Below are 144179 nucleotides of genomic sequence, written 5' to 3'. Positions count from 1 at the left end.
ATGCTAATCATTCCTTGAGAGTATGTAAATGCATTTACTGAATGCCCTAAAGCTTCCTGAAATAAGTTATTTGAGCAGAGGTAATTGATTCCAAGAGAGAGAAGGAGCAAGACTCATTCAATTTGTCTTTTATTCTCAGCCTTAAATCAAAGCTATTCAGACAGATGAAAGAAAATCAAAGTCCTGTCTTATTCAAGTAGTGGACACCAAGTTCAAATCTGATCACAGACTTTCCTAGGAGCACAGCACATAGAATGTTTTAAAAAAAACCAACAGCTATCTTTCAAACAAACACAGAAAGATATGCTAGAGATCTCTTAACAGACAGCCACCGGTCCTCTTGCAGCTGGCTCCTATGAAAAAAAACTCAGTGAGTACAATCAGTTCTTTCCCAGCACCCTAACATACAATGAAATCTGCAATAGGCCATCTCCTAAGACAGCATAACTTATTTTCTGTGACTGAATCTTTTTTTTTTAAGAAAGAGATCAACTAATCACAGTCAATTTTTCTCAGCAGGAATCATACAAATGATTTATACTTAGAAAGAAAAAGAGACTAATATTCTAGAGCCAAATTTGCCTAGGGGTCCACATTCTGGGGTCCCACTGGGCAAATACATCCTCCAACAGCATCTGGCTCCTCATAAGTTTCTTTTTCTTTCACATTACTAGTGCTTTCTCATGTGATTTTTCGAGTGAGTTCAAAAGTAAAAAGAAATAAAGGCAGATCCATATGCCATCTCTGTACTCCAACATCATTTATGTGTCAATAGAGAGACTTGTCAAAACTAGAAAATACTATTAAATTGAATACCTTTTGCTTTCTCATCCCTTTTCTAGGAACTGGGACACCTCTTTGCAGATCCATATCTGTCGTTAATTAGACAGGAAGACTCCTCCTTGCTTTTCTTTCTTCCTAAAATCTGAATTTTTTTAGAAAGACTTTGCTGAACATGTCTGTCACAGGGTCCTAAATTCCCAACATCCCCTTCTAGCAGGCAGGGCCCTGCCTGTGGACCTGTGCTCAGGGGAAGGGTGCTGGGCTGGGCTTCTCTACATGGGCAGCCACTGAACAGATTGGCAGGGCTCCACTTGCCCACCCCTAATGTTGCCTATGGAAAGGTTCTCTCCCGTCACTTGATGACAACGAGCTAAGCTGATTAGATAATACCTCTCTTAGATGTGAACTGGAGAATACAAAGATAAGTAGACAACTAGTAGAGGGAGAATGAATCAAGGAAAAAGAAAAAACAGGATACTTTGTGAAAAAGCCACCAGTAGGTTGAGAGAGATTGAGAGAGAAGAGAGCAGTTCTTGGAGCTGCCCTGGATCTCAATCCTCTTTGGATCTAAATAAATAATAAGCCATTGTAATAGATTCTCTTTTTTCAAAATATAATCTGTATGATTCTCTTTTCTCTCATGATCAAAACAATTTCATACAGAAAACCTATTAGTGGTGCCTACAAATCAGGAAAATGAAAATAATGATACTTTATTTGGCATAGTTCTGCTCACTGACTACTTGGTTTCTATTTACACAAATAGTCCTATAGAAACCTTTAGGTCAGTGGTTCTCAAACTATGGCTTCTGGAACAGCCACATCAATATCACCTGGAAATGTATTAGCTGTACAAATTCTTAAGACCAATTCCATATCCATTAAATCAATTGAATCATAAATTCTGTGGATGGGGTCCAAAATCTGTTGTTTAGCAACCTCTCCAAAGGATCATGATGCAAACTAAAATTTGAGAGCAATAGCACTAAGGCACTGAAAATGATAGGACTAGAACTTCCCTAAATCTATTCTAAGTTTTAAAATAGTACACAACTGAATTACATAATGGTACATGTAGCAAGAGCAAATTCAGTCAGTCAAAATTTACTGAACAATACCTAGCGCAAGGCAGTGGATTAGTATCAAGAAATCATGAAAATGAATGAGATAATGTTCACAGTCAGATGGAAATGCATGTTAAGAAATAGTTATACAATTATTTAATCGAAAATAGATGCATTTATAACTTTTAGTACATACAGACGAAGTCACTGTAGATGTCAAGGAGATGCAATCTGAGCAGGGAAAAAGCAATTTCTATGCACACAGGAAATTTCTATACAATATATCACTTGGCAGCTAATATTTTTCCAGTGAATGATGGGATAATCTGGACAGCAATTTCTCTTTCTCATGACATATGATTGCAGAACAAAAGTGATATGTCCTTCCATTTTGAACAAACTTCCTTGTGATTCAAATCAAAAGGGTTTAAAATAACACTGAGGTCCAACACTCTATGCCAATAGTTTTCTTAGAGAATCAATATATAGAGTGTTCATACTATCTGACAGCACTAATTTTAAAATATGTCCAAGAATCTAACTGTCTCACTAGTACCTCTTTTGCTACCACCCGTATCCTGGTCACCATCATCTCCTGCCCAAAACCTGTCTCCCTAATTCCACGTTTGCCTTTCTTTATGGTATTCTCAACACAACTGCAAATGTGATGTTGTTAGCATGTAAGTCAGATCATGCCAGTCCTCCCTTAAAAGGCTGTCTCCACGGGTAAGATTCCTCAAGGGAGGAACAACCTAAGACAGGCACAGTCGCAGGGGGGCCATCAGGTGAGAAATTGGGGATCAACAGAGGTGAGGCTTAGAACCTCACCCCCCCTGTTCTGAGAGAAATCTTCTGCATACGTAGATGTTTTATTGCCCTTGTCTAGCTTGGATTAACACATAGTCTACAGGCACACACCTGATCATCTACATTTGCTCTCTTACAACACTAAACTATGTTTTCTACCTATACCTTGTATCTACCTACCACTTCAGCATTTTATTAAAAATAATAATAATAAAGAGAGAAATGTGGTATCCACATATAAATCAAGTATAAAAACCAAATGAGTATTCATATTTGAACTGTTTATAGTTCATAATGCATGAGCAAAACCGAAAGTTTCTGTGATGACTGCCCTTGTACTGTTCACTAAGTAACTTATTCATTATGTAAAAATTTGTTCTACAAGTAAGAACTTGTTTGTTATGCCTCAGAAGATTGGAGACTGACGAAAATTAGGCTCGGGGTGGATTAATGATTGTACATTGAGCATTGACTCCCCTATATAGAATTTTATTGTCGTTAACAACCATTTGATCAAGAAATATGAGAGATGCCCTCACAAAAAAAAAAAAAAAAAAAAAAAAAGGACAGACTTCCAATGGTAAAATAAATAAGCAACCGGGATGTAATGTATAGCATAAGGAATATAGTCAAGATATTGTAACAGCTTGGTAGGGTGATAGCTGGAACCTAGAATTATGTATATAAATGTTTTATCACTGTGTTGTACACTTGAAACTAATGTAATGTAATACTGTGCGTCAACTACCCTTCAATAAAAAATAATTATTAAAAAAAAAAAAAAAGGCTGTCTCCAATCAAATCCATCACTTCACAATGGCCTGCATGAACAGATTCCTATTTCCTATGGACCTCTTTTGCTAATTTTCGCTGTGCTCACTCTTTTCATGCTGGATGCTATTTCCTGAACATGTCGATCATTCTCCCGTTTTAGGGAGAGTCCCGTTCCTCCTACCTGAAATGTTCATCAATCATTTTTTCTCTATTTTCTTTATTGACATCACTTGCCAATCTCTAACATAATACATATGTTGCCTGTTTGAGTATGTCTGAGTTCACACATGAGAATGTAAACTCAATAAGAGCAAGCATACTTAACTCTTTCTTCATTCTTGTATCATAGGACAGTGCCTGGCTATTGAAGAAAAAATATTTGTTAATGAATGATTGGTATTTAAAAACTGCTCTGTGACTTTGTCTCCCAAGATACATTCCTTTATATATTTTCCTATATACCCTACCCCAGCTTCATGCAAAAATAATAAAAAATTTATAACTTCTTTCTTAGAGATTCATAATCCACATTAATGAATAAGTGTATTGAGGAAAAATCCTTAAGAATAAAACATGCATTACTTTTATTAACCCATTTTTCCCAAACTGTGATTACGGATAGTTTCTATTTTATTTTACAGTTCAATGGTTTTTAATAAATTTCCCAAGTCATGCAACCTACCATTACAAGTCAGTTTTAGAATATTTTCACCACCCCAGTAAGATCATTCATGCCCATTTACTGTTAATTCCCACTGTTCCATACCATCACCACTCCAGTCACATGTGAATCCACTTTACATCTCTATAGATTTGCTTTTTCTGAACATTTCTTTTTTTCATCTTCTAAGTCAAAGTTTGTATCCTTTGACCAATATCTCCTCAATTGCCCCACCCTCCAGTCCCTGGGAACCACCATTCTACACTCTATTTTTATATGCTTGCTTTTTTAGAGTCCACATATAAAGTTATATCATACAGTTTTGGTCTTTCTCTATGTGACTTCCCTGACTTTCTCTTTGACTTCTCTGCCAAACATTTGTTCTCATATCCAAAACTCACTGAGGAACATTTTCTCTGTGTTTCTACTAGAAGTTTTACTATTTCAGGACTTATGTTTAAGTCTTTAATCCATTTGGAGTAAATTTTTATGAGTGGTGTGAGATAGGATTCCAATTTCATTTTTCTACATATGGTTCTCCACTTTTCTCACAGCCATATGGAAGAGACTATTCTTTCCCCCTCGAGTATTCTTGGCTCCCTTGTCAGTTATTGATTGGTTTTATATGCAAGGGGTTATTCCTGGGCTCTCTGCTCTGTTCCAATAATCTACATGTCTATTTTTAATACAAATATCATACTGTTTTATACCTTTGCAATATAGTTTTAAATCAAGAAGTGTGATGTCTTTGGCCCTGTTCCTCTTTCTCAGGATGGCTTTAGCTGTTCAGGGTTTTTGTGATTCCATACAAATCATAGGATTATTTTTTCTATTTCTGTGAAAAATGCCATTGGAATCTTCATAGGGACTGCATTGAATCTATAGATGACTTTGGGTCCTATGAACATTTTAACATTATTAATTCTGATCTGTGAACAAAGGATATGTTTCCATTTATTTGTGTCTTCTTCAATTTCTTTCATCAAAGTCTTATAGTTTCCATTGCAGAGAACTTTCACTTCCTTGATCAATTTATTATGTTTAAATCTAAACATTTATTTAAGTTTCAGTTAAATTTAGTAACATTTATTTTTAAGTACTTTACTGTTTTTGATGTTATTGTGAATGGGATTGTTCCCTTACTTGTTTTCATATACTTCATGATTTGTGTATAGAAGCCCAACTGATTTGTGTATTTTGATTTTATATTCAGAATTTTAGTGAATTGTTGATCAGTTGCAACAATTTTTGGTTGCGTCTTTATAATTATCTGTATATTAGGTCATATACTTTGCAAATAAGGACAATTTTACTTCTTCCTTTCTGATTCAGTTGCCTTTTATTTCTGTATCTTGCCTCACTGCTCTAGTCAAGACTTCCAGTAGTATGTGGAATATGAGTGTTGATAATGGGCACACCAGTCTTTTTCATGATCTTAGAGGAAAAGTGTTCAACTTTTCACCATTGAATAACATTTCACCATGATGTTAGCTGTGTTTGCTGTATATGGCCTTTTTTATGTTGATAGATGTTTCCTCTATACTCAGTTTGTTGAGACTTTTTATCATGGAAAGATGTACTTTGTCAAATTCTATTTTTGCATCTATTCAGATGATCATATGATTTTTCTTTCACTCTATTAATGTAGTGTGTCACATTTATTCATTTGTGTATATTGAACCATCCTTACATCTCAGGGATAAATCCCACTTGGTCATTATGTATGTTCCTTTTAATGTACTGTTAAATTTGGTTAGCTAAAATTTTGTTGACAATTTTTGCACCTATGTTTATCATGGATATTAGTCTATAGTTTTCTTCTCTTACAGTGTCCTTATCCGGCTTTGGTGACAGGATAATACTGGTCTCATAAAATGAGTTTGGTGTTCTCTTCTGGAAGAGTTTGAGAAGGATTGGCATTAAGTCTTCCTTAAATGTTTGATAAAACTCAACAGTAAAGCCTTCTGGTCTTAGAATATTTTGTGTTGGGAAGTTTTTGGTAACTGTTTCAATCTCCTTATGCATTGGTCTGTTCAGATTTTCTATTTCTTAATGATTCAGCTTCAGTACATTGTTTCTAGGAATGTATCCATTTCTTCTAGGTTATCCAATTTGTTGGCATATATGTTGTTCACAATAGTTTCTTATAGTATGTATTTATGTGGTACCAGTTGTAATGTCTCTTCTTACATTTCTGATTTTATTTATTTCATCTTCCTTCTTTTTCTTAGTCTAACTATCTATTTTTTAATTTTATTTATCTTTTTTAAAAAAACAGCACTTAGCCTCATTGATCTTTTCTATTGTCTTTCTGGTATCTATTTCATTTTTTCCACTGTGATCTTTGTTATTCCCTTCCTTCTGCTAACTTTGGGCTTAGTTTTGTCTTCTTTTTCTAGTTCCTTGAATTGTAAAATTAGTAGTTAAATCAATGTTAAATCAACTTTATTTAACCAGTTAACTTTTTTCATATCAAAAATAAGATGTTTTACCACTCTTTCTAATATTTATATTAGTTTTATGTAAATTATTTCATTGATCAGGTAATTCAGGAATTCATCAATTTTATAAACATTTTATATTTCATCTTTATTCTTTTGGTTGTGATGGATATTTAATTTGCTCTTCATTTTCTAACTTCTAACAATTGATAGATTACCAATTTTCAGGCCATTTTCTTTCCTCATATCTGAATTTAAGCTTATGAATTTTTATCTAAGAAATTTTTACCTATATACAAGTTTTATATGTAGTATTTTAATACTAATTTTCTTCAAAATATTTTCTATTTTCTATTTTTCATTTATTATTTGCAACAGTAGTTGCCTAGATGGAAACATGCTAAGTAAATTACCAAGCATATAAGGATAGTATCATTAAATTTTAGTTATTAATTTCTAAAAATTCCATGATAATGAGAATACTTGTTCTCAAATTTCAATTGAGATGTTGAAGCTTAACATTATTGACCAATTCTTGTTAATTTTTCCAAGGAAAAATCTGTTTTGTAAAACTGAAATTTTGGAGCTTACTTCATGACCTAATCTATGGTCTGCTGTTTAAATGGTTCAAGTATATTTGAAAATAATATGTAATCTGACATCATTGGGCAAATTATTCCACATATATAAAATAAATTAATTTTGTTAATTATTTAGTTTAAATATTTTTGTTGTTACTGATTTTTGTGTTATATGTTTCTGAGAGGAATCTCAGAGCTCCTATTATAATGGGCATATTTTTCCTTACATTTCCACATAAATTTACGTTTATTGCATATTCCTAGTGAAATGACCCTTTTATCTTCAGGAATTGTTTTTCTTCATGATTGGTAATGGTTTTTGCCTTGTTATCTACTTTGTCTGATACCATTATAACCATTTCAGCCTTCTTTTCATTAGTAGTTACATAATATGCTTTTCCATTACTTTTACTTTCAACTCTTCTGCATCTTTTGTTCTAAGTGTATCTTTGGTAAGCAGCATATAATTTTTTTAATGTGGTTTGGTAATCTTCATCTTTTACTTGAAGCATTTAGTCAACTTACAACTATGCAATTATGCATCTTATTCTTCGCTATTATCCTATTTGATATTTGCTGTAAGTATCAAAACACAAAATCTTATGACACTTTAACTCAGTTTTCCCCCTCAACTTGTATGCTGTTACATTACATTTACATTTCCTATAGTTTATCCTATAGTTTAGACATTATCATCTTTGTACAGTCATTATGCCCTTTAGATTTTCCCAGATATTTGCTCTTTCTATTGAACATAATTTTTGCCTCTACAAATACCTTTTCTTAAGGAATCATTTTTCTTCTCCCTGAAAGTGATACCTTTTAACATTTTTGTGATCTAGGTTAATGGTTTATTAATTCTCTCAGATTTTAATATCTGAAAATATGTTTATTTTGCCTTGAAGCAACAGTCTTTGAAGGATATTTTTCCAGGACATAGATTTTGGTTTCCAGTCATTTCCATTCAGGACTAGAAGATACCAATGACATTGTCTTTTAGGTCCCATTGTTTAAGTTGTAAATCAGCTATTATCAATATTTTCTTTTTTGAAGATAATTTGTCTTTAAATACATGTTTTATCTTTGGGTAGTTTCCTCAGTTTCTTTTAAAATACTGTTTAAGGTGGTTAGGTTTCTTTGAATCTATAACCTTAATGTTCTTCATCAGTTTTGAAAGATTTTTTGACTGTCATCTTGCTTCTGCTTCATTTTCTCTCTCCTTTTCTTCTGGGTCACCAATTACATGGATGTGAAATATGTCACAAAATCCTTTGTATCTTTTAATTTGTCTCCTACTTTTCTATATCCTTTATTCTCTCCATGTTTTATTCTGGAAATTTTCTCCTAATCTACATTCAAATTTATTAATATTCCTTTTAGCTATACCTAATTTTCAATTAAATCCAGTTGGTGAATACAATAAGTTTTTTTTTAGTTCTAATATTTCAATTTTGTTTTTCTTTTTTCTAGTTCTCTGACAATATTCTCAATCTTTTATTCATCATATTAAGCATAGTTATTTTAAAATGTTTTCCTGATTACTCTGAGAATCTATTTGTATTATTTATTGTTTTTCATGGTGTCTTCACACCGATTTTCACTTCCTAAATTAGTTAAGTGAATAGACACCATATTTGAAAAATGTAGAAATAATCAAGGCCTAGCAGGATATGATTTTCTTCCAAGAGAATTACATTTGCCTTTAACAGGCGGACTAGACAAGAACAATGAAGGGTACTTTAAACCAATTATATGGATTAAGATGTTTTTAAAAAGGCCTTCCCTCCCTGTGAGAGTAAATGATTGCTGATTTGCCTTCACTCCTAAGATTTTGCCATTTAGAATCCCCACTGAAATTATGTTGGTTTGACTACACTATCCCTTCTTCATGTGCCCTGGACTCCAATTTTTTTTTTTCCCTATCCCATAGATCCATTGAGGTTCAGTGTAGCTCTGCTCCACTTCCTAGCCTCTTAGTCACATATTCAGTAATTTGACAGATACCTCCAAGAGAAAAAGCTACTCCCGAATGCAGGCTCAACTCTGGATTCCCTTTTTCTTTTGAAATTTGTTAGCTTGTGAACACCCAAATGTCATCAAGTTCTAGTCTATTTCTAGTTATCATTATTGAGCATTGCATCACATTTCCTAATCTTTCATGAATGTAAATGAAAGCCATAGATTATTTTAAAATCCAGATAAACTGATGTTTTATTTGCTGCACAGCAGTATCTTCTGTAATATGAAAAACATTGATGATACAGTATTTGAGAGTATTCTACTACCATTTCTGATTTTCCTTTCAAGATGCTGATATTCATCCTGTGAATTTTGGTCTAACACTTTCTTATTTTAATGACATGAGAGTTTTTTCTTCTACTAAAATATAAGTCTTTGGAGGTTAAGCAGCTTCCATTCAAAATTTTCACAAAGTTTCATAAATTGATGTGTGATACATTAATGACTAACTTATGCCATGCATGAATTAGACCCCCATCTTCTAGTGCCTCTGAAATTTCTTTCATTTACTCAGAAGGATTTGGTAATTTCACCTACCTTCAGGTGGCACAGAATATGTAATTGTAGTAGCTCAGTTAAAGTGGACACATGTAGATGGGAAGTTAAATCATGATTACAGTCTAATCAGTGATTAAAAATAATTCTGATGTTAGATAAGTTAAATTGTGAAATGAATCTGTGAAGTGTAATTTTTTTATGGTATGGCCTGTGGAAATTAGCTGATCATTTATTTAATGCTTGACCACATTTTTTTTATTAAGGTATCATTGATATACACTCAATGAAGGTTTCACATGAAAAACAATGTGGTTACTACATTCACCCATATTATCAAGTCCCCCCATACCCTGTTGAAGTCATTGTCCATCAGTATAGTAAGATGCCAAAGAGTCACTACTTGTCTTCTCTGTGCTACACTGTCTTCCCTTGAGCACATTTTTATAGAATGCCTGTTCTAGGTTAGCCAGTGGGGACACAGGAAATAGCAATTTTCTTTAAGCACGGTTTCTTAATATTAGTACTTTAAAAAAGTAGCATAATTCAGTGAAATAAGCCAAGCGGAGAAAGACAAGTACCAAATAATTTCCCTCGTTTGTGGAGTATAACAACATAGCAAAAATGAAGGAACAAAACAGCAACAGATTCACAGATTCCAAGAAGGGACTAGTGGTTACCAAAGGGGAAGGGTGTGGGAGGGCAGGTGGGGAGGGAGAAGGGGATTCAGGGGTTTTATGATTGGCACACATGGTATTGGGTGGGGGTTAAGGGGGAAGATAGTGTAGCACAGAGAAGGCAAATAGTGATTCTGTGGCATCTTACTATACTGATGGACAGTGACTGCAATGGGATATGGGAGAGACACAATAACAGGGGTGAATGTAGTAACCACCTTGTTTTTTCATGTGAAACCTTCATAAGAGTGTATATCAATAATACCTTAAGAAAAAAGGTAGCATATTGACATCACTGTTGTTAGGCTTACAATGCACAATTTAACATTTTACTAGAATAGGTAGTTACCCTGTCAAGAAATATGTTTAGATAAAACATTTTGAAAAATAGTAGTAATAGAAGAGATAGTCAGTTTTCAATTAAGGTAGCAGTATGTTTTAGAGTGATTTGAGTTTTAGGAAATCATATTAAATAGGATACTGAGGAGGAATAAGTTGGAAACTTGTTATGCTGCTAATCTCAAAAAGAGGTGATATTTTGGCCTAATTTTGGTTTCATCTGCATGGCTGTAATATAACAAAGCCTGAAGGACTGTCCCTGCTCCTGCTCTACTCTGGCTAATCCTCTTAACGCTACCCTTTGGGCACTGAATAAATTACAGCTAATCTACAAACAACAGGAGGATTTAAACAATTACAGCTTTCAAAAGCAAAGAGAAAATGTTTCTAGAGGGATGACAAGTCAGGAATAACGAACACTAGTCTACAATGGCTGGATTATAAAGAAAGATGAAACTGTACATTCGGTCTCTAGTAAATATGTTTTGGTGGAGGGAAAAACCACAGAGATACCCAGTTTATTTTGGTCACTGAAAAATATACCATATTCTGTTACTTAAAATGTTGAAGGAAGAAAGAAGTCCATATCAGGGAAATGACTTAATTGGACCAATGCAGATATCCCTGATGGAGGTATCAGAAATCTTCCTGAGATGGCAAAGATACGGCTGCGTCCAAAAGGAAGACGAGTCACATTAACTTTGACAAGTGGCGTAGAAACTTTTCCAAACCCAGGAAGTGTTCACCCCTGTTGTAATGTCCAGGACTCTGGATGCCTTCCCTATCCACCTCTGCATCAGGGATTTCCGCACTAGCCATAAGGATTCAGTACAAGAGCTAAAACAAACTACTAGAATCCTAGGAAATGGGGATTGCTAACGTTTTGGAACATGTGCTTTTCTCACGTTTGTTAGTCATCTCCACTTCTTTCTTTTTGAATCTTCTCTAAATTACCTATATCTATTCTTTGCCCACTTTCTAATGAGAAATTTGGTTTATTAATCACTTGTTGAAGTGTTCGATCTCTTTATATTCTTAGGATGTTAAACAGATGCCTAACACATAGTTGCAAATAATTTTCTTCTTTTATGCTGAACCTTTTAATAATGCTTATTATATTTTGTTTATAATACATCTTATGAATTTTCATTTTTTATAGACCCATAGCTATTAATAATTTTCTTCATGATTTCTGCCTTTGGTGTCATATATGTTTCTTGCCACTGAGCTTATATAAATATTCATCTATTTTTTTCTAGAGAGATGAATATTAATCTCAAGTTTTTTCAGAATGTTTTCTCAACTTAGTATTTATATTTAACCTTGAAATATATTTGAAATTGCTTTTGAATGAAATGATATAAGCTTCTAATTTATTTGTTAACGGTAGACAATTATCAGACAATTCTCTCATCTATGATTTACAATGTAACCATTATAATATGGTAAATGTCTTTTGGTTTTCTATGGATTGTTCTATTTTTACTGTCTCATGCATGTATTAGAATGTTTAAAATACCTAAAGTTTTAGAAAAGCATTTTAAATATTTGATAATGGATATTGGGCTTTCCTGTTGTTTTTTAATTGCTTTATTGAGGTATAACTAATATATATTAAGCTGCACATATTTAAAGTATAAAATTTGGTAAGTTTGAAATATATCAAGATCCATAAAATCATCACAATGACAATAATTAGCATGCCCCAATCCTGAAAATTTCCCTCGTGTCTCTTCATAATCCTCTTGCTTTCACCACCCAGTTTCCACACCATCTTCCACACAGAACCATTAATCTGTGTTTTCTTCTGTCACTATAGACAGTTTCGAGTTTTCTAGGATTTTATTTCAGAGGAATCATTGAGAATGTAATATCTGGAGAGGTTGTCTGGCCCTTTTTTACTTACCATAGTCATTTTTAGATTCATTATTGTTGCAAAGATGAGTAGTTTATTATTTTTACTACACAGTGCTCTTGTATCTGTATACAATTTGCCTATGTATTCACCTGTTGATAGATATTTGAGTTGTTTCCAGTTAGATATTTAAGTTGTTTCCAGTTTTTGGCCATTAGAAATAAGGTTGCTTTGATATTTGTATACAAGTAGTTCTATGGCTATATGCTTTAATTTCCTTGGATAAACACTTAAGAGAGAAAAATGGCTGGATTGTATGGTTGGTATAAGTTTAACTTTTTCAGAAACTGCTAAAACTATTTCCAAAGTGGTTTTACCATTTTACATTCCTACCATCAGTGTGTATCTTCTTTGTAAAAGGATCTATTTAAATCTTTTGCTCAATTATTTTCATGAGTTGTTTTCCTATTGCTCAATTTTGAGAGCTTTTTATATGTTCTGAGTACAAGTCCTTTATCAGCTATATTATTTATAAATACTTTTGCTCAGTTTGTGAATCATTTGTATATTCTCTTAACATTGTTTTTCACAGTGAATATTTTTAGTTTTAATGAAATCAAAGAAGTATTGGCTACTTTGATTATAAATGTTTTCACATATATTTTCTCCTATAAGTTTTATAGTTTTATGTTCAGTTCTATGACATAGTTTGGATTAATTTTTTAGTATAAATTGTGAACTATAGGCCAAGTTTTGTTTTGCCTATAGTTCCCTATGCCTATGGATTCCCAATTGTTCCAGCATCATTTGCTGAAAAGTCTATCTTTATTCCATTGTACTTGTCAAAAACCTACTAACCATATATGAATGGGTCTATTTGTGGACAATGTTGTGTTCTATTTATATATTTGTCTATCTATGCCAATATCACACTGACTTGACAGCGATAGTGGTTGTACAACAAAGTGAATGTACTAATAACACTGAAGTATACCCTTTAAACATGGCTAAAATGGCCAATTTTCTGTAATGTGTATTTTACTATGGTACAAAAAATTAGTTTGATACCCTTATTAAATTCTTAATATCATTTTTCTCATTTTTTTCAAGAGTATTTTGGAATATAAATTAAAGGAACTATTTTATAGCACTTTTCTCCATCTATCCAACCATATGCCACTTAATTTTAAATGATTTGTAAGGATACAGGATAACTTGGAAATACCTTATCTGTCTGCCTAATTTTACAAACGAAGATTCAGCTTTAAAGATACTATGTGACATATACATGGCAGAATAGGGATAAGAATTTAGAACTCCTGATCCCCAGATTAATATTATTTTCAGTATTAAAGAAGCCTGCTTCACACCAGCAAAAATATGCATATATAGATTATTCATGTTATGGATAAATCCTTTTGATTGAGTTCACATTTCATTCAATCACTTATAAATTATACTTGCTATAACTAACTTAATAAATGAGAAGGGTGAAGAAAATAGAGGGGAGAGGGCTTTATAAAATTAGGTAGGAAAGATAAGATTAACACATATACAGTAAATTCATGTAGGCTTTTCTAGAAGTGGGCTGAAATGTAGTCTCTGAGCCTTCTGGAATTCAAATAAAAGACAGAAACTGGAGTAAAGATGCAAAGTGTCTCTAAGATTGAAATATATATGTGTGTGTGTATGTATATGTATATTTATAACACATTAACATTTATTATGTCATATATGTACATACATATGGTATATAAAGTTGTATGAATATTTATAATATTTCAACATTTATTGTGTGATATATATATGTGTATGTATATATGTATATGTATTTTATATATATATATATATGTAAAGAGAGAGAGATATAAAACTTTAACAAGTGTGCTGGGTCAAACTATTAATAACAATGAGACTTGAAAAATGTTTTCTCTTATGGATCCCAATTAAAGATCCTATATAATACAGAGAACATAATGCATCATTTCCATGTTCTCCAATGTTTTCATATCATGTTCTTTTTTCATTCATCATTCTTATGATTTATAGTGGTTTTATAGCATTTTTTTGTAATAGATGGGTAAACAACATAACTGTAAGTAGTTTCAGTTTTAGAAATTATTACGTCTTTTGGACAGGTAATTTGAAGAAAACAAATGGGGGGATCGCCTCTAATTTTAGCACCCAAGGAAAATAATCATGAAAGTTTATTGCATTTATTCGGTTTTTCATGCATAGGATAATATGGCTATAATTATATGGTACATAAAATTATATATCATGATTCCCAGTGTTTTCTTTTTTCACATAATAGTCCAATATTCCAAACATCTTCTACATAGACATAGTCTCCTTAAACAATTTTTGATGACCCATTAGGTCTCTATACTGAATTTGTTATTTTATGTAATCAATTTCCTATTGTTAGACTAGTGATTGATTACTTCCAGTATTTCAATATTGTACATAACACTGATGAGAACTCAGTAGCTTTTTCTTTTATTAAGGATTATTTCCTTAGAATAGAATAGTGTTAAAATGTATGGATTTTTAAATTATTGATATATATATTGTCAAATTTATTTTCAGAAAGATTATGGTCATTTACAGCCACAACAATAATATTTGAAATTTCCCATACTCCCACATTCTCTGATATTGAATATTAACTTTATTTAATTATCTAGTTTGATAGATAAAATGGTAAATGCATTTCTTTGGATACTAGTGAGACTTAACGTTATTTTTTGTTGTTGTTCCATTAAATGATTATGTATTTTACATTTTTTTCCTTTTAGCTTTTTGGCTTTTATCTGTTGTCATTAGAGTCATCCCTTAACTGTATTATAAATACATATAACAGCACTTCTTTTGACTGATAGTTAACCTATTTAAATTTGGATATATGCTTCAGTTTACATACAAAATTCCTCATTAATACAGCAATAAGTACATTGAATAAGTGAGACTATAAAGTGCAGTCAAAGAGCAACCTTAATCCCCACCCTTGTTGCCCAACACATTCACTCAAAACCATTTATAAGCTGAAATACTGCCTGCCATTTGGGTGAAATTGTGGACAGGAGCCATTAACATTTCTGGTCACTCTGTGACTTCTAGTGCTAAAAGCAGTCTCACATAAATAATTAATATTTGTAATTCCATGTAATCATCAAAATTCTGAATTCCCTTTTATAGTTAAAACTTCTCCTGTATTCCAACTTTGACCTATTCCAGATGAGAAGCTTGCAGAAGGAAAGGAGTACAGATTGACTTGTTTTCTATTTGGGTTGGAGTTGAGGTACATATTACAAATACAGATAATTTAGCAGTATATTTAAAAGTACTGACTTGAGCCAGATCACCTGAAAAGGAATCTCAAGTCTGACATTTACTAACACCATGACCTTAGTAAAACAGTTACTCTTATCAGGTTGTCTGGATTAAATGAGTTAGTATTTAAGCATATATATAATACGTAAAGAATTCCCAGAACTTAATAATGACTACCTATGGAACGCATAGATTTCCTAGCATTTTCCCTTGTAGACATCACCTTTTCTTGCGAGCAAGCCATGCTACTTATCCTCTCTAGGGTTGGACTGGAATATTGAGAGGTAGGAAGAAGTAGTAGAGCAGAAAACATTTGCAATGTAAAGCAATTTGATGTTAGTTTCCTCTGTCCATGGTAAATGTTTACAGCTGACTTTGCTGTCATGGGATCTTTTATTTTAAAGTATAGTTGATACACAGTATTATATCCAAGTATACAACACAGTGGTTCAATAGCTACATATATTAATAAATCCTCACCCTAACTAATGCAGTTACTATTTGTCAACATAGAAAGATGTGATAAAACCATTGGCTATATTCCCCATGTTATACTTTCATCTCCATGACCAACTTATATTATGACTGAGATTTTTCTGCCGCCTTTCCAACTCATCCTCCCCATCTACCTATCCCAGTCCCTCCCCTTGGTAACCACCAGTCACTTCTCAGTGTCTATGAGTCTCCTGCTATTTACTTATTTATTTTGTTTTTAGCTTCAACATGTAAATGAAATCATATGGTATTTGTCTTTCTTTGCTGGCTTATTTCATTTAGCATAAAATCCTCTAAGTCCATCCATGCCGTTGCCAATGGCAGTATTTCTTTCTTTTTTATGGCTGAATAATATTCTACTGTGTGTATGCATCACATCTTCTTTATCCATTCATCTATTGAAGGACACTTAGGATGCTTCCACAACTTGGTTATTGTAAATAATGTGACAGTAAACATAGGGGTGCATATATCTTTTTATATCAGAGATTTTGTTTTCTTTGGGTAAATTCCTAGGAGTACAGTTGCTGGGTTGTGTGGTATTTCTATTTTAAGTTTTTAAGGAACCTCGATACTGCTTTATACAGTGGCTGCACCAATTTACATTCCCACCAACCATGAATATACAATAGGGAAAGGACAATCTCTTCAATAAATGGTGTTGGGAAAACTAGACAACTACATGTAAGAGACTGAAACTGGATCATTGTCTAACCACATATGCAAAAGTAAACCCCAAATGGATTAAAGACCTAAATGTAAGACAAGAAACCATAAAACTCTTAAAAGAAAACATAGGCAAAAATCTCTTGAACATAAGCATGAGCCATTTTTTTCTGAACACATGCCCCTGGAACTACATCAAACTAAAAAGCTTCTCTACAGCAAAAGACACCATCAACAGAATAAAAAGGCAACCTATAGTATGGGAAAATATATTTGTAATGATTTATCTGATAAGGAGTTAGTATCCAAAATATATAAAGAACTCATTCACTTCAACACCAAAAAAACAACCTAATTAAAAAATGGGCAGAGGACTTGAACAGATATTTGTCCAAAGAAATACACATGGCTTTTATGGGATCTTTATGGATTTTCAGGTGAGCATGTAAGCAGGGATCTCTCACTGCACCTTCTTTGATACAGGTAAATACATCTTGTCAACATGATTCTAAAACTCGTTCCAGTCTCTTTCAAGATCTCATTGCTCCTCTTTCTTACCCTTCTGTGGAATAATTATAATGAGCCTAGGTTGGCTTTCTTGCTTGCTTGTCGCATATTTAATCATCACAAACAAATGTATGTGACCTGTTGACCATGAGAGTACAATAACTTCCCAAATTCAGCCCTCTCTTTTTTGGCGTCAGATCATTTTAGTCAGCTACTCACCTATACACATTTTGTTCAACATGTGTCACTGACTAGTCTATCTGGTGTTTCCCAAATTACCAAGGCTGTATCAGCTGTCCAAGTGATCCTACCAATGTCCTTCTTCCTCACTTCATTTGAACTGAGTGCTCCACTTTATCATATAGGCGTAGAATGTGGGAGGGCCATAGCACAAATCCCCCCAAAGAGATTCCCAATTTTCCAGATATTTTCAGTCTCTTGTATGCTGTAGGTAAACATTCAGCTGAAAGTGATAGTTTGGACTGCCTGCTATGCCAGTTACCTGATCTAGCACTTTAACAGGAAGGACTTAACTAAGGGTGATAGTTTGGAGAGACTGGATATACCTGCTTATGTGATCTAGCACTTCAACAAAATAAGGGATACTTAGTTTCTATTTCTTGGGGCCACAGTAAAAAAGATAGGCAGAAGTGCTGTCTACGCTATTCTTTTTTTTCCCCAAGAATTTTATTTTTTATTTTATTTCTTGTTTTTTTAATTTTTATTCTGGTATCATTGATATACAATCTTATGAAGGTTTCACATGAGCAACATCATGGTTACTACATTCACCCATATTATCAAGTCCCCCCCACATGCCCCATTGCAATCAACGTCCATCAGCATAATAAAATTATATTCCTAAACATGGTAAATTAAGGGGAAGCATTATTAAAAGAGAAAAGGGATGTGGTACATATACACAATGGAATATTATTCAGTCACAAAAAATGAAACCCTGCCATGTGCAATACCATGGATGGATCTAGAGGGTATATGCTCAATGAAATAAGCCAGGTGGAGAAAGACAAATACCATATGATTTCACTTATATGTGGGATATAAATACAAAGCAAAACAGAATGAACAAAACAGCAGTAGACTCATAGACACTGAGAAATGAATGGTGGTTACCGTGGAAGAGGGATTGGAGTGAGTGAGTGGGGACAGGGAGAGGGATAAAAGGGCACAAAAATTATGTCATAATAGAAGCTGGTCATAGAGAAGGTACTATAGCATCGAGAATATAGCCAATGATTCTGTAATGTTTTCCTGTGTTGACAGATAGTAACTGCACTAGTAGGGTTGAGGATTTTATAACACAGGTAACTGTTGAATCACTGTGCTGTATACTTGAAACTAATATAAGATTGTATATCAATTTAAAAAATTAAAAGATATTTTTGAAGGATTTAATGAATATTATGGAATTTATTTATCCAGTATTTATTGAACTACCTTCTATTTTCTATGTATAATTAATTAATAGGTAGATATCCCGCTTCTACGAGGCAGACTTACAATGGAATAGTTAACATTTATTGAAATGTTTTATGCCTTATGATATAGGGGGCTAAACTTCTAAAGAACATCATAACTCTGAGCCTTCATAAGGCATTCCTATATTGCTAATCTAGACCTAACTCTGTTCCAGGACCATCAGCATTTAAAGACTGTGTCAAACTACTATTCTATACATAATCACATAATAAATGATACATTTGTATTTGGTATGAACAAGCAAACAAAAATATTAGATACAAGCTTCGTTGTAGGTAACATGAGATAAGGATACAGGTGTTACTTATTCCTCATTTGTATTGATTATAAGCAATCAGTTTCCTGGAAAGGTGGAAAACAAGAGATCTGAGACTCATACAGCTGTTTTGTTGAAATAAAAAAGGTCATTGTTATTGGTTTGTTAAGTATGGTAGACTTTTGCAGACCTGCCATAGGTCAACATGGTTGAGCAATGTCACTGGAGAAAAAGAAATGAGAGTCAAAACTAATAGTGCCATTTAAATACCATCTTATGAGTGAATGTTTGTAGTTACTTAAGTAAAATATATAACATAAATAATTTCAGACAATAGCATTGTTTACACAGACTTTCATTGCCTCATTCTTCTGGTTGTTTAATGGATGTTACAGGACTATAAAGAATGCTCATTCATCTGACAATCTCCCACTATACTGTATTAAACAAAGGATTCAAACAACAGAGATTTTATTTATCATAAATGCTGGCATACATCTTAAGCAAAGAAAGTAAATCTTTTATAATCATTAGCTACTCATTAAATGAATGAAAGAAATTTATCCACAAATACCCTTCCACAACAAACAAGCACTTGATGTTCTCTGAAAAAGCTTTTGTCTTTTAGCCTAAGCTGTTTTTTATCATTTTATTAAAATAATGTCTTGCAAAAATTGAATTCAAACATAAGGAAGTACCAACCATTAATTTATCATATTGTTTGTCCCTGATAGTCCTCTATTAACAACTGAAATTTACACTATGACACTCTCTTTGGCATTTCCAACCATTTGCCTGAGGAAAAGATATATAAATTTCAAGCCTACTGCCTACAACATAGCAAAATAATACTTGGGAGTTAGAATAAATAATAAAATGACCTTGCACCAGCAATGAAAACCTGCATCCAGTTCTAAACTTTGCCAACAAAAAGAAATGTAGAAAAGGAAACAGTATAGAAGTCAGTGAGAGGATGAAAATCACATTCATGAAAAATAACAGACTCGAACTGAAATTCTTAGCTGAGTGAAGAAAATATTGAGGAGTCATGCAATAATGTGAAGTTTTAATACTAAGTTATTTTTAGAAAAAAAACAATGAAAATAGATTTTTACATGTCTTCTGAGGACCAAAACATGATTAGAGGTGTGATTCATACTTTGTAGAAGAAATGTACTCATAATGAGATTGGAATTATTGACACAGTGGGGATTGGGAATTTAGTGCTTAAAAAGAAAATTCACTGTTCTGAGGTGCAAGTACTTCTACTGATAAAAAGGAAGGTAAAACATAAGACAATTCAAGTCAAGGTTTGTTTCTCTTTATGCAAATTTTTCCATGAACTTACATAATTTATTCACTTTTAACAAAGGGCCGCAGTTGCTTTTCTCTTGAAAATTCTTCCACTGTATTTCAAGAAAAACTAATTGTCCATCCAGAACTAAAATATTCATTCTATGTATATTACAGCATGTACATTTATTCCAATATTAGATTAGTTTTCTATACAGAAAGGTGTGTAAGTTACTTGCACGCAACATTTTTTAAAAATGTATATAATACTCTCTTTAACCAGTTAACCATTTTATCAGCAAATGTTACAAGAAATTGTCAAATATCTGATAAAACTGATAATCTGTCATCATTATTAAAATGACTAGTGATCTTGTCTTAAAATCCTAAAAAAGAGTTCTTGCTACACAATTTTTAAATGAATAGTTCTTTTCCTTAACACTTGAATCTCCATTATTACTAAATTATTACTAAATTGTCTTTTTTGATTAGACTAAATCTTATATGCCTCACCAAACCTATCCATTTGATAATATTTTATTTCAGGCATGAACAGTTGTTTAAGGATTATTCAAGCAGAATAGAACTACTCTGGTATTTTTTAAATCTTTTGAAAGGTAAAAAAAAATATTTTTTCTGTTTAAAGACTCAAAAACATTTTAAAGAAAAATCCAGTGACATCTCAGTTAATAAGAATCCAACCAAATAGAATATCAAACCATGTCTGCGAAATTTTCAAAAACAGTGTGGGGCAAATGGAAGTTTTCACCAAAAATTTCCAGAACTTCCCACCTGGCCTTAGTCCATTTACATGGCAATGGATGTTTACCACAGCAGAGCCTCCGGTTGATCCAGGGTTAGGGGTGGAAAGAAAATGTCCATTCTCTCCTCCCCTCCATTCCTGGTATCTAATTGGTCTGGTGCCTGCCAGTCACCAGGGACACGCCCATGGAGTTCCTGCTGGAAGAGGGAGACGGGGAGGAAAGTGTGGGCCGTGGTGGCAAGGGACGGTTGGAGCCGAGGCTGGCTAGTGAACCCGAGTGAGCTGTGAGCAATAAAAGACCTTTCTCTCAACCTGCCCTTCCCCTTGTCCTCCTTTGGTTTCACTGGATTCATAAGGAACTTGCCCCAGGTGGGGAACCCCCTTACTTCTAGAGCTACAAAGAGAAATATTGGTAGGAAATACATCTAAAATCTAGCAATAATATGAGCCACATAAAGTTTGATTCAGACTAAAAGGAATCACATATACCATCTACAGAACACTATAATGAGAACTGATGTTCACATTTAGAGTCCGAAGGTATAAGAATCTCTTCCAAAATTAAGCAATGCTTTTACTATCTTCACCTTACTACTCATTAAGTTAAAAGGAACTAATAAAATTTTGAAACATTTAAAACAGAGTTGCTGAGTAGAAAGCCAACTCAACCAGAAAAATAAGAACTCTGATTAACTAAGTCTGTATTATATCAGAGTTTAACTTAAAAGTAACTTCACATTGTATTTCCATTGCAGGAATAAAGTCTTGGGTCTGGAGTCTCAAATGTTCTTTTGCTTACTATTTATGCTTTGTAAATATTTTCAAAAATTTTAGTCACATACACACAAGCCTGAGAAGAAAGGCTATCAAATATGTCCATTACATGGTCAGGAGCATTATACAGCTGTTTAGACAATGTACAGCAACAGTGGTATCAGACAGTTCTAGAAAGAGTCTCACTCGGTTGCCTGGTCCACCTGTCTCTAGGTTTTCTTGACATCCTTGCCACAGTCTCTGTGCTAAACACAAAAGAATAAATAGCCCTTCTTCTACTTTACCTCCATTCTAGGTTTCTAATTTGTTGGTTGTAATCTATTTTGAAATGAAAACCAAATAACCAGGCTTCATAAAAGTGTATCCTAAATAATTAGATTCATAATAAAAGTTTTATGGTATTTCCAAAACTTAGAAGCTATGAGCCAAATTCATAAGCTTTGCAACAACATCTTTCTTGGCTATTCAGGGTTATTGTTTCCTGTTAATTTAACAAGTTAAAGATCTTTGGTAACATTAAATTAATAACATCTGGCAGAGGACATTATTAGTCTGTGTATTGTAATACAGCTGCTTGTTGGTAGGCTGGTCAATTTCATAAACATAATTTCTGTGGATGGCTTCCTAACTGAAAGCAATTACCTCCAAATAAATAAGATAACCTCTTACAGGTTAAAATAACCTCTTAATTTGTTCATTGACTATATGTTTAGGGATACTAAACTCAAAATTTGCTTGATCATGTTTTTGAATAGGAAGAAAAGAGTATACAAAGAAAGACAGCCATAGAGCCTAAGTTAGAATAGAGGATGAAGAAATTACATTAAACCACTGTAAAAAAATGGCCCAATATTCACATATGTTCATTTTGATTCAAAATCAGGCTATCCATGCAAATCTCTCAAAGTTAAAACCTATGCCACATGGCAAAGATTTGACCAACTCCTGAGCAGGCAATCAGCCAGCCAGCAGATGGATATGAGAAGATCCAGCCCAGGATGCACTTGCTCCATGCTGAGCAGCTGTGAGGTGTATATTAAGGCCATTATACCCTGATGAAAAATTCAAAACATCTGTCTATTTGGGGCTGCTGTTTCACCAACTGGAAGCTTGTACCAGCTACTAAAAATAAATAATATTGGAATGTCTTTTTAGATTATCAAAAAAGAATCTTTCATATTTGAATGTTGAGATGAAGATGATTAGTCTTATTTAGGACACTTTTTTTCCTGATATTTCCAAAGATAATACAGAATACAACTTAATATTTGCTAAGTAGCTTTCATTAATATAATATTCCACTTTGATTAATATAGTGACTGAATCCTGTTCTCAAAAACTATTATTATTAGAAGTAAGCACATTAAAAACTTGACATAACTAATAGTAGATAACTGAATGCATGTACCTCCTAAAGTGTTTCTCAACTATGCCCAGTTTATCCAGTGGTGTTAGGGCCTTTCGAGTTCACCAAATCCACCAAATTAACCAAGATTTTCCAGCTATAGCTACCTACCTATGACTATTAGACTCTGCAGAGGCTGCTCAGAAGACAGTATAGGCAATTAGTTACTGGATTTAGGTAGAACTGACTTAAGCAATCTTCTGTTTTCAAAGTTGAGGAGATAGAGCATCAGGGTAGATAACAGACCCAACTCCAAATTCTATGCTTTTATTACTACTGGGAGCATAAATGAGGTTAGAAATTCATTGGACTCCCCTATGCATATGCCCCAACCAAATCTCTAGCACTTTGCCCCACTGATTGCCGAGTCAATCTACTGTCCCTATCTGATTATGATTTTTAATATTGAAGGAAATTAAAAATATTTCATCTATTAAGAAATGGTGTCCTAGATTAATTAATAACTACAAAGAAGTTTAGTCTTAATGTTTTTGGGTTACCATATAATGTTATAAAATCCTGTTATAGCTATATTCAATGATCTTGACTCTCTCTGTTTTATTTAGGTCTCAGACCATATGAACCACAGCAATTATTTTCTTCCCATCAGCTGGCAAGTAATTTGGTGAGTGATAGTATGAAGCTAAAATGGATATTCACACACTTCAGATTCAGCAGCTACCCAGAGATACTGTCTGAACCATCCCCTCACTATTTCAGTAATTATGCTGCTGTAATTCTTAGGCACAATGAAACTTTCCATGCAATATTCATTTCATAGTCCTCAACACTGATGACCAACTATTCCAGGTGGTCATTTTCCAATCTTTCTCCAGGCTTCTCATCCCAATGACTGGGGGACAATATTAAGATGGTCCATAATGAGAAAAGTGAGAAAGTAAGAAGGTGAAAATGTAGAAAACATTGAACCTCCTTTCTTCTTCTTCACAACTGCAAATACCCCTGCTGCACACCCCTCACTCACTTCCACACACAAAGAAACAGAGCATGAGTATTCGGGGTTGATACAGAGATGTCTGTTTATGCTGATAGCTTCACAGCTATAAACTGAGAGATTCGCAAGAGCTCTCCAGCTCTGTTGCCAGATGAATATTTCTAGACAATGGGTAGAATATGAGACACTACTGAGTAATCAGTAAGAAAGTATGGACAATGAGTTACTGTATTTAGGTAGGACTGACTTAAGCAATACCTACTTTCAAAGTGAGGAGATGGAACATCGGGGTAGATAATAGGTCCTGGAGAGACCTCCTGAGAAGACTTGAGAAGAATGAAGTAAGATTCACATAAGATCCAGGCAACGAAGGACAGTAAAATCCTACTAATAATAGCAGTTGCTGCAAGATGGCAGCTATTTCAGAGGCAAATATTTCAAGAGTCTGAAGTGCAATACTGACTAGCAAATGATTGGCTTCTTCAAAATTTATACTCAGGAATTACCTGGACAACTTTAAGTTCTAGGAAGGAGACTCAGGAATCATGATAGAAATCTGGATAGGCATGGATGACTGGTAGCCTTAATCCAGGCCCAAATTATTTTGGGATTGAAGGAGTTATTCCAGGATAGAATCAGTCGTAACTCCCTACTTATAGTTGAAAATGACAGATTAGCTGATACAAAAGTCTGAAATTAAACTCACTCCCTGGAGAGGTTAAACTCTGAGCTAACAAACTCAGTCATAATTTTAGGTCATCTGCCCACTTGGGCAGAACATAATTTTCTAGAGGTATAACAACAGGTAAGTATTTGGCCAGAGAGGATCTCAAAAAAAAAAAAAAAAAAAAAGGGAAGTTCTTTTCAAAAATATAGCATTTAGAGATTTAAATATACATTAATGTAGTCATAAAATATTGACTGAAAAATGACAGTGGTCCAGCTGTTTGGATCAAGAATGGGCTTGATTCCCTACAAAGTAACCTGAAGAGGACAAGCAGTTCTCAGTTCACCAGATGGCTTTCACTTGAAAACAAACAGAACAATAAAGGACTCCAGAACTGTGACACCAAATAGGCACCAAGGGACCAAGCAAGTGATCATAATGTAAAACTTAAAGCCAAATCTCACATTGCTAAACTTTTCATAAACCCCTTGATACTGGTTCTAGAAACTTGGTGATGCTAATGTGGGAAAATTAAACAGGTCCACTGATCTCATTTGTTACAAATATATTATAAAGGCTGGAAACAAGACAGAGTGTAATATTAAAGATCACCATTATCATGAACAAAATTGTAGTTACAGGTGCTTCTCAGAAAGCTTTTCCTACCATTTGAGTCAAGAGTCATCACTGAGTTCTTTCTATATTCAGTGAATGATACTAAGTCCTGGGGCACTATGATGCTGCATGAGTTTGTCAGATATATTATAATTAGAAAACTCACTAGAGTTTGGAAAAAATGAAGAAGATTATGTAGCAGAACATTTAGCATATTAAATTAGATTTTTTTAATTTCCTTGAACATTTAGATATAATGAAAAGGTGTAACTATTTACTTTGTAAACATATTCCAATATATTAAAAATAAAAACTCAAAGATGCATTTTATAAAACATCAATTTATACCCATCTTTTTAAGAATATGTGGATGGTATAATGTGAGATGCTTTTGATTTTACACTTAGATTTCACAGAATGCCAGTCTTTAAAACCTATACACATAAATTTAAAAATAAAATTCTCTGGGCTTGTATAATTTTCACAATTAAAGGAACTTCAACTTCAGGTAATTGTTCTGTTACTATTGAATAGTAACTGCTTCTTCAAACATTGCCTGATGGACAAACTCAATTCAAAATAATACTATTTTGAAATTACTAGGCTTTTTTCTAAGAATTGGGTGAATTTTCCCCAGCAGGATCAATCTTATAAATTTCCTCACATATAAATCTCTTTGATTACTTATTTTTCCCTAGGTGGTAGAGAATAACTTCATGGGGTGTGTTTGAATATTTTCACACCAGGTCTCCATCACACTCCTTGAGTATTTGACTCTATAGCCTCAGCTCTGGATTCCAACACTGCACTGCCCTCATATGAGACAGATTCCTGAAGAAAATGGAAAATCCAGTTTCCTAACACTAGAGAAGCAATAATGTGTATATAAACATATGCACATATGTTTGCATAAGGTATAAATGTTAGATATGTGGTGTGGTATGTTTACATAACATATATAAACTTCACTTATTAATGGTTACATATCCACGAAGTGTAGGAACTATCTTTGTGCAAATTCAGTGTAGTTTTTTTTTTTTTTAGTAAGCAGATTCACTGTTTGCCCCATCATCGGTGATAAGCCTCCCTAAAAAATGTGGCCTTGACCAATGTTAACAAGCTAGCACAATTCTTCAAATGGAATCCTTTGTGCCCATCAATGACAGAATGTGTAGGAAATTTGTTTCACAGCTCAGAGAATTTCTGTGTCATCTTGACTTCCATGTCTCCAGATTCTTTATTCTGCCTTTCAAATTGCTTTGCTTATACCTTATTGCAGCCCAGTAAATGAATTAAGTTTCTCAGTTAGGCTCAAAAGATCTATTATAATGTAACCTTTTCTCATCTTATCTTAATTTTGTAGGGCTAGACTACACTTATTCATTGCTGAGGTCTTATCAAGAGATTTTTCACCTTTTCCAAGGGATAGTGAGATGTGCATTTTATGAGATGTGGACAATAGTAATGGGAATAAGTATTATTTTATTAGCCCAGAGCTTGCATGGAGATTACATTGTATTTCTAATTGTTCTGACTTTAACTTTGGATTTAAATGTTTCTTTTATTTCACAATGCTTTTTTTTAGATATATAAATTGGGTTAATATTCTATTATATAGTTTCATCCACATAATCAAGCTTCAATGGGATATGATGATCAAACATGTATTCTTCCTTTTTTCATCTACTGTCTTTCCTTTTGTTAGTTCTCTGTAATTTGGTGTCTTCTGAAGTTGAGCTAGATAAGGATTGAAACTGCTGCTTATCTAATATAATTCACTGGAAACTCTGATAAGTTTTGGTGAGAGTGGAAATAATTATCTATGGAAAAAGAGGTTTGAAAGTTATCAAATATACCTCCCCTTAGTACCCAAGCACTTTTTGCTTCTTACTTTCATTGATAATTTTCACCATTGCAAATTAGTAAATTTTAAATACATAATTCTTTCTTTTTCTATCATTGCTTTAAAAGCTACTGTAACTTGGATACTTATCACTTCTGACTCCTTAACTCAAAATATTTAACAGGTTTTCACATTAAAAAATTAGTTTTAAATATAATGTATAAGTCATACTTATTACAACTGATGCTTAGATATATAACAATTAAATAGGTAAAATCTAATTTTACTAGTCCACTTTACAGATTGTAATGATTATTCCTCCAAAAATTAAAGAAAACATATATTATATTTGCTACATAATTTTAGAGCTATCTTTGAGCTCTATCGTTGTTAGCCCAGGAAATTTCTTCTCTACGTAGCACTATAGTCTTAAATGGCTGTTGAATTCCAGAAATCCTGTCTGAATTCTGAGTATTGATGGGTTGGAGAGGGTACCAAAATAGCACATATGCCAACTGTGTGGCACCATTCTTAATAGACTTTCATTAAAGTACCACCCTATAATTTCTACTTATATGTTACTGTACACCTTGAACTACAAGAAAAGCTGGAATTTGACATTTACACTGGGCACATTGTTCCCAAGAATAAAGTCTTGGGAATGTTCATGTAAAAGTAACGAGAAGACTCTGCCTCAGGGAACTGGTTTTTATTTACTGGTAACTTGAGATATTGAAGGACTTGAAACAGTGACTTGAGAAACTTCTATCAAGTAGCATTAAGGGAAAGAATATAGTTGACAGCTATTACCCCAAGTCAGGTACTATACTTCATTGTTTTAGATTTCTCTGCATTACTGTGATTTATTACTCTCCACCATTTAAGCATCTTTAATGTAACTGACAGGAAAACTTTATTAACTTTCATTTAATTAACCTTACTGATGATAAAAAATGTTTCTCTCCCTTCATTATAATTTAATTACAGTTAGATAATAAAGTTCACTCTGATTTTTGGTTTTTCATGCCAACACAATTCAGTTATTAATAAATTTCTAATAATACATATTCTAAACTAAAGTATAACTTTCAACAATTTTATAATTTGAGTCAGTGATTTAAAGTGTTTATCCTTGTTTTGTCATTATTACATTACTCACTAATTAACAATCTTTAGGTCACCAATATATTTACTACTAATAATAAGTTGTTATTAATAACAAAAGCTATCATTTGTTGCTTGTTTACTATATGCCAGACATTTTGTCATTAATTTTTATGAAAATCTTATGGGAGTAGTATTATTAGCACGATCATATAAGTGAAACTGAAGTTTAGAGAGGTCAAGTAGTCTGCCCATGGATATACACCTAGAATTGGGACCAAGTTCCAAGGACAGGCAGGCCCATACTGAAACAGCACATGATTGATACAAGTTCTGATGGTATTAACCCCCTAGCCCAAGTCTAGAATCACTATCTCCAGGTTTCTTGTGACATTAAAAAAAATAATAATTACTGTCCAGGTCATATTGTCATGATATCTTATAATTTATAGCATGCTAAAACATATATAAACATCTGTGGGCAAAATATATTCTTTATAGTATGCAGGATAAAAAGTACATTTACAGAATAGTATAAAGCAACAGTTTTTATTATAAATTTTGTAAGAACTGAATAAATATTAGGTCAGTTTACTAAATCATAATATTCTCAAGACAAAAATGACTACTACACTTGAACATATTTCAATAAAGTGTCTTTGTAATTTTTATATTTGTTCATATTAAGTATTTTATAAAATTATAGGTATTACTTATGCTTTAAAATTAGAGTGTGATGGTACTAATCAAGTAGTTACATTTTTCATTAATTTCAATGCATATCATCAGTTTTCTGACATCTTTATTACCTTCATTCTTATTTTGATTTGTCAATCACCAATCACAACATAAATGTCTTTTGAGCCTTTTTTAATGTAAATTCTAGATGGTAACTGAACTGAATACAAACAATTCTGGGATCACAATTACTTTTTACTCAAAGATGAAAAACAGTGTTTCATCTAGAAACACTGTGTTGTCATTTATTGTTTTAAAATGTTCTGTCTGCCTTTATTTTATTTTACATCAAGTAAACTATTTTTAATTTGGGATTTCTTAGAAGTCTTTACTTTTGCTTATGGATGTTTATGTGTATTCTTTTTCTTCTAATTATCTTGTAACACAGTGAACACTGTCCAGAATCTTTCTGGTCTTAGTGAGATTTGGAATATGTTCACATTGTTAGTTTTTCTATTAACATTATCTTACTTTTAATTCCTCTTTCATATGCTCATTTTACTTATTATATAGTAGCTAATATTTATGATAGCATTTTCATGATTTCTTCTTCATTGTGTACAATTTTCACTCTACTCTCAGTCACTATTTTTTCTCCACTTTATATGTATTCTGGAAGTGTTTCCCAAGTTTATTTGTGTATTGTTAGACTGCTATTTACTGCCTCAAATTTTAGCTTCTGCATTGTTAGTTTCATTATTCTTTCTCATTATCTAATCTTGGTTTCCTTTTGTTTTGCCCTTCTGTGGTTTAAGAATAGGGAGGTGTTGTACATAGCGGGTAAGCATAAGATTCTGGAGCTATCTGCACTTCCTAGTTGTATTCTAGGAATTTCTCTGTACACAAATTCCTCATCTGTAAAACATAAAGGTAATAGCAATTTCATCAAGATTAGCTGGAGATAAATTAGTTAATAATGTAAAGTTACTAGAAGAGTGCCTGCCACATATTGCTATATAAATGTTATGTTACTACTGACACAACATATCCCACCTCTGTATAAGAAAACTACATTGTTCACAATTAATACTTAGTTATGTTTCCTTAAATAATTATTCTTGAGAAAGACATTTTTAATGGGGTTTTTCGATATTACTTATTTTTTTTAGTTGGAGAAAGTTTTCATTATGACTCATGAGCCAAGAATTTACCTATTGTAAAGAGAGCTTTAACCACCATGGATTTGGAAGACATAAGAAGACATAAATCTCTAAGTCCTTTTATGAAATACAACCATAGATTAAGAATAGAGTAAGATTCTCCATAAAAGGACCAGATCTTACAGTTCTAAGTCAGGTCTCATAATATACATGCTTCTTTTTTATATGCTCAAATAAACCCACAACTATTCTCCTAAGTACTGATTTTCTCTTTCTTGGAGCTTAAACATTCATATTTGGAGATGATGATGATGTGATGATGATGAAGAGAAAGAAGGAGAAGGAGGAGGAGGAGGCAAAAGAGGAGGAGAAGAAGGAGAAGGAAAAGGAAGAGGAGGAGAAGAAAACAGTAATAATACATTTTCAGCAATGATAAGGGCTGTAAAAATATAAAACCAGGATTGGAACATGGAATTACTCTAGGGGCAGAGTTGACTGCTTTAGAAAATATGGTCATTAAAAAATGTCTTGAAGAAGCATCAGATGAGGAAAGAACTGAATAACAAGAAGTCAAATCATGGAAACATCTCAAGTGGGCCATTCAATTTCTGTGTGAGAATAAGTCTGCTGGGCTCCAAAAAGCGAAAGAAAGACAGTATGGCTATAAAAATGGTCAAGGGAGAGACTTGTTTTAAGGTTAAATGATGTAAAAAATAGGAAATCATGTAGCAAATTTTAGATAAAGACAAAAATATATGTATTTTGAAAGCCTATAAGGAATTTGATGAAGGATATAATGATTACACTTATTATATGGAAACTTGATTATAAGTATGAATATAGAAGCATGGGAAAACACTAATAACATTACTGCTTCTTGAAATGAAGGGTGGTAATGCAGATGGGTGGTGACAGTAAAAATATTGGAGGACAAATTATGAGCCTATAGGAATACAAACAGAAGTGATATGGGAGGTGAAGGAGAGGAGCAAGGTGGACTGACATATAAACAGAAAAACATACATATAGATATATGTATATATAAATAAGTGTACATATGTACACACACACATATGTCTTATTAACAGATATCCATGCTCCTTTTAAAAATTCTTATCAAGCTCTATAAGGAACCCTAAACACAGGAGGTGTAACAGTTTAAGTAAGAGATGACTAAGACCTAAAACAAGCTGAGGACAGGAAGAACTGAGGGTAAAATACAAATGTGAGAGAAACTACAAAAAAAATCAGAAAATAGTGATTGTTTATACTGGGGACTGATTAGATGGAAGAATAAAAACAAAAGTTAGTCCAAGATTTAGAGGCTGTATGCTTTGAAGAATAGTGTTATTATCAAAACAAAGAGGCAGGAGTGGGTGCCAGTTTGGGAGAGAAGGCCATGAGTCTTTTTCAGACATACTGTATTTGAAATCATGGAAACATAAGTAAGTGGAAATGCCTAGTGTTCTTTGCAAACATGGCACCATCTCTCAAGAGAGAATGAGATTATAGATGTAGATTGGAAAGTACCTGCCTAGAGGTAATGGCTGAAGCTGGATAAATGAACAAAGTCCATACAGGAGAGACTAGGAAAAGGATCAGAGAAAAAAGAGATTTCTAAAAGTACTCTGCTTTTCCTTTTCCATTCCATTTTATGTGGTCATAAACATCTAATAGAAAATAAAGGAACAAATCTGGTACAGATTAGCCATGTTTAAATTCTTGCTTCTAATATTTGATTAGAGTATAACTACCATGAAATTCATGTTCTTTGTAAGTAAGGATAACACAAGATATGTGAATGGATTTTTCTTGATAACCTTAATATAGGCAAACTGTGTTTTAGATTTTTCTTTTTTTTTTAAACATTTATATTCAGTGTAACTCCTTTAAAGGCCACTTCCCTGTGATACCAATTTGTAAAGGGGGAACTAAATTGGTGTGCGAAATATGATATGAACTATTATTATTTTTCTCAAAATGAAAGGAAATGAACCTGTATAATCTCTATCTGCCAGAAGGAATTTAAATATGTGTTCTTTGTGGAGTAAATTCCAAAATCCTTTGTGAGCTTGCCTTCTTCAACTGCTTTGGAAAAAATTGTTAGCTACCCCTCTTAGGTTTATGTTTTTCAATAATACTGTGTTCAAGACACATCATTCTCAAGAATGATGGTGCTGAAAGAAATCAATAGAGATAACCTCTTCTATATGCTATCTTCTAAGCTGAAATCTATCAGATAAGTGTTTACCGTGTGTATCTCAAATTTCAAAGCACATCAGACCCCTTCAGGGTGCTCCTTAAAAATAGAATTCTAGGGTTTTTCCCCCAGAGAACCTGTGTCAGAAGCTTCGAATTAGGCAGGACTCTGCAATTATCACAAACACCTCAGTTGATACTGATATATCTGCTGCATCGCAGTCTACTAAACGTTGATTTATCACATCTTCAGAAGTTGCCTAACATTGTATTTAGTGACATAACTAATATACCTAAATAAGTGATTTTGTTTGATTATCAATTCTGCCAAGATTTTCTCCTTAAATTGGAGAGGAGAGACTTAGGCTAGATTAAGGCTTCTAGGTGAACAAATTTTAGATTAATTTAAAGTGAGAGGATTTGCTCTTTGTTTAAGATAGGTACTAAATAACCTTCATCTTTATAGGACAAATGAATTTAATTTCTTCATCACCAATTCATTATTTTCAATCATTTAATTTCTCAAAATTTCTACTTTCATGATTACTACAATGGTTGAATGATTTGTCATTGCATTACTTTTAACCTCTACAGCACTGCTTTTCATGTCTGATCTTATATTTTAAAGTTGCAAACATGAGATCATCTCAATAATGATTAGTCTCAAATGATTATTACCTATAATTCTTACCTATTTTCTTAAATCAAGATGATATATATATATAGCACATATTCATATAATACATATATATTACATATACACATAATATATATGTATTTATGTATATTATTTAAAGTAACAGCAATTTTTTCCAATCAACATTCATAAACTTATCATTTATTACCAAAGACTTAGGCCATGTTAAGATTTTGTCTTCATTAGTTTTAAAATACTCAATAATTATTACAATAAATAGAATGGAAAAAGAAGAATATCAAACTCCTAGAAGACTTTTCCTTAAGACTTTTTAAAAGTCTTTTTAGAAATCTATTATTTCAAGGAATTCTGTAAGATGGTGTGTAGGAAGATCCTGAATTTACCTCCCCCAGACACACCAAACCTACAGCTACATTTCCCCCTGAAAAATATCTGAAAACTAGATGAATTGCTACTCTACAAGTAGGAATCTTTTTTGAAATGTACTGAGATTGGTAGTAAAGGCAAAGACACATTCTCACCAAAAATACCACCCACAGCATGGCAATACATGGCAAGGATGGATCTCACCAGTCCGGTACTTCTCCCAAAGAGCAAGGGGTTGGTGCCCCACATCAGGCACCACAACCCCTGGGATCTGCTGTGGAATGACAAACCCCCTGAACAACTAGTTTAGAAAACCAATATGGCTGATGTCCAAGGGACACAAAGTGCTATAGGAAACTGAGATTCCCCTTTTAAAGGGCTCATGTGTGGCCTCATTCACCCAGAGACCCAGTGAAAACACAGCAGTTTAGAAAGTGGCCAGACCATATGTGATGGACATTCATTTGCTAATCTAAAAATATTTGCTGGATGGGAAGGGGATGGTTGAAACTCTCACTGGAGACTGAGGGGCTGGCAGCCACCATTTCTACACTTTCCACCTATTCTGCTAGCACAGGTGGGTGAGTTCAGACACAGCACCCTCCCACCACCTTGCTAAGACAGGCAAGCAGTCTTGGCACTATTATGCTGCATTGCTAAAGCCTGCAAATATAAGATGTCAAGACATTTTCACGCTGCCTTTCTGAAGCTAGCAAGTATGCCCCACCTGTTATACCCTCTAGCAGCCTCGCTAAACCCAGTGGGCATGCACAGTCCACACAGGGGATGCCCCTTGGTCACCTTGCTCTGGTGGCCAAAAGAGCTAAGCTCCCTGGAAATGTAACAAGGAGAAAGGCATTTCCTGGCAGGCCACCACCCCCAGGCCAGTGCACAGAGAGCATGTTACTAGTGGGCCATAGGAGAAACCAAAATATACACAGAAATAAAGAAAACAGAATTACAACAAACCAAAATCTATGGGATACAGCAAAAGTGATTCTAAGAGTAAAGTTCGTAGCAATATAGGCCTACCTCAAGAAACAAGAGATATCTTAAATAATCAAATTAACTTTTCACCTAACTAAACTAGAGAAAGAAGAACAAACAAAGCCCAAAGTTATTAGAAGGAAGGAAATAACAAAGATCAAAGCAGAAATAAATGAAATAAAGACTAAAAAGAAAATAGAAAAGATAAAGGAAAATAAGAGCTGATTCTTTGAAAAGATAAAAAGACAAAACGACAGCTAGATTCACCATGAAAAAAGATAGAGGGCTGAAATAAATAAAATCAGAAGTGAAAGAGGAAAAGTAATAACAGATGCCAAAGAAATACAAAAGAGAGTGCTATGAACAATTATATCACAACAAATTGGACAATCTAGAAGAAATGGAAAAATTCCTAAATTGTGCAATCTTCCTTAACTGAATCATGAGGAAACAGAAAATCTAGTAGGCTGATTAGTAGTAAGGAGATTGAATCAGTAATCAAATACATCCCCAAAACAAAAGTCTGGGATGGCTTCACTGACAAATTCTATCAAACATTCAAAGGATATTGAATACCTATCCTCTCAAACTCTTCCAAAAAATTGAAGAGGAGGGAACACCACCAAACTCATTTTAAGAGGGCAGCATTACCCTACTACCAAAACCAGGTAATGATGCTCCAAAAAATTAAATTACAGGTGAACCTTGATGCAAAAATCCTCAAGAAGAGGAGATCGAGCCAAGATGGCGGCGTGAGTAGAGCAGCGGAAATCTCCTTCCAAAACCACATATATCTGTGAAAATATAACGAAGACAACTCTTCCTAGAATAAAGACCAGAGGACACAGGACAACATCCAGACCACATCCACACCTGCAAGAACCCAGTGCCTCGTAAAGGGGGTAATATACAAGCCCCGGCCCCGTGGGACCCGAGCGCCCCTCCCCCCAGCTCCCGGAGGGAGAAGAGTAGGCAGAGCGGGAGGGAGACGGAGCCCAGGACTGCCGAACACCCAGCCCCAGCCATCCAGGCCAGAGCGCAGACACAGTGCGTGCACGGGGCTCTGGATACTAAGGAAACAGGGCAGCAAGAACAGTGAGCGGATACCGGAGGTCTGGCGCCAGAGGACATAAGAAAAGCGAGCGGCCATTTTTATTTTTTTTGCTGTTTTGTTTTGGCGAACGCTTTTTGGAAATCTTAAAGGGATAGGGACACCAATACTAGGGAAACAGGGCAGCAAGACCAGTGATCAGATGCCTGAGGTTGGCGCCGGAGAAAGAAGAAAAAATGGCGGCCATTATTAATTTATTTATATTTTTTAATTTATAAAATTTTTTTTTGGGGGGGGGTCGTTGTTTTGTTTTCGCGGGTGCTTTTTGGAAGTCTTAAAGGGGCAGGGCAGGACACTTAATCCAGAGGTAGGGAATCTGGGGATCACTGGGCACCCGAATCCCCTGGGATGCAGGGAGCACGGAGGCCCCTTACGGAGATAAATAGCCTCCCGGCCGCTCCCCCTCCAACGCGACTCCACCACTTTGGAGCACCTGCCCGAGCCAGGCCAGGCCCGGCCCACAGCAACAGCGGAGATAAACTCCATAGCAGACGGGCAAGAAGCAGAAGCCCTGTCTGTGCACAGCTACCCAGCAAAAGCCACTAGAGGTCGCTGTTCTCCCAGGAGAGGAAGGCCACAAACCAACAAGAAGGGAAGTTCTTCCAGCCATCACTAGTCCCAGCTCTGCAAACTATTCCTACCACCATGAAAAGGCAAAACTACAGGCAAAGTTCACAGAGACAACACCAGAGAAAGAGACAGACCTAACCAGTCTTCCTGACAAAGAATTCAAAATAAGAATCATAAACATGCTGACAGAGATGCAGAGAAATACGCAAGAGATATGGGATGAAGTCCAGAGGGAGATCACAGATGCCAGAAAGGAGATTACAGAAATGAAACAAACTCTGGAAGGGTTTATAAGCAGAATGGATAGGATGCAAGAGACCATTGATGGAATTGAAACCAGAGAACAGGAATGCATAGAAGCTGACATAGAGAGAGATAAAAGGATCTCCAGGAATGAAACAATATTAAGAGAACTGTGTGACCAATCCAAAAGGAACAATATCCGTATTATAGGGGTACCAGAAGAAGAAGAGAGAGGAAAAGGAATGGAAAGTATCTGGGAAGAAATAATTGCTGAAAACTTCCCCAAACTGGGGGAGGAAATAATCAAACAGACCACGGAAATACACAGAACCCCCAACAGAAAGAATCCAAGGAGGACAACACCAAGACACATAATAATTAAAATGGCAAAGATCAAGGACAAGGAAAGAGTTTTAAAGGCAGCTAAAGAGAAAAAGGTCACCTATAAAGGAAAACCGATCAGGCTAACATCAGACTTCTCGACAGAAACCCTAGAGGCCAGAAGAGAATGGCATGATATATTTGATGCAATGAAACAGAAGGGCCTTGAACCAAGGATACTGTATCCAACATGAGTATCATTTAAATATGATGGCGGGATTAAACAATTCCCAGACAAACAAAAGCTGAGGGAATTTGCTTCACACAAACCACCTCTACAGGACATCTTACATGGACTGCTCTAGATGGGACCACTCCTAGAAAGAGCACAGAACAAAACACCCAACATATGAAGAATGGAGGAGGAGGAATAAGAAGGGAGAGAAGAAAAGAATCTCCAGACAGTGTATATAACAGCTCAATAAGCGAGCTAAGTTAGGCAGTAAGATACTAAAGAGGCTAACCTTGAACCTTTGGTAACCACAAATTTAAAGCCTGCAATGGCAATAAGTACATATCTTTCAATAGTCACCCTAAATGTTAATGGGCTGAATGCACCAATCAAAAGACACAGAGTAATAGAATGGATAAAAAAGCAAGACCCATCTATATGCTGCTTACAAGAAACTCACCTCAAACCCAAAGACATGTACAGACTAAAACTGAAGGGATGGAAAAACATATTTCAGACAAACAACAGCGAGAAGAAAGCAGGGGTTGCAGTACTAATATCAGACAAAATAGACTTCAAAATAAAGAAAGTAACAAGAGATAAAGAAGGACACTACATAATGATAAAGGGCTCAGTCCAACAAGAGTATATAACCATTCTAAATATATATGCACCCAACACAGGAGCACCAGCATATGTGAAACAAATACTAACAGAACTAAAGGGGGAAATAGACTGCAATGCATTCATTCTAGGAGACTTCAACACACCACTCCCCCCAAAGGATAGATCCACCGGGCAAAAAATAAGTAAGAACATGGAAGCACTGAACAACACAGTAGAGCAGATGGACCTAATAGACATCTATAGAACTCTACATCCAAAAGCAACAGGATACATACTCTTCTCAAGTGCACATGGAACATTCTACAGAATAGACCACGTACTAGGCCACAAAAAGAGCCTAAGTAAATTCCAAAAGATTGGAATCCTACCAACCAAATTTTCAGACCACAAAGGCATAAAACTAGAAGTAAACTGTACAAAGAAAGCAAAAAGGCTCACAAACACATGGAGGCTTAACAACACGCTCCTAAATAATCAATGCATCAATGACCAAATCAAAATGGAGATCCAGCAATATATAGAAACAAATGACAACAACAACACTAAGCCACAACTTCTGAGGGACACAGCAAAAGCAGTCTTAAGAGGAAAGTATATAGCAATCGAAGCATATTTAAAAAAGGAAGAACAACCCCAAATGAATGGTCTAATGTCACAATTATCGAAATTGGAAAAAGAAGAACATATGAGGCCTAAGGTCAGCAGAAGGAGGGACATAATAAAGATCAGAGAAGAAATAAATAAAATTGAGAAGAATAAAACAATAGCAAAAATCAGTGAAACCAAGAGCTGGTTCTTTGAGAAAATAAACAAAAAAGATAAGCCTCTAGCCAGATTTATTAAGAGGAAAAGAGAGTCCACACAAATCAACAGTATCAGAAACGAGAAAGGAAAAATCATGACGGATCCCACAGAAATACAAAGAATTATTAGAGAATACTATGAAAACGTATATGCTAACAAGCTGGGAAACCTAGGAGAAATGGACAACTTCCTAGAAAAATACAACCTTCCAAGACTGACCCAAAAAGAAAATCTAAACAGACCAATTACCAGCAACGAAATTGAAGCGGTAATCAAAAAACCACCAAAGAACAAAACCCCTGGGCCAGATGGATTTACCTCAGAATTTTATCAGACATACAGGGAAGACATAATACCCATTCTCCTTAAAGATTTCCAAAAAATAGAAGAGGAGGGGATACTCCCAAACTCATTCTATAAAGCTAACATCACCCTAATACCAAAACCAGGCAAAGACACCACCAAAAAAGAAAACTGCAGACCAATATCCCTAATGAACATAGATGCAAAAATACTCAACAAAATATTAGCAAACCGAATTCAAAAATACATCAAAAGGATCATACACCATGACCAAGTGGGATTCATCCCAGGGATGCAAGGATGGCACAACATTCGAAAGTCTATCAACATCATGCACCACATCAACAAAAAGAAAGACAAAAAACACATGATCATCTCCATAGATGCTGAAAAAGCATTTGACAAAGTTCAACATTCATTCATGATAAAAACTCTCAGCAAAATGGGAATAGAGGGCAAGTACCTCAACATAATAAAGGCCATCTATGATAAAACCACAACAACATTATATTGAACAGCGAGAAGCTGAAAGCTTTTCCTCTGAGATCGGGAACTAGACAGGGATGCCCACTCTCCCCTGTTATTTAACATAGTACTGGAGGTCCTAGCCACGGCAATCAGACAAAACAAAAAAATACAAGGAATCCAGATTGGTAAAGAAGAAGTTAAACTGTCACTATTTGCAGATGATATGATACTGTACATAAAAAACCCTAAAGACTCAATCCCAAAACTACTAGAACTGATATCGGAATACAGCAAAGTTGCAGGATACAAAATCAACATACAGAAATCTGTGGCTTTCCTATACACTAACAATGAACCAACAGAAAGAGAAATCAGGAAAACAACTCCATTCACAATTGCATCAAAAAAAATAAAATACCTAGGAATAAACCTAACCAAAGAAGTGAAAGACTTATACTCTGAAAACTACAAGTCACTCTTAAGAGAAATTAAAGGGGACACTAACAGATGGAAACTCATTCCATGCTCGTGGCTAGGAAGAATTAATATCGTCAAAATGGCCATCCTGCCCAAAGCAATATACAGATTTGATGCAATCCCTATGAAACTACCAGCAACATTCTTCAATGAACTGGAACAAATAATTAAAAAATTCATATGAAACACCAAAGACCCTGAAGAGCCAAAGCAATCCTGAGAAAGAAGAATGAAGTAGGGGGGATCTCACTCCCCAACTTCAAGCTCTACTATAAAGCCATAGTATTCAAGGCAATTTGGTACTGGCACACTAGCAGAGCCACAGACCAATGGAACAGACTAGAGAATCCAGACATTAACCGAGACATATATGGTCAATTAATATTTGATAAAGGAGCCATGGACATACAATGGCGAAATGACAGTCTCTTCAACAGATGGTGCTGGCAAAACTGGACAGCTACATGTAGGAGAATGAAACTGGACCATTGTCTAACCCCATATATAAAAGTAAACTCAAAATGGAACAAAGACCTGAATGTAAGTCATGAAACCATTAAACTCTTGGAAGTAAACATAGGCAAAAACCTCTTAGACATAAACATGAGTGACCTCTTCTTGAACATATCTTCCCGGGCAAGGAAAACAACAGCAAAAATGAACAAGTGGGACTATATTAAGCTGAAAAGCTTCTGTACAGCAAAAGACACCATCAATAGAACAAAAAGGAACCCTACAGTATGGGAGAATATATTTGAAAATGACACATGCGATAAAGGCTTGATGTCCAGAATATATAAAGAGCTCACACGCCTCAACAAACAAAAAACAAATAACCCAATTAAAAAATGGGCAGAGGAACTGAACAGACAGTTCTCCAAAACAGAAATACAGATGGCCAACAGACACATGAAAAGATGCTCCACATCGCTAATTATCAGAGAAATGCAAATTAAAACTACAATGAGGTATCACCTCACACCAGTAAGGATGGCTGCCATCCAAAAGACAAACAACAACAAATGTTGGCGAGGCAGTGGAGAAAGGTGAACCCTCCTACACTGCTGGTGGGAATGTAAATTAGTTCAACCATTGTGGAAAGCAGTATGGAGATACATCAAAATGCTCAAAACAGACTTACCATTTGACCCAGGAATTGCACTCCTAGGAATTTACCCTAAGAATGCAGCAATCAAGTTTGAGAAAGACCAGTGCACCCCTATGTTTATCGCAGCACTATTTACAATACCCAAGGATTGGAAGCAACCTAAATGTCCATTGATAGATGAATGGATAAAGAAGATGTGGTACATATACACAATGGAATACTACTCAGCCATTAGAAAAGGGCAAATCCTACCATTTGCAGCAATATGGATGGAGCTGGAGGGTATTATGCTCAGTGAAACAAGCCAAGCGGAGAAATAGAAACACCAAATGATTTCACTCATCTGTGGAATATAAGAACAAAGGAAAAACTGAAGGAACAAAACAGCAGCAGAATCACAGAACTCAAGAATGGACTAACAGGTACCAAAGGGAAAGGGAATGGGGAGGATGGGTGGGTAAGGAGGAATAAGGAGGGGGAGAAGAAGGGTGGTATTAATATTAGCATGCATGGGCGGGTGGGAGAAAGTGGAGGGCTGTACAACACAGAGAAGGCAAGTAGTGATTCTACAACATTTTACTATGCTGATGGACAATGACTGTAAAGGGTTTTATGGGGGGATCTGGTACAGGGGAGATCCTAGTAAACATAATATTCATCATGTAAGTGTAGATTAATGATACCAAAAAAAAAAAAAAAAGGCAGTTCCTGTGTGGTGACCTCCAGTGAGTTCTACACAAGGGTATAAATGGCACATAACAGTGTAGGCAAGGGTCTGTTTGTGTTTATATAGAGAATCAAAGCCTAATTGGGCTACCCCGAAAATGAACTAAGATACGATATGAAAAAGAACTTCCAATATCAGCACTCTATGGAAGGCTCATGACAGAAGATGATCATCAAAAAACCCCAACAAAGATCCACGCACTGCTACAGCAGTAGATGCACTCATCCCACCAGTTCCTGGACTTGCCATGGGAATGAAGAAGGAGATATCTAAGCCGGCCTGTGCATACAGTAAAACAACAAATTTGACTGGATCTATACAGTTGGAACTCAACCAAGAATTAGGAGAAGTACAAATTGTAGCGCTCCAGAATCTTACAACTACAGACTCTTTACTGTTAAAAGAACATATGGGATGTGAACAGTCCCCAGGAATGGGCTGTTTTAATTTGCCTGATCTCTCTCAGACTGTTCAAGTTCAGTTGGACGATATCCACCTTATCATACATAAGTTTTCACAAAGGCCTAAGGTGCCTAACTGGTTTTCTTGGTTTCACTGGAGATGGCTGGTAATTACAGGTATGCTTTGGTTATGTAACTATACTCCTATTATGTTAATGTGTGTGCGCAATTTAATTACTAGTTTAAAACCTATACATGCTGAAGTTAATCTACAAGAAGATATGTTAAAGAAATAATCTTCCCATGTTTTCTTCCGCCTGCTACTTCTATAGCTTTTCTTCTTGCTTCCTAATTACAACCCTTAAATAGAATTCGTGCCTCATATCAAATTTACCGAGTATCATAATTCTTCCAAGTGGTAAAGATACCTCAAGACAAATGCTGGGCATAGAAGCCAAAGGACATAAATATGCAAAGAAGTAAAAAGCTAACTTTTTCAAATAAGGCTTCTCTCTCACTTACCAACTTTACATTTCCCTGTATGGCCCCGGAAGATGACTGGTTAGCCAGAGACGGGTAAGATTCCTCAAGGGAGGAACAACCTAAGACAGGCACAGTCGCAGGGGGGCCATCAGGTGAGAAATTGGGGGTCAACACAGGTGAGGCTTAGAACCTCACCCTCCCTGTTCTGAGAGAAATCTTCTGCATACATGGATCTTTTATTGCCCTTGTCTATCTTGGATTAACACATAGTCTACAGGCACACACCTGATCATCTACATTTGCTCTCTTACAACACTAAACTATGTTTTCTACCTTTATCTTGTATATACCTACCACGTCAGCATTTTATTAAAAATAATAATAATAATGAGAGAAATGTGGTATCCACATATAAATCAAGTATAAAAATCAAAAGAGTATTCATATTTGAACTGTTTATAGTTCATAATGCATGAGCAAAACCAAAAGTTTCTGTGATGACTGCCCTTGTACTGTTCACCATGTAACTTATTCACTATGTAAGAATTTGTTCTCCATGTAAGAACTTGTTCGTTATGCTTCAGAAAATTGGAGACTGATGAAAATTAGGCTTGGGGTGGATTAATGATTGTGCATTGAGCATTGACTCCCCTATACAGAATTTTATTGTTGTTAACAACCATTTGATCAATAAATATGAGAGATGCCCTCACCAAAAAAAAAAAAAAGTACACACTTCCAATTGTAAAATAAATAAGTAACCGGGATGTAATGTATAGCATAAGGAATATAGTCAAAATATTGTAACAACTTGGTATGGTGATAGCTGGTACCTAGAATTATATAATGTTGAATGTATATAAATGTTGAATTACTGTGTTGTACACCTGAAACTAATATAATGTAATACTGTGTGTCAACTACTCTTCAATAAAAAATAATTATCTACAAAAAAAAAAATCCTCAAGAAAATATTAACAAGACATATTAAACAATAATATATTTAAAGGATTGCACAACAAAATCGAGTGGGATTTTTTCCACAGATGCAATGATGGTTCAATCAACATGATACATATTAACAAAATGAAATATAAAAATCATATGACCATCTCAATAACTATAGAAAAAGTCTTTGGCAAAATTCAACATCCATTTAGGATAAGAAAAAAACACAGCAACAAAGTTAGAGTTATAGAGGGAATGTACCTTAACGTAGTAAAGACCATGTATGACAAACCTACAACTAATATCATAGTTGAAAAACTGAAAGCTTTTTCTCTAAAATCAGGAAAAAGACAAGGTTGCCCGCTCTCACCACTGGTATTCACTATATTATTCAAAGTCCTAGGCAAAGCAGTTTGGTAAGAAAAAAAAATAAAAGACATACAAATTGGAAATAAAGTAACACTGTCCTGTCACTATTTACAATTGACATGATGATACTATGTATAGAAAACCCTAAAGACTCTACCAAAAACCTGTTAGAACTAATGAATTTATAAAACTATGGGACACAAAATGAATATACAAAAATCTATTATATTTTTGTACACTGATAACCAACTATCAAAGAGAAACCAAGACAACAATCCCATTTACAATCATATAAAAAAGAGTAAAATACCTAGGAATAAATTTAACCAAGGAGGTGACAGATTTATACACTGCAAACTAAGGCACTGATGAAAGAAATTAAAGAAAACAGAAATAAATTGAAAAACATTCCATTCTCATGGTTTAGAAGAATTTATATTGTTAAGCAGTCTAAATACCAAAACAATCTATACAACCCTAAACTATCTACAGCTTCAAAGCAATCTCTGTCAAAATTCCAATGGCATTTTTCACAGAACTAGAACAAATAATTCTAAACCTTATATGAAACCACAAATGACCCTGAATAACCAAAACAATCTTGAGAAAGAACAAAGCTGGAGATATCTCACTTTCTAATTTCAATCTATACTATAAAACTATAGTAAAACAGTATGGTATTAGCATAAAGGACACAAAGATCAATCAATGGAAAAGAATAGAGCCCAGGAATAAATCTACGAATATATAGTCAATTAATTTATGACAAATAAGGCAAGAATATACAATGGGAAAAGGGCAATCTCTTCAATAAGTGATGCTGGGAAAACTGACAGCATCATGCAAAAGAATGAAGCTGGACCAATGTTTTACACCATATACAAAAACTAACTCAAATCAATCAATGCCTTGAATGTAGGATCTGAAACCACAACTCTTCCTTGAAGAAAATTGAGGCAGTAAGCACCTTTACATCTTAGCAATTTTTTTATCTGTCTCCAAAGGCAAAGGAGACAAAATAAAAAATAAACAAATGGGAGTAAATCAAACTAAAAACCTTCACAGTGAAGGAAATCATCAACAAAACAAAAAGGCAACATACTGAATGAGAGAAGATACTTTCAAGCCGTATATCTGATAAGGGTTAATATGCAATATAGATAAAGAACTCATAAGCTTAATAACAAAAAAAAATCAATCTGATTCAAATTAGAGACATTTTTTAAAACATACAGATGGTCAACAGACATATGAAAAGATTTTCAAAATCACAAATCATCAGGGAAATGCAAATCAAAGCCACAAGAAAGCATCTTATACCTGTCAAATGTCTATTACCAAAAAGACAAGAAGTAAGTGTTTTTGAGGATGTGGGAAATGCAACCCTTACATTCTGTTAATGGGAATGTAAACTGGTGCAGCCACCATGGAAAACAGTATGGAGTTTCCTAAAAAAAAAAAAAAAAAAGACAAAAGAACTACTATATGATATAACAATTCCTCTACTGTGTATCTATATGAGGAAAACAAAAACACTAATTTGAAAAGATATATGCACCCTTATGTTCATTACAGCATTATTTACAATAGCCAAAATATGGAAACAACCTAAGTGTCCAACGAAGAATGAATAAAGGAGGATATGATATACATATATATTCACACACACACACACACACACACACACACACACACACACACACACACACACAATGGAATACTATTCAGCCATACAAAAAAAATGAAACCTTGCCATTAGCAACAACATGGATAGACCTTGAGGGTATTATGCTAAGTTAAATAAGTCAGACAGAGAAAGACAAATGCTGCATGATTTCACTTATGTGTGAATATTGAAAAACAGGCAAAACAAAACCCAAACTCATAGATTCAGAGAACAGATTGGTAGTTGCCAGGAGGAAGGGGGTTTGGGGCAGGTGAAATCAGTGAAAGGGATCTAGAAGTATGAACTTCCAGTTACAAAATAAATAAGTCATGGACATGTAATATACATCATGGGGAATATAGCCAAATAATATTTATTGACTTGGTATGTTGACAGATGGTAAGTAAACTTATTGTGGTGACCATTTTGCAATGTATATAAATGTTGAATCACTCTTTTATACCAAAACTAATATAATGTTGCATGCCAATTATCTCGATAATAAAAGAACAGAAAAATCTATAATCTATTATTTCACAATTTTAACTCTCACAATGAAAACCAATTTGAAATAGTGCCTAGCAGCTCTCTGAAGTTGTTAAGCAACTAAGTGAGGAGAAGTGTGATTTTGGATAGCCAGAAAAGCTTGTATTTGACATGACCAAATTCTTTTAGAGATGGCAGAGTGGGTAGTTGAATTTACCTGGCATTTAAAAACTTTAATGAACAAAAGACAATGAATTTGAACTTAGTTATTGAAGAATTTAATTCACACCTCCTCTTTGTGGTAGGCATATTTCTCCCCAAATTGAAGCATGCCTGCAACATTTCTAATTCATATGAATAGTGCATAGGAAAGGTGGACAATTGATCAGTTGTGCTTGAGTTCTTTCAGAGCAACTGAAATACATACTGAAAAGGCCCAGCACAATTGGAGATGCACCTATACTGTGAAGCCTAAACTTAATTCAGAAATTTTGAATGTTTACATAGAAATCTCAAACCTCAGTTCATGTTTACTTTGTTTCCAGAAGCTTCCACTGATGTCTGTAAGAACATCACACTTCAAAGAAATGCCTAGATTATATGGTAGAGGATACAAATCAAGCCACCTGTATATGATGTTACTTAATTTATTATCCAGAGTTGTTATGAAATGTATAGCCATATGAAACAGGAAGATTTTTTTAAGAAACATTTGAGTTATATCTGTGGATTCTTAGAGTACTTCACTTTTGTTTACCAAACAACTTTTCCATAAAAATACAGTGGAAACCAAAACTTCATTCATGACACATAAAAAGAATGTTTAATTCAAGATATAATTACAGGATACCCAACATAATCTGTGATTGTAAACTGTAGATATATAGTGCATAAAGATATCATATTATTTTGGAACTTCACATTTCATGCAGGTATAAAATGTAAAGAGGTAAATAATCAATATAAAGAATTTATATTTATCTTTAAGCATAACATAAAATAATTATTTTAGGTTTGCTTTAAAAATCTTTGCCTGATTATTTAATCTTAGTAAAATGCCTGTTTATACATTACCTAGGATCCAGTTAAAAATCTGTAAAATGCATCTTAGATGGAAAATTATTCAATCATTTTATAGGATAAGGTAACAATTCTTACAAGGAAAAATAAGATTTTCTTCTGATGATGCATTCTAAGTCTACATCCTTAACAGAAGCCTTGGAGTTTATGTGCAGCTCTCTTCCTATTCTCTGTCATAAACCTACATAAATCTCTAGACCAACAAACTGGCTCTTGTTTATATGGCATTGCCTCACAGCTATGCAGTCTAATTAGTCAAGGTCATTTAAATACATTTTGCATGAAGCACCTGAAGCTCAATGTGCCATTTTGTGTATTTATCAAATTACTAATCAATATGCTACACCATAGTTACCACCAGGCCTTCACCTACCAGAGAATGCTACATAAATTAAAATTGTCCAGGCTGTCATCTGCATAACAAAATTAGTGTATACCATTATTTTTTATGATAGAGAGCAATGCAATGCATTCTAAGTAACAAAGAACCAACGTCAGTATTTCACATAAGCTTAAAATGCTTTATTTTAAACTTTAACAAACCTAGTATTAAACTGGCTTCGATTTCACTTTCTCTCTCCAACATATTACCTCCACTCTATTGGTAAAGTAATTTATTCCATCCTCTGTGGAGAGCCGGGATCTTATTTGCCAGCATATTTATCTTTCCTGCCACTGCACTGTCATTCATCTGCAATCTCCACAGAAGACCAGACCTGTGCAGAATTGCAATTAGGATTGATTCAACTAAATCCAGGCCACAGAGCTGATGCTGACAGGGTGACCTCAAGAGAATTTAAGATGCTGGGTTAAAACACATACACACACAATTTAGTTCCAGAATTCATTAGGCTCTCCAGGTATTATTATATTTTGGACCAGAATAGACATTTTAAAAGATTTTTTGGTAATACAGTGAAAAAGTAAACTACTTCTCAGCAATTTTAAAAACCTAAGAAAAATATTCCACACAAATCTCTATGTTGAGGTTTAAATGAAAGCTTATAAAGAAGTGAAACCTACTTTCAACTGAGGTTGTGCATCTTAAGGTTTCTATGCAATCTGTGCAGAAATGAAATAGAATCAAAGCAATACAGATGAGGGTGCTCTGTTCTTACATTGTTGGTGTGACAGATCTTCAGCAGCTCCATCATAATCACCAAAAGAGCATCCTGTGTGTCAGTTAAATGATCAAACAGCATTTCCTAAATAATTCTTGGTTCACTGGGACAGTTTTGTGGTTTCAAAAGGCAGTAGCTACAAGCACAAGCAATAACCAAAGAGTTCCTCTGACCTATCATATATAACATGTCTTATCACTGCTGAGGTTCTGCCCTGTACATTAGGAGTCTTCTATTACAGATGACCTGTCCTCTTTCTTGTTACGTAGTAGAAGGGAGGTAAGTTGCCATCAGGGAATAAGTCAAACTTATTCTGTAAAGTAAAAAGGAAATTGGATATGGATAATAACAGTAGCTGAGTAATCTTTTCTAAGTAGATTTTCTTTACATTTTTCTCTCAGGAGACAGAATTTTGCTCTCCCAAAGGGATAATGTTGGATGGGTAAGAACAATCTGATTTAATCTAATAAGGGAAATGAGAACATCACAGAAAGCAAAATTCAATAAAGGAAAATCAAACTGAGCAAAGGAGAGGATTATATAGTTTGGTTAATAGAATAGGGGATGAGGTGTCAAAACTCTCTCATTCTTTTTTCTTGCTTAACGAAATCACTTCAAAAAAAAGTCGTAGAAAGAAAAAGATCTCCTCCTCCAGAATATAATGAATGTCTATCAAAAAGTGCCATAATGGACAATAAGATTTTAAGTTTAAAAAATGCACTGCAACTAATTTTGTGAGAGAAATAATAATGAATTCCATTCTCTCCCCATGAAAATCAGATTTTTCTCTTCTTATAGAATAAACTATAATAAGCAATCTACACTATTCTATCCTGGGTCAAGAAAACCACTGAAATGGCAGGTGACACTTGACATACAATTCTCAGAACTGTCCACAAAAAAGCAAGGAGAAAGTAAGGTTTTATCCAGTATCACTAAGACCCTTTCAGTGTGGGTTTACTGAAATCTTAGTTTTCAGACCTTTAAGTAAAGGGCAAACTCTGCAACATATATATCTCTCATATTGGTAACAGTATCAAACATATTAACGCTCTTTGGAGAATTATGAGCTACCTTGTCTATAAGCTATATTGCTACCCATATTAATTGAAAAGCATGATACTGTTTATCATCATACTGTTTTTCATATTTTATCACCACTGATTGGAAAAACTGTCTAATAAATACATGAAAAATTGTGTTTGTATAATTGATCTCTTGATATTTGGCATAATGAGAAGGAAAGTGTAAAGTATTAGTAATTGTTCTAAGAATTCATAGTGGCAGTTGTAGAGGTATTACGACCCTACTTACAAAAGGAAATTATTTCCTGTATCTATTAAACTGCTCTTATAAAGTATTTGTAACCTCCACTAGAAATGAAATTATAGAGTAGTTATGCCACTTAGACAGTTAAAGTTATTAGCAAGAGAGAAAGAAAAAATCTTCATGAAGTATTTGTGACAGTAGAGGCACTATACAGCCTAAGTTTCTTTCTCAGTTTTGGATCACAGAAGCTAAGCTTCATCACCATGAGGTGATTCTGAAAGTAGGCAAACGAGTCACATTAATCAATTTTCCAAAATGTTGATGTATACCCCAGGTTGTTATGGATTTTTAACTGAAAATATGGGATATATGTTTCTAGTTACCAAATGGACCAAAAGCAGTTTCTTTTGCATGTGTGATATCAGAGGGAAGGTAGGCTTAAAGTTTTACCTACTCTTTGATCCTGAAAAATTTTTACGATAGTGTTGATCAGATACAGTAGCTGAACAAATGTTGAAAAGTCTTTCTCTCCATTTCCATTATTTATTATTCAACAAAATCTTCTATCATTAGAACATTGTCCCTACAATGAACATGTTTCCATTAAAGAGTACTTTTTATTAATTACACTTAAATTATTGCCTTTTTTTCCCACAGACATACTTTAAAACCCTCATGAGATTAAAGGAGGAACCCGAGTCTAATCCAATCACAAATTAATTATTTTATGGTTTCTTTTATGCTTCAGGAACTTTTCATAGGTGGCTAATCTTTTCTACTTTATGTTAAGTGTTTTTATTTTTAGCTTTTGGTATGCGTTTTAAATTGTGGGGTATTTACCCTGTTAAAACCTACAGATTGCTCTGCACTGGCTGGCTGCAAGTATTATCTGAATGCACAGGAGAGACACAAACTCCATAAAGATTTTCTTATGTATCAGTGATTTTTAAATAGTATTTATTGTTTCATTATTGACTATGAAAGAAGCTCATGTTCTATAAGTTTAGGTATTTTCAACTGTAGGCAACAGAAAAGCCACCTTAAATTGGTGTATATATCAAGATATTCATTATTTCATAAACAAGAATGCAGAGGAAGTACCATTCCAGGGCTGGTTTATTCACTGCTTCAGTGACATCATCAAAAACCTATGTATTTATGATCTTTCAGCTCAACCAACATCAGTATCAGTACTCTTCTGCCTGACAGGGGCCAGAGAGACAGATAGACCTGGAATCATTTGCAACATATTAATAGCCAGCCATAAAAGTGTCTGTTCCTTTTGCTCACTATTTTATAAGAGCAAGAATATCTTTCCCAGAGGCCCTCCTAGCATATTCTTCTCACATTTCATTAACTCGTACTATATATCATGCCCATGTCTAAATCAATCACTATATGGACAATGGAATCACAGTAATTGTTTTAGACAAACTAGTGATTCCCAAATGTTACTGTGCATCACAATCAGCCAAAGGGATGATGCAAACACTGTGCACGAGTTCCTACCAAAAAAATTTCACATCAGTATGTCCTTGGTGGGTGGGATAAGTCACATTTGCCTAAGTCCACAAGTGACACTAATGCCTTCAGCCCTGGTACCACACTTTGCAAACCACTGTTTCAGCATATGAACTGATCATCAGAAAGACTAAACATTAGTTCAAAGTGCTTTATAAAATCAAGGAGTAACTTTTGCATCAGAAGAATCAAATTCAGTGACCATTATGGTGACATATGCACAAAAGTTTCAAGCTAAGGTATGTTAAGAAACTTAAAAATTAATTTGACCCGACTGGCACTTATAAGAAGAATTTTGTTATGAGAGAATATAGGAATTTCTTGAGTGCAAATGTTAAGAAAATGCATTGTATTATGAATTTATGCTAAGGCTCAAACTGGGCCCTTTTAAAACGTAAGAAATGCAAAAAAAAACCCCAAAAAATCCAATATAATTTTAAAAATACAAGCATTTTTTTCTAGTTTACAAACAAGAAAAATCTGTTACAGACCAATAGTTTGAGAAAAACAATCTCTGAGCCATGTGAAGAATTTGCAATACAAGTGAGATAAGGAAAAGAAGTATAGGGACAAACTGAATTGTTTTCTTCCCTGGACTCTACAGAACTGGTAAGAATACCCAGGTACCCACAGGATTTACAACACATCCAGATTAGCCTGGTTTGGAACAGAATTGCAGAACAGAGTCCTTCTCAAACTTTAATTGTGCTTATGCATTAACCAGGGATCTTATTAAATGCAAATTATGATTTAGGAGTTCTGCAGCAAAGTGTGAGCTTCTGTGTTTTTAACTAGTTCCTAATGGCATCAATACTATTGAAAACAGAGCTCATTTTGAGTAGCAATATACTACAATTGATTTCAAACACAAGTCTTAGTACACTTTGCTGCAATTAGCCACATAAGAATTGTTCAGGGAACTCACAAAATAGCAACAAGAAGCTAGTGAACTGCTGGAAGGGTACTGAAGAATGGATCAGAGGAATATAATAGGTATCAGGGAAACCAGAAAGATGGTATCTCTGTAGTTCATAAGAGAGCTGATGAAATTCTGAACTAACCATGAAGTTGAAGAAAAGGAAGACATGTTTTTAAAGAGATATTTCTAATGTAGAATAAACAGAAACTGGCAAATATCATTTATTATATATCAATGTTGCATATCATTTATCATTTATTATGTAAATATCATTTATTATATATCAAAGGGTTGCAATCAAAAAGGTAAAAAAGATCTGACCTGGAATAAATGGGCTAATAAATTGGCATTCACCAAGATAAGGTACAAAGAGGATAAAAAGGTTTTAAGAGAAGGCTATGAGTTCAGTTCCAAATGCATTGAAGATTTGGAGCTTGAAATATATGTATATACATATATATATTCAGGAGACAATTGCAAAGCTGGGTCATACTGAGATCAAGATTTTGAAAGTATCAATCTATAGGTGATAGTCAAAACCACTGGGGTGAGATAGTCCAAGTATTACAAAGTGAGAGGAAGAGAGACAAGAAAGTCATAATCAATATTAACACGTCAGGGACCCATTGAGAAAAAAATCCAACACAAAGGAATAGGAAATAATAATCAGAAAATGGGGAGTATTGAAATGAAAGTCACAATTATTTCAAGGGTTGCAATAAAAAAGATCAAGTAAGATAAAACTGATCGTATTGGATTATCAGGAAATTACTGCTGACCTTGGCAGAGGAAGGAAAAAAAGGAAGAAAGGTAAAGGGATAAAGAAATTAAGCTCTTTTAGAGAGGAAAATAATAGTGTGAGTATGAAAAACATGGTGGGAACTATAGATACAAGGGATTGTAACATCAACAGAGAAAAGCAATATGTGGGAGGACCAAATGGATGAAATCAAGGGATATATTTAACCTAGTTCAAATTCGCAGAGGCAAGGAGTTTTGCTAACGTTCCATATTATCAGAACATTTGGATTTACACCTGAAAGTGTGTCAAGTAGGAAAAAAAAAACTAAAACTGCTAAGAATATTTTTGGAAAATCCCCTCAGCTAAGACATAAAACGTTTCATGAATAAAGTGTGACACAAGCAACAAAAGCAGGGGACACAGTGACATGATTAAAAAGATATGAAACTGTAACAGACTCAGGAAAGGGGGCAAATTTGTGTTGCAGATGAGAGGCAGGGAGGATAAAGACAGGGAGAGAGAAACAACTCTGTCAATGAGACCATAAAGTTAAGCACCTGCCAAATGATTTAATTTAGAGGTGGAGAAGAGTTTCAGCTGATGTAAGGGACCGCTGAAAACTTGCTAAAGATGTGGCTTAAGAGCTCCACAGAATGCCATGTGAGTGTTCAGAATATTGACAGATTAATGCCACTCCATCCTCAGGGTTAGGACAGCAAGGACACATTCCCGCCAACTGTCCGAGAGCAAGAAGGTATCAATAGGAGACACAGAAACCCAAAACAACCTGAAAGACCCGGAAGTAAAACTAAAAATGGGAAATCTGGACTTCTGAAATTGGATCAGTAAAATGCTGCTAAGTGGGCATAGGAAAAGAGCAGACTAAGAGGAAGGGAGGCAGTAAAATGGAGCTGCCACACAAAATAATATTTGTCTTCAGAGACTGGAGCAGAGGAAAACCGAAATTAGCTGAAAATAATCCAGGTTAGAGTGTGTGCCTATTTTAGAAAATATAATTACACACCATACCTATAAAGAACACCTTTTTAAAGAAGAATGGGGAAACATCTAGGGAAATTAATGAAGAAAAGCAGATGAATATAAATTCCTATGAATTTTTGCAAAAGTGAAAAAACAAATGGAAGTAGAAAATAGAGTAATAGAAACACAGGAGTTAAAGAAAAGACCACATAAACCCACATACATACACACACACAAAAATATCCTGTAGATTGTAGGCCAAAACAGGAGCAGGTAAAATAGGTTAAATACAAAGAGGGCTGAGGGAACTGCCTACGTAACTAAGAAAGAACTGGAGAAGTAGGAAGAAATGGATGGAATTAAGTCTATTGTTTCCATGAACCACTGTGATGTGATTGAATGCATGGGTAAATTTGTTTTGCTAGTACAGTGGCAGGCTTAAGAAGAACTGCAGATGAGTTACATAAAAATGGTATTTTTATTTAAAAAAATATACTGATGAGAATCAAAGGAGATAATGTAAGTGAAAGTGTTTTGATGAAGTTAAGTGCTCTATGTGGAAGGTATTATTATCATCTTTATCTTATGATTCCAGTGCTGGTTTTTAGTCCTTGTACCCTTGCTCATATCTGAGCAATTTGAATTCATTCTATGGCTAAGATGCCATTATCTTGTATCTCGGGCTCTACTAAATTCTAAATATATTTCATCTAAGTGTGTACCTTCTGTCAACTCATTTGCAAGGCTATCAAGAAAATCCACCTATCAATTTTTCTAACTTAACTTGCTTTTGATGAAAAGAAAACTAGTTTTTCCATTTACTCTTTCTTAAGAACATGCTTATTTTTAAAATATTTGTATTTCTATTTCAACAAGAAAAATATAGATGCTGTACACCAAAGACACTACTTTAGTAGGTTTAAAACAAGTTAAATGAATCAATATCTTCCATTTGAGAATTGTTATAAATATTCATGCTAATACATAAATGTCTTATTAAAAATGAACTGTGTTATTGATGGAATGAAATAAAGATGATGAAATAATGACAGATTACTTCACAGAAATATAAGAAAATCAGAGAATGATATACATATATGTACTACATATTTCTTTCCTTAAACATTAATTTAGAAAATTGTCAGGCCACCTACATTGGAAAAAATATGGTTGAACCATTTGAAGTTGCCACTACTTGACTATGTTTTGGCCTACAAAGTGTCAATTTCTTATGGTTAAACCTATGTTAAATATCTCTGATCACTTAGCATTTTGAAAAAATCTCAATTTTGGTTAGAGTTCAAGATAAATCTGGAAACAATTTTTAATGTGATGAGAACAGTCTGTTAAATTTTTAAATAACATCCTGATATATTTATATAGCATTATTTTCTAATATATTTTGATTTATTTATATTAACCACTTAATTTAGTGCTGTATCTCCTTATGAAAAATTAGTCATATTTAAACTTTATGCGATATGGTCAAAGGGATGGTAGTACAGGATGGAGAATGTAACCATTGGGTGTGTGACATCTTCCTATGTTGTTAGAAACTAACTGTACTAGTTGGGGTGCGGATTTAATAATATGAGTAACTGTTGAACCACTTTGTTGTATACTTGAAACTAATATAAGATTGTATATCAACTATATTTCAATAAAAAAATTAAGAAACATTATATGAGAAACCCAGCTTTTTAAAAAGTGAGCCTCAACACTTATAGAACTGGAACTTAAGACTTTGCTTTTCTTATCAACAGAGCCAATTTGTAAAATTTTATGAATAACTTAAAAAGCTGCATATGTATGAAAATAAAATTGTCATCCCAAAATTAGGAAACCTCATAAAGGACTATATTCCTTTGAGAGAAAAGTCAGTTATCCAGATCATTTACAGATAAATAAAAAATGAGCAAAAAATAAATAAATAAATGAGCACATCCTTAGCATCATATTTCTCAAGCAATGTTGCATATGAAATAAATGTAGATTGTCAGTTTTATAGGATAAATGTAAATAAATGTACCATCGATTGTATGACCCTTTCCACAAAACCACTGTAAAATAATAGATCTAATGGCCATTTGAAATTCCTTTAGAGCCATCTAAAATTCTTTTGAAAATGATCCTATTAGAGCCATTATATTTTGTCTTGACTAAATGGGATTTATTCCAGATATGAAAGGCTGGTTCAACATTGGAAAATCAATCAAAGTAACCCTCCATATAAATAAGCTAATGAAGAAAATCATATGTTCCTTCAATTGACAAAAAAACTTTTGACAAAAGCGGACACCCATTTTCAGGAAGTTAGGAGTAAAGGGGAATTGCCTCAATTTGAAAAAGAGCATCTACAGAAATTTATAATTAACATCATACTAATGATGAAAGACTGAATACATTCTTTCCTAAAACAGGCAAGGATGTCTGCTTTCACTATTCTGAACAATGGAAGTTCCAGGGACTTCAGTAAGGCAGGAAAAAGGAACTAAAAGGATACATTTTTGAAAGGAAGAAATAAAACTGCTCTATTTGAAGATGAAATGATTGTCTACATACAAAATCCCAAGGAATTTACAAAAATTAAAAGTAAAACCCATGACTACTGACAATGAATATGCAGAAACTGAAATGAAAAATACAATACTATTTACAATCACCCCAAATGAAATTAAATACTTGGGCATACACTTAGCATTTTATATATAGGATCTTTAAGTTGAAAATTACAAAATGCTGATGAAAGAAATCAAAAAAGACCTAAATAAATAGAGAAATATTTCGTGTTCATGGACTGGGAAACTCAATACAGTAAAAATGTCATTTCTCCCCAAATTGATCTACAGATTTAAAGAAATTTCTGCCAGAATTCCAGCAGATTTTTGTAAGCAAATTTATTCTAAAACTTATATGGAAAGACACAGACCATAGACTAGCTAAAATAATCTTGACAAAGCTGACGTAGGAGGAATCTACTTGATATTAAGGTTTACTATATAACTAAAGTAAATCAAAATGGGTGGTGTTGGTGAAGGGCTATACACGTATATCAATTGAACAGAATAAAGAACATAGAAATACACTCACAAAGAGATACCCAACTGATATTTGATAAAGATATAAAAACAAGTCAATGGAGGAAAGGGAGGCTTTTCAACAAGTAGTAGAAAACTTAGAAATCCCTGGGCAAAAATGTGAACTTTAAACTTCGTATTTTATTTAAAACTTAACTCAAAATGGTCAATGGACCTAAATGTAAAATGTAAAACTATAAAACTTTTAGAAAAAGTATAGGAGAAAAATCTTTGGAATCTACATCTTATCAAAGAGTTTGTAGGCTTGACTCAAGAAGCATGATAATTAAAGGAAAAATTGCTAAGTTGGATCCATCAAAATTAAATACTTTTGCTCTACATGTGAAGAAAACGAAGAAATAAGCTACAAAATGGAGGAAATATTTGCAAATCACATATCCAACAAAGGGCAAGTATCTAAAATATATTAAAAACTTAAAATTCAAAGTAAAAATACAACCTGATTTTAAAAAATGGGTAAAGAACATAAGGAGATGGTTTACAGAAAAAGATAGCAAATAAGCACAAGAAAAGATATTTGACATTAGGGAAATGAAAATAAAAACCACAATAAGATATCACTACATATCTGTCAAAAACAGTAAATCATAAAAATATGATTTTTTTAAAAGAACACCAAGGGTTCAGAGTAATTGACCATTCTTACATTGATGAATGGGAATGCAAAATGGTATAAAAAGTTACATGTTTTCTTATAAAAGTTAATAAATAATCACCACACAATCCAACAATTGTACTGTTTAGCATTTATCTCAAAGAAATAAAGCTTATGCTTGTACAAAACCTGTAAATCAATATAGCATTTTTATTCACAATATTATTCATAATAGCCAAAACCTGGATAGCCAAATACCAGAAATAGCAGATATCCTTCAACATGGGAATTTAGAAACAACATCTGAATGGTTAAACAAACTGAGTTACATGCCATGGAATACCAATTAGCAACAAAAAGAAACAATTATTGAACATGCTATAATTTTGAAAAATCTCCAGGGAATTATGCTGAGTGAAAATAACTGATCCCAAAAGGTTACATACTGTATGATTCAATTTATATAATATTTTGAAATGACAAATATTTCAAAATGGAGAACAGAATAATGGTTGCCAGGAGTTAGATGACACGGTAGGTAGAGGTACAAGGAAGGAGGTGGGTGTGATTATAAAAGGGTAAGAGTTATATGAGAGATCCTTGTAGAAATGAAACTGTTCAGTATCTTGATCATGGTGGTAGGTAAACAAATCTACACATGTCACAAAATAATATATAACTAAGTGTACACACACATTTAGAAATGAGTACAGGTAAAACTGGGCAGATAATAAGATTAGTAGATTGTATCAATATCAATATCCTGATGTGATATACTGTAGTCTTGCAAAATTTTACCATTGTGGAATACTGGGGGAAGAGTTCAATGGGATATCTCTGTATTATTTCTTACAAGTGCATATTAATCTACAACTATCTGCATGAAATTTTCAATTAAAAAGCATTATTACAAGAAAGAAAATTTACACTTGAGAGACAAAAGTCAATATAGTTTCAATTATGTTGTCATTTTTCTCCCAATTTTGCTTATAAAATTTTCTATGTCTTAATATGCAAAATAATGTAGCATTGAGTGATTTTAGTTTGGAGATTATCATTTATACGTAGGTACCTACACATTCACTGTTAGGAAGATGTTAGCATAACATGCAACACTGACAGAAAGTTATGACGTCACTAATTCCAATCAGCTATAACTTAATCACTTACCCTACACCTTTTCATCGATTATGCCTTAACTTACAGGCATTTAAAAAAATTTCACCTGTAGAAAAATCTTTCCTAAAAAACCATGTAGTAAAGTCAGACAACTAGTGGTGTATCAAACACCACATTGATGACAAGTGAAAGTGCTGAGCTTTATAATAAGTTTAAAAATGAGCAGCTCTTATTGAAGTCTGTGCAATCAATCTCACTTTCAAATGAATGGGTTTTATCTTGATGATAGTTTTGTTTGTGTGTTTAGAACTCAACTGACTCTGTTAAGATAAGTAAAACTTGGAAGTTGGTACCCTACCTCCTTTTTCTCAATCACACATCTTATTGATAAGCTAGTTTTCAGAACTGAATCCAATGCATTTAATCTATTGACTTCACACTTATGTATAACTCATAGGATGAAAAAAAAGTGAAGACTGCTTATTTAACTTGAGTTAATGTCGATTTATGTACAGGCAGAATATCTACACCGAGGTTATGTGTGCATAAGTCAGACTACTGGTTTCCAAAATCATCTTCTTTCTTGCAAATTCTAAGATCTTCACAACCAATATTACCGGAAGAGAGTACTGGATAATCTACAGCTTTTAATTATTTGTGCCATGGCTGCATTCCTATGATTATCCTAGTGATAAGTTGACAAGTGGGGAAATCTAAATTCATGATGAATGATACAGTCCGTATCTCTCGGGAGGGGGTGAGCTAATCAACCTATTGAAGGGAAAATCTTAGCCACAGTTAAAGCCATCTTAACTAACCTTCCTACAAATCCACGTGAACCATAGACAAAGATTTGTTTTGGTGCCAAACACTTCAAGAAAGAGAAAATGAGTATTAATAGCTTCAAACTAGTTGGAGGAATTTAGCAGATAATTTGAAATAGAAAATATTTTTAATTAGCTAACACTGAAGAACTAAAATAATAATAATAAATAAGGCCATACAGTGAGTGGCTTAACATTTCATTGGAAGTTTTTATTTTTCCACACTTTAGCTAATTGGATCATTTCCACATGAATGAAATACATGCTAAATTATTTACAGATAATTACATGGCTATGCCGTTGCTAAAATATTAAGACACAGTCGTCCCACAGGAAACACTGCAACAGACACAGGCACACCAAGAATTGAATAGCCAAGAGGCTAATGAAGGGGAGTTATAACAAAAGCCTATAGAACTTAGAGGCAGTATTATTAAAATTAATTTATTTTTCAAAATATAGCAATTTAAAAATCTTTTTGATCCCCCCTTTCTTTTAAAAAATAATGGCTCAAGTATCAGCCCTTTAAATTTGCTTAATCTGAAAACTCATATCAGAAACTAGGCAACCAATACAATTAATTAGGTTTATAAGCAATATTCCATCCCCAATGAACATGATGCCAACGAGGACTATAGAAAGTTGGGGTGCTGTTTCCCATAGTGTAACTAAAGTGAACCAGCTCTAAATTTAATTATGTTATTATTAATATCTAAACAAAGTGTTGTAGATACATTAGTAGATATAGAAACAGTGTTTTCATCTAGATTAATCATGAGTAGTAATTTTAGGTATTGCACTCTTCAGGCACTATGGGAATTAAGTACATTTTTGCATCATTGATTTTTCATTAACAGTTCTCTTTAAGGCATTTTTGTACTGAAGAAATTGTGTACCAAGTCACAGATGTAACCTAAGAAATAGCAACCTCTCAAACTTTAAGTTATGTGCCAAAATAAAATTTGTCAAATAACATCTCTGCAATCAATTCTTCCTCCCCTCCACTGCTAACTCCTAAAAAATCCTGTTTGTCTTGAGTTTACTGTATTCCTCCATTATTCAAGGGACAATCGGTCAGCCAGCCTAAAGCGCTTATGTGATTTTTGAATCAATAGAATGAATAGAGGTATACAATCCTCAAGTTGGAAAATAGGATTTTTCATAGATATGGGTGGACACATACCCCATACAAAATGTTTAAAAAAAAAAAAACTATAAACGGAACAAAGTCAAAAGTAATTAGGGGAAGAAGGGGGCTTTATATCTGTATCTAAGTCTTTAAGAGAGATTAATTTAGGGGTGGGTATTGTTTCACTTTGTATGTCAAAATTTTTTGAGATTTGCAACAACTTGAAAAAAACATTTCCCTTTATGTAGCTTAATTTATTGTAAGACTACAGTACACATATACATAAAAAATATGTGTTAATTGACTGTTATTCGTACATGTTCCAGTTGACAATAGGCTATTAGTACTTAAGTTTTCAGGGAGTCAGAAGTTGTGTGTGGATGTCTGCACAGGGATTGGCATCCCTAACTCCTGCATTGTTCAAAGCTCAACTGTAAAACTAGTTGGGACAATATAAAAATCAAGAATTCCATAAGCAAATACAAAAACATGTTACCAATAACTTCATTAATAAACATAATACAGTGCTTCAACTGCAAAATAATTATTTTTCCTTAGATCAAGAAGTAATTTGTAGCTTTATTTATAGTACTTTCCAACAATCTTAGGCAAGTTACTTAATAAATTTATGGTACTGATTTTCCACAGAGTACAAGATTGTGAGGAAATTCAGATGTCTTCTCCAGTGATTATTTAACATATGAATCCTAACTACAACTCCAAACATGGTGTTTGAAATCTCCATTTGGACATTTTCATTTGTTTTTTCTAACTTAGACTAGAAACATAGTTATTACTCCTTAACTAAGATTCATACACCTCAATCTCATAGTCATTCTACAAACATCCACAAGATTGACATCACATTCGGATGCCTTCAAATTATGAAATCCACTTAATTCCTTCATGCTTTTGAATACTGAGAAATGATTAGTCTGTCACAATATTTGGTACCTATGTCATTCTCTACAGTTCTAACAAAGTTATCAGCAACTGTCTAGTGATCCTGGAAGATCTCCATATCATAGGCTATGAACTAGATGACAAATCTTAATTAGTTCACTGAACCTGAGGTTCTACTCCATTTGACCAATAATTTTGTTTTCTTGCCAATCTTCTTAGCTAGAAAGAAAGAAAATGAAAGCTTTGCCCCATTTCCACCATCTATTTATATGTTTCCGTCATTCCTAAGTTCTTTGTACCTTTTGCTCTGCATATAGAGTTTAAATTTCATGGGTTGGTCTTAAGTATTCTTGATAATGTGTTTCTCTTTTGGGCTTCAGCCTTCCTAATATTAATGTTAGAATTCTGTAAATTCCTTTTATATACATCTCTCTGTCTATCTCTCTCCCTCTTTTTTTTTTTTGTCTTTTCTAGATGTTCTTTGTAAAGACAAGCATTTAGCTGGTGAGATGTACAAGCCCTGTCAGATGAACTTCTAGCTAATTTCAAAAGCTATCCATAAAATGTAAATCATTTAATAAGAAAATTAGTCAATTATCACAATGTATGAAACTAGAAATCAACAATAAGAGAGAAAAACTGGAAAATATACAAATATGTGGAAACCAAACAACATACTTCTAAACAACCAATGAGTCAAAGAAGAAATCAAAAGAAAAATTAAAAATTAAAAATTATTTCAAATAAATGAAAGTGGAAACATAACTAATTTCTGGGATGCAATGAAAGAAGTTCTAAGAGAAAAGTTAATAGTAATAAATGTGTATATTAAGCATATTTGCATTAATTTTAAAATTAGATATGCCTCAAATAAGCAACATAACTTTACACCTCAAGGCACTAGTAAAAGAACAAATTAAGCTCAGTTAGCAGGAGGAAAGAAATCATAAATATGAGAGCAGAAATAAATGAAATAGGACCAGTAAAACAGTTGAAAGGATCAATTAAACTAAGAGCTGGTTTTGAAAAGGTAAACAAAATTTTAGGTAGGCAATATTAAAAAATGAAAATTAAAATAAAATTAGAACTGAAAGAGACATTACAATTCACACTACAGAAATACAAAGAATCATAGGAAACTCTATGAACAATTACATGCTAACAAATTAGATAACTGAGAGAAATGGATAAATTTCTATAAACACACAACATACCAAGACTAAACAATAAGAGGAAATAGAAAATCTGAACAGAACAACAATGAGTAAAGAGATTCAATAAGTAATCAAAAACCTCTCAACACAGAATATTACATTATCAGATGACTTCACTGAAGAATTCTACCAAACATTTAAAGGAGAATTAATGCCAAATCTTCTCAAACTCTTCCAAAAAAAAGTTGAAGAGGAAGGAAAACTCCCAAACTCATTCTACAAGGACAGGATTACCCTGATACCAAAGCCAGATAAGGACACTACAAAAAAAAAGCTGTAGATCAATATCCCTGATGAATACAAATGTAAAAGTTCACAACAAAATATTAACAAACCAAATTCAAAAACACATTTAAAGGATTATACATCATTATCAAGTAGGATTTATCCCTGGGATACAAAGATACTTCATGTAGACAAATCAATAAATGCAACACATCACATTAATAAAATAAAAGGTAAAAATCACATGATCATCCAAATAGATGCAGAAAAAACATTTGAGAAAATATAGCTTCCTTTCATGATACATGCACTTGATAGGTTGTGTACAGAAGGAACATGCCTCAATGTGAAGAAGGCCACATATAACAAACCCATAGCTAACAACACTCAGTGGAGAAAAATGGAAATCTTTTCCTCTAAGGTCAGTAATAAGACTGGATGTTCATTGTCACCAGTCTTATTCATTGTAGTACTGGAAGTCATAGCTGGAGCAATTAAGAAAAACAAAGAAATGAAAGACACCCAAATTGCAAAGGAATAAGTAAAACTGGCTATTTGCAGATGGTATGACTTTGTATATAGAAGATCCCAAAGACTCACCCAAAAAACTATTGGAACTAATCAATGATTTCAGTAAAATTGCAGGATATAAAATCAACAAATAATAATCAGTTATATTTCTATACACTAGTAATGAAACATCTGAAAAAGAAATAAAGAAAAATATCCCATACAGCTTCAAAAACAATAAAATATCTAGGAATAAATTTAACAAAGGAAATGAAAGGTCTGTACAAAGAAAACTACATACAACCAGGAAGATACACAATTAGAGTTGTTAGCCAATGATATTTGAAATTTAAGTGGTAATTAACATGGAGAAGTGTTTTTGATCTATAGATAGGTTATAGTTTTCTTTCTCTAATCCTAAGCAGCTGATATTTCCTTCTGTGCTTCTAGATAAAGCATGCTTTGAACTAGTTTATTTTATGGTTTCTGTTTTCTTGAGACACACCTGATATGACCTGATGAAATGTGACATGCTTGTCACTTTTTGTTAAAAGTGAGTGTATATGGGCAAATATCCATGTAATTAGAATGTTTTCCCACTACTGGTTCTTGGCCGGTAACAGTCTAACAGCATAGCCCCACATGAAAAAAGCATCAGCATTAAAGAGCAGCCAATGCCTAAAAAAAAAAAAACAGTTACAACATTAAATTCAAGAGAAAGACTGTTCCTATGGTCTTAGGATTCTGTTTTGCTTTCTCATGATCTTGTTTGAAAGGTTGAATAATAATTATTTCTAAAGCAACCGATGAGACTATATATGTGATATGAAAAATAAGTAAGAGGACCAGATGAAGTAAACACTAGTAATCCTTTTCTATAGAATGCATGTTTAGTAAAAAGGGAGAGAAATTGTGCAGAGAGTGCATGATATATGGCTAGAATTGTTTCATACTAGAATGCCCTTCTGACTTGATCAGGAGGCATTACACTTTAAGCCATGTTCTTAGTGATGCAGGAAATTTCTACTTATAATGTCATATGAATTCTACCTTCCACTATTATGAAAATGAGGAGTAACAGAAAGATACTCCAGTTTCTTTAGGTCACTCTCAAAAATATTAAGTTAATAATATGAAAAATATTTATCTAAATGGCTATCTTTTTTAAAGTCAATGCAAGGCAAGAAATAACCCAATGCAATTTTATTTAATTTATACATGGTTGACAAAAGATAAAATATGGCTGAAAGAATGTATTTTAGCTAGTAAGAGTAAGACTAGAAATCATTTCAAGGAGGCTGAATATCCTAGATTTACCTTTAACTGTCACAGATAAAAAGGATTAATTAATGGAGTCTGCACTCAACAGATAAAGGGCTCCATTGGTTCTGTTAATTTTCTTGAAAGAGAAAGATAGTACAGGTTGAATTTCCTCTTTAGCTTGAAATGGATTCCTGTTCTTCCTTCTTAAGGTCAAGGGAAAAAGAAAAAGCAGAATATAAAAGCTAAAAATTAATCACAAATATTGCATCAGTAACATCATTGAAACCTTTACCTAAATATGGAATTTATATCTAAAGTCATGAAATCTCATATATTTCATAAGAAATCATCTAGAATCTTTAAAAAAATCTAAGAATCTGAAATCTGTCATATACCAAATGACATATAATATAGAACATTAACATTATACAGTGATACATTAAGCAAATTATATTCACCACACATGATGATGGAATATGATCCCTATTATTTATTCATTTGTTTATGAGTGAAAACAATGCAAATTTTCCATTTGTTATAAATGTCTTCTCAACAGTGTGTGAAACAACCTTAATGTTACCAGTCACATACCTAGAATTCACATAAGGAATAAAATAATTATATTTATTAATGGAAATAACATACAGCTTTGGAATAATTCACTAGGAAATAGTCTCACAGATGTTATGAAAATGAGAGCCCACATGATAAGTAGTAACCTATAAGATTAGTTCTGAGGTTTGACAAAATAATGAATGTTTTCCCCAGGTACTCAGTGCGGTAAGAGTTTCAAGTGATTGTTAGTACATGAGTTAAAAATTAAGCTGTTATTAAAGGAATCAAAAAATTACATTTTTAAAGGTGAATTTTCTTCACATGTATAATATGTCTGCATGATAAAATGAATACTGATAACACCTCCATCCCAATTTTTCAGGATTAAGAGAATTTGTGTGTTGGATACACATGAGAGAGTAGGAATAGGGAATGTGGCCTAGAGAATGACAGTAAGAGGGAATAGAAGAGAAGAAACAGAGTGAATGGGACTATAAACCTCCAGGGGAGTAAAAGCCAGACTGCAGGTACAGGGACCAGAAGGAACCCCAACTTAAAATCTGACCCATTTACACATTGACCATACAATTTAGCATTAAACTGGAACAATCTTGATAATTAAAAGGGTCCTTAGTAATTAACGATGAAACAACAAAAACAAACAGGTGACAACAGAGACACAAGCTTGAGTAAGTTGCCTTCCAATCCCCCCACTGCCAGCAACATAGACCCTAAACTGACTCAAACCTGAAGAGCCCTCCCCACCCCACTTCAACGGAAAAGTGCCATGAGTGGGCATTTGTCCATGTTAGTTCCTCTGACATACCAGAGACCCGGGTCAGAAACACACCCACACGACCCTCCCATGATCCAGACTCCCAGCTGCACAACCCAGGATGTGACACGTGACCCACAGGCCCTTAGAATGGACTTGCTATTAAAAGAACAAAATGAATACATAGGGCAGTAGTGAATAAGTGAGTCACTAATGAATGAGCCCATTCAATTACCAGGGATCACTACAAGCCCAAGGCTCAGTATTTTAAGGGCCTAACGGAGGCAGCTGCTGCTGAAACTACAGTGGCTGGAATATGCTAAAGACAGAAACGTGGAGACCTTGCGTTTGTTGATACTATGCAAGGAAAGAAACAAAGGGACAGAAGAAATTTTAAAGAGAAAGAAAACTATGACATATGATGATCCTAACTCTATGCAAGTTTCAAGAATCTTAAAGAAGACAAGCTAAATCACTAAGCAATAGAATCCAGTTTATTTTCACTAGCAACCTGATAATGCAGAATCAAGAAGGAGGACTTCCTTCCTTCCATTGATTGACTAGTTTACTAAAATTGATAGAGTTCAGTTGAACAATTTGTAAAACTTTGCTAACTAGCTTAAGCAATGGAGGAAGTCGTAGTTAAATACCACAATCAGCAAAGGGAGAATTGAAGAAAACTAGTTCTGTTAAAAAACAAAAAAACTACTATAACTGCGGTTTAAGTGCCAAATGCAATCTGGGTGCTATGTTAAGCAATGTACTCTATAGCAACAGGATGTAATAAATTAGAAGTGTGAATTAACTTCCAGAGTCACATAGGTGGCATCTTTGTCCAAATCTATTTGAAATCAAGACTCCAGCACTTTATTCTCTGCTACAGTGGTGCTCTCTCCACAAACTTGAGTGATGTTCCCCTTCACTGAGATAATAAAGTGAACTTAATTTCTCATTAGAAAGCTGACTGTATTCTCCTAGAAACAAGTCCAATATATATGTGGAATATTGATTCACAGATTAGTACTTAAATACTGCAACACAAATTTTTCAGTCATGAGAGTTGTCTGTACTTGCTTTTTCCAATTGCTCCACTCTCATGCTCTGGTGTACCTACTGCAATCAGGACTCATCTCTGCACTCCACTAAACCCTGCTAAACCCAATAATTAATTCTCAATTACATCTAAATTCATCTATGAATAATAAGGGACAGTAGATTTGTCCTTCATGAAGCAGCTCCTTCATTTGTGGCTCTTTTTGGTCTTTGCTTGTTCTTTCTCATCTTTAAATAAGGGCTTCCCTTACGGCTCATTCTTTGGTCTTTTTCCTTCTCCGCTCACACTTTGTGTGATCTCACGTCCTATATATAATATATATTTTAGAATTACTCCCAAATTTATATCTCCAGCTGGGAATCTCCCTTCTGACCATCAGAGTCATAGATCCAAATCATCACTCACTAAGTGATGTTTCAATAAGTAACTCAAGAAAGGAACCTTAAGGTATCTGAAAACAAATTCCTGATCTACCACCCAACACACAAACACACACAAACTTACTGCTCTCAGTCTTGCTTCCCCATAGTCCACTCTCCCAGGAAATGGCAACTCTCTTAAGTTGTCCCACAAATCTTAGGGTTCTCCTTGACTTCTTTTTTATTTTCAGGTAAGACATCTAATCCATCAGCAAATTCTGCTTCAAATAAGATCCAAAATACAACCACATCCTCCTACCTCCACTACTACTACCATCATTTCTCTTTTGAGTTGTTGTAACTGGTCTCTCTGCTTCAGATTTGCCTCACACTTTATATATATATTCCATTATAATATGTAAGGCAAATTCTTGTCTCATCTCTGTTCAAAAATTTCTGGTGGCTTTTCCAAACCCAAAACCCTTATGATGGTTTACAAGCAATTACATATTTGAGCACCCTACTCCACTCTGGTCTCATCTTCTACTATTTCTTCATTTATCTATCTAATTCAGACAACACTTCTTGATTGATGCTTCTTGAGCACAGTATCCTCCTTTTCCCTTGATGTTCTCTCTCTGCCCCAGATATCCTATACGGCTTATTTCATCACAACCTTAGAACTCACAAATGTCACTTTACCCATAATACCTTTCTTAATGAGAACTTTTAAAACAGTACCTATCTCTATCCGCCTTCTCTGTTATTTTTCTTAACAATACTTACTATACAATTCATTTTGATTGCCTTTTTCCCCTAATAAAATGTAAATTTCTTAAGAATAGAAATTTATATCTCTTCTAATATTGATTTTATCCCCAGTTCCTCCAGTATAGTCATAGTGGGTGCTCAATAAATTGTTGCTGAATAAATGATATCTTAACAAAACATAACATTTGATTGTAATTTTGTTTAAGATATCGCATGCTACTGTGATCTCTTTAGCTAGATTTCATATTTAAATTTCTAATTCAGAATCTACAGTGCCATTATCATGTTTGTTGTGCTTCAGTTTCAAGAAAGTCAGCAAACATTTGTTTTGTTCCACTATACAAAATCACTGTGCTAGGTATTCGGGAATAGAAATGCATAAAAATATTCCATTGTATGTATACATACAACATCTTTATCTGTTCATCCACTGATGGACACTTAGTTTACTTCCATTTATTGGTTATTATAAATAATGCTGCACTGAACACAGTGGTTCACATATCTTTTCAAATATGTGTTTCCATTTTCTTTAGATAAATACCCAGAAGTCAAATTGTTGGATTGTATGGTAGTTACATTTTTAATTTTTTTAGAAACCTCCATACTGCTTTCCACAGTGGCTGTACGTATTTACATTCCCACCAACAGTGCACAAGGGTTCCTTTTTCTCCAAATCCTTGTCAACACTTGTTATTTCTTGTCTTCTTGATGATAGCCATTCTAACACATGTGAGGGGTTATCTCAGTGTGGGTTTGATTTTCATTTCCCTGATGAGTGGTAATGTTAGGCATCTTTTCATTTACCTGTAGTTCATCTGTATATCTTCTTGGAAAAATGTCTCTTCCGATCCTCTGCCCATTTTTAAATTGGATTGTTCTCTTGTTATTGAGTTGTATGAGTTCTTTATATATTTTGGATATTAACCCTTTACCAGATATATGACTAGCAAACATTTTCTCCCATTTAAAAGGTTGCCTTTTCATTTTGTTGATAATTTCCATTGCTGTGCAGAAGCTTTTTAGTTTTATGTCATCCCACCTGTTTATTTTTGCTTTTGGAGTCAGACTCCAAAATCATCACCAAGACCAGTGTCAAGGAGCTTACTGCCTATGTTTTCTCTAGGAATTTTATGGTTTTAGGCCACACATTCAAATCTTTAATACACTTTGAGTTAATCTTTGTGTGTGGTATAAGAGAGGTCTAGGTTTCATTCTTTTGCACATGGCTGTCCAGTTTTCCCAGCACCATTTATTAAAGAGATTGCTGTCTCCCCATTGTGCATTCTTGGTTCCTTTGTCATAAGTTAACTGATTATATATATTTGTGGGTTTATTTTTGGTCTCTTTACTCTGTTCCATTGATCTGTGTGTATGTTTTTATGCCAAAGCCATAAAGTTTTGGTTAAGACAGCTTTGTAATTTTTAAATGAAGGCAACCCAAATGTTATATTCACCATCAATATTATGGTCCAATATCCTTACAGCATTGTGTGTTTCCCCCAAATCAGCACTACTTTTGGTTTGGACTAGATTTGAAAATTCTTTTTGTGTGGTCCTTATATCTTCTGGATATACAGTCACACATGATGTTTCCTACATATGAATTATGAACCCTCCTAGATTCAAGGGCGAGTACAGATTTCCCCCATGTTGTCCTCTGGCATTACATTGACAACCTGAAGAATTAAATTTCAAGACTAAGTTGGCTTCTCTCTTGTGAGGTTCTGCTTAAACTTAAGACACGAGTGTGAGAGGAAAGTAACAACCATGGAATACATAGAGATAACTATACTCTGTTTAGACACAGACTCTGTTCATTTCTCTAGATACATAATAATGATAATAATGCTATTTATTACCTTTTAGAATAAGTTAAGTATAACCTATTCCTATCTAGGAGTAGGAAAGATGTTATGTATTAATTCATATTCATTTGCTAAGAAGGAAAACTAAAATGGACCATTTTCACATTGCAAATCATCTGTACTTTTCATATGAATGTTAAGGTAATGTTTTATAAAATACATTAATAAGTATAGAAGCCACTATATCTGAATACCTCTTAATCTTCCTTAAGGCAACATTATAAAACCTGTTTTTTAGAGAGATGCATAAAAGCTATGCATTTGGTGCTTATGAGAAGAGAGAACATTGTCACAAAGGGAAACCAAGTTTAGTTAAGACAAAATATTTATCCTAGTAGAAAAAAAGATATTATCAAATGGAGAGCATTTGGATATTTTAATGGTCAAAATAGCCCCCAAATTTTCACCATGTTGTAGATTCAGTGAAGTCTCAAACATATAAAAAGTTAGAGGATTCAAAACTGTGTTAAAATGAGCAATAATTAATATGATACTAAATAAGTTCTCTATGGTCATTAAAACTTCATAAATAAAATCCAAACTTTTTTGACTTACATAAAGCAAATTTTAAATGTTCCAGAGTTTATAAATTAAATTACAAAAACTAGCACTCTCTCCACATATTTTGCCACATGGGTACTGGATACTATAATACCATGGTTTAAATTGCAGCTCTAGAGCTTTTTTTAGAATCTTGTTTACAAAGCAATTTTGTAGCAGCATGTTTATTTCTTTTCAACACCTTTTATGACACCTCAATTGGAAATATAAAGTAAAAATTTCCCAGAATGAAAACATTTTATCTTTCAAAGCCATACCTGAGTCTTCTTTGAAAATATAATTATAGTCCAGTTATAATGCTTCAGGCAAGTTGTCTTAATCTTTCCATTTTTAAGAGCACAGGATATATAATAATCTATCAATATAAAATTCCTGTGTGGAAATCAAATGTGTGCAGGTATGACAACTACCTAATCAGACTCCAGTGTTCAGGATGATTGAGTTTGTTGAACAGTACATACTAATACAGTGTTGAAAAGAAGCAAGTATACCAGCGAAAAGGAACAACAATAAACTAGTTCATGGTTTGTGGCAGAGGACATATAAACAGACTGGAGTATATTCCGAATGAACACTAAGCCCTATTTTATAATGAAAGTGGAAGTATTACAGCCTTTTCTTAAACCAGGACACAAAAGACTATTTGGATTTCTAGTGAATCTATGATGTTATAGCTCAGGTAAGTAAGTTCATAAGGACTGCTGATCGATAGCTTCAAAGCAGCTGGAAAGTTATATATGGAAAACCTATTATAAGATTGATTTTTACAGCAGAAATCCATATATCAAGCAGGTTCATTGGAAGCAAATGATAAAATGAATACAGCCAAGAAAAGGAGTTCTCAAGATGGTGTGCTATCAGCCAAGGTGACATACATTATAAAAGAACAAGGTGCAAAGCAATGGAAAGATAATCATTTTCTTTCATAGTGTATAGTGACTCACCTTTTGTCTTCTTAATACATTTTCAAATAAACAATGGACATTTGTTAGTGAATTATTTGGCCTAGTGGAAGTTTTGTGAGAATAACCAATAATTGTATTTCCAAGATGTTTAAAGTGTGGAAACCTAACAAGCAGCTCAATTATTTCTTCTACCATGATTGACCATTATACAAACATACAAATACAACATTTTTTCTGAGTCTTTTATAATTCCTTTAATTCTTAGGTAAGGGAGGATGAATTTAGTTTTCTGGCTTAACCCTACAATCATAATGTTCCTCATTTTATAATTAGAAAAGATCCAAAATTTCTATAAGGCACCAATATTAATTTAGCATCTTTAAAAATTATCAACTGGGGAGGAGTCAAGATGGTGGTATGAGTAGAACAGTGGAAATCTCCTCCCAAAACCATATATATTTTTGAAAATACAACAAATACAACTACTCCTAAAAGAGAGACCAAAAGATACAGGACAACAGCCAGACAACATCCACACCTGCGAGAACCCAGTGCCTCGAAAAGGGGGTAAGATACAAGCTGCGGCCTGACGGGACCCGAGCGCCCCTCCCACCAGCTCCCAGGGGGGAGGAGAGGAGTCAGAGCCGAGGACTGCTAAATACCCAGCCCTAGTCATCCGCACTGGGAGCACAGACATACAGTGCATGGTGTGCTGAATACCAGGGAAATGGGACAGTAAAACCTGCGAGCGGTCCCCACAGCCAGTGCCCCTGGGACAAAAGAAAAGCAAATGCTTTTTGAAAGTCTTAAAGGGACAGGGGCCTCACAACTGGATGGAAGTGTCCCGGCACACTCAGCCCAGCAGCAGGGAATCCTGGGGAACTCCGGGTGCCCTAACCCCCTGGGCAGCAGCACAGCTCGGAGGCCCCTTGCAGTGATAAATAGCCTCCCGCCCATTCCCCCTCCAGCGTGGCCCTGCCACAGGGGAGCAGCAGCCTGAGGCCGGCCACGCCCACAGCAGCCACGTGGAGCTTACTCCACAGAGGCCTGGGCAAGAATCAGAGACCCCATCTGCGCACAGCTGCCCAGTAATAGCCGCTAGGGGTAGCTGTTCTCACAGGAGAGGAAGGCCACAAACTAGCAAGAAGGGAAATTCTCCCAGCAGTTACTCACACCAACTCCCAACAACTCTCTCTATCGCCATGAAAAGGCAGAAGAATTTGATAAAGACCAGACTAACAGAGACAACCCCTGAGAAGGAGCTTGGGGAGATAGACCTAACCAATCTTCCTGAAAAAGAATTCAAAATAGAGGTCATAACCATGCTGATGGAGCTGCAAAGAAATATGCAAGAGCTAACTGACAAAGTAGGGAGGGAGACCACAGAAATAAAACAATCTCTGGAAGAACTTAAAAGCAGAATGGACAAGATGTAAGAGGCCATTAATGGAATAGAAACCAGAGAACAGGAACACATAGAAGCTGATGCAGAAACAGATAAAAGGATCTCCAGAAATGAAACAATATTAAGAGAACTGTGTGGCCAATCCAAAAGGAACAATATCTACATTATAGGGGTACCAGAAGAAGAAGAGAGAGAAAAAGGGATAGAAAGTGTGTTTGAAGAAATAATTGCTGAAAACTTCCCCAAACTGGGGGAGGAAATAGTCCCTCAGACCACGAAGCACACAGAACTCCCAACAGAAGGGACCCAAGGAGGACAACACCAAGACATATAATAATTAAAATGGCAAAGATCAAGGACAAGAACAGAGTTTTAAAGGCAGCTAGAGAGAGGGAAAGTGTCACCTACAAAGGAAGCCCCATCAGGCTATCATCAGACTTCTCAACAGAAACCTTACAGGCCAGAAGAGAATGACATGATATTCAATGCAATGAAGCAGAAGGGCCTTGAACCAAGGATACTGTAGTACGATTATCATTTAAATACGAAGGAGGGATTAAACAATTCCCAGACAAGCAAAAGTTGAGGGAATTTGCTTCCCACAAAACACCTCTACAAGGTATTTTAGAGGGACTGCTCTAAATGGGAGCACTCCTAAGACTAAATAGATGTCACCAGAGAAAATAAAATCACCACAAAGAACGAAGACCAACCAAATACTAACTAAAGGCAGAAAATAAAATCAACTACCCATAAAAGCAATCAAAGGAAACACAGAAGAGCACAGAATAAAACACCCAACATATAAAGAATGGAAGAGGAGGAATAAGAAGGGAGAGAAATAAAGAAACACCAGACAGTGTTTATAATAGCTCAATAAGCGAGTTAAGTTAGACAGCAAGATAGTAAAGAAGCCAACCTTGAACCTTTGGTAACCACGAATCTAAAGCCTGCAATGTCAATAAGTACATATCTTTCAATAATCACCCTAAATGTAAATGGACTGAATGCACCAATTAAAAGACAGAGTAATAGAATGGATAAAAAAGCAAGACCCATCTATATGCTGCTTACAAGAGACTCACCTCAAACCCAAAGACAGGCACAGACTAAAAGTCAAGGGATGGAAAAAGATATTTCATGCAAACAACAGGGAGAAAAAAGCAGGTGTTGCAGTACTAGTATCAGACAAAATAGACTTCAAAACAAAGAAAGTAACAAGAGATAAAGAAGGACATTACATAATGATAAAAACTATCATCTTACTCTTGGATAGGAAACCTATGATATTAATACTTAAGTTTATAAAAAGTTATAATATTGTGGGATGTTTCCTATCTATAAATAACTAATGACAAAACATATATAGTCAAAGAAACCAGCATACTGATCTCAGAGCAAAGTTTTTTATTTTGTAATTAGCTTTTTAAAAGTGGAAATTTGAATGTTCAGTAGTTGAGAAATGTAAATGCAATTGAAACATAAATCCCCATTGTCTTTCAAGCTAGCAATGTACATCTAGATGGAAAGACTTTTTTTTTATCATAGAAGTTCCTAAGCTCTCCAACTTGTCAATAAGTCAATATTATAAAAATGTTCTTTGTCATCCTGTCTAAAACTGCAAAATCATTAAGACCTTTCCAGCATGTTGGTTTCTTTTAATTTATGATAATTTGTAGTAAGCTTTTGTTACTACTCTTTTTCACCAGTAATCAAGTTACACACTGGATTTGGGGTAAATTAGTGAAGCCAGCAAATATATGTATTTGAGTTACACAAATCTGATGTTTATAGGCAACTATTCTTAGTTGGCAATTCTCTTATATAGAATCGTATCAAATTAATTCTCTGAAGTTAATTGATAACTACCATGGAAAAGTAGCATAGACAACTATTTTTCAAATTATACACAGGTTCAGAAGAGAATAATGCTGCTGTAATTTTTTTTTTAATTCCCTCACCTGACACTGTTTCATTTTCCAATGGTTAAAGAATAAGACCATTTCTTGAGAAAGCTCTTTGGGGTGATCAAGTTGACATTAGAATCTGGCAAATCACTATGACTTACAGTTCACTAAGGAACTGAAATATAATATTAGGCTTTTCAAATATATGAACAATGATTTTTTGTTTTACTTACAACATGGTCTTTTAAGCTTCATAAACATTAATGATGGCAATGGAAAAAAATAAACACTTCCTTTTAGTTCAAAGAATTTGAAATAAATTCATGTCATAGAATTAAAGAACAAATACAGAATAGATTGCTTGAGTTAATAGTTATTTATAATTGCTGAATTCTCTCATATTTATTATACAATCATCACTGCCATTAACCCTAGCACTCAAGCATCACTGAAAGGAGTAAGCTGAAGATTTTATCATTACATTGAAAGTTTGGGTTTGTCTTCTGTCAGTTTATAATTTCTTTGCCAAGTACTGCTACTAGATTCCATCTGGTGTATTCACCACCCAGATTTAAATCTGCAGAAAGATTCCAGGTAATGATGAGAAACAAAGTGAAATGGCTTACTTCATCATCAGCATGATGCCATTACCAGAAATTCCTGATAGTTTTCTTAGGCTGCAAAAAAGCTTGCATCTTGCAGAAGTCCTAAACTTTTCTGAGTTTAAAAAAAAGAAGGTATGCAATTTTAAGCTAAAGTTCATGGTAATATAATGAGCATGCTGATGGAGGATATTTTTAAATGTCAGTTTTATGGCCCTCTGTTAGAACCTCTATATTGGGTTGAATGTTTTTCACGATCTAAAATCTAAAATAACTTCTTAAAAAGACTCAAGAATTGTAATGAAACAGTCATCCTTGACTCTTAACACTATAAGGGAAAAACACATGAAAGAAGTTGTCTAAAGTACAAAGGATTATGAAAACACAGAATTTTTTTAATGAATGAATTTTTAGCTGGCATTCATACCAAAAGGTAATTATTAATCATCAGGTATCAATTGCCTAAATGCATAAATAGCATACTGTTACATATTTAGGATTTTGTACTATGAAAGCCAATCAATCATACGAATTTAAGTTACTTGACACTGTACTCAGTAGATCCAATGTCCCAAATAAGCAGCTGGTGCACAATATATTTTATAGCACCCCCCAAAATAAAGAAAGAAAAGAAGTCAACCACAGATGGTTACCTTCAAGACATGCAATTTTCTACTTCCTTGGGTAGAATGCAGCACCATCTTCTAGTAGGTGATATAGTACAACAAACATCTCACCTGTAAGACATCTGTTTTCCAGCTGACAATGGGCCAAAACAAAACTTTCAGACTTTTGGAAAAAAAAATGCCTTCCTCTCAGAGCAGTGCTGACATAAATCCTAATGACCTGATACTTTTAACTACCTCCTTTTAACAACCTCTTATACTATTCTCCAGCAGAGTCTTGAAATGAGCTGAGAGTAAAAGGCCACCCACAGCACTTAAATCAGACTTGGGGGCTATTAAGTTTTTTCTCAACCTCTCTTTTTCTATTCTGTCTTCCTAATTATTGTCATCAGTGTGCACATTTTCTTTTTGCCTTGAGAGGAAATATTGACATTTCTGGAGTGAAATATTGAAATGGTGCATTCATTTTATTGATGATTCTGCAGTAGCTAACATTCACAGAACTAAAGGTTGCAGAACTTTGTTGATGAGGCCAAAAAATCAGGAGCAAATTAAAGATAGGAGTAAAACAGGACTTCCTAATTAATTAGTAGATTTTTCTCTAATCTCCAGCATGAGAATCTAGGTGTATAAAATAAATCTTGACATCAGGCACCAATTAAAGTTCCAAGTTACCAAACAAAATAACAACTCTTCACTTTTACACATTAAATGTGTTTTTAGAAACTTCTGAACTTAAAAGAGAATTGTTAATTTTCATAAGCATAAGCAAGCCTCTAACAGTGCAGCTTCCACTTTCTCAGCCTGATTAAGGAACAAGTTTCTGTATATTGTGAAGATTTCTCAGTTTTTAACTGAAGCAAAATTGTGGTAGAAACTTAATATTCTTGATCTTGCCTATCTCAGGGCATAGGTGAACTGTTTTATTATATCTTAGTAAACTAATCACATCATAATATATGCTTCCCAAAGAAATTAAGTTTGATCTAGGGTCTGTAAAGCCAAAGGGAGTCATATTAACAACAGATGTTCATTTACCATAACACGATGCTAGTTTTTATTTCTATATGTTCTTCAAAAAAGAACATCTGACTAATTATTTTAACTGTAGGTTTGGAAATGCCACAGCAGGAATGCAAGTATCAATTTAAACAACCTCTTTTTAACTATTATATTTAGAATTAGAATTTTATTACTTTTAACAACACCAGTTTACTTACTATAAACCTGCTGTATTGATTTCAGAGCCTCTCCTCACAAGTCACCTTTGAAACAAATTTTTTTAAATGCCTGATATAAGGACTCCTTAGATAAATCTCTTCTCTCAATGTTGTTTCCCTTGAGAAGTGGTCATTACATCTCGAGATCTCTCTACAATGATGGACATAAGGCCTGAAGTGAGAAAAGTAGAGCCATAAATACTATTCCCAAATCATCAACTTAATAAATGTCTACAGCCTTATCTGAACACTGTGTATTAAGGTAACTTTTCAGGTTCCATCTCTCTTTAAGAAACACAGCTTTGATTTGCACAACTTTCTTTGAATTTCAGGATTAAATTAATTATACACATATTTAGATCTTAAAAGTTAGAACCATAAAATGCAAAAATTCTCTTTATTCCACCATTTACTAGACCAATCTACTGAGGGAGAAAGACACAAAAGGGGGATTTAAATATCCAGCATGAACTGATACAGATGGGAAACAAGTAGATAACTCCTTAGAAAAGTCAACATTCATCATGGCAAAGTCAGGGAAGTTGGAAGGTTGGCACCCAGTACTTCTATCCGTAAAGATTTGGAAGCACACCTTTGTATTTCCCTTGGTAGCAAAACAATCCTTGCAAATTGCTTAGGAAATTTTGACAGTCAGTTTTCTACTCCTCTATCCCTACAATTTTTGGCAGGGTGAGAATTTTTTTATAAAATAGATGGAGCATCTTGAATTGTGTTCATGTTCCTTTCCAAAAGAGAAAGGACACTTTCTCAAGGGATACAGAACACCATCTTTCCCCACTCTCTCTCTACCTCTGTGTATCGAGGAATGTACCTGCTCTCCTAATGTCAGTATTCCTTTCTAGAGAAAATAGTCCTTAAATTGCCACAAGGCCATAAAAAGTATGGTAGATTTCAAAAAATTGCTTGCTAAAGAAGCATCTTAAAAATTACAATTGCCCAAGTTCTGCTGAATCAAAATCTCTGGGAGAAGAGACTAAAAATCTCTAGTATGATTACTAAGACCCCATACAACATCAGAGATCAAAAGTAGAAGGAATAACGCACAGTTTATTTAAGAATAAATCCTACTGATCACTCAAGAGTGAGGGTACTAGATAATAGGAGTTGGGACTGAAATGTAAAATTGTGTAATGGATCATGTCAAGTAAATCATAAAATCGCAAAATGTGATCATGACTCTTCAGCCCTCTCTTTTCTTTAGTTCTATCCTTCCCCAGCTTAGATTTCATATATCATTTCAAAAAATTTTTCCAATAGTGTATTCTGCCTCAGAACCTCTGTCTCTTTATCATTCCCATCGGACAAAACTCACACTAAATGACTCTAGCTTCCACTTTCTTTAAATCTACACTTACGTAGCTAATTACTATTAAAAACTGTCAAGAAACAAAGCAACACTAAATTCCTCATGGACAACCCAATGGACAATGAGAATGGCCCAACAGTCACCAAATGGTGCAACCATCATTGCCATCTACCCCCTACCTCATTTCCCAAATTTAATGATTCAGTAACAATGTATTTATTTCCTCAATCTCTCTCAAAATCTCACTTTTTACCTTCTCCACCATCACCACCCTACACCAAACTACCACTCTCATTCATCAGCAACTACCTACTGCCTATCTACACTGCCTGTTGTTCATCCAATTCATTCTCCACACTGGAGCCAAAGTGATCTACATGAGATAAGAGATGAATTTCTCTCTGTTTCTCTTTCTCTCTGTGTCTTTCTCACCACCACCGCCACCACCAACTTAAGTCTTTTTTATTGGCTTCCCATTACTCAGAAGGCTTCATTATGTGAATGACAAGGACCTGTATATTTTGGACCTTATCTATTTCTCTACACAAAATTTGCCTCCATTATATAAAATTTGCATATGTGTCTTCTTTCTACATGAAATATTCTTTCCCCTCTTTCCTTAGTTAATTCCTGCTCATAACAAATCAACTCAATTAGATGATGATTGATTTTTCATATTTTTATGATTCTTTAATTAAAATCCATCACATTCCCAAGATCATATTATGTCATTAAGTAATGATATAAATATAAAAGAAAAATATCCTGAAAGAAGATTTAATTGTCTATACAATATAAGGATAAGGGCCATATTCTTAACCAAAACAGAAAACACAGAAGTTTTTTCCATTTTTTCAAGTAGATCACTTTTAATATATAAAGTGAAGTTGGGACAGCAAAAGATGGTGTAAAAGATAAGCAGTTATTTTGGAAACAAATATTTATAATACCAAGAGCTCATGGAAAAGGTTAAGATCTATAATACAAAAAATGCTCTTACAAATTGCTAAAATGGAAGCAAAAAAAATATGTGCAACAGATAAATGAGTAAATGGTATAGTGAGGCAAAACAGAATAGCAAATTCAAGCAGCCATACTCAGGAAAAGATGAGATGTTTGAAATTCCCATTTATCAGGGAAATATAAATTAAGTAGCAATGAGAAACATTTGCACATATTAGCCTTACTAAAATGTTAAGATGTGTTAGCATATATTGTGTGGAATGTGGAGAGAGCATAATTTCATATTATTGAAGAAAATATGAATTATTATTACCTCTATGGATGTAAAGCAACCTGAAGACATCTACTAAAATTTAAAAATTAAAGACCTTTTGACCCAGCAAACTCACCTTTTTAGAATGTATTACATATTAATGAAACATTAAAAATTAGAGTAAAAATATACAGTGATGCAGCTTTTTCATGGTAGGAGGAACAACTGGATATAAAGTAGAAACTAACCATTTGAGAGTGGCTAAATAAATTACTTTACATCCATATCATGAAATATTTTGTAACCATTGAAAGAATGAATCAGGGCTAAATTAAGTGATTTCTCCAAATTTTTCAGGAGATATTGTTGAAAGAAATGTGATGTATAAACTGTTCAACATATCCCATTTTAATAAAACAATGATACAAATCTTTCACATTTATATAAATGCATGGGAAAAATAATTAAACAAGCACATAACATGTTCTTAACATGGGTTTCTAAGATTGAGAATGTGAATGGATAATGTGGTAAGATCAAACAGAAAAGGAAACTAAAATATAAAATTACATTAAAAGTAAGTAAATAAATCTTTATAAAAATAGTTTGTATGACTTGACCACATTCAGACATTTATGAAAATGTTCACTATGTATGTGGATAAAAATTAATATTATCAAACAAGAAAGATGGAATTGATGGTTGAAAATATGATCAATATTGTCCTGTCAAGTTGTTTCTTACCTCTGAGTACACTGGCGATATTGTCTGTGGTTAATCTCCCCATCTGGAAAAACAGAGACCATGTTTTAGTCTTTTTCCCTCAAAACACCCTAAATAGAACATTGTACATAAATATCTGTTTTTCAATATATTTTTAATCAAATTCACCCAGTAATATTTATCAAATGCCAGAGGCACAGCTTTAGGCCTCAAGGAAATAGAAATAAATAAAATAAAGAGATACATTAAAATAAAATAAATGAAATGAAATGAAAAATTGAATAAGGGGTCAGTGAAAAATCCAGTGGAAATCAAATAAAACCAAATGTAAGAAAATAAAACTATAAAAATGATTTATGCAAGATGATAGATATGGCAAACCTGAAATTGGTAGTACTATAGAGGAAACAAAATAAATGGAAGAGAAAAGTATTCTGAATTAAAAGATAAGAAAACATTCCTGAAACAAAGACAAATCTGTCAATTAAAAGGAATCACCAAGCTGTTGGAAAAATAAGCACAAAATGATCAATACTGAGCTCCTGCCTAGTGAAGTTCCAGAAATATATAAGAATCCAACTAAAAACACAAGATCACTGAAGGCGGATTAAAGATGGCGGTGTGAGAGGTGAGACAGAGGCTTCCTCCTAAAACCACATATAATACAAAAATATAACTAATACAACTAATCCTGAAAGACCAACAAAAAAGAGGACAGTGCCAGACTGCATACACCCGGAGAAAAGAGCAGACCTCATGGAACAGGGTAACTACCAAAGCTGTGGCCTGGCGGTACCAAAGCTCTTCCCCCACCCCAGCTCAACAGTGGGAAGAAGAGAAATGGAGCAGGGGAGGGAGTGGAAGGCCTGGGACTGCTGAACACCTAACTCCAGAGATCTGCTCTGGGAGCACAAACCTACATTTCATGGTGCTATCATGATACTCATGATAAGGGGATTGGAAAGCTAAGACAGGCAGAATTGCTGGAGAGACTGAGATTCCAGCCACTTGTAAAAAGCAGGGATCCATATCCAGTGCTCTTGGACAAAGAAAGGCAGGCAGTCTGAGAGACTTCCTAGCAAGGAAACCCTTAGCAAGAGGGCTGCTAAAGGGACAAGGATTGCACAGAGCTTACTGCTCAGGAGAAAGGACAGGTAGACAAAATTGTCTGGGTGCACTCTGCCCAGTTTTCATGATTCCATGATGCTCCAGCTCCCTGGCTGGCTACACAGCTCCAAAGAGCCCCACCATGACATGCACCCTACTGCACCTTTCTCCCAGCCAGCCCCACCTGGCTCACAAACCAGCAAACCCTACCCTAGTGTTAGGCCAGCCAGAGGGAAGATCTGTCTACAGCAACTACAAATGCAAAGCATAAGGGCTTATACCTGTGTGCTTGGCCCACTTGTTCAGGCAGTGGAGACATGCATAGTAGCCTGGAAGCAGGAAACACCTCTTTCCACCCCCCCAGGCACCAATACCACTCCCCTCTGACCCCTGACTTTGCTTCAGGGGCTGAGAAGCTCCAGAGAGTAGAGTTCTGGGCACTAGAGGGCACCATATACAACTATGAAACACCAAAGGAACCTGGTTCAGAGTGAAATTATTAATACAATTCCTGAGAAAGATGACATCAACCTCATGAATCATCCTGAAAAAGAGTTCAAAATAAAAATCATTAACATACTCATGGAGGTACAGAAAGATATTCAAGAACTCAGGAATGAGTTCCGGTAGGAGATCCAATTGTTGAAGAGCATAATGGAGGGTATTAAAAGCAGATTAGATATGGTGGAGAAGACGATAAATGAAATAAAAATTAGAGAAGAGGAATACAAAGAAGCTGAGGCACAGAGAGAAAAAAGGATCTCTAAGAATGAAAGAATGCTGAGAGAACTGTGTGACCAATCCAAATGGAACAATATTCACATTATAGGGGTACCAGAAGAAGAAGAGAGAAAAAGGGATAGAAAGTGTCTTTGAGGAGGTAATTACTGAAAACTTCCCCAATCTGGGGAAGGAGATAGTCTCTCAGGCCATGGAGATCCACAGATCTCCCAACTCAAGGGACCATGGAAGACAACACCAAGACATAGTAATTAAAATGGCAAAGATCAAGGATAAGGACAAACTACTAAGAGCATCCAGAGAGAGAAATAAGATCACATACAAAGGAAAGCCCATCAGGCTAACATCAGACTTCTCAGCAGAAACCTTACAGGCCAGAAGGGAGTAACATGATGTATTTAATTCCATGAAGCAGAAGTACCTGGAACCAAGATTACTTTATCTGGCAAAATTATCATTTAAATTTGAAGGAGGTATTAAACAATTTCCAAATAAGCAAAAGCTGAGAGAATTCAGCTCCCACAGTCTATTTTGGAGGGACTGCTATAGACGGAAGTGTTCCTCCTAAGGTTTAATAGCTGTCACCAGAGGTAATAAAACCACCATAAAGAAAGTGAATACAGCTAATTATTAAGCAAATGCAAAATTAAATTAACTATTCCCAAAGTCAATCAAGGGATAGACAAAGAGTACAGAATATATCTAATATATAAAGAATGGAGGAGGAAGAAAAAGGACCTTTAGATTGTGTTTGTAATAGCATATTAAGTGAGTTAACTTAGACTCTTAGATAATAAGAAAGTTAATCTTGAACCTTTAGGACCCATCAATCTAAAGCATGCAATGGCAAAAAATACACACCTATCGATAATCACCCTAAATGTAAATGGACTGAATGCATCAATCAAAAGACATAGAGTCACTGAATGGATAAAAAAACAAGACCCATCTATATGCTGCCTACAAGAGACCCACTTGAAACTCAAAACATACACAGACTAAAAGTGAAGGGATAGAAAAAGATATTTCATGCAACTAATAGGGAGAAAAAGACAGGAGCTGCAGTACTTGTATCAGACAAAATAGACTTCAAAACTAAGAAAGTCACAAGAGACAAAGAAGGACATTATATAATGATAAAGGGGTCAATGAAACAAGAAGATATAACCATTATAAATATCCATGCGCCCAACACAGGAGCACTTACATATGTGAAACAAATACTAACAGAATTAAAAGGGGGAATAGAATGCAATGCTTCCATTTTAGGAGACTTCAACACTCGACTCACTCCAAAGGACAGATCAACCAGACAGAAAATAAGTAAGGAGACAGAGGCACTGAACAATACATGAGAACACATGGACCCAATAGACATCTACAGAACTCTACACCCAAAAGCAGCAGAATACACATTCTTCTAAAGTGCACATGGAACATTTTCAAGAATAGATCATATACTAGGACACAAAAAGAGCATCAGTAAATTCAAAAAAATTGAAATTGTACCAACCAGTTTCTCAGACCACGAAGGTATGAAACTAGAAATAAATTACACATAAGAAAATGAAAAATCCCACAAATACATGGACACTTCACAACATGCTCCTAAATAACCAAAGTTCCAATGATAAAATAAAAACAGAGATCAAGCAATATATGGAGACAAATAACAACAATAATTCAATACCACAAAATCTGTGGAATGCAGCCAAGGCTGTGCTGACAGGAAAGTATATTGCAAAACAGGCCTAGCTCAGGAAAGAACAAGCCCATATGAGCAGTCTAAACTCACAATTAATGAAACTAGAAAAAGAAAAACAAAGGAGGCCCAAAGTCAGTAGAAGGAAGGACATAATAAAGGTTAGAGCAGAAATAAATAAAACCGAGAAGAATAAAACAATTAAAAAAATAAATGAAAGCAAGAGCTGGTTCTTCAAGAAAATAAACAAAATAGATAAACCCTTAGCCAGACTTATCAAGAAAAAAAGAGAGTCTACACACATAAACAGAATAAGAAATGAAAAAGGAAAAATCACTATGGACACCACAGAAATACAAAGAATTATTAGAGAATACTATAAAACATTATATGCTAACAAACTGGATAACCTGGAAGAAATGGATGACTTTCTAGAAAAATACAACCTGCCAAGGCTGACCCAGATAGGAACAGAAAATATGCACAGCCCAATTACCAGCAACGAAATTAAAAACTCGTAATCAAAAACCTACTTAAGAACAAAACTCCTGGACCAGATGGCTTCACCACTGAATTTTATCAACCATTTAGTGAAGACCTAATACCTATCCTCCTTTAAGTTTTCCAAAGAGTAGAAGAAGGAATACTTCCAAACTCTTTCTATGAGGCCAGCATCACTCTAATACCAAAATCCGACAAAGACACTACAAAAAAAGAAAATTACAGACCAATATCCCTCATGAACATAGATGCAAAAATACTCAACAAAATTTTACCAAACCAAATTCAAAAATACATCAAAAAGATCATCCATCATAATCAAGTTGGATTTATGCCAGGGATGCAAGGATGGTACAACATTCGAAAATCCATCAACATCATCCACCACATCAACAAAAAGGACAAAAACCACATGATCGTCTCCATAGATGCTGAAAAAGCATTCGACAAAATTCAACATCCATTCATGATAAAAACTCTCAACAAAATGAGTATAGTGGGCAAGAACCTCAACAGAATCAATGCCTACATATGACAAACCCACAGCCAATATTATACTTAAAAGCGAGACAATGAAAACTTTTCCTTTAAGATCGGGAACAAGACAAGGATGCCCACTCTCCCCACTTTTATTCAACATAGTTCTGGAGGTCCTAGCCATGCCATTCAGACAACACAAAGAAATAAAAGGCATCCAGATTGGTAAGGAAGAAGTCAAACTGTCCACATTTGCAGATGACATGATATTGTACATTAAAAACCCTAAAGAATCCACTCCAAAACTACTAGATCTAATATCCAAATTCAGCAAAGTTGCAGGATACAATGTTAATATGCATAAATCTGTGGCATTCCTATATATTAACAATGAACTAGCAGAAAGAGAAATCAGGAAAACAATTCCATTCACAGTTGCATCAGAAAGAATAAAATACCTAGGAATAAACCTAACCAAGGAAATTAAAGACTTATACTCTGAAAACTTCAAGATACTCATAAGAGAAATTAAAGATGATACCAATAAATGGAAACACATCCCATGCTCATGGATAGGAAGAATTAATGTTGTCAAAATGGCCATCCTGCCTAAAGCAATCTACAGATTCAATGCAATTCCTATCAAAACAACAACAGCATTCTTCAACGAACTAGAGAAAATCATTCTATAGTTCATATGGAAACACAAAAGACCCCGAATAGCCAAAGCAACCCTGAGAAAGAAGAACAAAATGGGGGGGTTATGCTCCCCAACTTCAAGCTCTACTACAAAGCCATAGTAGTCAAGACAATTTGGTACTGGCACAAGAACAGACTCATAGACCAATGGCACAGACTAGAGAGCCCTGATATAAACCCAAGCATATATGGTCAATTAATATATGATAAAGAGCCATGGATATACAATGGGGAAATGACAGCCTCTTCAACAGCTGGTGTTGGCAAAACTGGACAGCTACATGCAAAAGAATGAAACTGGAGTATTGTTTAACCCCATACACAAAAGTAAACTCAAAATGGATCAAAGACCTGAATGTAAGTCATGAAACCATAAAACTCTTAGAAGATAACATAGGCAAAAATCTCCTGAAAATAAGCATGAGCAACTTCTTCCTGAATGCATCTCCTCGAGCAAGGGAAACAAAAGCAAAAATGAACTCATGGGACTACATTAAACTAAAAATTTTCTGTACAGCAAAGGATACTATCAACAGAACAAAAAGACATCCTACGATATGGGAGAATATATTTGTAAATGACATATCTGACAAGGGGTAAACATCCAAAATATATGAAAAACTTACATGCCTCAATACCCAAAAAGCAAATAACCCAATTTAAAAATGGGCAGAGGATATGAACAGACAGTTCTCCAAAGAAGAAATTCAGATGGCCAACAGACACATGAAAAGATGCTCCACATTGCTAGTCATCAGAGAAATGCAAATTAAAACCACAATGAGATATTACCTCACACCAGTAAGGATTGCCACCATCCAAAAGACAAACAACAACAAGTTTTGGCGAGGTTGTAGAGAAAGGAGAACCCTCCTACACTGCTGGTGGGAATGTAAGCTAGTTCAACCACTGTGGAAAGCAATATGGAGGTTCCACAAAAAACTTACAATAGAAATACCATTTGATCTGGGAATCCCACTCCTTGGAATTTACGCAAAGAATATAACTTCTCAGATTCAAAAGACATATGCACCCCTATGTTTATCGCAGCACTTTTTACAATAGTCAAGATATGGAAACAACCTAAGAATCCATCAGTAGATGAATGGATAAAGAAGATGTGGTACATATTCACAATGAAATACTATTCAACCACAAGAAAGAAACAAATCGTACCATTTGCAACAACATGGATGGAGCTGGAGGACATTGTGCTCAGTCAAATAAGCCAGGCAGAGAAAGACAAGTACCAAATGATTTCCCTCATTTGTGGAGTATAACAAAGAAGCAAAACTGAAGGAACAAAACAGCAGCAGACTCAGAGACTCCAAGAAGGGACTAGTGGTTACCAAAGGGGAGGGGAGGGGGAGGGCAGGTGGGGAGGAAGGGAGAAGGGGATTGAAGGGTATTATGTTTAGTACACATGGTGTGGGGGATCACAGGGAGAACAGTGTAGCACAGAGAAGGCAAATAGTGGATTTGTGGCATCTCACTGCACTGATGGACAGTGACTGCATTGGGGTATGGGTGAGGACTTGATGATATGGGTGAATGTAGTAACCACATTGTTTTTTTCATGTGAAACCTTCATAAGAGTGTATAGCAGTAATACTTTAATAAGAAATTTAAAAATAAAAACACGAGATCACTTACAAGGACGGGAAAGAAAGAAAAATCATATTGTTTTAGAATTTTTCCAGAGCAGTATTTAAGGCTAGAAGACAGGAATCAATGTCTATACATTCTGAGGATGAGAATATAATTCAAAAAGGTAATACACAGTCAAGTGTTATAATTATAAAACCAGGAGAAAACCTCAAACACATAAGAACTTCAGGAATATGGCCTTTCCTAAAACAAAAATAAACAAACAAGTAATAACAGCCAAGAAAATATTTGCTGAAATCTAATCAAACAAAAAAGAACCAATATAAAGAATATGGGAATGAAGAAACTATGGCTAAAGGATTGCAAACAAAAATCAGGTGGGGGCTTGATTTATATCTATGCTCAAATAAAGTAAAATCAGTGGCGATAATTATGGTTTCACAAACCAAAGCCAAGCAGTAGTGAAACTCCCCAAGAAGACCACAGGACTTAAGAATTTCAGAGGAACTTCTTGTTTGCACCTTCTCTAAGCTAATGCTAGCCTAGGTACAGAGGCTCAAGAAATCGTATGGGCATCTTAGGACATCTAGTCACAGCACCATGTAGTTAACCTGTTAGGCTCAAGTTACCATGGTCTGTGCCTCTCCAGGGTACATTAAGTCCCGGAGAGTGTTGAACCCATGGGAAGAACTAAATGTTACTCCAATGGGAATAACACTAGTGCACCACTGTGGGCTGAATGAATTAAGCAGTTTTAACATCCAAGCTCTAGAACTATTTGTTGAGAGTGCAGTGATAAAGTAGGAGGTACTGATAACATCTTGCCTCTTCTCCCTACCTCATTCCCAAGGTAAGACACAATAATGATTGAATGTCTGCTAACCTCATGGTTCATTGTGGCCAAAAATAAATGAGAGGGATTTTACTATTCTTGAACAGTTGTGAAATCTCAGTAATTCCTAATTTGCTGGATAAAGCCACAGAGTGGAATCAAATACACAAAATAAAAGAGTAAAGCTGTATTTAGAGTTGGCTATCAATTTCTGAGGAGGAATAAAAGGAATATGCATGTTGTATATCCAGAAAATATCTTTAAAAAACTGCATAATAAAATGGTAACAAAATTACTTCCAAAATTAGATTTGTGGATTTAAAAAAGGAATGAGAAAATTGTTTTCATTATACACATATTTATGTTTTTAAATAATTTATGATGTGCATATATTAACTGTGCATATATTATTCAAAGAAATCAACCACTTTTAAATAACCTGAACACGCAACAGCATACACCTTTATGTAAAAAACTTAATAAAAAACTGTCATAGACCACAGAAGACTAAGAAGACATGACAACTAAATGCAGCATGGTATTTTGGACTGAATCCTGAAATAGAAAAGAAAGACACTAATAGATAATCTAGTAAAATCCTTGTAAGTCTGAAGTACAGTTTAAATAATAAAGGAATTACAATGTACTATTTCTATCTGACTGCTGAGTTGATCTATATCTGATTGCAGATATCACTGATTTTGATAGAATGAACAAAAAATAAAGATCTCAGAAGAAATGACCTCAAAGATAAAGATCTGAGCTCATCCAATTTTGGCTCCAAGAAGCAGAGTTTGAAAGTCTTCACTCCAATCCTTCCAAAATGAAAAAACTGAACTGAAAATCAACTTTTCTCCCATAAGAAAATCAAGGTTACAGGGCAAACTACCACTTTGAAGTCTGGAAAAACAGGTGAATACAGAGAATCAAAGCCAAGACAATCATGAACTGCAGCAGAAGCTACTAGAGCCGTAAACTTATAGGAACACTTAAATGGTATTTTTGACAGATCTTTGGAAGTCAAGCGTAGATTAGCTTGAGAGTAAGAAATTCCCATGGCCTGGTCATAGGAGGACCCTCATACTTTAATGGGTTTTACCTCCAGAAATCCCACCAGAATCTCACAGTAAAGAGCTAAGAGAAACTCTTCTGTTTATAACAAAAGAAAAAGAAAAAAGGAAAAAAATAACCATTTATACCCAGCATGTCCTCCATAACAAAGACCTACTCTGCCAGGGAAAAGACTTTATAAGAGCCTCATCTTCCTGGAAAAAAAAAGCAAAATGTAGCCCCCTTGTCTCACCTAGGAGGAGAAAAAAAGGCTAAGAAAAACTTTTGAAAGTCACAGCCCAGGGACTCAGACACACTAAAAGACTGAGATTTAGTCAAAACATTATATATACAACAAAATCTTTCTAACACACCAATAAATCTTCAATATAACAACAGTGGATTACAACTTTAAAAGTTGCAAAAAAAAAGAACCTATTTTGTAAGAAGTTCTTAGAGAAATCTAAAGACAACAGAGGAAGAAAAAAGGACATTAAGGAAATCCGACTGCACTAGCACCTATAGCTAAACATTAAGTAGCCTAGTTCCCAGCTAGACTGACATCACATCTCACAGTAAAGGCCTACTTACTTACCTCAGCTACTATCACTTCATATATCATATCCTGCTTTTCAACAAAAAATTACAGGGCATTCTAAATAGTACAGCTGAACAACATAGGTATGAACTCTGTGGGTCCATTTACATGCAGACTTTTTAAATAAATAAACAGTAGCTGTAACTGAATATAAAGCAGCATATAGGAAAAACTTACCTAGTGACCCAGCCAGCACAAGGAATCAAACCAGAAATCTTGGCTTTATTAGTACCACACTCTAACCAAACTAACTGGCCAATATCTGAGTGAGAGAGAAAAGCTGGGTTCTGAGAAGAGCTGTGGAGCCCATGTCTGGATGAGGAAACTCAGAGGAAGGAAGTGGAAAATTTTTTCCTTTTCAAAGTGCTCCCCTCCCAACTGGGTCTTGATCCACCTGCAGGCAGATGTCAATCTGGCAGGGATCAGAAGAGCAGCTAATTCACCTGCTGATGGCTCTCTTTTCTCTATTGAACTCTACAACCCTCCCATTTCTTTTTTATTTTTCTACTCAATGTTGCATCTGAAGTTAACTGACCCATTTTATATACAGTAGGCTATTGTAGTTAAGTTTGGGGGGTAGTCAAAAGTTACATGCAGATTTTCAACTGTGCAGGAGTCAGTGCCCCTAACCCCAACATTGTTCAAGGTCAGCTATATAATGGATATGCTGAGAGAGAAGAGAAAATGAAATCATAAAGTGCTCAATTAAAATGAGAGGCAAAAGTAGAGTAGGAGATTAAAATAAAAAGTGCAACAAATATAAAACAGAAACATAGTAGATATTAATCCAACTATATTAGTAATCACTAAATGTGAATGGTTTAAATATACCAGTTGAAAGAGAGACATTCAGACTGGATTAAAATAAACAAGACTCAAGTATACATTGCTTATAAAAAACTCACTTTAAATATAAAGGCACAGATGCATTAAAAATAAAGAGAAGGAGAACAATACACCATGCTAACATAAATCAAAAGAAAGCTGAAGTAGCTATATTAATTTTAGGCAGACTTCAGAACAAGGAAAATTATTAGGATAAAAAGTGGCATTGCAGGATGATAAAGGGGTCAGTTCTCCAAAAAGTAATTATAATCTTTAACATATATACACCAAAGAAGAGAACATCAAAGTGCATAAGGCAACACTGGTAGAAATGCAAGGAGAAATAGACTAATTCATTATTAGAGTTGGAGACTTCCAAAGTCACCAAAAGACTTCAATTACTCTTTCAGTAATTGACAGATCCAACAGGCAGAAAATCAATAATTACATAGTAGTAAACTAAACAGCACCATTAATCAACTGGATCTAGTTGATGTTTTTAGAATACTATATCTGAAAATAGCAGAATGTACATTCTTCTCAAGCTCACTCGGATTCAACAAGATAGGCCAATACACCATTTTCATGGCTGTAAAACATACTTTAATAAATGTAAATGAATATAAATCATGCACATTAAACCACAGTAGAACTAAGCTATAAATCAGTAACTGAGAGATAACTATAAAAATCTCAAAATATTTGGGAAATGAACAATATGCTTTTGAATAACACAGGGTCAAAGAAGCTTCAAGATAATTTTTAAAATATTGTTAAGTAAATGAAAATGAAATATAATTTATGAAAATTTGTGGGATGTAGCAAAAAGTATTTAAAAGGACTTGATAACAGTGAATGTACATACTAGAAAAGTAAAAGATCTCAAATCAGTAACAAAGGCTTCCATCTTAGGAAACTAGGGATAAGAGAGCAATTTAAGCAAGGAGAAGGAAAGAAATAATAAAAATTAGAACAGAAATAAATTAAATTTAAAGGAGGATATCAACAGAGAACAATTAATGAAAAAAACAAAACAGAAAAACTGGTACTTGATTCATAAAATTGAATTCTATATTTATAGAAGAAATCATATGAGTTCTCTACAATCTCATCCAGAAAAAAGAATCAAAAGGAATTTTCTTCTCTCATTCTTAGGTCAGCATTACCCTAATACCTAATCCAAAAAATGATATTACAAAGAAGGTGAAATGAAATCCATTTCCTCTACCTAGACACCCAACACCCCTGTAACCTAGCAAACCACTACAGCACAGATCTGCTGATCCACCCTGGAAGAAATAACTGGAAGAAAAACACCAAAGTAAGAAAGTCAAGGTGAAGAACATATTCTGTATTACTCTATAAAGTACGTGGGCAGTAATGAGAGACTAAGGATGATGTATATAAAAGGGAATGCTCCCTCATCTCCTATTTTCTCTCTCTCTCTCTCACTCACACACACACAGAATACACACTGCTTGACACTTTTAAGAGCCTGAAGGAGTCTTAAAAATGATATTGTACTATACCATATCTTCTTGCATTCTAACTGGCTGGCCAGCTCCTTGAACTCACACCTGAGTCCTATAGACAAAGGGCTCAACATATTCCTTTGGGCTCTTCCAATGACCGAAAGTGATCATTTATATAAGGGCTTCCTCCTTAACTTCAGCTCCAACCAAGGCTGGGAACTCTGTCTGACCTTGACCTCACTTATTCCCGTAAAGCCAAAGAAGGATGTCAGAAAGCCAGGTCAATCTGTCTCTTCTGCTTCCAGAGGACTTCAGCACATGAACATACCTGGGTTTTTCTTGTTAGTAAAATTAAGAAGTAATCTTTCCCTCATAGGATTATTGTGCAACTTAAATGAGATTAACACATGTAAAAGGCATGGCCCCAGAATCTCCTATGTCACTTCCTGCTTCTTTCATTCAGACGGACTCATGCTGCTGTAGACCTTAGTCTAGTTGTATGAATAAACTTTTTGGGTTTTTTGTTTGTTTGTTTCCAACTTGCTCTCCTTTAGTTTCTCTTCTTTGAATTGCTCCTTGATCAAAATTACATTTTTATTTCTATTTAAGTTTCTAACTTTGTGTGCTTAATCAGTGAATAACATCTGTTGAAGGCTCACTGCATTGAGGGCTTTGGGATAATTTTTAAATACCATTAAGAGCTACAGAATCTTTTTGTTATTGTCCTTTTTCCTTTACGTTTGTTGTCTCACAGACTAATATTTTTTTAAATGTATATAAAATGAAATCAGTTTCTTTACAACATGACAATAATAGAACAGACAGTTAGAAAGGCCAGTACTGAGAATCCATGATCTGACTCCTTATATTTTAAGCTAACATTTAGTGTGAAATACATGCCAAGCACTTTTCTAAGAGTTTTATGAAATTATATTAACATTTAATAATTATCACAATAACACAAATATTTGCTCTTACAATCACCATCAGTATCATTTTCCCAATTATGAAAATGAAAATTTTAAAGTAATGCAGTGTCCCTAAGAAGACACAAAATTAGTAGAACTGGCATTCAAATCTACATATATCTGAAACCAAAGCTCACCACACTATACAGCCTCAATGATGAAGTCATAAAGCTAAATCTAATACTGTCTGCTCTCTCCATGAAACTTCTCACAAGAGTGTACAACAAACAGCTCTGAGGATTCCAGAATCAATCTAAAAAGTAATGTCTCCCATATTCCCGAGTGGCTGCTTTCACAATCTATGGCTAATGGTGCCCATTACAGCAGCAGAGACAGAGAGAGCCAGCAGTAAATCTTTCTCTTTTACAGTTGGCTCTGGTTTAGGAAGATTTACTTTTATAACAGCTGTAGAACTTCTACCTTATCAACCTCTACTCCTTTCTCCCAAACCTTTTTTACAGCCTCTCACAGTGATAACAGGTCCTAAGAGTCAGAGCTGAAAGTACTTCCTTTGTAACTCTCAAAGTGTTTGATTTTGACAAATTACTTGTATTGTCTTAGTTCAATTTTGGAATATCCTTGATTTTACTTTAAAAAGTTTTTGCAGTGTGGATTCTGGTATTTGAAATTAAAGTTATTTTTAAGTTTTTTTTGTCTGTAAATCTCTAATTCCCTATTGGTTGCCACACAATCAACTGTGTGGTTGATTGTTTGCTAGTATGTATTTATTTTTTATTCTCTATTAATGAACAGGATAAAAAAATTCCTTTTATTTTATTAATAATATGGAAGAAGAGGTTACAATGGCCCAATAGAATGTACTAGGGGATTCTAAACAATGTCTAATGATGATATTATGCATTGCAAGTTTCCATCAATGCAAATCCACTTGCTTATAGAGTCTTAATTCATACATCATATGTTCCCTCACATAAGTTTTATCTCATAAGTTTTATCTCATTGAGAGATATGACTTTAAAAACACCCTGCAGGAAAAAAAAAAAGGAGACTCCCCAAAATGGAGAAAGGAGTTAAGGGTTTCAATTTCTCACCCCTCTGGGCAGAGCTCTTTGCAGCATAGAAGACAGAGGAAGTAGAAGCCAACCAGAAGAGAGGTTGCACTTTTTACTGTGTATTGAAGTTATGCATTGTAGAGGTTTGGGACAGACCCTGCTGGCCTAGTGTCCTGAAAAGATATTCATCCTTCTCAACAGACCAGTTGGGTACAGATCTTACTACTGATATTAGCCAGATAGAAGGGACAGAAGAGCCTAATCATGTTCAAAGTAAGCAAGGGTTTAGCATACCAACCACAACCAGATACTTAGGTATTGAGCTCCACAGTAAAAATAAACCACCAAGTCTTTCCTACTACCAAATGTAGCTTGAAAACCACCACCCACATACATTTTAAACCACAGCAGTAGTAATAAATGCAAAAGGCTACATTATAATCAAATTGCTTTATATCTGTGGCCTGTAGTCTTTAAGTACTTTATGGTGCTGCATATACTACTCTAGTACTTTAAATACTTGGAATATTTTAGTACTAAAGAATAAATTTCTTATTACAAAGTACTACTTTTTTGGGAAGAGAATAGTCCCAAGGAAGAAGATCATCCCAATAATTCCTTAGCAAGACTTCAGGCACTAAAACTGTGTGGTTGATTGTTTGCTAGTATGTATTTATTTTTTACTCTCTATTAATGAACAGGATAAAAAAAATCCTTTTATTTTATTAATAATATGGAAGAAGAGGTTACAATGGCCCAATAGAATGTACTAGGGGATTCTAAACAATGTCTAATGATGATATTATGCATTGCAATTTTATTATGACCTGGATAAAATAACACTGTAACCTCAAAATTTTTAAATATTAGAAATGAAAAACAAATATAGATTAAAATGCAATAAATGTAATACTAAATAATATCATCCCCTCAGCTCGATTTAACAAAATACTCAGTTTAGGAATAGGCTTTGTTTGCTCAATACAAGTTTGAAAGGTATTAGCATTTTGAATTTAATGATTATGTGTTACTCTGTTTCTCAAATTTCCCAATTATAAAAGTAAATGTGAATGCTTACTTAGCCTGATACTTAAATTAGTGGATTAGTTAATGTTTATAAATCACTTTGAAGAACTAATTTGTCTAGTGCTTCAGTTTATAATTGTATATGAATCTAGTGGTTAGTGTCCAGTGAGAAATCCTTCACTTTCTCAATTCTATGAATTACAGAGAAGAGAAAAAACTTAAAGACATCATGTTTCAAGAAAAATTATGTGGGAGATGACATTTATTGTCAGCAGCCTTCTCAAAAAATATTCATGTTGCTCAGAGTTTACTTAGAATCAAACCATACACATTACCTCTGAAGGTACTATCCATCTTATCAGATGTCCTTCTATACCTCATCTATGCCACTCACACACTGCTCCCATTGCATAACATTCTCCTCACACCGTCCACTTTCTTTGCTTAGTTAACTCTGGTACATCTATTACAATCCCATCTATACTTTTCCTCTTCTATGTGTTCTCAGCATCCTTGGAAGAATTGAGCATCTCCTTCTCTACACTACCTTAATATTTTGTACATAAGTATTTTACTTTGATAATATTTATCAATTCAATCTACCTTATTATAACATCTATTACAGTATAACATGCATTTGGATGCTGTGAGGGCAAGATATGTGACAAAAAAAATTCAGGTTTCTATAACCAAGCCATGCTAAGCACTTCACAGTTATTACCTCATTTAATCCTCACAAAAAAAACGGTATTAGTGATATGAACTGTAGTTTAAAGATGAGGAAACACTGCCAGTTAGCTTAAGTAAATTGTCTGATTTTATACAGTATAAAACAAGGCTGATAAGTATATCTTTTTCTTTCTTTTTTTTTTTCCCCCATGCAAGAGATTTTATTAGCTGAAAGAGAAAATGGCTGCCCCCAGAGAGAGGGAACAGCAGCTCGTGGGTGAGGAAGCACATTTTTAAGGAGTAAGGGTAGGGTGTGTTCTGCATTGGTGATTAGATCTTAAGGGGTGGGTGACCATCTGGTCAGTGGTGATTGGATCTTAAGGGTGGGGGTCTTAGCGCACCAGAATTTGCCTTCATTCCCATCTTTTTCTTTTCTTAATTGGGCCTCTGGGGAACTGGACATAGAATCTCATTCTCTAGCTACTTCCTGCTGGAAGTGGGTGCAGATTCTGGGGTCAGCAAGGCCATTGCTGTAGAGTTGGGGAAGGGCGGGCATCCTGAGATGATTCATGATATCGTCTAGCTGGTTTCATTATTCTTCATGAGAAGGCCTTGATAGCCCTGGAGGAATAACAAATCAAAGGCCGGTGTTGGGCGAGAAGACGAGCAACCGGGGAAATGGGCGGTGAGCCTGTGGAGGAGGATCGGGCAATGAGGGTTCCCAGAGCAGCTTGGATTCCCGGAGGAAGAGCAAAGTCAATGGGAGAACCTCATCCGAAGTCACGGCATCAATGAAAGGGTATCTCGCCACAACCCTCCTTACCCCAGAACCACTCAGGAGACATGGGCCCACGCAAGAGATTTTATTATCTGAAAGAGAAAGTGGCAGCCCCCAGAGAGAGACAGCAGCCTGATAAGTATATCTTATTGCAGAGCCTGCACCATTTGCCTAACAGTGTGCTTGAAGTATTTAACAACTGGCTCTTGCCATCTTTGAGAAAAAAGGAAAACAAGAGGAAAAAACAATCCTCTTCTGTAAGATTTGCTCACCTTCATCATGCTCATATTTCAATACTACCAATTTCAAGATACCAGCAAGGGTGTCAATGCACATGGTTTTCAACAGAGATGCCCACAATTGGCTATTGTAAGCCAGTACAAACTAGCATCAGCATACAACTGTCCTTACCTCTTTGTTCTTTGTTTCTTATTCATATTTGTACTTTGCCTCCTCCTCAAGACTTGTACTGTGACTGGATTCAAATAGGTGCTCAAAAAAATCCTGTGAAGAAATTAATAAATCCAAGTTCACTTATAAATTAACTAGAATGTGGTTAATATACACACATCTTGGTTAAATAATTTCCTGGGTTTTGACATTTTTAACCTCTGAAAAGGGGTTGCTGAGAGTTTTAATCATTTAGTGTTATAAACATATAACATTTTAAAATAAAATAGAGCAGTATATATTCTAAGTGATTATTTTTAAAAATTGAGGACTTCTTCCCTTAGGTTCTGTGCATTCTGGCAAAATTAAGTGGAGACTTTCATAATTAATCAGATAGTTCAATAAATGCTCATTTAAAATATCCATATATTAGTCTAAACTTCCCTGTTCTCCCTCATCTTTCTTTATATTATGGAAATTTTGCCAATATATCCAAATACAGTAAATCCATCAAGTCTCTATACTACTTTCATCATAAGTAAAATGCTCTCCATAATGCCTGAATCATTTAAGTAAATCTAAATGTCTATAAAGAGTGAAGGGGTCATACAGACTATGCCCCCACTCCTAGGAACTAACAAATTTTTAACATCAATGTAATTCCTATACGTGTAAAAACATCTGAAATTATATAAAATTCTATTTAAACTTGTGACCCTTCATTATTACTTAATATTTTCCTTCTAGGGATTTCAATATTTAGTTTATCCAAAACTAAGCCAAAAATACTTTTCATTAAACTAAAAATGTCGATATATTTTTCCACTTCTCCACTCTCCTATATAAAATTCATTCTAACTTATGAATGTGTAAAAATATGTATTTCCTCTTGAAAAATTGGGTGATGAGTTTTGAGACATATTTGAAATGGAAAATGTTCAAGAAAGTGCTCTAAATGTAGAAGTTTTCAGTGTTAAACACTTTCGTGGTTAAAATTATTACCCTCTTTTAATGCTTTCGTCTTTAGTTCTTCATTTTCTGTTTCTGTTAATTCTGTCATTTTAAACTGCTATTTGATTCTTTAAGACACTCCTCAATTAGTATAAGACCCTGAAGTGTTAAAAAGTAAAAAAAGCAAGCTCAAAAATATACCTTAATCTTAAATAAATAACCTAGTAGCAAAAGAAAATTAGTTGCCTTTACTGAATTCTATGGCTTTAGCATGGCTGAGAACTAAGTCATGCTCTGTGGTATGAACAGAGCAATAACATATGAAAACAACCACAAGTAGAATGATGGACAAGATGACCTGGTGAATCCCCTCCTTGACTAAGTTGTAAGATCCCATGGAATGACACTATAATTACATGGAAGGTAATTGTCATATATTTGCCAAGAAATTACACGGTTGACAGTACTCCGAAAATTGTTCTGTGTTTCTAGTGCCAACAGCTATGTTAGCAGAAAATGAAATTAGAAACAACCACAGGAGGTGCTTTCTTCTCATTTAGAAAACTATTTCATTTAAGAAGTAAAATTTAATTTACAAGTAAATATTATAAAACTAAAAATAAAATGGAATGACTCAGAACTATGTTCCTAAGAGTTATTGTTATTTGGTATAGTGTTGGCTTTATGGAAAAAACAAAGTCATTTACTACATCTCAAGCTAATTACATATCCTATTTTTCACATGCCAATACTGTAAAAGCTGTCTTTCCCTGGTTATTCCTTACAAACAGATTAATATATCAAATTCCAAGAGGCCAAGATAGGAATAACTATATTTTTAAGAGCTTACAACTCTTTTCTGAAAAAAATATTAAATCCTTCTTTTATGAATTCTAAGAGTTAATACTGTAAGATAAGAATAGTGCCCAATTCAGAATTATGTTCAAGTTAGCAAATGAGTGATTGTATGTCTTCAGATTATTGCATCATAAATGAGGAACTCTTAGAAACCCAAATCACCAACTAAAACCAAGAAAGTTTACAAATGAACATTATGCTTAGAACTGCAGAAACTTAGTTGTCAAAAAACTCAAGTTTTAATTATACAAACTCTGTGTAAAGAAAGTGTACTTGAACTGATCTCTTACTAAATACATCCTTTCCCTTAATAAAGTTTAGTAGTACTCCAGAGTTTGGTCTACATGACAAAATTTAAAATTAAAAGAGATAGATTTAAATGTTTCCAAATTTAGTTATATATTTCCAAAATAGTTATATTACAAATATAACTTCCATAATAGTTATATAATTAAATAATACAAATTCCAAAATAGTTATATAATGAATTGCCTTCTCTAGCCACTGCATTTAATTAATATAATAGCTTGTCATATTACCTATGTTGGTACATATTTCCTTTGTTGGTTAAGCCAAAACATGTGGCAACCATGGAAGATATTTATTGTCAAATAAATTATTTCTTTCTCATTTTTTTACTTTTTTTCCTCATTTTTATTTACAGTGAAATGCTGAGGAAGTTAATTTTATTGCAGCAAGTAAGATTAAAATGCTCAGTTCTAGGAGGAAAAAAGAACAGTGCAACGTATTATTTATAGTAGCTAACATTTATTAAAGAAGCAGATATAAAGAATGTTATATGTAGAAAAATATACCTTCACATATATAAGATATTTTAAACTTACATAAGAACTTAGTAAGGCTGATTATCTCTAGGAAGGATTACTTAGTTGTTGGGAAATAGAGGTGAGGGAGAGACTTATATTCCATGAAATATCTTTTTTGCAACTTTTAATTTTTACCCTGTGTTGATGAATTATCTACTTGAAAATAACCTTAAGATAAAAAAGAAAGAAATCTGGCTTTCTCTACTTAATGAAAGAAATACAGGCACAAATGTAAGGCTCAAATTAGAAGACTGCAGTGCTATAAAATAGAAGGAAATAATTCCTTGGTTTAAAAGAAAAGTTTGCAATTCTCATTTTGCAGAACATAATGAAAAAAAGAAAACCTAAGTGTGCATAGGCAGTTTAAAAATGAGATCCTTTAAAGGAGAAAGTGTGCAAGTCCAAAGCCACATGAGACAAAGATGAAAATAGGACATAAATACAGGATGAGTAGCAAATGTATAATATATAACTTAAAAGGAGGAAAAAAGTTGATTTCAAGATGGCCATGTAGGAAGATCCTGAATTTCCACAAATACAAAAAATATACAATTGCTTATGGAATAATTTTCTCTGAAAAAGACAAGAAAATTGGAAAACAGCTTCCACAACAAAGGACAAAAAAGAGAGCACTGAAATGGATAAAAGAAGCAGAGACACCATCTCATCAAAAATCCCCACCCAGGCATGCATCCAGGTACAATGATGCACAATCAGGAGAGAGAGCAAAAATATTGAACTTTCCCCTGAGGATCAAAGGGTTTGTGCTCCACATCAGGCACCTCACCCCAAGATCCTGCACAAGAAAGACAAGCCCTTCAACACTGGACTTTGATATATGCCTTCACATATATAAAATACACCTTCACAAACATTTGAAAGTTACATAAGAAATTAGTAATGCTGATTATCTCTAGGAAGGTCACTTAGTTGTTGGGAAATAGAGGTGAGGGAGGCACAATGGGGACTATGTCCAGGAAACCCATAGAATTGCAGGGAATGGAAAACCCACTCTTAAAGGGTTACCTGGCAGACTCACACTGGGACAAAACACCAATTTGAAAAGTGCCTAGACTGCATGTGAAGGACATACACTAATCTTAAAGCACCACTAGAGAGGAAAACTGTTGGGGCTCTCTTTAAGGATGGAAACACTGGTAAGCACTATATTACTAAGGTTGGCACTGGCAGGCACCATTTTGGAACTATTCCCCTAACCTGCTAAAATGGGTCAACACACCCAGCCATCCCCACCTCCATCAAAACCACACACACATCACAGCTGGGCCTGAAGACAGCACAGAAAACCTGCAGACCAGTGCAACCATGTGATACAGCCAGGATGGACCCAAGCCTTGACTACCACCACATGACAACACAGCTGCACATAGCAGCTGGGCCAGATACAGTTCTGCCTCCTCCTGCATCACAGCACAGCCAGGTGGCTCAGCAAGTCCAGACACCAAGCTCTCCTCAGTGCAGATAAGTGTGACAGTCCACACAAAGGACACCCAAGCACCTAGTCTGGTGGTCAAAGAAGACTGTGTGTCTGGGCTCCACATGACACCTTCTATACAAGGCCACTCCTTCAAGACTGGGAGAGGTAGTTGATTTGCCTAATATAAGGAAATACACAAGAGAATCATGCAGAAAGAGCAGACAGAGGAATATGTTCAAAGCAAAATAATACAAAACATCAGAAAAAGACATTAAGGAAAAGGGATAAGCAATCTATCTGATGAAAAGTTCAAAGTAATAGTCATAAAGATGCTTATCATAATTGGTGGAAGAATGGATGAACATGAGATCCTCAATAGAGAGACAGAATATATAAGAAAGTCCCAAACAGAAGTTACAGAGCTGAAGAATACAATACCTGAACTGATATATATACTAGAGAAGCTCAACAGCAGACTGGTTGAAGATAAAGACTGGATCAGCAAGCTGGAAGATAAAACAATAGAATTCACTCAGACAGCAAAATAAAAGCAATTTTGAGACATCAAACAAAATAACATTCTCATTATATGGGTCCTAGAAAGAAAAGAGAGAAAAAAAAAAAGCAAGAAAAGCTTATGAAGAACTAATGGTTGAAAACTTCCCTAAACCAGGGAAGGAAACAGACATCCAGCTCCAGGAAGTCCAGAGAGTTCTCAATAAGATAAACCCAAGGAGAGTCACACTAAGATCCATTATAATTAAAATGGTAAAATTTAGAGATAGAGATTCTAACAATCACCAAGAGAAAAACAATTCATCACACACAACAGAAATCTTGTGATATATAAGGATACCAACAGATTTTCAGCAGAAATTTTCATGCACACAAATAGTGGTACACATATTCAAGATGCTGAAAGGAAAAAACTTGCAACGACGAATTGTCTATCTGGTAAGGTTATCATTTAGAGTTGAGGACATTAAGAGTTTTCCAGATAAGCAAAAGCAAAAAGAGTTCATCATCACTAAACCAGCCCTACAAGAAATATTTAAGGGAGTTTTTTAACCTGAAAAGAAATGGCACTAATTAATAAGAAGAAAACATACAAAAGTGAAAATATCACTGGAAAATGTAAATATACTGTAAAAGTAAAGTAAGTGGATCAATCACTTACAAAGAAAGTATGAAGGTTAAAAGAAAAAAGTACTAAAACTAACTAAAACTACAATAATTAGTTAAGAGATGTATAAAATAAAAAAAGTAAAATGTGACCTCGAAAATTCAAAACATGATGGGGGGGAAATGTAGTTTTAGAATGTCTACAAAATTAAACAGTTATCCACTCAAAACAGATGGTTATATACATAAAAAGCTGTATGTGAACCCCATGATAATCACAAAGCAAAATCAGTAAATACAAACAAAAAAGTGAGAAATAAATCTAAATATAACACTAAAAAAGCCAACAAACCAAAGAGAGAAAGATAATATGAAAAGAATAGAGAGGGACTATGAAAACAACCAGAAAATAATTACTAAAATGGCAATAAGTACATGCTTATCAATATACTTTAAATGTAAATGGACTAAACTCTCTAATCAAAAGACATAGAGTGGATGAATGGATTAAAAAACAAGACCCACTTATATGTTTCCTACAAGAAACTCACTTCAGAAGTAAGGACACAACAGACTGAAAGTGAAGGGATGGAGAAAGATATTCCATGGAAGTGGAAACAAAAAGGAAAGCTGGTTTAGCTATATGCATAGCAGACAAAACAGACTCTAAAACAATACCATAATAATAAACAAAGGAGGACAGTACATAATGTTAAAGGAGTCAGTCCAACAAGACATAAAATAAATATATGCACCCAACATAGGAGCACCAATATATATTAAGGCAAATATTAACAGACTTAAAGGGAGAAACTGACAATAATATAATGAAAGAAGAGGACTTTAACATTACACTTGTATCAATGGACAGATCATCTAAAATGAAAATTAATACGGAAACATTGAGTTTAAATGACACATTAGGCCAGATGGACTTAATAGATATAAATAAAACACATTCCATCCAAAAGCAAAAATATACACGTTCTTCTTAATTGCACATGCAACATTTTCCAGGATTGATGAAAAATTAGGTCTAAAACAAGTCTCAATAAATTCAAGAATATTGAAATCATATCAAGAATCTCCAACCACAATGGTATAAAATAAGAATTAATTATAAGAATAAAACTGGAAAAAACACAGAAGTGAAGAGATTAAACAACATGCTACTGAACAACCAAGAGATCATCAAAGAAATTAAGGATCAAAAAATAACTAGAGACAAAAGAAAACAGAAATACAACATACCAAAATCTTTAAGATTTAGCAAAGTGATTCTGAGAAGAAAGATCATAGCAATACAGGGCTACCTCAAAAAATGAGTTCTCAAGTAATCTAACTTTACACCTACAGAAGCTAGAAAAAGAACAAACAAAGCCCAAAAACAAAAGAAGGAAGAAATTAAAAAAGAATAAAGAATAGAAAGGAAACAAATGAGAGAATTAAAAAAAAAACAGAAAAAATCAATGAAACTCAGAAGGCTCTTTGAAAAAACAAAGAAATTGACAAACCATTAGCTAGATAAACCAAGGGAAAAAGAGAGAGGCCTCTAATGAAATCAGAAATGAAATAGAAGTAACAACTGACACCTCAGAAATACAAAGGATCATAAGACACTACTATGAACAATTATAGGTCAACCAATTAGACAACTTAGAAAAAATGAATAAATTCTTAGAAACATATAATCTTCCAAGGCTGAGTATTGAAGAAATAGAAAATCTAAATAGAATGATTGCTAGTAAGGAGATTGAATCAGTAATCAAAAACCTCCAAACAAACAAAATCCCAGAAGCGGTTGGCTTCACTGGTAAATTCTACTAAACATTCAAAGGTTGAATACCTATCCTTCTCAGACTCTATCCCCAAAAAATAGAAAAGGGAACACTTCCAATCTGATTTTATGAGCCCAGCATCTCCCTGATACCAAAATCAAACAGATGTAACACAAAAAAAGAAAATTACAGGCCAATATCAGTGATAAACCTTGATGAAAAACTCTCAACAAAATATTAGCAAACTGAATTCAATGATAACTTAAAAGGATAAAGTACCGTGATCAAGGGAGATTTATACCAGGGATGAAAGAATGGTTCAACATCTGCAAATCAGTCAATATGAAATATCACATTAACAAAACAAAGGAAAAATCATATGATCATTGCAATGTATGTGGACAATATATCTGACAAAATTCAATATCCATTTATGATAAAAACTCAATGAGACTGGTATAAAAAGAATATACCTAAACATAATTAGAGCCATGTGTAACAAAACAACTGTTAACACCATACTTAATGGTGAAAAGCTGAAAGCTTTTTGTCTAAGATCAGGAATAAGACAAGAATACCCATTCTTGCCACTTTTATCCATCATCATATGGGCAGTTCTGCCCAGAGAAATTAAGCAAGAAAAATAAATAAAACCATCTATATTGAAAAAGAAGAAGTAAAATTGTCATTATTTGCAGATGATATGATAATAAATATAGAAAACCCAAGAGACTCCAGTAAAAATGTTGAACTAATAAAGAATTTCAGAATACAAAATGAACATACAGAAACCTATGGAATTTCTATACACTAATAACAAATTATTAGAAAGGGATATTAAGAAAACACCATTTACAATTTCATCAAAAAAATACATAGGAATAAATCTTAAAAAGAAGAGGAAGACCTATACTTTGAAAACTATGAAATGATGAAAATTTTGAAATGACACAAATAAATGGAAAAATATACCATGCTCATGAAAAGAAAGAATTAATTTTGTTAAAATGTCTATACTAAAAAAGGATTAAAGATGGCAGCATGAGAGGAGAGACAGAGGATTTCTCCTAAAACTGGATCCAATTAGAAAATATAGTCAGCGCAACTAATCCTGAGAGAGCAACAGGAAAGAGGATGGCACCAGACTGCATACAACTGGAGAAAAGAGCAGACCTCACAAAATGGGGTAACATACCAGAGCTGTGGCTCGGCAGGACACGAGCCCTTCCCCCACTCCAGCTCACCGGTGGGAGGAAGAGAAACTGAGCACGGAGAGAGTGGAAGGTTTGGGACTGCTGAATACCTAGCTCTGGAGATCTGTGCTGGGAGCACAAACATACATTTCATGGTGCTTTCATTATACTCTTGTGATTACGGGGTTGGAAAGCTGGGACAGGTGGAGTTACTGGGGAGACTGGGATTCTGGCTGCTTGTGGAAAGCATGGATCCATATCCAGCTGCTCTGGGACAAAAGCTTATACCTGTGTGCTCCGCCCACTGGTTCAGGTAGTGGAGACAGGCACAGCAGTCAGGAAGGGGGAAACAGCTCTTTCCTCCACTCAGGCACCAATACCGCTCCCCTGCGAAACCCAACATTGCTTCAGGGGATGAACAGTTCCAGAGTAGAGCTTGTGGACACTAGAGGGCGCCATATACAAATATGAAACACCAAAGGAACCTGGTCGAGAGTAAAATTATTAATAAAACTCCCAAGAAAGATTTAAATGATATGGACCTCATGACACTTCCTGAAAGGGAGTTCAAAATAAAAATCAACAACATGCTAATGGAGGTATGAAAAAACATCCAAGAACTCAGGAATGAATTCAGGTTGGAGATCCAATTGTTGAAGAGCATGGTGGAGGGTATTAAAAGCAGGTTGGATATGGTGGAGGGGACAATAAATGAAATAGAAATTAGAGAAGAGGAATACAAAGAAGCTGAGTCACAGAGAGAAAAAAGGATCTCTAAGAATGAAAGAATATTGAGAGAACTGTGTGACCAATCCAAACAGAACAATATTCACATTATAGGGATACCAGAAGAAGAAGAGAGAGAGAAAGGAATAGAAGTGTCTTTGAGGAGGTAATTGCTGAAAACTTCCCAATCTGGGGAAGGAGATAGTCTCTCAGGACATGGAGATCCACAGATCTCCCAACACAAGGGACCCAAGGAAGACAACAGCAAGACACATAATAATTAAAATGGAAAAGATCAAGGGTAAGGACAGACTGTTAAAATCAGCCAGAGACAGAAATAAAATCACATACAAAGGAAGGCCCATCAGGCTAACATCAGAATTCTCAGCAGAAACCTTACAGGCCAGAAGGGAGAGGCATGATGTATTTAATGCCATGAAGCAGAAGTTCCTGGAACCAAGATTACTTTATCTGGCAAACTTATCATTTAAATTTCAAGGAGGGATTAAACAATTTCCAGATAAGCAAAAGCTGAGATAATTTACCTAACACAAACCATCTCTACAGTCTATTTTGGAGGGACTGCTATAGATGGATGTGTTCTTAAGGTTGAATAGCTGTCACCAGAGGTAATAAAACCACAGTAAAGAAAGTAGAACAGCTAATTATGAACCAAATGCAAAATTAAATTAACTATCCCCAAAGTCAATTAAGGGATAGACAAAAGTACAGAATTTGATACACAACATATAAAGAATGGAGGAGTAAGAAAAAGGAGGAGAAACAGAAAAGAACCTTTAGATTGTGTTTGTAACAGCATACTAAGTGAGTTAAGTTAGACTCATAGATAGGAAGGAAATTAACCTTGAACCTTTGGTATCCACAAATATAAGCCTATAATGGGAATAAGTACATACCTATCGATAATCACCCTAAATGCAAATGGAGTGAATGCACCAATCAAAAGACATAGAGTCACTGAATGGATAAAAAATCAAGACCCATCTATATGCTGCCTACAAGAGACTCACCTCAAACCCAAAGACATGCACAGACTAAAAGCAAGGGATGGAAAAAGATATTTCATGCAAACAACAGGGAGAAAAGAGCAGGTGTTGCAGTACTAATATCAGACAAAATAGACTTCAAAACAAACAAAGTAATAAGAGAAAATGAAGGACATTACATAATGATAAAGGGGTCAGTCCAACAAGAGGATATAACCATTATAAATATATATGCACCAAACACAGGAGCAACAACATATATGAAACAAATACTAACAGAAATAAAGGAGGAAATAGAATGCAAAGCATTCATTTTAGGAGACTTTCAACACACCATTCACTCCACCAGACAGAAAATAAGAAAGGACACTGAGGCACTGAACAACACACTAGAACAGATGGACCTAATAGACATCTATAGAATTCTACATCCAAAAGCAACAGGATACATATTCTTCTAAAGTGCACATGGAACATTCTCCAGAATAGACCACATAATAGGCCAGAAAAAGAGCCTCAGTAAATTCCAAAAGATTGAAATCCTACCAAACAAACTTGGCAGACCACAAAGGTATAAAACTAGAAATAAATTGTACAAAGAAAGCAAAAAGGCTCACAAACACATGGAGGCTTAACAACACGCTTCTAAATAGACAATGGATCAACAACCAAATTAAAATGGAGGTACAGCAATATATGGAAATAAATGACAACAACAACACAAAGCCCCAACTTCTGTGGGACGCAGCAAAAGCAGTCTTAAGAGGAAAGTATATAGCAATCCAGGCATAATTAAAGAAGGAAGAACAAACCCAAATGAATAGTCTAATGTCACAATTATCAAAATTGGAAAAAGAAGAACAAATGAGGCCTAAAATCAGCAGAAGGAGGGACATAAAGATCAGAGAATAAATAAACAAAATTGAGAAGAATAAAACAATAGAAAAAAATCAATGAAACCAAGAGCTGGTTCTTTGAGAAAATAAACAAAATAGATAAGCCTCTAGCCAGACTTACTAAGAGAAAAAGAGAATCAACACACATCAACAGAATCAGAAATGAGAAAGGAAACATAACGACAGACCCGACAGAAATACAAAGAATTATTAGAGAATACTATGAAAACCTATATGCTAACAAGCTGGAAAACCTAGAAGAAATGGACAACTTCCTAGAAAAATACAACCTTCCAAAACTGACCAAGGAAGAAACACAAAATCTAAACAAACCAATTACCAGCAAAGAAATTGAAGTGGTAATCAAAAAAATACCCAAGAAAAAAAACCCGGGCCAGATGGATTTACCTCGGAATTTTATCAGACATACAGAGAAGACATAATACCCATTCTCCTTAAAGTTTCCAAAAAATAGAAGAGGAGGGAATACTCTCAAACACATTCTATGAAGCCAACATCACCCTAATACCAAAATCAGGCAAGGACCCCACCAAAATAAGAAAATTACAGACCAATATCCCTGATGAATATAGATGCAAAATTACTCAATAAAATATTAGCAAACTGAATTCAAAAATTTATCAAAAGGATAATACACCACAACCAAGCGGGATTCATCCCAGGGATGCAAGGAAGGTACAACATTTGAAAATCCATCAACATCATCTACCACATAAACAAAAAGAAAGACAAAAACCACATGATCATCTCCATAGATGCTGAAAAAGCATTCAACAAAATTCAACATCCATTCATGATAAAAACTCTCAACAAAATGGGTATAGAGGGCAAGTACCTCAACGTAAAAAGGGCCATATACGATAAACCCACAGCCAACATCATAGTGAACAGCAAGAAGCTGAAAGCTTTTCCTCTGAGATCGTGAACAAGACAGGGATACCCACTCTCCCCACTGTTATTTAACATAGTACTGGAGGTCCTAGCCACAGCAATTAGACAAAACAAAGAAATACAAGGAATCCAGATTGGTAAAGAAGAAGTCAAACTGTCACTATTTGCAGATGACATGATATTGTACATAAAAAACCAAAAGACTCCACTCCAAAACTACTAGAACTGATATCGGAATACAGCAAAGTTGCAGGATACAAAATGAACACACAGAAATCTGTGGCTTTCCTATACACTAACAATGAGCCAATAGAAAGAGAAATCAGGAAAACAATTCCATTCACAATTGCATCAAAAAGAATAAAATACCTAGGAATAAACCTAACCAAAGAAGTGAAAGACCTATACCCTGAAAGCTATAAGACACTCTTAAGAGAAATTAAAGAGGACACTAACAAATGGAAACTCATCCCATGCTCGTGGCTAGGAAGAATTAATATTGTCAAAATGGCCATCCTGCCCAAAGCAATATACAGATTGGATGCAATCCCTATCAAATTACCAACAACATTCTTCAACGAACTGGAACAAATAGTTCAAAAATTCATGTGGAAACACCAAAATCCCCGAATAGCCAAAGCAATCCTGAGAAGGAAGAATAAAGTGGGGGGAATCTCACTCCCCAACTTCAAGCTCTACTACAAAGTCACAGTAATCAAGACAATTTGGTACTGGCACAAGAACAGAGCCACAGACCAGTGGAACAGATTAGAGACTCCAGGAATTAACCCAAACATATATGGTCAATTAATATACGATAAAGGAGCTATGGACATGCAATGGAGAAATGACAGTCTCTTCAACAGATGGTGCTGGCAAAACTGGACAGCTACATGTAAGAGAATGAAACTGGATCACTGTCTAACCCCATACACAAAAGTAAATTCAAAATGGATCAAAGACCTGAATGTAAGTCATGAAACCATAAAACTCTTAGGTAAAAACATAGGCAAAAATCTCTTGGACATAAACATGAGTGACTTCTTCATGAACAAATCTCCCAGGCAAGGGAAACAAAAGCAAAAATGAACAAGCGGGACTATATCAAGCTGAAAAGCTTCTGTACAGCAAAGGGCACCAATAAAACAAAAAGGTACCCTACAGTATGGGAGAATATATTCATAAATGACAGATCCGATAAAGGCTTGACATCCAAAATATATAAAGGCTCACGCATCTCAACAAACAAAAAGCAAATAATCCAATAAAAAAATGGGCAGAGGAGCTGAATAGACAGTTCTCCAAAGAAGTAATTCAGATGGCCAACAGACACATGAAAAGATGCTCCACATTGCTAGTTATCAGAGAAATGCAAATTAAAACTACAATGAGATATCACCTCACACCAATAAGGATTGCCACCATCCAACAGACAAACAACAACAAATGTTGGTGAGGTTGTGGAGAAAGGGGAACCCTCCTATACTGCTGGTGGGAATGCAAATTAGTTCAACCATTGTGGAAAGCAGTATGGAGGTTCCTCAAAAAGCTCAAAATAGAAATACCATTTGACCCAGTAATTCCACTTCTAGGAATTTACCCTAAGAATGCAGCAGCCCAGTTTGAAAAACACAGATGCACCCCTCTGTTTATCACAGCACTACTTACAATAGCCAAGAAATGGAAGCAACCTAAGTGTCCATCAGTAGATGAATAGATAAAGAAGATGTGGTACATATGCACAATGGAATATTATTCAGCCATAAGAAGAAAGCAAATCCTACCATTTGCAACAACATGGATGGAGCTAGAGGGTATTATGCTCAGTGAAATAAGCCAGGCAGAGAAAGACAAGTATCAAATGACTTCACTCATATGTGGAGTATAAGAACAAAGAAAAACTGAAGGAAAAAAACAGCAGCATTATCACAGAACCCAAGAATGGACTAACAGTTACCAAAGGGAAAGAGACTGGGGAGGACGGGTGGGAAATGAAGGATAAGGGTGGGGAAAAAGAAAGGGGGCCTTACGATTAGCATGTATAATCTGGGGGGGGGGCATAGTGAGGGATGTACAACACAGAGAAGACAAGTAATGATTCTACAGCATCTTACTAGGCTGATGGACAGTGACTGGGATTTGTGAGGGGGACTTGGTGAAGGGGGGATTCGAGTAAACATAATGTTCTTCATGTAATACTAGCCTGCCAGCATCGCCAAACACAGACCCACTCACACACATTCCATTCTTCTATTTGACTTTCAGGGACATCAACTGGTTCCAAACAGTCTTGATTTTACCAACTGTCCTCACAGAGGTGGGCCCTCAGTGGCCAGATTTTACATGACACAATATATTTCCAACAAGCCTGTTTAAAACATGATCAATCTGATTATTTTGCCAAGAAATGTCATATTCCAAAAGCCTGGATATACTTCTGCCCTTGGTTTTTGTGAAATTATCGTGTATAAGGCCTTTGAGTCACTCTAGACCAGTCTCAACTGAGATTTCATGAGAAAATTAAGCACTAATCAATGCACTAAGGCCTCCATTTCTATGTATGAACTTCTTTCTCCCAAGCATCCAGAATGGAATTTGACATGTATTATCCTTGGAAGGACTGGAAAAATAGTCATGCAGATCATCGGCTTATAATTCTGAAGAAAAAATCCCATTGAGGCTGTTACATTAAAGAAGCATAGTTCTCAGATCAAAGAGTAAATTCAAAATAATCCAGTTATCTATTTCATGTTCTCATATACTTCACAAGGGAATATAGAGGCCACAATACTTCTTTGAAACCATGCTATCTTCTCCCATTGCTTTCTGTTTCACCCCATAGTTGCTTCACTTATTTTTAATCTCAAAAATATTCTGAAAAATTTTCCTTCCTCTCCACCCATTTTCTTCTGTCTGCCAAGCCAGAAGTAGCTAGTGGGATGCTTCTTCAACTACAGTGCTGTAGTTTAAAGATTGCCAAACAAACAAACAATTAGTATTCCCAAATGAATAGTCTGCAGAGATTGTGGTAATTCTATTACTCTAAATTATTCATGAGAATTTGCTAGTATGTTTTGTTCTTTCCATATCTATTTCTCCCTCTTAATTTTAGTCTTATAACTCCTGAAACATAAATATAATTTATTTTGCTCACCTTAAATAAACTTCATTTTTGTTACTGAGAACAAAAAGGTTCTAACCAAAACACTCTATATACCTACTGAAAGTTTTGCCTTAAAAAGAAAATATTCATATATTTGCAGTGCAATTTAAGGTACTTTGTATACATTAATAAAGCTAAATGAACTTTCACAATTAAGTTAATATGGTTTATGTGAAGAAATGACAAACATTTTTATAATTTACTGTGGGTTTAGTCATTCCAAATTAATACTTTACATACATTAATAAAGCCTTGAGTTTAACTTATTGTTATGAGATTAGTATATCCTGATTATTGCTTTTTTTTCTGTCTTTTATCTCTAAGAAAAATTACTTTACAATCCATCCATATTGTTTCATATAATAGCTCCTTTCTCTTCATCACTGAGTAGGATTGTATATATAAATCAATTTGTTAATGCATCTATTGAAGGACATCTGAGGTTTCACATTTTTTAGTTATTTAAAAATAAGCTGCTAGAGAGGAAAAAATATGGCAGCATGAGAACTAAGGCAGAAACCTACTCCCAAAACCACATATAACATGAAAATACAGCAAATATAACTAATCCTGAAAGAGCAATCCGAAGACTACAACAGACTGTCTATAACTGGTGTAAAGAAAAGACCTCACAGAGAAGGATAAAGTATCAAATCTGTGATCCAGAGGAACCCAAGCCTTCCCCACACCCCAGTTCAAAGGCGAGAGGAAGAAAAACAGAGCAGGGAAGGAGTAGAGGTCCAGGACTGCTAAACAGACATCCCTGGAAATCTGATCCAGGAGCACAAACCCACATTACATGGTGCTCTGGAGAGTAAAGGGGATAGAAAGCAAAGACAGGCAGAATACTCAGAGAGACTGAGATTTCAGCTGCTTGGGGAAAACAGATACCCAAAAATGGCTGCTCTGTGACAAAAGAAAGGTAAGCACTTTGAAAGACTTCCAAAAGCAAAAGGGTTGCTAAAGGGACAAGGCACAGAGCTTTCTGCTCAGGAGAAAGGACAGGTAGACAAAATCACCATAGCACACTCAGCCCAGCAGATGGGGAACTTTCAAGAGCTCCAGACTCTCCATTCCCCTACTGGGAAAGCAGTGCTGAGACCCCCCACTGTGATACACAGCCTGCTGCTCCTTCCTCTCAGCAGGCACTGATTGGCACACCTGCTGCCCCACAGAGCTATAGCAAAATATTCAGGATTCAGGGAAGACTTCAAGAAAGAGATAGGAAGTTTGAAAAATACAGTATCTGAAATGAGATATACAGTGGAGGGATTTAAAAGCAGATTAGTTGAGGTAGAAGAGATGGTAAATGAACTACAAATAAGAGAACATGAAAACAAAGAAGCTGAGGCACAGAAAGAAAAAAGGATCTCTAGGAATGAAATAAAAAGAGAACTGTGTGATAAATCCTAACAGAACAATATTTGCATTATAGGGGTACCAGAAGAAGAAGAGAGAGAAAAAGGGATAGAAAGTGTTTTTGAGGAGGTAATTGATGAAAACTTCCCCAATCTGGGGAAGGAGATAGTCTCTCAGGCCATGGAGATCCACAGATCTCCCAAAACAAGGGACCCAAGGAAGACAATACCAAGACATATAGTAATTAAAATGACAAATATCAAGGACAAGGACAGAGTATTAAAAGCAACCAGAGAGAGAAAAAGATCACATACAAAGGAAAGCCCATCAGACTATCATCAGACTTCTCAGCAGGAACCTTAAAGGCCAGAAGGGAGTGGCATGATATATTTAATGCAATGAAACAGAAGGGCCTGCAACCAAGAATACTCTACACAGCAAGACTGTCATTTAAATTTGAAGCATGGATTAAACAATTTCCAGATAAGCAAAACTTGAGGCAATTTACCTCCCACAAACTGTCTCCATAGTGTATTTTAAAAGGACTGTTCTAGATGGAAGTTCTCCTAAGGCTTAATAGCTGTTGCCAGAAAAATAAAACCACAGTAAAGGAAGAAGACCAATCAATTACTAAGCAAACGCAAAATTAAATCAAGTACTCCCAAAGTCAGTCAAGGGATACACAAAGAGTACAGATTATTACACCTAATATATAAAGAGTAGAGGAGGAAGGAAAAGAAGGGAGAAAAAATCTTTAGATTGTGCTTAAAATAGTGTACTAAGTGAATTAACTTAGACTCTTAGACAGTAAAGAAGCTGCCTTTGAACCTTTGGTAACCACAAATCTAAAGCCTGCAATGGCAATAAATACATATCTATCAATAATTACCCTAAGTGTAAATGGACTGAATGCACCAATAAAAAGACATAGTTACAGAATGGATAAAAAACACAAGACCCATCATATACAGCCTACAAGAGACTTACTTCAAACCCAAAGACATACACAGACTAAATGTGAAGGGATGGAAAAGAGATATTTCATGCAACTAATAAGGAGAAAAAAGCAGAAGTTGCAGTACTTGTATCAGACAAATAGATTTCAAAGCAAAGAAAGTAACAAAAGACAAAGAAGGACATTACATAATGGTAAAGGGGTCAGTCTGACAAGAAAATATAACCATTATAAATATCTATGTGCCCAATATAGAAGTACCAAAATATGTGAACCAAATGCTAACAAAATTAAAGGGGGAAACAGAATGCAATGCACTCATTTTAGGAGACCAACACACTACTCAGTCCAAAGGAAAGATCAACCAGACAGGAAATAGGTAAGGAGATAGACGCACTGAACAACACATTGGAAAAAATGGACCTAACAGACATCCATAGAACACTCTGCCCAAAAGCAGCAGGATACACATTCTTCTCAAGTGCACAAGGAACATTGTCCAGAATAGATGGCATACTAGGCCACAAAAAGCCTCAGTAAGTTAAAGAAGACTGAATTGCCCAACCAGTTTCTCAGACCACAAAGGAATGAAACTAGAAATAAATTACACAAAGAAAACACAAAATCCCACAAACACATGGAGGCTAAACAACATGCTCCTAAGAAACCAATGGATCAATGACCAAATAAAAAGAGAGATCAAGCAATATATGGAGACAAATGAAAACAACAACTCAACATTACAAAATCTGTGGGACAAAGTGAAGGCAGTTCTAAGAGGAAAGTATACTGCAATACAGGTTACCTTAAGAAGAACAATCCCAAATAAAGTCTACTCATAATTAATGAAACTATAAAAAGAACAAATGAAACCCAAAGTCAGTAGAAGGAGGGACCTAATAAAGATCAGAGCAGAAATAAATAATATTGAGAAGAATAAAACAATAGAAAGAATCAATGACTCCAGGAGCTGGTTCTATGTTTTTCATGACATAGGCTTTCATTCCTCTGGTATAAATGATGGAACGAAATGCCTAGAACATATTATAACTGTATGTTTAACTTTTTAAGACATGGCCAAACTTTTCCAGAATAGTTACCATTTTGTATGCCATCCAAGCAGTGAAGGATATGTCCAGTTCCACATTCTTGACAACATGTGGTATATTATCAGTCTTTATAATTTTAGCAAACCTAGTTAAGTGTGTAGTGGTATCCCATTGTGATTTTAATCTGCATTTTCCTAATCACTAATGATGTTGAGCATCCTTTTTGCTTTTTGCCATCTGTATATCATCTTTGGTGAAGTATGTGCTCAAATAATTTGCCCATGTTTTAGTTGGTTTTTGTTTTGTTATTACTGCAGTTTGAGAGATCTTTACATATTCTGGATAAAAGCTCTCTATCAGATACATACTTTGCAGATATTTCTCCCAGTCTATAGCTTGTCTTTTCATTCTCTTTATAGTGTCTTTCATATAGAAGTGTTTTTAAATTTTGAAGTTTCAAGTGATTTTGCTTTTGATTATGGTGTCTCAGAAATCTTTACACAAGATCACAAAGGTTTTCTCCTATGACTTCTAGTTTTATAACATTAGTTCTATATGTATGCTTATGATCCTTTTTGATCTTTTTACATATGATTCAAGGTAATCAGATTTGTTTTTGTGTATGTGTGTACAAGTTCCCCCACTACTTTTTTGAAACTGTCATCTACCCACAGAATTGTTTTTCACCTTTATCAAAAGTCAGTTGTATATGTTTGTATAGGCCTATTTCTGAATGCTCTATTCTGTTCCATTGATGCATTTATCTGCATTAGTGCCATTAGCATACTGTTGTGATTACTGAGACTTATAGTAAGTCTTGAAATCAAATAGTACATCTTGCTATTTATCATTTTGTACCATCTGTTCTTTGTTTTTTTCTCTATTTTTCTGACAACTTTTGAATACTCTGAGGTTTTGTGATTCCATTTCTCCTCTTCTGTTAGCTAATAGTATAAAAACCTTGCATTAATATATTTCTTTGTAGTCTTTTTGTCTATTATTTTCATACACTGTACTTACACACATTTTATATTAATACATTATTTTGTTTATATAAACAATTAACTTTTTAACAGCTTTATTGAGATATAATTCTACTATACACTAACTCCTTTGAAGTGTCTAATTCAGTATTGTTAGTGTGTTCACAGGGTTGTACCATCATCAGTACAGTCTAATATTAGAACCTTTTAGTTCTTCCTGAAAGAAACCCCATACCAATAGCTGTCACTTCCCATCCCTGACTCCTAAGTAAGTCATTTGCTATATAGATTCACCTATTCTGGACATTTCACATAAGTGGAATCATACAATAAGTGGTATTTTTTGGCTCACTTCTTTCACTTAGTATCATGTTTTCAAACTTCTTTCATGTTGTTGCATGTATAAGCACTTCATTTCTTTTTATTGACAAATAGTATTCAATTGTATAGATATACTACATGCTAGTTTTAGATATTCAGTTGTTTCAACCTTTCAACGGTTATGAATAATGCAGTGAGCATTTGTGTATATACCATGTGTATGTATGTTTTCATTTCTCTTGGCTATAAATGGAATGGCTGGGTAAATAAGGTTTAACCCATGTTTAATTATTTGAGTGTTTGCCAAACTGTTTTCCATCAGCAATGTATAAGGGTCTCAGTTTATCCATATCATTGTCAACATTTATTATATGTCTTTTCAATTGTTGCCATCCTAGTGGATGTAAAGGAGGATCTCTTTATAGTTTTGATTTTTATTTCTTTAATAACTATTTTTAGCATCTTCTTGTACATTCATTGGACATTTGTGTATCTTTACTTTGGAGAAATGTCTATTCAAATATTTTGTTCATTAATAATTGGGTTATTTTTCTTTGATTTATAGGTTTTTTGTGTATTCTGGATGCAAATCCCTTATCAGATTTGAAAAATCAATTTCTGGTTAAAAGAAAAAAGCCAGCTGGGGTTTTGACAGGAATTGCATTGAATCTATAATTCAATCTGGGGGCTTTTGCCATCCAAACAGTATTGTCTTCCATTCCCTAAACATGAGATATCTTATGACTTGTTCATACCATTAATTTCTGGTAATGTTGTTTTATAATTTTCAATGTACACATTTTACACTTTTCAAATTTTATTTTTAAGTATTTTCTTTTTGATATTATTGTACATAGAGTTGTTTTAAGCTTATTTTCAGAATATTTACTGCTATTTTACACAAATACAGTCTACGTAATACAGCCTTGCTAAACTTATTAGTTCTAATTGTGTGTGCATTTGTGCATGTGTATATATTTCTTAGGATATTCTATATACAAGACCATGTCATCTGCAACAAAGATAATTTTATTTCTTTCACAATCTATATACCTTTTTTAAAAAATCTTGTCTAATTACCATAGCTAGAATGTTTAGTTCAATGTCAAATAGAAGTAATAAGAGCAGACTTCCTGTCTTGTTCTTGATCTTTCAAGTAAAGTATTCAGCCTTCCATCATTAAGTATAATGTTAGCTATGGACATTTTGTAGATGGCCTGTTTTTGCAGATTGGTTAGGAAGGTCTCTTCTCTTCCTAGTTTGTTGAACAGTTTTATCATGAAACTGTATTGAATTTTTTTCAAACATTTTCTGTATTTAGATGATAAAATGGGTTTTATCCTATATTAGTAATCTGTATTATGCTAATTTTCAGATAGTAAATAAACCTTGCATTACTGAGATAAACCCCATTTGGTCATGGTGTATAACTTTTTCATATTGATAGTATGCTCAGTTCAGTTTGATAGTATTTGGTTGAAGAGTTTCAAGTGTTATCTTAATATTCATAGGGGATATTGGCCTGTAGTTTTCTTGTATTTTTTTTTGGTATATTGGTAAAAAAATGGTATTATATCATGAGTTAGGAGATGTTTTCTCTCTTTTATATTTTGGAGGAGTATGTGAAGGATTGGTGTTAATTCTTCTTTCAATGTTTGGTAAAATTCACCAGTGAGGTTATCTGGGTATGGATTTTTCTTTTGAGAAGTTTTTAAATTACTATTGTGATATCTTTACTTGTTTCATATTTTTAATCAAGAATGGAAAATAAATATGCAATTATACTGCCTTTTAAAATTACCTATATAGTTACCTTTTAAATAAGAAAATTATACTTTACCATGTTGATTCAAATTACTGCCTATTGTCTCTTGCTCTCAGCCTAGTAAGCATACAATTGCATAAGGCATATCTTCTAGCAAAAAGTTCTGTTTTTTTCTTTTTCTTGGAATGTCCTTATTTCACCTTTCTTTTTGAAAGACAGTTTCTTTGATATAAGATTTTTGGTTGATAGATTTTTACCTTCAGCACCTTTTGTCATCTCACTGCTTTCTGACCTCCATTGCTTTGATGAGAAGTTAGCTGTTAATCTTGTGATTTTTCTTGTACATGATGAGTTGTTTTTCTCTTGCAGCTGTCAATATACTGTCATCTTTCAACATTTTGACTATAATATGTCTGGATGTAATTTTTTTATGTTGGTCCTACTTGAAATTTTTTAGCTTGTAGGATATGTAGATTATCATTTTTGTTACATTTAGGAAGTTTTTGGCTATTATTTATTTGAATGTTTTTTTCTGCTCCTTTCTCTCTTCCAGTATTCCACACATATGTTTATGCATTTAATGGTGCTCAAAACTTCTCTGAATCTGTTAGTAATTTTCATTCTTTCTTTTCTGTTTTTCACATCTCTAATAACGTATCTCCAAAGTTACTAATTCTTTCTTGTGCTAGCTCAGATTTACTCTTCAGCCCATCTAGTGATTTTTTTCATCACTGTTATTGTGCTTTCCAACTCAAAATTTCCATTTGGTTCATTTAAATAAGTTCTGCTTCTTTATTGATATTCTCTAGTTGATGATATATTGTCATCACACTTCTCTTTTATTTATTTGACCATGGTTTCCTTTTGTTCTTTAAGCATGTTTATATTAGCTGCTTTGAAATCTTTGTCTGCTAAATTTATCATCCTGACCCCTTCAGATGCAGTATCTGTTTTCTGATAAGTAGATGGGTCACACTTTCTGTTTCTTTGCATGTTCCACAATTTTTTTGTTGATAACTGGACATTTTAGATAACATACTGTAGCAATTCTGGATGCTGATTTCTTCCTCCCAGGATGTTGTTTTTGTTAGTTTGGTGATTTGTTTGCTTGTTAAATACTTGTCTGAACCAATTCTGCAGTCTATTTCCCTCATAGTGTACACTTCTGTATGTCTATTCAAAATTTTTTCACTGGCTACCTAGTGGTCATCTATGGGTCTGCATAAGCCAATCATTGGTCACTGCTTGTGCTTAAGCCATCATAGCCAGTTATGTTTTTATTATTTACCTTTGAAAATGTGTGTCACTTGGACATTGCTGTCACCATATAGATACCCTATGTTGATGGATCTGTTTGCAGCTTGGAAAATGCTTTCAAGTCTACCCCAAATTCTTCTCTTATTTCTCCTGAGTAGGCACAGTATACCAAATGCACCCAACTTTCTCAAACCCCAGAGTTGATTGGGATCCCAGTTGAACTCCTGTCTCTGTTGTTACTTCTCCCTATTATCACACACAGTACTGGGAGATAGGAATCTAGGTTCCTTGAATCTTAACTTGTATGTTTATAACATTAAAATATCTCCATAATTCTTCCTCTTTTAGTATTCTCCAACTGTGTGATTTCCCTGGTTTTAAAAATTATTAGTTGCTGTTCATTTCCCTCAGGATACATTTTAAACTCTTTTAAAAATGCTTACTAATTCAACTTCTGGTTATATATCCAAAAGAATTGAAAGTAGGATCTTAAAAAGATATCAGTACACCCATGTTCATAGCAGCATTTGCACATTGGCCAAGAGTGGAAGCAACTCAAGTAAACATCATATGGATAGACAAACTGTGGAATATTCATACTGTGGAATATTATGAAGGTTTAAAATGGAAGAGAACTCTGAGACATCCTGTAACACGAATAAGCCTTGAGGACATTATACTAGGTGAAGTAAGCCAGCCACAAAAAAGACATATACTACATAATTCAACTTATATGAGGTACCTAGATCAATCAAATGCATAGAAACAAACTAAAATGGTGATTGCCAGGAGCTAGAGATGAGTAGAAAAGGGGAGTTGTTTAATGACTACATGGTGTCAGTTTTGTGAGATGAAAAGTTCTAGAATTTGGTTACACAATGTGAATATATTTAACACTACTGAACTATATACCTAAAAATGTTTAAGGTGATGTTTTTGTTATATATATTTTACCACAATTAAAAAGAAAAAAATTTTTTGAAGGTTTACAACATCCATTTCCTTACCCGGTTTATCTCTCCATCTTCATTTCTGACCACCCCTGGGAACTTTCCCTCAACCTATTATGCCAGCCATTGTCAGCTACTTGCTATTTAGCAAATCCTCCATGCTCTCTGTCATATCTCCCTCAAGATAAAATGCTCTCACCAATTTGATTTGGCAAGCCTACTTATTTTTTTTGAAAAACAACTTTTTTGAGATATATTTCACATGCCCATCTAAACTATAAAATTCAGTGGGTTTTAGTGTATTCAGAGATAAGTGCACCCATCACCACACTCAATTTTACACTTTCATTACCACAAAGTGAAACCCTGTACCCTTTAGTTATCACTTTCCAATCTCCTTATAATTGCCTAACCTGAGTCCTAGGCAACCACTAATCTATTTTCGGTCTCTAGAGAATGCCTATACTGGATATTTCTTGTAAGTCTAATCATATAATATGTACTCTTTGGTTACTGGCTTCTTGTGGTATATCCATGCCATGGAATATTATTTGATCATAAAAAGTTAAAAAGTACTGACACATACTACAACAAAAATGAAGCCTGAAAGTCTACTTGTGTTTCATTACATACATATGAACTCTCTTTCCTCAAGTAGCATTTCTTGACACTCCAAAAATTTGCTTAAATGATCCTAGAGAATCTTATTTACCTCTACCTTAATCCTCAGTCAGTATGCTCCCACCAGATATTAAAGTCTTTGGCAATCATAAAAAGTTACACAAGTGTATGTGAAAGTACCAAATTTTTTTATTTTGGTATCATTAATCTACAATTACATGAAGAACATTATGTTTACTAGGCTCCCCCCTTCACCAAGTCCCCTACACATACCCCTTCACAGTCACTGTCCATCTGCATAGTAAGATGCTGTAAAATCACTACTTGTCTTCTCTGTGTTGCACAGCCCTCCCCATGCCCCCCATGCACTATACATACTAATGGTAATGCTCTCTTTCTTTTACCCGGCCCTTATTCCTCCCCTCCGACCCATCCTCCCCAGTCCCTTTCCCTTTGTAACTGTTAATCCAGTCTTGGATTCTGTGATTCTGCTGCTGTTTTGTTCCTTCAGTTTACCTTTGTTCTTATACTCCACATATGAGGGAAATCATTTGGTACTTGTCTTTCTCTGCCTGACTTACTTCACTGAGCATAATACCCTCTAGCTAAATCCATGTTGTTGCAAATGGTAGGATCTATTTTTTTCTTATGGCTGAGTAATATTCCATTGTGTATATTTACCACATCTTCTTTATCCATTCATCTACTGATGGACATTTAGGTTGCATCCATATCTTGGCTATTATAAATAGTGCAGTGATAAAAATAGGGGTGCATCTGTCTTTTTCAAACTGGAGTGCTGCATCCTTAGGGTAAATTCCTAGAAGTGGAATTCCTGGGTCAAATGGTATTTCTATTTTGAGCATTCTGAGGAACCTCCATACTGCTTTCCACAATGGTTGAACTAATTTACATTCCCACCAGCAGTGTAGGAGTGTTCCCCTTTCTCCACAACCTCGCCAACATTTGTTGTTGTTTGTCTTTTCGATGATGGCGAGCCTTACTGGTGTGAGGTGATATCTCATTGTGCTTTTAATTCGCATTTCTTTGATGATTAGCGATGTGGAGCATCTTTTCATGTGCCATCTGGATTTCTTCTTTAAAGAACTGTCTATTCAGCTACTCTGCCCATTTTTTTATTAGATTATTTGCTTTTTGTTTGTTGAGGAATGTGAGCTCTTCATATATTTTGGATGTCAATCCTTTATCGGATCTGTCATTAATGAATATGTTCTCCCATACTGTAGGGTGCCTTTTTGTCCTATTGATGGTGTCCTTTGCTGTACAGAAGCTTTTTAACTTGATATAGTTCCACTTGTTCATTTTTGCCTTTGTTTCCCTTGCCCGGGGAGATATGTTCATGAAAAAGTCACTGATGTTTATGTCCATGAGATTTTTACCTGTTTTTTTCTAAGAGTTTTATGGTTTTATGACCTACATTCAGGTCTTTGATCCACTTGGAGTTTGCTTTTGTGTATGGGGTTAGACAGTGATCCAGTTTCATTCTCGTACATGTAGCTGTCCAGTTTTGCCAGCACCATCTGTTGGATACTGTCATTTCCCCATTGTATGTCCATGGCTCCTTTATCATATATTAATTGACCATATATGTTTGGGTTAATGTGTGGAGTCTCTATTCTGTGTCACTGGTCTGTGACTCTGTTCTTGTGCCAATACCAGATTGTCTTGATTATTGTGGCTTTGTAGTAGGGCTTGAAGTTGGGGAGCGGGATCCACCCCACACCCCCTCACTTTATTCTTCCTGCTCAGTATTGCTTTGGCTATTTGGGGTCTTTGGTGGTTCCATATGAATTTTTGAACTATTTGTTCCAGTTCATTGAAGAATGCTGTTGGTAAATTGATAGGGATTGCATCGAATCTGTATATTGCTTTGGGCAGGATGGCCATTTTGACCATATTAATTCTTCCTAGCCAGGAGCATGGGATGAGTTTCCATTTGTTAGTGTCCTCTTTAATTTATCTTGAGTGTCTTGTAGTTTTCAGGGTATAGGTCTTTCACTTCCTTGGTTAGATTTATTCCTGGATATTTTATTCTTTTTGATGTTATTGTGAATGGAATTGTTTTCCTTATTGCTCTTTCTATTAGTTCACTGTTAGTGTAAAGGAAAGCTACAGATTTCTGTGTGTTAATTGTGTATCCTGCAACTTTGCTGAATTCTGACATTAGTTCCAGTAGTTTTGCAGTGGAGGCTTTAGGGTTTTTTATGTACAATATCATGTCATCTGCAAATAGTGACAGTTTGACTTCTTCTTCACCAATCTGGATACCTTGTATTTCTTTGTTTTGTCTGATTGCCGTGGCTAGGACCTCCAGTACTATGTTGAACAACAGTGGGGAGACTGGGCATCCCTGTCTTGTTCCCGATCTCAGAGGAAAAGCTTTCAGCCTCTCGCTGTTCAGTATGATGTTAGCTGTGGGTTTATCATATATGGCTTTTATTATGTTGAGGTACTTGCCCTCCATGCCCATTTTGTTGAGAATTTTTATCATGAATGGATGTTGAATTTTGTTGAATGCTTTTTCAGCATCTATAGAGATGATCATGTGGTTTTTGTCCTTTTTGTTGATGTGGTGGATGATGTTGATGGATTTTCGAGTGTTGTACCTTCCTTGCATCCCTGGGATGAATCCCACTTGGTCATGGTGTATGATCCTCTTGATGTATTTTTGAATTCGGTTTGCTAATATTTTGTTGAGTATTTTTGTATCTATGTTCATCAGAGATATTGGTCTGTAGTTTTCTTTTTTGGTGGGGTCTTTACCTGGTTTTGGTATTAGGGTGATGTTGGCTTCATAGAATGAGTTTGGGAGTATTCCTCCTCTTCTATTTTTTGGAAAACTTTTAGGAGAATGGGTATTATGTCTTCTCTGTATGTCTGATAAAATTCCGAGGTAAATCCATCTGGCCTGGGAGTTTTTTTCTTGGGTAGTTTTTTGATTACTGATTCAATTTTGTTGCTGGTAATTCATCTGTTTAGATTTTCTGTTTCCTTCTGGGTCAGTCTTGGAAGGTTGTATTTTTCCAGGAAGTTGTCCATTTCTCCTAGGTTTTCCAGCTTGTTGGCATATAGGCTTTCATAGTAATCTCTAATAATTCTTTGTATTTCTGTGGGGTCCATCGTGATTTTGCTTTCTCGTTTCTGATTCTGTTGATGTGTGTTGATTCTCTTTTGCTCTTAATAAGTCTGGCTAGAGGCTTATCTATTTTGTTTATTTTCTCAAAGAACTAGCTCTTGGTTTCATTGATTTTTTTCTATTGTTTTATTCTTCTCAATTTTACTTATTTCTTCTCTGATCTTTATTATGTGCCTCCTTCTGCTGACTTTAGGCCTCATTTGTTCTTCTTTTTCCAATTTTGATAATTGTGACGTTAGACTATTCATTTGGGATTGTACTTCCTTCTTTAAGTATGCCTGGATTGCTATATACTTTCCTCTTAAGACTGCTTTCACTGCGTCCCACAGAAGTTGGTGCTTTGTGTTGTTATTGTCATTTGTTTCCATATATTGCTGGATCTCCATTTTAATTTGGTCGTTGATCCATTGTCTATTTAGAAGCGTGTTGTTAAGCCTCCATGTGTTTGTGAGCCTTTTTACTTTCTTTGTACAATTTATTTCTAGTTTTAAGCCTTTGTGGTCTGCCAAGTTGGTTGGTAGGATTTCAATCTTTTGGAATTTACTGAGGCTCTTTTTGTGGCCTAGTATGTGGTCTATTCTGGAGAATGTTCCATGTGCACTTGAGAAGAATGTGTATCCTGTTGCTTTTGGATGTAGAGTTCTGTAGATGTCTATTAGGTCCATCTGTTCTAGTGTGTTGTTCAGTGCCTCTGTGTCCGTACTTATTTTCTTTCTGGTGGATCTGTCCTTTGGAGTGAGTGTTGTGTTAAAGTCTCCCAAAATGAATGCATTGCATTCTATTTCCTCCTTTAATTCTGTTAGTATTTGTTTCACATATATTTGTGCTCCTGTATTGGGTGAATATATGTTTATAATGGTTATATCCTCTTGATGGACTGAGCCCTTTATGGCTATGTAATGTCCTTCTTTATCTCTTACTTTCTTTATTTTGAAGTCTATTTTGTCTGATACTAGTATTGCAACACCTGCTTTCTTCTCTCTGTTGTTTACATGTAATATCTTTCTCCATCCCTTGAGTTTTAATCTGTGCATGTCTTTGGGTTTGAGGTGAGTCTCTTGTAGGCAGCATATAGATGGGTCTTGCTTTTTTATCCATTCTATTTCTCTGTGTCTTTTGATTGGTGCATTCAGTCCATTTACATTTTGGGTGATTATTGAAAGATATGTACTTATTGCCATTGCAGGCTTTAGATTCATGGTTACCAAAGGTTCGAGGTTAGCTTGTTTACTACCTTACTGTCTAACTTAACTCACTTATTAAGCTGTTATAAACACAGTCTGATGATTTTTTTCTCTCCCTTCTTATTCCTCCTTCTCCATTCTTCATATGTTGGGTGTTTTGTTCTGTGCTCTTTTTAGGAGTGCTCCCATCTAGAGCATTCCCTCTAAGATACCCTGTAGAGGTGGTTTGTGGGAGGCAAATTCCCTCAACTTTTGCTTGTCTTTGAATTGTTTAATCCCTCCTTCATATTTAAATGATAATCCTGCTGGATACAGTATCCTTGGTTCAAGGCCCTTGTTTCATTGCATTAAATATATCATGCTATTCTCTTCTGGCCTGTAAAGTTTCTGTTGAGAAGTCTGATGATAGCCTGATGGGTTTTCCTTTGTAGGTGACCTTTTTTCTCTCTCTGGCTGCCTTTAATACTCTGTCCTTGTCCTTGATCTTTGCCATTTTAATTATTATGTGTCTTGGTGTTGTCCTCTTTGGGTCCTGTCTCTCGGGAGTTCTGTGTGCCTCCATAGCCTGAGCAACTATTTCCTCCCCCAGTTTGGGGAAGTTCTCAGCAATTATTTCTTCAAAGGCACTTTCTATCCCTTTTTCTCTCTTCTTCTTCTTCTGGTACCCCTATAATGTGGATATTGTTCCTTTTGGATTGGTCACACAGTTCTCTTAATACTGTTTCATTCCTGTAGATCCTTTTATCTGTTTCTGCATCAGCTTCTATGCATTCCTGTTCTCTGGTTTCTATTCCTTCAATTGCATCTTATCCATTCTTCTTATAAATCCTTCCAGAGTTTGTTTCACTTCTGTAATCTCCCTTTGGACATCTGTAATCTCCCTCTGGACTTCATCCCTTAGCTCTTGCATATTTCTCTGCAACTCTGTCAGCACGTTTATGATTTTTATTTTGAATTCTTTTTCAGGGAGACTGGTTAGGTCTGTCTCTGCAACTAATCTCTCAGGTGTTGTCTGAACTATCTTGGACTGGACTAAATTTATTTTCCTTTTCATGGTGATAGCAGTGGCTGTAGGCAGGTTGCGGGTGTGTCAGCTGGGAGAAGAAAGTCCTTTCCTGCTTGCTGGATGCCTTGCCCTTCTCTGCTGCCTGTGTTGGTTACCCGCACTCCTGGAGCAGCCACCGGGTTAGTCCCCTAAGCTGCTGTGGGCGGGGTCTCCATCAGAGCAGCGCAGAGCCCTGCGGGGAGGGGCAGGCACATCAGGTGCACTCCTCCATGAGAGCGGCACCGCTGCCAGGCAGCTGTGTGCCAGCAGCCGCCTTTGGGTCTGGCCCGGGTGGCTGTGCATTGGGCTGGGATTCCAGTCGGCTGCTGGGTGCATGCCTGCTCCCTCTGGCTCCACTGCAGGTGCACACGGGGCTCTCCCGCGTGGGCCTCTACTGGGCTTCTTTGACTCCACTGCCACCGGTGCGCACGGGCCATACCCGGGCTGTTCGGTTGCCACTGCTGCGGGCTCGCACAAGCCTCTCCTGGTCTCCTCTGGTGCCATTGGCGCACACGTTCGGCTCCTGTTTTCCCACGCAACCACCATGCGCTACCACTCTCCCGCTACTGGGCCAGTGTGTCGGGGTCCGCGCCAGTTGCAGGAACGACTGGCAGGCTTCTTAGTGCCGTGAGGGGCTTCAGAGCTGCGCTGCCTCCCCAGGGTTTAGGGCGCCTAAGAATCCCTGGGATTCCCAGCTGCTGGCTAAGTGTGCTGGGATGACTTCATCCAGCTATGGTCCTTGTCTCTTTAAGACTTGCAGAAAGCACTCGCTTTTCTTTTGTCTCAGGGGAGCCGGTTTCAGGGACCTGCCTACAGGTTTTGCTTTTCCATTTCTCTAATATCCAGCACCCCGTGCACCTTGTATCTGCGCTCTGGGTGTGGATTTCTAGAGCTGGTTGTTTAGCAGTCCTAGGCTTTCACTCCCTCCCCGTCCCAACTCCTTTCTTCCCACTGGGTACTGGGGTGGGTGCGCTTTTAGGTCCCGCCTGGCCGCAGCTTGTGTCTTACCCCCTTCTTGTGATGTTGAGTTCTCACAGATGTAGATGTATCCTGGCTGTTGTACTGCATCCACTGGTGTCTCTTTTAGAAATAGTTGTATTTATTGTATTTTCATAAATATGTATGTTTTGAGGAGGAGATTTCCTCTGAACTACTCATGCTGCCATCTTCCCGTGATCCTGAAAGTACTATTTTATTTACTTTTCTCACAAGAACTCATTGATTTAAAGACAGATAAATCAAGATTAGTGTTTCTGAACACTGACTACATAAGAAAATGACGTGGAGAAATCTTAAAAATTCAATAACTGGGCACCACCTCAGGTCAATCATATCACAATCTCAGGAGGGAAGGCTGGGGACAGTATTGATTTAAAATTTCCCATCTGCTACAGAGCCAGAATTGAAAACTGCTAATTCAGCACAAAAAGCCTTAGTCATCTTCCACTACAATATATGTCAAATGTGTAATTTAGTAGTACCATAATCATTAGGTCATGATTTTTAGCATTTACTTCTGTATAATTAGTTCTTAAATATTGTAAAATATGACAGTAACATTTTTTAATAAAACACTATGTGCAGAATTGTATAAAACATCAATTTTTCTGAACAATTTTAACTTAATTACCGGCAAAACAAATATCCTGTTGCCCTTTGAAATGGAACACTTGTCTATATCTCATTTATTTATGTTACTTGTATCTTCTTATTTTGTGTACATTTAAACTTTATATACCTCCTTAAGTGCAAGGCATAATTCAAACTATTCTCTTTAAAAGCCCATAATGCCATTTAGCCAGTAGGATCTTTGAATTATTAAAGTTTCTGTCAAGTATGACAATGAATACAGACTGCATTGAAAAGATCTTTCCCTGGTTCTTCCATGTTTATAGAAAGGGGCAGGCAGGGAAGATAAAATCTAAAATGCTTCTTAGTTGCTTCTGATAGGTTTTACCCAGCTGATAGCTTTTTGCCAAGAATATATCTTTAGTTTTCTAAACTAACTTGTCTTTCACATTATGAAATTTGAATACCTCATTCCAAGGAAAATCGTGACACTGAAAGTGAAATAAATTTCTTAACACAAAACATCTCCAGCAAACACAGCTGAAGATTATAAATGAGCTAAGAGACTAGTTTCTACATATTAAAATACAACAAAATAGTATGTTACCCTTATAATGAGACTCCATAGGTTAAGGTTTGGTTAAACACCCAAAGGGTGACGGAAGAGAGAAAGGGAGAATAACACACAGGTACTCAATTTTATTAATTTAAATAAGAAAGATTGAATGACACAGACGGGAAAGATAATTTTAATAGTAACATCTATAACATTCAATCATTAAAATGATGTTTATGAACATACATTAAATCTTTCTTATAGTAAAAAAACATTTATTATTATAGTAAAAAATTTCCTTCTTCCTTAAGAAAAAATAGAACTATCCTCTAATGACATATAATATAATCTTTAGACCTGGGATATAGTCTGTCAAAAAGATCTTTTCCCATGATTTCCAATGATAAATATTCACAAAAGCCTAATCTTACTTGGTACTAGATATATGGAGTTCCCTTAGGCATGAACATTATAGCATTGGAGTTTCTTTCCATCTTTCTTCATTCGGTTTAGCATTTTTAAAAATGCATATTGAGTTAATTTACACAGAATTTCTCCATTTTAGGGGAATGAAAACTAAATCTATTCCACCCTTCTGTCCTTGAAATGCCCTTTATGAAGCTTTCCAAATTATCACCAATGAAAGGCATATAGCAATGTTTACATCTATTCTGGATTTTTTCTTTTATTTTTGTCTTTGGTGTGCTCTCATGTGTTTTTCACCTAAATAGTTCCTAGAAGAACAAAAGGACAATCCAGAATTTGACACTTCTCCTTTTTCCTAACTTGTATACCTTTCCAAATAGCAACATTACAGACCTCAGTCACATTATGCATCCCAAGTGATGCAAAACTGGGCTCTAAACAGGTGGACACATCTGTTCCAGTCCATCAGACTTGACTTACACTGACTGCGTTCTGTAATCATTATGGTTTTTATCCCAAATTACAGTGTCAATCTGTTCAGAATTAATATGTATTACTCTACCACTTGTTACAAAATTTTCAGTTTATTTATTGGACCAAATCCTGCCCTAATCACTTAGGCACAATTCCCACTGAAAACCTAAAAGAGAGAATGTCTATCCAGAGGTTATGTTTTCATCGCATGTCAAAAGATATTTTTGCATAAGTAGATGTTATTGCTATTCCCAGTGAATGCTCTTTGTGTCAACAGTGAAAACTAGTTTAAAATTTTAGTGCACTGGTTTGGATCATTTTTAATCACTGCTTCCAACACATGTTGCATCCCACTGTGGTTGTTCCTATAATGAACAAGGGGTTGACAAGTTACTTACTTCATTCAGAATGTAGCTTATATTTTTAATACTTGGGAAATTATAGTTTTAATTCCCTCATCTCTTTTGTGTGGGATAGTTTTAAAAGACTGTGAATCCTTGAAGCCACAGTTCTGTTTCATTATAACATGATGAATCATTTCACTGTGATTTTATTTCTCTTTCCTCTTCTATTTTCCCTGAAGCTAACTAAATACATGGGTTTTATGGAGGAGGGAAAAAGTTATTAATTCATAATTATTATGTAAAGGTTAATCTGGCTAACATCCTCCAAATGACTTTCCCACCAGCCAGTGATTTTATTCTATTTTTTTTCTCCTGGCTGATAATGGAGAAAGGTGAAGTTCAGAAGCCGGTGAAAATTAAAATAAGATCTTAAAAATTAATGGGTCAGAAACCTGATGGGAGAAAAGGGCCAAATTATATATTAAAATATTAAAGCATATTTTAAGTTTTCAAGCCCATGGAAAATAAAAGCAAACAATTGCATAGAGTGGGTACAATAATAAAACCACAAATGCACTGCTCTTTTGCTCCAAGGTTAGCTTTAGTAGGTAGAGGTGGTCGCATTACCATGTTTCTCATCAGCATCTCCACTAGCCTGCTATAGCATGTGAAATGGCCTTAGTGCCTATGGCTATACAAAACCTATTAACTTGATTCATCATACAAGAGGAAGTTATAACCCAAGTGGAAACAAGATCAAGGAGGAACAATCAGAATTCAGCTAAAAGGAAAAAAAAAAAGCCCTCATCTGTGTGCTTCTTGGACTTCTCCTCAGTTATAAAGGCAACACAGAGAAAGTTATCCGTAGGTACGACCAGCTGAGTACCAGACTCTACCCAGTAACTCACGTCAGAGTGTATCATGGTAACTATGCAAGGTCTGCCTAAATTATTTGAACGAACTTCTTTGCCATTATTAGACATGTTATGAAAAAGTGTGAACAGCTTGACCAGCAAAATTTCAATATATTTTCCCCCTCAGGCAAGACTAAAACTTAAAAATAAAACTCCAAAGGCTCTGACATTCTTCTCATCACATAACACATACTGGTAGAGAATAAAAAGAAAAAAAAAAGGACATGAATATTTGAAAAGGCCTTTTGAATCTTGCAGGCATAAAGTAGACGTATATATCATTCTCTTGGACTTAGAGTCCATGCAGATACACATTGAAAGACACGCTTTGTACCATCATCCTCTGCCCATATGTCAGAGGAAAAGCATTCATATTCACCGTCTCAGGGTGTCTGTCATTAGTACATGAATATGGATGAACCACCACCAAATCAAAAGACAGCAAGAAAGGTAAGCTTAAAAGGGATGAAGGCTTTAAACTACATTTAAGTTCAGCTTTAATTTGAAGGCTAAACTTTGGGTTTCTATGATTACTTTCCCTTCTCTACACAACCCAGGAAGGGGAAAAAAGTACTAATTAGGTATGCTCTGGAGTCCATTTGTCAAATTCTCCTGTAACTGGAGGAAGTGACTGATGCTGACAAGAGTTGAACAAGATTTCTTTTTTCTGTCAAAACAACCTTATTTTGATATATCATATTTAAAAGTAGAACACAAAAGTATTTGCTTTTCCAATACATTCTATAGCTAAAAATAATGTTAACTCACAATCAGTTAAGTAGCAACCCAAATACAGTTTATTAACATAAAAATTCTTATCAAAAAGTCAATGTTAAGCGCAGATATTTCTATAACACTGAATATTAAAAAATAAGCTTCAGTTCAACATTTCCTATGCATGCACAGTTCAGTATTGAACTCAATTATACCGCTTTATTCCATACATGATACCATCACTTGGAGTAGATTTTAATCATTAATACACTAATATTTTCTTTAATAACTAGGCATTGAATTTGATATAGATTTTTAAAGGCAAAGGAAAAATGAGAGAATATAGTGTTATTGAAAGGACAACAGAATATAAATTGAGATTTTTATCCCAAACTTTTCTTACATTTGAGAAAGTTATTATCAGGATTTGTAAGGCCAAATTGTTTTATCAAATAATGAGAGTTTAAATTTTGCTGGCTTCAAATTTACTGTTTAAAAAAGGCTTGTTTTCTTCTTGCTAATTTCTAAATCTATGGAATAGTTGTCAAAATTTATATTTCGTAATTAATATAGTACTCCAATTTTTACTTTGAAGTTTTAGTCTAAAAGAAATGATGTTATTTTAATCTCTGATTCTAACAGCCAATTTTAGGAAGCTTTATGGCACTACTCAGAAATGTCTAGTAAACTGTATTATTGTATACTTGTATCTGACATACACACTATAAATTGAACAGATGTAAGATAGTAAATCTCTCTCTCCCAGAGTAGAGATTTTAGAGTCTGATCTTGATTTGGTCAGATCTAAACCTGATTTACATTTGATCTTGTCTGAATCAAATGCAAATTTTAGATCAGACAATTTTAGACCATCTCACTTGACTTTTAAATTTTTTATAAAGAAGATTTAATTAATTCAACAGGAGGAATTCTTTCACAGTGTGTGTGCATATATATAAAATCATCATATTATACATTTAAAATATCTTAGAACTTTATTGGTCAATTATACCTCAAAAAAGCTGGGCAAAAATATGATTTGTTGATGATCATCTCTGCTTTCAGAGGGAAAAAAAAAAGCATAATTTCCCAGGCCCCTTTAAGAAAGAACATATGCAGTAATGCAATAAAGAAATAAATAACACATACATTTACTCTCATTTTTTTTAAAACTTAAATTTGCTTGGCAGAATAAAGCATTCAAAGAAATGACTTTGTAAGAAAGATTTTGAACAGGTATGTCTTCCTTCCACTTTTGCTCGCCCATGACCTACCATCAACAAGCAGACACGTTGATCCCTTTCAGACCAAACTCGCAACACAACATCTGCTCAGAACCTGAAAAGGAGCACCTTGTTTCCCCCAGAGTAAAAACCAAAGCTCTCACATGGCCTGGGGTGCTCTGCATCATTTTCTTCATTTTCTCCTGCCACATTCATGGAAGCTCTCCTCCCACACTGCTGGCCATTTCACTGTCTCTTAAACCCACGTGCCTAGGATGTCTCCACTCTTACTTTCACACAGACTGTTCTCTGTACCTGGAATTCCCTTCTGCTGGATATTGATAGTGTTACTGCCTCACATGCTGTAAGGCTTTGCTTAAATGTCCTTTCAGTGAGAATGGCCTTTATAAAGTTGAATTCACCCTGCTTACTGAAACCACCCTCCATCCCTACTTAATCATTTTTTATGCTATTTCTTGTTATTTTTGTTGTTTACAGTCTAGCTCTCCCCACTGAACTGTAACAACCATGAAGGCAGCATTTTTCCTTTTTTCACTTCTGTCCCAGGCCTGTAGTAGTTACTCAGTTGATATTTATTTATTTGAATTGTTGAATTAAAATTGTTTTACTAAAGTGAATCTAAAGTAGTTTATGCTGAGTAACATGATCCTTTAATTTATTTTAAGAAACTTTTTAATTGGGAATAATTTTATTTATGATTTTAGACCTTATGAAGAGTTCCCACTTTCTTTACTGTTAACATGCTACATAACCATAGTACATTTGTCAAAACTAAGAAATTAACATTGGTTCAATGCCACTAAACTATATAGACTTTATTCAGATTTCAATACTTGTGTAATTAAAGTCTTTTTTCTCTTCTGAGACCCAATCCAAGATACAGATTACATTTGGCCATTGTATCTAATTGTCTCATCCAGTCTGTGATGGTATCTCAATCTTTCATCTTTCATGACCTTGATTCTTTTGAAAAGTACTGGCCAGATATTTTGTGGAACCATGCTCAGTTTGAGTTGTCTGATGTTTTCTTATAATTCGACTGGGCTTATTGCTTTTAGGGAAGGATACCACAGAGGAGAAGTACACTTCTCACTGCATCACAGCAAGCAATACATGTTATCAACATGATTTATCACCAGTGAGGTTAATTTTGATACTTAGTTAAATGATGTCCGCTGGATTCTACATTGTAAAGTCACTGTTTTTCCCTTGCCGTACTCTCTGCTGAGTAAACAGTTCAATAGGTCTAGCCCACACTCAAAGGGAGGGAAATTAAGCTCCACCTACTGGATATAAGTATCTGTATTATAATACTTGGAATGCTTCTTTAAAGAGGAATGGAGTCTAACCATAAAACTCTTAGAGAAAAACGCAGGTAAAAATATCTTAAATATAAACATGAGCATATTTTTCTTGATCACCTCTCCTCAAGCAAGGGAAACAAAAACAAAAATGAACAAATGGGACTAAATCAAACTAAAAAGCTTCTGTACAACAAAGGACACCATCAGCAGAACAAAAAGTCATTCTACAGTATGGGAGAATATATTCATAAATGACATACCCAACAAGGGGTTAACATCCAAAATATGTAAAGAACTCACATGCCTCAACAACCAAAAAGAAAATAACCTGATTAAAAGATTGGTGGAGGATCTGAACAGACAATTCTTCAAAGAAGAAATTCAGATGGCCAACAGGCACATGAAAAGATGCTCCACATCACTAATTATCAGGGAAATGCAAATTAAAACCACAATGAGGTATCACCTCATACCAGTTAGGATGACCAACACCCAAAAGACAAGGAACAACAAATGTTGGCGAGAATGGGGAGAAAGGGGAACCTCCTATGCTGTTGGTGGGAATGTAAGCTGTTTAACCACTGTGGAAAGCAGCATGGAGGTTCCTCAAAAAACTAAAAACAGAAATACCATTTGACCCAGGAATTCCACTCCTAGGAATTTACCCTAAGAATGCAGGAGCCCAGTTTGAAAAAGACAGATGCACCCCTATGTTTATCGCAGCACTATTTACAATAGCCAAGAAATGGAAGCAACCTGGGTGTCCATCAGTAGATGAATGGATAAAGAAGATGTGGTACATATACACAATGGAATATTATTCAGTCATAAGAAGAAAACAAATCCTACCATTTGCAACAACATGGATGGAGCTAGAGGCTATTATTCTCAGTGAAATTAGCCAGGCAGAGAAAGACAAGTACCAAATGATTTCCCTTATTTGTGGAGTATAACAAAGAAGCAAAACTGAAGAAACAAAACAGCAGCAGACTCACAGACTCCAAGAAGGGACTAGAAGTTACCAAAGGGGATGGGTGGGGAGGGCAGGAGAAGAAGATTGAGGGGCATTATGATTAGCACACATAATGTAGGGGCATCACTGGGAAGGCAGTATAGCACAGAAGACAAGTAGTGACTCTATAGGATCTTACTACACTGATAGACAGTCACTGCCATGAGGCGAGTGTGGGGGAACTTGATAGTATGGGTGAATATAATAACCACAATGTTGCTCATGTGAAACTTTTATATGATTGTATATCAATGATACCTTAATTTAAAAAAAGAATAAGTAGGGTCTTTCCCATTTGTTCATTTTTTTACACAAGTATGAATTAATGGATATCTTCTTTATTCTTTAGGTTATAATCAAATATACTCAATATTTATTTTGTTGTTTAAGTGTTCCATCTTTGGCCTTTGACAGGTCTTCAGTTTTGCTTCTGCCCTATAAAATATTTATATAATATTTTCACATCATCCACAGTATTTCTTAAAATTTCCATGGGTTTAAATTATGATAATCACCTTTACTTTAAATCCCCCCACAAGATTCACACAGAGCATAATGTTTACTTTGTCTTTCCTTCAGCTTCACTGGTAGCATAAATCCCTACACAGCACAGAGATAACTTAAGATGGAATGCAAAACACTCATGGTTTCCAATCAAAATACCCTCAGCCATTGCCACTGTGGACATTTTTCTACAAGTCCACCTCTCACCTCATGTTCTCCAATCTCCTGCAGCCTCTTGATCCCTTGAGAGTCTTCTCACATTTGTCCTTTTCTTGTAAACCTCACAATACCACAATATCCAGTTTGTTGTTTAGGCAGTCAATTTAGCTTTCTCGTTGTTCACAGCAATCTTACAGATGATTCCAAAGGACCTCGGCTTCTGCAACAAGCACAATCTATCTATTGCTACTGAATTCAATCTTTTTCCTTGGGGGCAGAAAAAATTTTTGTTAGTTGTAGGTTGAAATGATTTTTGCCTCTATATTACTTATATCCTGATACATTCAGAGACAAAAAAAAAAAATTTAAGGCATCTCCAACAAGAAGCTATCCAGTTGGAACTTCCTAAATGATTTTTTTTTAAATAAAAAATGTGTATACCATCTTTTAGTTTCCTTTTAGTTCAGGGCTAGAGACAAGTGAGCAGGAGAAAGTAGTAGAATGTCTTAAAAATTAGTTACCAGAATAATTTTTTGAATATAAAAAAGGATTGCATTATTTTAATACATCTATGACCTTTCACTGATTTTCTGTTCTTAGTACTGTAGCAAAATAGCATGGCTAAGAGAGCCCACAAATACTTCAGAGAAACCCAAATCCTCACAAATGACATTTCCTATTAATTCAATGGGTTTTTCCCATAAGATGGACTGAAAGCACAGCCTGGTGGGAACATGGGATGGAACAGGCTTGAGAAAAATTGCAGACTGAGCAAATTTCAAAGACTGATGGAAGAGTTCTTGGAGTCGATTATAAAAGTTAAAATCTGTGGCAAGCCAAGCTGGCAAAGGGAACATAAGTCTGGGAGAGATGCCAAACAGAGTGCACATTCAGGTGAAGACAGGCTGGACTCACAAATAAGGGAAATGCAGTCTGGAACTTAAAGTCTTTATGTTTTTAATATTTGGCAAGGATGCAGGAGGTGAATTTGGAGTTAGATTTCCTCTGTGACCTATTTTGGATAGACTGTAGAGTGAAGCATCCATAATCAAATAAAACTATTTACAGAACCATGCAATCCATAATAGTATCTGGCTAGCAGTACCTGAAGCAGCCGATCCAACTTCCCAACAAAATGCCTATGAAGATGCAGGAAAATATGAAAACTCACATCCAAATTAAAACTTAAGATTAAGAAGCAGCCTAAGGATAAAATATAGAAGAACTCTTCACTGAGCCTAAAGTAGTTTATTTGGGTTAAAAAATTCACCCAGTTTTTATTTAATGAAACATTAATGACAGCCTGGGAAAAGGAAGGAAGCCAGTTTATTGCCCTTCAAATATGTGCCTTTGGTAACAGAAAGCAAGGGGCTATGCCCAAAAAGTCTGCCAGAAACCAAGTGAGCTGAAGTTGGAAATGATTGTTGGCAATGCATTACATTTTGAGATGTGTGGCTTATACTAAAATGGCTTTTGAGATTTTATGGGAGTCCAAACTCTGTAACAAAGACCTAACAAGAGAGAGGCAATAAAACTCCCCTAACTACATGTTAAAAATCCCAGAGGTTTGTGTGTACCTCAACACTCAAGAGCTATGACAAGGAAAGGATTATGGTATTTGGGAGAGCATTAGCAGTACTAGCATTTCTACTTATTAACTAGTAAGTCCACTAGTAAACAGAATCAACTGCAGACCTTCTGAAATTATCTAGAACTAGAACAGCTTTCACATTTCAATATATATTTAACAGTGTTGAGTATTAATCTTTATTTGAATGCAAGTAATTATATTTGTATTTTCTTATTCATATTTATTAAATTCCCAGCAAAGTTAAATATACTTTTATGGATTTTAGCTGCTTATATTTATTATTTTATTAATTGCCTGATCATATTATTAACACAATTTTCTAACAGAATCTTCATATTAATTTTAGGAACATTCCATAAATTAAACAACTTAATTGTTCTCATATCTCATGTTCTCATTGGTTCTACTATTTTTCCCTTTACATTATCATTTTGATCTTATTTGACTTTTTAAATATTTTTACATAATCAGATATATATCCTCTTTTATAGATTCTCTATACATCACTGCACAATAGAAAGTCTTCAGGCAAATTCAACAGTGAAATTCACCATGAATTGACTGAAGCCCAGCATTGGACAAAAATCACTTGATACATCTACTATTTAAGAGTGTCTTATGGACATGCTAAATACCCATTTATTCCCTATGACATAACCTGTAATAAGGTAATTATAAATTAGACAACCTGAATCATAACCCAGGATTGCTCTGATTTCTTGAGATTAGAATTATTTATGCTTTAAGGTTTTCTTTTCTAAACAATCTCCTTATTTTAGAACAGCTCTAGATTTAAGGAAATGTTACAAAGATAGTACAGCGTTCCCATACACTCCACACTCAGAGTCCCCTATAATTAACATCTTGTTAGTATGCTGCATTTGTCACAATTACTGAGTCAATACTGATACATTATTACGAATTAAAGTCTACCCTTTATTTAGATGTTCTTAGTTTTATCTCACCCCGCCCTTCTGAGCCAGGACCCCACCAGGGGGCCACGGCACAGAGTTGCCACGACTCCTCAGGCTCACCTTGTCCATTACAGTCACTCAGTCTGGCCTTGTTTTGGGTGACTTTGGCAGTTTTTAACAGTACTGGCCTGGTATTTTGCAGACATCCTTAGCTGGGGTTTGTTTGATGTTTTCCCCTGATCAGAATGAGGTTATCAGTCTTGAGGAGAATGCCCACAGTGGTAACGTGCCACTCATATCACAGCACATGAAGGATACATACTGTCCACATCGCTTACCACTGTTGGTGTTTTGACCTTGAGCACCTGGCTGAGGTAGTGTTTGCCAGATTTTTCCACTACGAAGCTACTCTCCTCTAACCCGCCCTTTTCCATATTGTATTCTTAGGAAAGAAGTCACTTCTGTGCAGGCATTTAAGTTATGTTCTATCTCATTAAGAGCAGAGTAAGTAAATTATTTGAGATTCTTCTGCAAGAGAATATTTGTCTGTTCTTCTCCATTAATTTATTTATTCAATCACTTATTTATATCAGGATAAACTCATTTATTTTTATTTTCTACTCTAGGATATGATCCTATAATATACATTTATTTAGTTGGTCAAATTGTTCTGGCTTTGGCCATTGGGAGATCTTTCAGAAGCTCCTGCATCCCTTTGACATGACCCCATCATGGTGTGAGTATGTGTGTACTTGAGCACTTTCTAATTTCCAGCATGCAAGATGCTACAGGCTCATCTTATATATTCCCTGCCCCAGGATCAGCCATTTCTCCAAGAAATCTTGGTTTCCTTCATTGGAAGATGGTATTAAAAACCAATGTTTTTGCTCTGGCATGCTTGTTGCTACTCAACTGACAAAAGAAGAGAATATGTGTGTATACTAATTAATACATATACATCTACCTACAAATACTTCTATATATATCCATTTGTATCTATGTTAAGCTAAACGAGAGTTCATAATTGTGTCTCCAACTCTAGTCCATTACCTCAGTGGTTATTATAGCCTTCTCCCCTTGTCTATAATCTCCCATTCCACTAGAGAAACCTGGCTCCCACCATCAGCCATCAATTACTTTTTCAATTTTTCAACACTGAAGTTTTCAATTTCATTATGTATATATAGTGGTTTCAGAATTGTTAACCCATACTCCTATGGAAAATAACTTTATCAACTAGAGTGTAGTGCTTATTATGTGCTTATAGAATGCTTAATTTTATAGTGTCTTTGCCATCAGTCTTATAGTCTCCACTCATTTCCAGAGTACCTTAGGTCACTCCTTTTCCACAACAGTGAGGTTTTTCATACATTTGTAATAGCACTCAAGTTTCCTAGAGGACCAGCACAAGAAAGGTTCATTTAAACAATTACATCTTTTGCCAAACCATAATTGAAAATTATTTTTCATTAAATTACCCGTTTTGCTTCTATAAAGATACATGAAATAAATACCTTTTTGAATTCAATAACAGATGAAATTAATTCAATACTCAGAAGAATATGTATGCTTTATTTTATAAGATATGCATCTTTAGAGTTCCTGTATCAGGATAAAATAACTGTATATCCTCTAGTTTTCTACTTTTACTCTACTTCCTGAATGAAAACTGAATCCGGATCTCAAATACAGTAAGCAACTCATCCTACTGTACCCAATAGTAGCTCTCCCCACTTCCTTTAATTAGCTTTGACTTCTTCAATTTTTAAAAGTCATTCTATCAAAAAAAAAAAACAAGTCATTCTATCTTATTTACTTTAGAAGGTGACTCGATAATTTCATGAATTAGCAGCTTTAAAATAAATCTGAATGATTGTGTCTTAAAAGTTCTGGACATACCAAAGTCTTTGTGTGCACATATACCTAAAATAATACATTAACTGAATCATATCATGACAAAAAGCATACAATGAGAGCCACATAATCAGTCCCCTAATTCCTAAATTTAATCAAGAAAATAATACTTATGCATCCATTATCACTTTTAAATAAAATTTAATGAATATTTAAATGAAAAAAGAAGTAATTTTATATGGTTTATATATATTGAAAGCTAAGGGAGTCATGTAATGAGTAGAAATATAATGATGCTCAGAATGGGGAAAAAACTATTGACCAGCAGTATTCTGAAAAGTTTTCTTGTGAGGATCCATTTATTCATTTATTTTACAAATATTCATTGAGCCCCTTTGATATGCCACAGACTAAACTAAAGGCTAGAGGCCTAAGAATAAAGAGCATGCAGTCCCTGATATCAAGTTACTTAAATCTAAACCAAAGTGCTTCATATATGACCTTAAATTTTTGGTAGTTTGGATGAAGTATAAAGACAGGAAGGAGAAGAAGGACTCAGAAATTTCTTGGAGACCAACTTACACACTAATAGTTGGAGAACAGCAAGTAGACCAACCTGCCTAACATCAAAAGTGTCAAAATAAAGAAAACGAATAAATCTAACTTGAACATAGAAAACACAAGAAGAAGTTAAAAAATAGCTAGACTTTTAAAAATGCATAGTATTAATAGAAGCAGAGAAGGGTGTCAGGATAATTACACAGAAGGAGTGATGCACATAAAAACAGAGATATGGAGGCAAAATGCACTGATTAGGTAAATGGGCTGCTCTCTCAGGAGTGAAGAGTTTAAAATACATTTCAGGACTAGAAAAATAAGTCTGAATCAAAGTGAAGATGATCTTAAATGTCCTGATAAAAGTTTTAGGAATGCTGTCTCATATACAAAATACTTGAAAGAGGTACAAATAATTATTAACAGGGAACACAGCAGTGAATAAGAAGATAAAAGAAATGGTAGGTGTCAAAAGAAATGAGTCAAAGGTAAATCTGAGATCCGAGTCTAAGTGGCTACAATGGTGAAATTAGGGAAAATTAGAAGTGAGACATTTTGGTCACAAAAATGAATTCCATTTATAAATGTTTCATTTTATACCCTTACAATATCTATCTGTAAATACAGAACAAGGGGTTTTCAAATACAGACTGGGAAACAGGAAGACTGGATTTGCGATGTAGCCTTGGAAATCCCCTCATAGAAGTGATCATTGGTTCTGTAAGAAGGGAAAAGACATGGAGACATAGAGCAGCAAGGCTTGGACTAAGATTAAAGAAAACCGACATCTAACAGCAAGAGCAGGATCAAAGAATCGAGTTCAAAGGGAAGGAATCCTGATGTCTTATGGTGTTGGTTTGTACTGCTCATGTCTCCAAGTCCTGGAAAAACAGGAAAGAGCAGATAAAAATCAGGAAACTGAACAAAGATAAAATTGCTTACTTTCTCCAAAATGTCTAGTGGACAGTTGTCTGTTTTTCTTGACCTGATATTTACAGATTATCAGTGAGTTCCAGCATTGAAGATATATGTTGTGTGTTTATGTCTAAGGATATAAAATATGGAGGAAGGTAAGTCAAGGACTTTCCAAAGCATGTAGTTGCTTGCTCATCACAAGTTAAAATAAAACTAAACAAAATCATTGGATGCCTTCCATTAATTAAGGAAGTGTCTCGTTTGTGAGCACTCACTAAATATACCCTGAACTCATTCTAGAAACTTCAAACAATCCAGCTCACCAATCTTAGTTTGATCACTGGTCACCACCTGACTACACTGAATTTTCACCTAATCCTGAGGCTATGTCCCACTTCACCCTGTCTACCTACTTACCTGCCTTGGTTGCTTTCTCTTCTTTCTGCTTTTGTCCTCCCTTTGCCCTCCTTGTTCCCCATTTTTTGTATCATTTCAAGTCTTTTCTCTGATGAGAGTAACTGCTAGCAACATTTACCATCACTTTCAATCTGTTCCTTTGGCTATATGAATTTAAGTAGAATCATTTTAATCAATTTAAATACAATAATTCAATAAGCATGTATTCAGAACCTACTGCATATCACAGGCAATGTACTAAGTTACAGAAGTACAAAGTAACAATGAAGAGCTCAGTCTATTGCAGGATATCCCATTTTTCTGGAATACTGTTTAAATTATCATATTGATAAGAGTTGTACAAATAGTATAAGCAAAAGATAAAGCTCAACAAATCAGGATACCATCTGAAGGACTACACTTTGATGAAGTTCATAGTCATTATAAAAAATGTATGGCGAGGCGGAGCCAACATGGCGGCGTGAGTAGGACAGTGGGAATCTCCTCCCAAAAACATATATACTTTTGAAAATACAACAAATACAACTAGCCCTAAAAGAGAGACCAGAAGACACAGGACAGTGGCCAGGCTGCAGCTACACCAGCGAGAACACAGCGACTGGTGAAAGGGGTAAGATACAAGCCCCGGCCCGGCGAGACCCGAGCGCCCCTCCCCCCAGCTCCCGGCGGGAGAACAATAGGCAGAGCGGGAGGGAGACGGAGCCCAGGACTGCCGAACACCCAGCCCCAGCCATCCGGGCCAGAGCGCAGACACAGTACATGCCCAGGGGGCCCTGGATATTGGGGGAACAGGGAGTAAGACCTCTGAGCGGGTGCTGAAGCTGATGCCCCTGTGACAAAGAAAAGCGGGGGCTTTTTGAAAGTCTTAAAGGGACAGGGACTTAACAGCTTGACGGAAACAACCCAGGCCACAGTACAGCAGCTGGAAATTACAGGGAAAACCGGGTGCACTAACCCCCTGGGCAACAGCTCTGAGACCCCCTCACGGAGGCAAACAGTCAAGCAGCCTCCCCATCCATTACCCCACCGGGCGCTGCGAAAGCAGAGAAGCAGCCTGAGACAAATTCCACCCACAGAAAGGGAAATTTCTCCCTTCCGGCCAGGCAAGACACAAAGACCCACTCTACACGCAATTACCCAACACAAGCCACTAGGGGTCGCAGTTGTCCCAGTAAAGAAAGGCCAGTAGCAAGTGAAAATTTTGGCCCTCCCAGCTGACAGTCAATAGCACCTGTCAACATGAAAAGGCAAAAAAATATGATCCAGACAAGACTAACCCAGACAGCTTCAGCATCTGCTACATCTTCCCCTGAGAAGGAATCTGGGGAGATAGATTTAGCCAGTCTACCTGAAAAAGAATTCAAAACAAAAGTCATAACCATGCTGATGGACTTGCAGAGAAATATGCAAGAACTAAGGAAGGAGAATTCAGAAATAAAACAAGCTCTGGAAGGACTTCAAAACAGAATGGATGAGATGCAAGAGACCATTAATGGACTAGAAAACAGAGAACAGGAACGCAGAGAAGCTGATGCAGAGAGAGATAAAAGGATCTCCAGGAATGAAAGAATTTTAAGAGAGCTGAGTGATCAATCTAAAAGGAATAATATAAGAATCATAGGCATTCCAGAAGAAGTAGAGAGAGAAAAGGGGATAGAAAATGTCTTTGAAGAAATAATTGCTGAAAATTTCCCCAAACTAGGGGAAGAAATGGCCTCTCAGACCACAGAGGTACACAGAACTCCCATGACAAGGGATCCAAGGAGGGCAACACCAAGACACATAATAATTAAAATGGCAAAGATCAAAGACAAGGACAAAGTATTACAAGCAGCCAGAGAGAAAAAAAAAGGTTACCTACAAAGGAAAACCCATCAGGCTATCATCAGACTTCTCAACAGAAACCCTACAGGCCAGAAGAGAATGGCATGATATACTTAATGCAATGAAACAGAAGGGCCTTCAACCAAGACTACTGTATCCAGCACGAATATCATTTAAATATGAAGGAGGGATTAAACAATTCCCAGACAAGCAAAAGTTGAGGGAATTTGCCTCCCACAAACCACCTCTACAGGGCATCCTACAGGGACTGCTCTAGATGGGAGCACTCCTAAAAAGAGCACACAACAAAACACCCAACATATGAAGAAGGGAGGAGGAGGAATAAGAAGGGAGAGAAATAAAGAATCATCAGATTGTGTTTATAATAGCTCAACAAGCGAGTTAAGTTAGACAGTAAGACAGTAAAGAAGCTAACCCTACACCTTTGGTAACCACAAACTTAAA

The sequence above is a fragment of the Manis pentadactyla genome, chromosome 11 (genome assembly GCF_030020395.1).
Source record: "Manis pentadactyla isolate mManPen7 chromosome 11, mManPen7.hap1, whole genome shotgun sequence".
Classification (NCBI taxonomy): domain Eukaryota; kingdom Metazoa; phylum Chordata; class Mammalia; order Pholidota; family Manidae; genus Manis; species Manis pentadactyla.
This window is presented reverse-complemented; position numbering follows the sequence as displayed.